Source organism: Mytilus galloprovincialis, chromosome 6 (assembly GCF_965363235.1).
Source record: "Mytilus galloprovincialis chromosome 6, xbMytGall1.hap1.1, whole genome shotgun sequence".
Classification (NCBI taxonomy): Eukaryota; Metazoa; Mollusca; class Bivalvia; order Mytilida; family Mytilidae; genus Mytilus; species Mytilus galloprovincialis.
Window position 1 is genome coordinate 102560083 of NC_134843.1, and position 117955 is coordinate 102678037.

Consider the following 117955-nt stretch of genomic DNA (forward strand, 5'->3'; position numbering starts at 1 on the left):
TACCTCCAATCATTCTGAGAAGAACCTAGAGAGACAGAGTTCCTGACTTATACCTCCAACCATTCTGAGAAGGACCTAGAGAGACAGAGTCCCTGACTTATACCTCCAATCATTCTGAGAAGGACCTAGAGAGACTGAGTCCCTCACTTATACCTCCAATCATTCTGAGAAGGACCTAGAGAGACTGAGTCCCTGACTTATACCTCCAATCATTCTGAGAAGGACCTAGAGAGACAGAGTTCCTGACTTATACCTCCAGTCATTCTGAGAAGAATCAAGAGAGACAGAGTCCCTGACTTATACCTCCAACCATTCTTAGAAGAATCAAGAGAGACTGAGTCCCTGACTTATACCTCCAATCATTCTGAGAAGGACCTAGAGAGACTGAGTCCCTGACTTATACCTCCAATCATTCTGAGAAGGACCTAGAGAGACAGAGTTCCTGACTTATACCTCCAGTCATTCTGAGAAGAATCAAGAGAGACAGAGTCCCTGACTTATACCTCCAACCATTCTTAGAAGAATCAAGAGAGACTGAGTCCCTGACTTATACCTCCAACCATTCTTAGAAGGACCTAGAGAGACAGAGTCCCTGACTTATACCTCCAACCATTCTTAGAAGAATCAAGAGAGACTGAGTCCCTGACTTATACCTCCAATCAATCTGAGAAGGACCTAGAGAGACAGAGTCCCTGACTTATACCTCCAGTCATTCTTAGAAGAATCAAGAGAGACTGAGTCCCTGACTTATACCTCCAACCATTCTGAGAAGAATCAAGAGAGACAGAGTCCCTGACTTATACCTCCAATCATTCTGAGAAGGACCTAGAGAGACTGAGTCCCTGACTTATACCTCCAATCATTCTGAGAAGAATCAAGAGAGACAGAGTCCCTGACTTATACCTCCAGTCATTCTGAGAAGAATCAAGAGAGACTGAGTCCCTGACTTATACCTCCAACCATTCTGAGAAGGACCTAGAGAGACTGAGTCCCTGACTTATACCTCCAATCAATCTGAGAAGGACCTAGAGAGACAGAGTCCCTGACTTATACCTCCAATCAATCTTAGAAGGACCTAGAGAGACAGAGTCCCTGACTTATACCTCCAACCATTCTTAGAAGAATCAAGAGAGACTGAGTCCCTGACTTATACCTCCAACCATTCTTAGAAGAATCAAGAGAGACTGAGTCCCTGACTTATACCTCCAACCATTCTGAGAAGGACCTAGAGAGACTGAGTCCCTGACTTATACCTCCAATCAATCTGAGAAGGACCTAGAGAGACAGAGTCCCTGACTTATACCTCCAATCAATCTTAGAAGGACCTAGAGAGACAGAGTCCCTGACTTATACCTCCAATCATTCTGAGAAGGACCTAGAGAGACAGAGTCCCTGACTTATACCTCCAATCATTCTGAGAAGGACCTAGAGAGACAGAGTTCCTGACTTATACCTCCAGTCATTCTTAGAAGAATCAAGAGAGACTGAGTCCCTGACTTATACCTCCAACCATTCTGAGAAGAATCAAGAGAGACAGAGTCCCTGACTTATACCTCCAATCAATCTGAGAAGGACCTAGAGAGACAAAGTCCCTGACTTATACCTCCAATCAATCTGAGAAGAATCAAGAGAGACAGAGTCCCTGACTTATACCTCCAATCAATCTGAGTAGAATCAAGCGAGACAGAGTCCCTGACTTATACCTCCAATCATTCTGAGAAGAACCTAGAGAGACTGAGTCCCTGACTTATACCTCCAATCAATCTGAGAAGAATCAAGAGAGACAGAGTCCCTGACTTATACCTCCAATCAATCTGAGTAGAATCAAGCGAGACAGAGTCTCTGACTTATTCCTCCAATCATTCTGAGAAGGACCTAGAGAGACAAAGTCCCTGACTTATACCTCCAATCAATCTGAGTAGAATCAAGCGAGACAGAGTCCCTGACTTATACCTCCAATCAATCTGAGTAGAATCAAGCGAGACAGAGTCTCTGACTTATTCCTCCAATCATTCTGAGAAGGACCTAGAGAGACAGAGTCCCTCACTTATACCTCCAACCATTCTGAGAAGGACCTAGAGTGACAGAGTCCCTCACTTATACCTCCAATCATTCTGAGAAGGACCTAGAGAGACAGAGTCCCTGACTTATTCCTCCAATCATTCTGAGAAGAACCTAGAGAGACAGAGTCCCTGACTTATACCTCCAATCATTCTGAGAAGGACCTAGAGAGACTGAGTCCCTGACTTATACCTCCAATCATTCTGAGAAGGACCTAGAGAGACAGAGTCCCTGACTTATACCTCCAGTCATTCTGAGAAGGACCTAGAGAGACCGAGTCCCTGACTTATACCTCCAACCATTCTGAGAAGGACCTAGAGAGACAGAGTCCCTCACTTATACCTCCAATCATTCTGAGAAGGACCTAGAGAGACAGAGTCCCTCACTTATACCTCCAACCATTCTGAGAAGAATCAAGAGAGACAGAGTCCCTGACTTATACCTCCAATCATTCTGAGAAGAACCTAGAGAGACTGAGTCCCTGACTTATACCTCCAATCCTTCTGAGAAGGACCTAGAGAGACAGAGTCCCTGACTTATTCCTCCAATCATTCTGAGAAGGACCTAGAGAGACAAAGTCCCTGACTTATACCTCCAATCATTCTGAGAAGGACCTAGAGAGACAGAGTCCCTCACTTATACCTCCAACCATTCTGAGAAGAATCAAGAGAGACTGAGTCCCTGACTTATACCTCCAATCATTCTGAGAAGAACCTAGAGAGACAGAGTCCCTGACTTATTCCTCCAATCATTCTGAGAAGGACCTAGAGAGACTGAGTCCCTGACTTATTCCTCCAATCATTCTGAGAAGGACCTAGAGAGACAGAGTCCCTGACTTATTCCTCCAATCATTCTGAGAAGGACCTAGAGAGACAAAGTCCCTGACTTATACCTCCAACCATTCTGAGAAGGACCTAGAGAGACAGAGTCCCTGACTTATACCTCCAATCATTCTGAGAAGGACCTAGAGAGACTGAGTCCCTGACTTATACCTCCAATCATTCTGAGAAGAATCAAGAGAGACAGAGTCCCCGACTTATACCTCCAATTATTCTGAGAAGGACCTAGAGAGACAGAGTCCCTGACTTATACCTCCAGTCATTCTGAGAAGAATCAAGAGAGACAGAGTCCCTGACTTATACCTCCAATCATTCTGAGAAGGACCTAGAGAGACAGAGTCCCTGACTTATACCTCCAATCATTCTGAGAAGAATCAAGAGAGACTGAGTCCCTGACTTATACCTCCAGTCATTCTGAGAAGGACCTAGAGAGACAGAGTCCCTGACTTATACCTCCAATCATTCTGAGAAGAATCAAGAGAGACAGAGTCCCTGACTTATACCTCCAGTCATTCTGAGAAGGACCTAGAGAGACAGAGTCCCTGACTTATACCTCCAATCATTCTGAGAAGAATCAAGAGAGACAGAGTCCCTGACTTATACCTCCAATCATTCTGAGAAGGACCTAGAGAGACAGAGTCCCTGACTTATACATCCAGTCAATCTGAGAAGGACCTAGAGAGACTGAGTCCCTGACTTATACCTCCAATCATTCTGAGAAGAACCTAGAGAGACAAAGTCCCTGACTTATACCTCCAACCAATCTGAGAAGGACCTAGAGAGACTGAGTCCCTGACTTATACCTCCAATCATTCTGAGAAGAACCTAGAGAGACAAAGTCCCTGACTTATACCTCCAACCAATCTGAGAAGAATCAAGAGAGACAGAGTTCCTGACTTATACCTCCAATCATTCTGAGAAGGACCTAGAGAGACAGAGTCCCTGACTTATACCTCCAATCATTCTGAGAAGGACCTAGAGAGACAGAGTCCCTGACTTATACCTCCAACCATTCTGAGAAGGACCTAGAGAGACTGAGTCCCTGACTTATACCTCCAACCATTCTGAGAAGGACCTAGAGAGACAGAGTCCCTGACTTATACCTCCAATCATTCTGAGAAGGACCTAGAGAGACAGAGTCCCTGACTTATACCTCCAATCATTCTGAGAAGGACCTAGAGAGACTGAGTCCCTGACTTATACCTCCAACCATTCTGAGAAGAACCTAGAGAGACTGAGTCTCTGACTTATACCTCCAATCATTCTGAGAAGGACCTAGAGAGACAGAGTCCCTGACTTATACCTCCAATCATTCTGAGAAGAATCAAGAGAGACTGAGTCCCTGACTTATACCTCCAGTCAATCTGAGAAGGACCTAGAGAGACAGAGTCCCTGACTTATACCTCCAACCATTCTGAGAAGGACCTAGAGAGACAGAGTCCCTGACTTATTTCTCCAACCATTCTGAGAAGGAGCTAGAGAGACTGAGTCCCTGACTTATACCTCCAACCAATCTGAGAAGGACCTAGAGAGACAGAGTCCCTGACTTATACCTCCAATCATTCTGAGAAGAACCTAGAGAGACTGAGTCCCTGACTTATACCTCCAACCATTCTGAGAAGGACCTAGAGAGACAGAGTCCCTGACTTATACCTCCAATCATTCTGAGAAGAATCAAGAGAGACTGAGTCCCTGACTTATACCTCCAGTCAATCTGAGAAGGACCTAGAGAGACAGAGTCCCTGACTTATACCTCCAATCATTCTGAGAAGGACCTAGAGAGACAGAGTCCCTGACTTATACCTCCAACCATTCTGAGAAGGACCTAGAGAGACAGAGTCCCTGACTTATACCTCCAACCATTCTGAGAAGAATCAAGAGAGACAGAGTCCCTGACTTATATCTCCAATCAATCTGCGTAGGACCTAGAGAGACTGAGTCTCTGACTTATTCCTCCAACCATTCTGAGAAGAACCTAGAGAGACAGAGTCCCTGACTTATACCTCCAACCATTCTGAGAAGAATCAAGAGAGACAGAGTCCCTGACTTATACCTCCAATCATTCTGAGAAGGACCTAGAGAGACAGAGTCCCTCACTTATACCTCCAACCAATCTGAGAAGGACCTAGAGTGACAGAGTCCCTGACTTATACCTCCAACCATTCTGAGAAGGACCTAGAGAGACTGAGTCCCTGACTTATACCTCCAACCATTCTGAGAAGAATCAAGAGAGACAGAGTCCCTGACTTTTACCTCCAATCATTCTGAGAAGGACCTAGAGAGACAGAGTCCCTGACTTATACCTCCAATCATTCTGAGAAGGACCTAGAGAGACAGAGTCCCTGACTTATACCTCCAATCAATCTGAGAAGAACCTAGAGAGACTGAGTCCCTGACTTATACCTCCAACCATTCTGAGAAGGACCTAGAGAGACAGAGTCCCTCACTTATACCTCCAGTCATTCTGAGAAGGACCTAGAGAGACTGAGTCCCTGACTTATTCCTCCAACCATTCTGAGAAGGACCTAGAGAGACTGAGTCCCTGACTTATTCCTCCAACCATTCTGAGAAGGACCTAGAGAGACAGAGTCCCTGACTTATACCTCCAATCATTCTGAGAAGAACCTAGAGAGACAAAGTCCCTGACTTATACCTCCAATCATTCTGAGAAGGACCTAGAGAGACTGAGTCCCTGACTTATACCTCCAACCATTCTGAGAAGAATCAAGAGAGACAGAGTCCCTGACTTATACCTCCAATCATTCTGAGAAGGATCTAGAGAGACAGAGTCCCTGACTTATACATCCAGTCAATCTGAGAAGGACCTAGAGAGTCAGAGTCCCTGACTTATACCTCCAGTCATTCTTAGAAGAATCAAGAGAGACTGAGTCCCTAACTTATACCTCCAACCATTCTGAGAAGAATCAAGAGAGACAGAGTCCCTGACTTATACCTCCAATCAATCTGAGAAGGACCTAGAGAGACAAAGTCCCTGACTTATACCTCCAATCAATCTGAGAAGAATCAAGAGAGACAGAGTCCCTGACTTATACCTCCAATCAATCTGAGTAGAATCAAGCGAGACAGAGTCCCTGACTTATACCTCCAATCATTCTGAGAAGAACCTAGAGAGACTGAGTCCCTGACTTATACCTCCAATCAATCTGAGAAGAATCAAGAGAGACAGAGTCCCTGACTTATACCTCCAATCAATCTGAGTAGAATCAAGCGAGACAGAGTCTCTGACTTATTCCTCCAATCATTCTGAGAAGGACCTAGAGAGACAAAGTCCCTGACTTATACCTCCAATCAATCTGAGTAGAATCAAGCGAGACAGAGTCCCTGACTTATACCTCCAATCAATCTGAGTAGAATCAAGCGAGACAGAGTCTCTGACTTATTCCTCCAATCATTCTGAGAAGGACCTAGAGAGACAGAGTCCCTCACTTATACCTCCAACCATTCTGAGAAGGACCTAGAGTGACAGAGTCCCTCACTTATACCTCCAATCATTCTGAGAAGAACCTAGAGAGACTGAGTCCCTGACTTATACCTCCAATCATTCTGAGAAGGACCTAGAGAGACTGAGTCCCTGACTTATACCTCCAATCATTCTGAGAAGGACCTAGAGAGACAGAGTCCCTGACTTATACCTCCAGTCATTCTGAGAAGGACCTAGAGAGACCGAGTCCCTGACTTATACCTCCAACCATTCTGAGAAGGACCTAGAGAGACCGAGTCCCTCACTTATACCTCCAATCATTCTGAGAAGGACCTAGAGAGACAGAGTCCCTCACTTATACCTCCAACCATTCTGAGAAGGACCTAGAGAGACTGAGTCCCTGACTTACTCCTCCAATCATTCTGAGAAGGACCTAGAGAGACAGAGTCCCTGACTTATTCCTCCAATCATTCTGAGAAGGACCTAGAGAGACAAAGTCCCTGACTTATACCTCCAACCATTCTGAGAAGGACCTAGAGAGACAGAGTCCCTGACTTATACCTCCAATCATTCTGAGAAGAACCTAGAGAGACAGAGTCCCTGACTTATACCTCCAATCATTCTGAGAAGGACCTAGAGAGACAGAGTCCCTGACTTATACCTCCAATCATTCTGAGAAGAATCAAGAGAGACAGAGTCCCTGACTTATACCTCCAATCATTCTGAGAAGGACCTAGAGAGACAGAGTCCCTGACTTATACCTCCAATCATTCTGAGAAGAATCAAGAGAGACTGAGTCCCTGACTTATACCTCCAATCATTCTGAGAAGGACCTAGAGAGACTGAGTCCCTGACTTATACCTCCAATCATTCTGAGAAGGACCTAGAGAGACAGAGTCCCTGACTTATTCCTCCAATCATTCTGAGAAGAATCAAGAGAGACAGAGTCTCTGACTTATACCTCCAATTATTCTGAGAAGGACCTAGAGAGACAGAGTCCCTGACTTATACCTCCAGTCATTCTGAGAAGAACCTAGAGAGACAAAGTCCCTCACTTATACCTCCAACCATTCTGAGAAGGACCTAGAGAGACAGAGTCCCTGACTTATACCTCCAATCATTCTGAGAAGGACCTAGAGAGACAGAGTCCCTGACTTATACCTCCAACCATTCTGAGAAGGACCTAGAGAGACAGAGTCTCTGACTTATACCTCCAATCATTCTGAGAAGGACCTAGAGTGACAGAGTCCCTGACTTATTCCTCCAGTCATTCTGAGAAGGACCTAGAGAGACTGAGTCCCTGACTTATACCTCCAATCATTCTGAGAAGAACCTAGAGAGACAAAGTCCCTGACTTATACCTCCAACCATTCTGAGAAGGACCTAGAGAGACAGAGTCCCTGACTTATACCTCCAATCATTCTGAGAAGGACCTAGAGAGACAGAGTCCCTGACTTATACCTCCAATCATTCTGAGAAGGACCTAGAGAGACAGAGTCCCTGACTTATACCTCCAACCATTCTGAGAAGGACCTAGAGAGACAGAGTTCCTGACTTATACCTCCAGTCATTCTGAGAAGAACCTAGAGAGACAAAGTCCCTCACTTATACCTCCAACCATTCTGAGAAGGACCTAGAGAGACAGAGTCCCTGACTTATACCTCCAACCATTCTGAGAAGAACCTAGAGAGACAGAGTCCCTCACTTATTCCTCCAATCATTCTGAGAAGGACCTAGAGAGACAGAGTCCCTGACTTATACCTCCAATCAATCTGAGAAGGACCTAGAGAGACAGAGTCCCTGACTTATACCTCCAATCATTCTGAGAAGGACCTAGAGAGACAGAGTCCCTAACTTATACCTCCAATCATTCTGAGAAGAATCAAGAGAGACAGAGTCCCTGACTTATACCTCCAATCATTCTGAGAAGGACCTAGAGAGACAGAGTCCCTGACTTATACCTCCAGTCATTCTGAGAAGAACCTAGAGAGACAAAGTCCGTCACTTATACCTCCAACCATTCTGAGAAGAACCTAGAGAGACAGAGTCCCTGACTTATACCTCCAATCATTCTGAGAAGGACCTAGAGAGACTGAGTCCCTGACTTATACCTCCAATCATTCTGAGAAGGACCTAGAGAGACAGAGTCCCTGACTTATACCTCCAACCATTCTGAGAAGGACCTAGAGAGACAGAGTCCCTGACTTATACCTCCAATCATTCTGAGAAGGACCTAGAGAGACAGAGTCCCTGACTTATACCTCCAATCATTCTGAGAAGGACCTAGAGAGACAGAGTCCCTGACTTATACCTCCAATCATTCTGAGAAGAACCTAGAGAGACTGAGTCTCTGACTTATACCTCCAACCATTCTGAGAAGAATCAAGAGAGACAGAGTTCCTGACTTATACCTCCAGTCAATCTGAGAAGGACCTAGAGAGACAGAGTCCCTGACTTATACCTCCAATCATTCTGAGAAGAACCTAGAGAGACAGAGTCCCTCACTTATACCTCCAGCCATTCTGAGAAGAACCTAGAGAGACAGAGTCCCTGACTTATACCTCCAATCATTCTGAGAAGGACCTAGAGAGACTGAGTCCCTGACTTATACCTCCAACCATTCTGAGAAGGACCTAGAGAGACAGAGTCCCTGACTTATACCTCCAACCATTCTGAGAAGAACCTAGAGAGACAGAGTCCCTGACTTATACCTCCAACCATTTTGAGAAGGACCTAGAGTGACAGAGTTCCTGACTTTTACCTCCAATCATTCTGAGAAGAACCTAGAGAGACAGAGTCCCTGACTTATACCTCCAACCATTCTGAGAATGGACCTAGAGAGACAGAGTCCCTGACTTATACCTCCAATCATTCTGAGAAGGACCTAGAGAGACAGAGTCCCTGACTTATACCTCCAATCATTCTGAGAAGGACCTAGAGAGACAGAGTCCCTGACTTATACCTCCAACCATTCTGAGAAGAATCAAGAGAGACAGAGTCCCTGACTTATACCTCCAATCAATCTGAGAAGAATCAAGAGAGACAGAGTCCCTGACTTATACCTCCAATCAATCTGAGAAGAATCAAGAGAGACAGAGTCCCTGACTTATACCTCCAATCATTCTGAGAATGGACCTAGAGAGACAGAGTCCCTGACTTATACCTCCAATCATTCTGAGAATGGACCTAGAGAGACAGAGTCCCTGACTTATACCTCCAATCATTCTGAGAAGGACCTAGAGAGACTGAGTCCCTGACTTATACCTCCAATCAATCTGAGAAGGACCTAGAGAGACAAAGTCCCTGACTTATACCTCCAATCAATGAGAAGAATCAAGAGAGACAGAGTCCCTGACTTATACCTCCAATCAATCTGAGTAGAATCAAGCGAGACAGAGTCCCTGACTTATACCTCCAATCAATCTGAGAAGAACCTAGAGAGACAGAGTTCCTGACTTTTACCTCCAATCATTCTGAGAAGAACCTAGAGGGACAGAGTCTCTGACTTATACCTCCAATCATTCTGAGAAGGACCTAGAGAGACAGAGTCCCTGACTTATTCCTCCAGTCATTCTGAGAAGGACCTAGAGAGACAGAGTTCCTGACTTATACCTCCAATCATTCTGAGAAGAACCTAGAGAGACTGAGTCTCTGACTTATACCTCCAATCATTCTGAGAAGGACCTAGAGAGACAGAGTCCCTGACTTATACCTCCAGTCAATCTGAGAAGGACCTAGAGAGACAGAGTCCCTGACTTATTCCTCCAATCATTCTGAGAAGGACCTAGAGAGACAGAGTCCCTGACTTATACCTCCAATCAATCTGAGAAGAATCAAGAGAGACAGAGTCCCTGACTTATACCTCCAATCATTCTGAGAAGAACCTAGAGAGACAGAGTTCCTGACTTTTACCTCCAATCATTCTGAGAAGAACCTAGAGGGACAGAGTCTCTGACTTATACCTCCAATCATTCTGAGAAGGACCTAGAGAGACAGAGTCCCTGACTTATACCTCCAATCATTCTGAGAAGGACCTAGAGAGACAGAGTCCCTCACTTATACCTCCAATCATTCTGAGAAGGACCTAGAGAGACAGAGTCCCTGACTTATACCTCCAGTCCTTCTGAGAAGGACCTAGAGAGACAGAGTCCCTGACTTATACCTCCAACCATTCTGAGAAGGACCTAGAGAGACTGAGTCCCTGACTTATTCCTCCAATCATTCTGAGAAGAACCTAGAGAGACAGAGTTCCTGACTTATACCTCCACTCATTCTGAGAAGAACCTAGAGAGACAGAGTTCCTGACTTATACCTCCAATCAATCTGAGAAGGACCTAGAGAGACAGAGTCCCTGACTTATTCCTCCAATCATTCTGAGAAGGACCTAGAGAGACAGAGTCCCTGACTTATACCTCCAATCATTCTGAGAAGAATCAAGAGAGACAGAGTCCCTGACTTATACCTCCAATCATTCTGAGAAGGACCTAGAGAGACAGAGTCCCTGACTTATACCTCCAATCATTCTGAGAAGAATCAAGAGAGACAGAGTCCCTGACTTATACCTCCAATCATTCTGAGAAGGACCTAGAGAGACAGAGTCCCTGACTTATACCTCCAACCATTCTGAGAAGAATCAAGAGAGACAGAGTCCCTGACTTATACCTCCAATCAATCTGAGAAGAATCAAGAGAGACAGAGTCCCTGACTTATACCTCCAATCAATCTGAGAAGAATCAAGAGAGACAGAGTCCCTGACTTATACCTCCAATCATTCTGAGAATGGACCTAGAGAGACAGAGTCCCTGACTTATACCTCCAATCATTCTGAGAATGGACCTAGAGAGACAGAGTCCCTGACTTATACCTCCAATCATTCTGAGAAGGACCTAGAGAGACTGAGTCCCTGACTTATACCTCCAATCAATCTGAGAAGGACCTAGAGAGACAAAGTCCCTGACTTATACCTCCAATCAATCAGAAGAATCAAGAGAGACAGAGTCCCTGACTTATACCTCCAATCAATCTGAGTAGAATCAAGCGAGACAGAGTCCCTGACTTATACCTCCAATCAATCTGAGAAGAATCAAGAGAGACAGAGTCTCTGACTTATACCTCCAATCAATCTGAGGACCTAGAGAGACAAAGTCCCTGACTTATACCTCCAATCAATCTGAGTAGAATCAAGCGAGACAGAGTCCCTGACTTATACCTCCAATCAATCTGAGAAGAATCAAGAGAGACAGAGTCTCTGACTTATACCTCCAATCATTCTGAGAAGAACCTAGAGAGACAGAGTCCCTGACTTATTCCTCCAATCATTCTGAGAAGGACCTAGAGAGACAGAGTCCCTGACTTATACCTCCAATCATTCTGAGAAGAACCTAGAGAGACAGAGTCCCTGACTTATTCCTCCAATCATTCTGAGAAGGACCTAGAGAGACAGAGTCCCTGACTTATACCTCCAACCATTCTGAGAAGGACCTAGAGAGACAGAGTCTCTGACTTATACCTCCAGTCATTCTGAGAAGGACCTAAAGAGACTGAGTCCCTGACTTATACCTCCAACCATTCTGAGAAGGACCTAGAGAGACAGAGTCCCTGACTTATACCTTCAATCATTCTGAGAAGGACCTAGAGAGACAAAGTCCCTGACTTATACCTCCAATCATTCTGAGAAGGACCTAGAGAGACAGAGTCCCTGACTTATACCTCCAACCATTCTGAGAAGGACCTAGAGAGACAGAGTCCCTCACTTATACCTCCAACCATTCTGAGAAGGACCTAGAGTGACAGAGTCCCTGACTTATACCTCCAATCATTCTGAGTAGAATCAAGCGAGACAGAGTCCCTGACTTATACCTCCAATCAATCTGAGAAGAATCAAGAGTGACAGAGTCCCTGACTTTTACCTCCAATCATCCTGAGAAGGACCTAGAGAGACTGAGTCCCTGACTTATACCTCCAGTCATTCTTAGAAGAATCAAGAGAGACAGAGTCCCTTGGCTTATACCTTCAATCATTTTATCAAAAACGTGCAAGTCAAAAGAGAAAGATGATGAGTTAACAGATTTTGGACAAACACTAAATGTTCATATTTAAATGTTCTTCAAAATTCATAATTTTAAAAATCATAATTTTAATCAGTATTATCCATGAACTTATACAATTTATCATGTATGATGTAAATTTGATGAATTCACAAATTGTTTACATACAGACCATATGTAACAACACTTTGTAGAGTATCAGTCTCATTAAACTTTATACAACCAGATGCTCTGCAGGGTGCAGCTTTATACGACTGCAGAGATCGAACCCTGAACAGTTGGGGCACAACATTCAAGCTTGATACAGCTCTGAATTTGGATTGTGATTAAATAGTTGACACAACATAGGTTTCTGGCACAAAATGAATGTGGTCTAAGAACTTAAACTAAAAAAATTTAAATTGGACATTTACCTATTATGGTCCAATATCCAAAATCTAAATACATGGTTAGATTCAGCATATCATAGAACCCCAAGAATTCAATTTTTAATGAAATCAAATAATGTTCAATTTTAGACCCTTTGGACCACTATGTGGACCAATTTGATAACTGGGCCCAAATATTAATCAAAGAGCAGAATGCTCTGAGGGATACGATTGCCATATAGTTTTCATTGACACATGTATAGCAGTTCTGACAACTTTTCATTAAGCAAATTCGTGAGATTTGGCCAAAATTGAAAAGATCAAAGAGGAAAAAAAAAATAGATCCAAGCGGATACTGCTGCAAAAAAGCATGAACATGCGTGAGTCTCGCGCATTTTTGACAGCCCTGGCCTTGAAGGCATAAAACTTTGCTCAGTGCTTGGAGCACAAAAATCATGCTCGAAAACAATAAAGCTTTCATTGGTTGATTTCGAGTATGAGTACAAAAAACTGACTCGAAAGTTTTATGACCGCAAGTCCTGGTACAGCTGGATAGTATTATTTCAGTCAAAACTAATTCAACTGCATATGCAAATGTAATAATCTGAATAGTCACTCAACTTTAAAAATAGCCAATCCCGTATTCAAGTGTATGAGCAATGTACTTATTGTGTTTTATTTGTGTACTATCAATTCCAAGTTTACTTTCCACAGCAGTCACTGAGAGCACAGTCACCTGAAGATTTCATAATTATAGCGAAAAAATGTGGGAAATAAAATATTTTTAGTAGTATTATATAGAATAAATAGTCCGAGATTACTCTGACGTCCACGGGGGGTAACTTCCTATTATTGGGTATACGGGGATGTGCCAAAAATATGGGTCATAATTTTGCGAGATTTTATATAAAAATGACCCTCCTTTTTAATGACATCCTATATTAAAATGCATTTACGTTTGATAACTGTATATTGATTTGGGGTATGATCTACATATCATATATAAATATGCTATTGATATGCACCAAACGATGTCAATTCATATATAAAAACTTAAGGGTAGCTGGTATATTTATGAATTATGAGTGATGATGAGTTAGTGCTTATATAAGCATGGGTCATATTTTAAATATTGTGTATAAGTATAGGTCATTCTTTCTTAAATATTTATATAACTATCGGTACTGAATTTCAGTGAATGTTATATTAAAATGGGTACGTTTTTGAGGCAAAAATGGCACACCCCTACCAAAAAAATATCGAAGTTACCCCCCGTGCTGACGTCCAACGGCTGTTTTGCCAGACAAGCTGGGGTCGACCCCGTCCCGCGGCCACAGCTTGTCTGGCAAAACAGCCGTTGGACGTCAGAGTAATCTCGGACTAACTGAAAGTGAGAGAAGGTATTTCACTTCGTATCTTATGGTCCGTATCTTATCACCGTTAATTCTAGGAGGAACCCCATTTCTAACTCTTTAGATATTAATTTCCTTTGGGTCAGTGGGCATGACACACTCCTCTGTTAAAATTGAGATCGTTCTTAATATAATACGACATTTATCGACATCCAACGAGTTAATTTTTCTTGACGAGTCGTGTTGTATTTTGATTTTGACGGGAAATACTTTCGGAAGGGAAACTCGAAACGATAATATGGAAGACTCCATTTCGGTTGAAGGGGTGTTATAGGTAAAACTACATTGATTTTAATTTAAATGATGCATATGATTTTTAAATTATGCAACAACAATATTAAATCCTCAATAGCAGACAGACATAGAAAGAATCCCATGAGTTTCAAATTAATTAATAAGCGGGGAATCCAGAGCAACCACTCAATCTGATACCCCTTGAAATCAAGAAAACTATACGCATGCGCATTAATACATAAACAAACCCGCGACTTGCGATTTGGAACAAGAACGTTTATTAAATGATATGATGAATGGGTCTCCATTTCTTTATGAGATAAAATTGAGAATGGAAATGGGGAATGTGTCAAAGAGACAACAACCCGACCAAATAAAAAACAACAGCAGAGGGTCACCAACAGGTCTTCAATGTAGCGAGAAATTCCCGCACCCGGAGGCGTCTTTCAACTGGCCCCGAAACAAATATATACTAGTCCAGTGATAATGAACGCCATACTAATTTCCAAATTGTACACAAGAAACTAAAATTAAAATAATACAAGACTAACAAAGGCCAGAGGCTCCTGACTTGGGACAGGCGCAAAAATGCGGCGGGGTTAAACATGTTTGTGAGATCTCAACCCTCCCCCTATACCTCTAACCAATGTAGTAAAGTAAACGCATAACAATACGCACATTAAAATTCAGTTCAAGAGAAATCCGAGTCTGATGTCAGAAGATGTAACCAAAGAAAATAAACAAATGACAATAATACATAAATAACAACAGACTACCCAGCTAACAATGTTACGTCATAATTACGTCGTGACAATGTCATGTTTTCGTCGCATTGACGTCAGGTTATTACGTTGTATTTACGTAAAAGTGTATGGTTTTCTTGACGTTGTCACAACGTCGTACATTAACGTTGTGGTGACGTAAATTTACGTTTCTACAACGTTATTCCTGACATTACAACAACGTTTATATCACGTTATGTCGATGTTGTCACAACGTCATACATCAACGTTGTGGTGACGTAAAATTACGTTTCTACAACGTTATTCCTGACATTACAACAACGTTTATATCACGTTATCGCAACATCATACATTAACGTTGTGGTGACGTAAAACGTAAAATTACGTTTCTACAACGTTAATATCACATTATGTCGACGTAATATACTTGCACTTTTATATTATGCTTTATAATTGGTCAAAAAATGATCGTATATACACACACATAGTATCAACTGTGTTTGGGACCATGAGGTGACCTCTAGATGATATATGTTGGTGTTATTCTCTGAAGGAATTCGTATATTCTGCATCATCATCTTTTTTTTTTGTAGCTTCAATCGAATTACTGTTTCAGCAACTGTGATATAACAGAAATGAATCCTAGGGCCATCTGTAGCTGGGTGGCTGCCTATTCGTATGCAGTTCTTGATAGTACTTGTAAAAATAATATGCATTTGTCATATATGTTACTCTATAACAGGGATGTTGCCCTAGTCTCTTTAACCCGTCTTTAATTGCTGTCTATACGATATGGGATTTGCCCATTGTTGAAGGCAGTACATTGACCTCTATAGTTTTTTTCTGTGTCGTTTGGTCTCTTGTGGAGAGTCTCGTTGGCAATCATAGTACCACATCTTCTTTTTTTATATTCAATTTATTTCATCGTAGTATACATTTCTCATTAAGCATGTTCACGTTCTGAATATAATATCTGGCTAGCTAAATACCCACCCATGAAAGTTATAAAAAAAAGTTTATTAAAAGTAAATAATGCCTGCAAATGTTTGCACCTGTCCTAAGTCAGGAATCTGATGTACAGTAGTTGCCGTTTGTTTATGTAATTTATACGCGTTTCTCGTTTCTCGTTTTTTAAAAATTTTATATAGATTAGACCGTTGGTTTTCTCGTTTGAATGGTTTTACAATAGTAATTTTGGGGCCCTTTATAGTTTGTTGTTCGGTGTGAGCCAAGGCTCCGTGTTGAAGGCCGTACATTGACCTATAATGGTTTACTTTTTTAAAATTGTTATTTGGACGGAGAGTTGTCTCATTGGCACTCACACAACATCTTCCTATATCTGTATATCAACAAGTGAAGAATTGATCGTTAACTTTGTTTATTTTAAATGTTCTCCTGGGTCCCTGGTAGTGGTATTTCCGGAGCTGCTGCAATTATCCTCTTAACAGTTGGTTCCTGCAATGACAATACAAAAACTTATTTGTACAAAAAGTTAAATTGTAATTATTCTAGGTCAAACATTATTGCAAATAAATACTAGATCTATGTAGCTGTGTGTAAGACGTGGCTTTCCAAATCTCCTTGAAAAACACATAAACCACATAATTATATATTCAGTTAAATTTAATGTTACCCTTAATTTATTGTCCCAAAAGAGTATCTTGATCTTCACAATGTTAGTTACAAATGCATATCTATAAGGCCACCCTTAAAAAATTGTTTGTTTGGCATTGCCGACCCACACTATCAGCAGGTGGGTAGGTAGGTAGGGATTTTTTTTTTTTTACATTTAAAAGCTTTATACATGTAATTCATGATGTCTCTAGATCAATGTTGTCTAAAGCATTGCAGCATTGTTGTGTGTACAGAACAAGACAAAATTTTAGGCCTAATAACAATTTCGTACTGAATTAAAAAAACAAAACAACATAGAATAAAAACAATAATAATTTTGGGAAATATTCCAATATAGGTTGCACTATACGGGGAAATAAGGATATTCTTACCTTATAGCGTGTTCCGCCTGGTTTTGGTGGTGTATGTTTTAGGGTTTCCCCAATCAATTCTTCAATATCTGATGTCCTTGCTGAGGGGTACATGTAGTTCTTCATGTAAGACTCTACAAAAATTGACATTGATAAAATTTGCATAGTGATATTAAATTTATATAATTTTAAAATAAACCGTAGACTGTCAGGGAGCAACAATTTAACTTCAAGGAGGGTCATGGTTTTTGCTTGAGTCAGTGAAGTGCAAACAATTTTATTTAATTTTTCAACGATATCAATCAAATTATTTTTTTTTAAGAAATTAAGTCTAACACTATAAGGTATGGGTGGAATCTGGATTCAGAATATTTTTTGTCCTGTACTCGAACAGAATATTTTGTTTCATCAATTTGGAAATCTTAAGAAAAAACTCCATGACCCCCCCCCTTTTTTTATAGTTACAAAAAAAAATGTAAATGGTGGTTCCCTAATTTCAAAGGCAAATTCGGTATTTTCATTAAATATTTATGAGTTTGAAGCTATAATATTGATTTTGTTAGATGGCATAATGATTTATCATTTATCAAATTAAATACACAGCTTTTTTACATTTTTTATTACTTTTTACATTATGACATATTCCAATCTTCATTGTGACTGATATATCTTTTTAAACTCCACAAAGAACCGGTAAAAAAACCAAATTCACAGTATTGTCAGCGCCGGCAAAATAGCCATTACTTTTGAATTATGCTATAGCTATTTATAGCTTGCTTTTAATCGAGATATTATAATCATATCATAACTACTGTTTCACCGGCAAATAAGCCACTGCCAAAATATAAAAAAAAAATATAATTGAAAATTATGACCATAAATGTATGTTTTACATTTACAAATTTGCCATATATATATGTTCCAGACCATTGAGTATTTGGACCGTACGAGTACGGTCCGGACCGTATATACGTATACTCGTACGGTCCGACCATACGCGTGCGGTCGGACCGTATGAGAATACGCGTATGGTCCAGTACGAGCTGACCTAATGTTATTGGATCATATGGTTTACATTTAGGGCCAAAAATAAAATATTGTTTGTTTCCCCTCACACGACCGACCCGGTAAAATCACCGCGACCCGAAAAATTTTATTGGCCATTCTTGTCCACTATTTTTTTTTTGCTATGTTGGTTATTGGTGATATCTTTCCGATGCTGTAGTCAACGATCGTTGGCAATCGTAACTACTTGGCCATTCTCGCTACGCGTTCTTCGTGCAACCAGAAAGGCCGAGTTGTTCCGATTGCGATCGTTGGGTTTTGGTGATACCTTTTCGATGCTGTAGTCAACGAGCGTTTTAAATCAAGGTATTTTTGCATTGAAGCGTCTACATGATTCGGAATCAAGGAAAACAAACAAAATGGAACGGGGACCCAATTAATTGCCCCATTGGAACACATTGAAAATCATTGTAAATACATAGGGTCCTGTTCAATAAATAATTTTGATAGCCACCTTGGGACTTCTGGTTCATGTTAGGCATTCATTTAGAAGTGTCTAAGTGCATTCTCAGTGCCTCATGACCGGCATTCCGTTGCACAATTTTGTTTTTATTGACAACAGGGTCAGTCTGTCTACTTCCGGGAAAGAATAAAGGCTAGAATTTAGGCAATTTACTCTATGTACTGACGCCAGATTACATTTAAATCAATCAAAATTTTTACAGAAATTCAAACTAGAAAGCCTACCCTTTTAAATAAATCTACATTCAGTTACAGAACTAGTGAAATAATAACACTACACAATTTATAACAAAAGTTATATATTTTTTTTAAGAACTACATTCGTGGGTACCGGACTGGTTGCCCTAACTGGGATCCTATTCCTGTCAGACTTTATTTTTTCCCCCAGACCTAAAACTGAACTTTTAAAATAAAGATATACATCTCAGTAGTTATTGTGCAAAGTTTCAAAAAAATTGATCAAACAGTTACAGAATTATAGATCCTTATCTATAACATCTCAAATACCAGAAAATTGATCGGAGAAAATCTTAAATTCATGAAGAAAATATGCTAAAAATCAGCACAACTTTTTTATTTCAAGAGATATTTACATTCTGTAAATTGCATAAGGTAGATAAATTCATTCTTTGTATGGAAATCTAGTTGAAACCAAAATTTGTTTAAAAATAAATTAAAAATATTATTTTTTTCAATTAAAATTAAAAAATCTTCTGTTTTAAAGAATTACATATGCAAAACAAGCATACCCCATAACAATGGTATAAAATATGAGACAAAGTCTTCAAATAGTCTGCTAAGTTCATTTAAAATACAATATAAGAGGCTAGATGCAGAGAAGTTCTCACTTGTAGCTAAAACCAGTCAAACAGCACCTCCTATAGTTTAACAGATGTGGAGGGAAATCCTTGATCTTCCTGACCGCTTAATGCTACTGTGCGTTGTTGTACTTTTGACTGCTCTAAATGTCCAACTAGTTTATATGTGTGTTTTCTTGGACATTGAAACTTTTGGTGGCTGAGATCCATGTACTTTAGTCCAAGTTCACCAACCTGAATATAGATAACAAAGACAAGTTAATAATGCAGGAACTTTTAAAAATGCAACTTGGGAAAGAAGCATTAATGAAAATGAAATTCAATCAGTGAAACTATTAAAAGAGCACTTAGTGTTTCCTTAACCAGAAGCTGATCTGCAAAAGTTCCAAAACCAAGGAAGATATATATAGCTCCATTCATCTACTGCTGTCATACATAGATACAGATAAAATTAAAGGTCCTTTTAAGGACCATCAAAATCTTTAAAAGGGAGTCTAAAATTGTTGTACATTCAGTTTAAATTGCTTTTATAAGCTATATTATAGCCCTACCCCTTAAATATCTTCAAAAAAATGTAAAATTAGAGAGCCCCTGGCAAGTGTTTCTGAGTTTACACAATAATATGTGGCTATGTGTGTGATGCGGCTCTAAATAAATGTGAGCTGGATTCGCACACAACTTTCATAACTGAACCGTGGCACCTAAATGATTTATTTAATATCCACAATCTATCAAAAACTTATTAAAAACCTAAAACTGAAACTATGGGATTCTTTTCTGTTTCCAGGTCCCAGAATTAAGATATTAGAAAGAAATAAGCCCATATTTACCATCTGGCACTGTCCCCTGATGCCATATAACACATTTATTATTTCTTTCCCTGTGTCTTTTTCTAATACTATTTGCTGATATTTTTCAAAAATCCCTCCATTTTAACTTACAAGTGTAGGAATACATACTACAGACAACTATGACCTTTCTGTGACCCCCTTTTAAACTTTAAATTGAAGAAAAAACTTTTTTAAATTTCATAAATTTAAATTTCAATTTAATTTAAAAAGTTTAATTCAAATTTTAAAAATAATTACACCATTATTTTCCTTATTGAATTTTGAAGCCTGTAGCCAAATTTCATCCATGAAACTTCAAAAATGAGCTTACAATTGCAGATTGAAATGTTCAAAACATGCTCTCTGACAGACTTTATTTTTTCCCCCAGACCTAAAACTGAACTTTTAAAATAAAGATATACATCTCAGTAGTTATTGTGCAAAGTTTCAAAAAAATTGATCAAACAGTTACAGAATTATAGATCCTTATCTATAACATCTCAAATACCAGAAAATTGATCGGAGAAAATCTTAAATTCATGAAGAAAATATGCTAAAAATCAGCACAACTTTTTTATTTCAAGAGATATTTACATTCTGTAAATTGCATAAGGTAGATAAATTCATTCTTTGTATGGAAATCTAGTTGAAACCAAAATTTGTTTAAAAATAAATTAAAAATATTATTTTTTTCAATTAAAATTAAAAAATCTTCTGTTTTAAAGAATTACATATGCAAAACAAGCATACCCCATAACAATGGTATAAAATATGAGACAAAGTCTTCAAATAGTCTGCTAAGTTCATTTAAAATACAATATAAGAGGCTAGATGCAGAGAAGTTCTCACTTGTAGCTAAAACCAGTCAAACAGCACCTCCTATAGTTTAACAGATGTGGAGGGAAATCCTTGATCTTCCTGACCGCTTAATGCTACTGTGCGTTGTTGTACTTTTGACTGCTCTAAATGTCCAACTAGTTTATATGTGTGTTTTCTTGGACATTGAAACTTTTGGTGGCTGAGATCCATGTACTTTAGTCCAAGTTCACCAACCTGAATATAGATAACAAAGACAAGTTAATAATGCAGGAACTTTTAAAAATGCAACTTGGGAAAGAAGCATTAATGAAAATGAAATTCAATCAGTGAAACTATTAAAAGAGCACTTAGTGTTTCCTTAACCAGAAGCTGATCTGCAAAAGTTCCAAAACCAAGGAAGATATATATAGCTCCATTCATCTACTGCTGTCATACATAGATACAGATAAAATTAAAGGTCCTTTTAAGGACCATCAAAATCTTTAAAAGGGAGTCTAAAATTGTTGTACATTCAGTTTAAATTGCTTTTATAAGCTATATTATAGCCCTACCCCTTAAATATCTTCAAAAAAATGTAAAATTAGAGAGCCCCTGGCAAGTGTTTCTGAGTTTACACAATAATATGTGGCTATGTGTGTGATGCGGCTCTAAATAAATGTGAGCTGGATTCGCACACAACTTTCATAACTGAACTGTGGCACCTAAATGATTTATTTAATATCCACAATCTATCAAAAACTTATTAAAAACCTAAAACTGAAACTATGGGATTCTTTTCTGTTTCCAGGTCCCAGAATTAAGATATTAGAAAGAAATAAGCCCATATTTACCATCTGGCACTGTCCCCTGATGCCATATAACACATTTATTATTTCTTTCCCTGTGTCTTTTTCTAATACTATTTGCTGATATTTTTCAAAAATCCCTCCATTTTAACTTACAAGTGTAGGAATACATACTACAGACAACTATGACCTTTCTGTGACCCCCTTTTAAACTTTAAATTGAAGAAAAAACTTTTTTAAATTTCATAAATTTAAATTTCAATTTAATTTAAAAAGTTTAATTCAAATTTTAAAAATAATTACACCATTATTTTCCTTATTGAATTTTGAAGCCTGTAGCCAAATTTCATCCATGAAACTTCAAAAATGAGCTTACAATTGCAGATTGAAATGTTCAAAACATGCTCTCTGACAGACTTTATTTTTTCCCCCAGACCTAAAACTGAACTTTTAAAATAAAGATATACATCTCAGTAGTTATTGTGCAAAGTTTCAAAAAAATTGATCAAACAGTTACAGAATTATAGATCCTTATCTATAACATCTCAAATACCAGAAAATTGATCGGAGAAAATCTTAAATTCATGAAGAAAATATGCTAAAAATCAGCACAACTTTTTTATTTCAAGAGATATTTACATTCTGTAAATTGCATAAGGTAGATAAATTCATTCTTTGTATGGAAATCTAGTTGAAACCAAAATTTGTTTAAAAATAAATTAAAAATATTATTTTTTTCAATTAAAATTAAAAAATCTTCTGTTTTAAAGAATTACATATGCAAAACAAGCATACCCCATAACAATGGTATAAAATATGAGACAAAGTCTTCAAATAGTCTGCTAAGTTCATTTAAAATACAATATAAGAGGCTAGATGCAGAGAAGTTCTCACTTGTAGCTAAAACCAGTCAAACAGCACCTCCTATAGTTTAACAGATGTGGAGGGAAATCCTTGATCTTCCTGACCGCTTAATGCTACTGTGCGTTGTTGTACTTTTGACTGCTCTAAATGTCCAACTAGTTTATATGTGTGTTTTCTTGGACATTGAAACTTTTGGTGGCTGAGATCCATGTACTTTAGTCCAAGTTCACCAACCTGAATATAGATAACAAAGACAAGTTAATAATGCAGGAACTTTTAAAAATGCAACTTGGGAAAGAAGCATTAATGAAAATGAAATTCAATCAGTGAAACTATTAAAAGAGCACTTAGTGTTTCCTTAACCAGAAGCTGATCTGCAAAAGTTCCAAAACCAAGGAAGATATATATAGCTCCATTCATCTACTGCTGTCATACATAGATACAGATAAAATTAAAGGTCCTTTTAAGGACCATCAAAATCTTTAAAAGGGAGTCTAAAATTGTTGTACATTCAGTTTAAATTGCTTTTATAAGCTATATTATAGCCCTACCCCTTAAATATCTTCAAAAAAATGTAAAATTAGAGAGCCCCTGGCAAGTGTTTCTGAGTTTACACAATAATATGTGGCTATGTGTGTGATGCGGCTCTAAATAAATGTGAGCTGGATTCGCACACAACTTTCATAACTGAACCGTGGCACCTAAATGATTTATTTAATATCCACAATCTATCAAAAACTTATTAAAAACCTAAAACTGAAACTATGGGATTCTTTTCTGTTTCCAGGTCCCAGAATTAAGATATTAGAAAGAAATAAGCCCATATTTACCATCTGGCACTGTCCCCTGATGCCATATAACACATTTATTATTTCTTTCCCTGTGTCTTTTTCTAATACTATTTGCTGATATTTTTCAAAAATCCCTCCATTTTAACTTACAAGTGTAGGAATACATACTACAGACAACTATGACCTTTCTGTGACCCCCTTTTAAACTTTAAATTGAAGAAAAAACTTTTTTAAATTTCATAAATTTAAATTTCAATTTAATTTAAAAAGTTTAATTCAAATTTTAAAAATAATTACACCATTATTTTCCTTATTGAATTTTGAAGCCTGTAGCCAAATTTCATCCATGAAACTTCAAAAATGAGCTTACAATTGCAGATTGAAATGTTCAAAACATGCTCTCTGTCAGACTTTATTTTTTCCCCCAGACCTAAAACTGAACTTTTAAAATAAAGATATACATCTCAGTAGTTATTGTGCAAAGTTTCAAAAAAATTGATCAAACAGTTACAGAATTATAGATCCTTATCTATAACATCTCAAATACCAGAAAATTGATCGGAGAAAATCTTAAATTCATGAAGAAAATATGCTAAAAATCAGCACAACTTTTTTATTTCAAGAGATATTTACATTCTGTAAATTGCATAAGGTAGATAAATTCATTCTTTGTATGGAAATCTAGTTGAAACCAAAATTTGTTTAAAAATAAATTAAAAATATTATTTTTTTCAATTAAAATTAAAAAATCTTCTGTTTTAAAGAATTACATATGCAAAACAAGCATACCCCATAACAATGGTATAAAATATGAGACAAAGTCTTCAAATAGTCTGCTAAGTTCATTTAAAATACAATATAAGAGGCTAGATGCAGAGAAGTTCTCACTTGTAGCTAAAACCAGTCAAACAGCACCTCCTATAGTTTAACAGATGTGGAGGGAAATCCTTGATCTTCCTGACCGCTTAATGCTACTGTGCGTTGTTGTACTTTTGACTGCTCTAAATGTCCAACTAGTTTATATGTGTGTTTTCTTGGACATTGAAACTTTTGGTGGCTGAGATCCATGTACTTTAGTCCAAGTTCACCAACCTGAATATAGATAACAAAGACAAGTTAATAATGCAGGAACTTTTAAAAATGCAACTTGGGAAAGAAGCATTAATGAAAATGAAATTCAATCAGTGAAACTATTAAAAGAGCACTTAGTGTTTCCTTAACCAGAAGCTGATCTGCAAAAGTTCCAAAACCAAGGAAGATATATATAGCTCCATTCATCTACTGCTGTCATACATAGATACAGATAAAATTAAAGGTCCTTTTAAGGACCATCAAAATCTTTAAAAGGGAGTCTAAAATTGTTGTACATTCAGTTTAAATTGCTTTTATAAGCTATATTATAGCCCTACCCCTTAAATATCTTCAAAAAAATGTAAAATTAGAGAGCCCCTGGCAAGTGTTTCTGAGTTTACACAATAATATGTGGCTATGTGTGTGATGCGGCTCTAAATAAATGTGAGCTGGATTCGCACACAACTTTCATAACTGAACCGTGGCACCTAAATGATTTATTTAATATCCACAATCTATCAAAAACTTATTAAAAACCTAAAACTGAAACTATGGGATTCTTTTCTGTTTCCAGGTCCCAGAATTAAGATATTAGAAAGAAATAAGCCCATATTTACCATCTGGCACTGTCCCCTGATGCCATATAACACATTTATTATTTCTTTCCCTGTGTCTTTTTCTAATACTATTTGCTGATATTTTTCAAAAATCCCTCCATTTTAACTTACAAGTGTAGGAATACATACTACAGACAACTATGACCTTTCTGTGACCCCCTTTTAAACTTTAAATTGAAGAAAAAACTTTTTTAAATTTCATAAATTTAAATTTCAATTTAATTTAAAAAGTTTAATTCAAATTTTAAAAATAATTACACCATTATTTTCCTTATTGAATTTTGAAGCCTGTAGCCAAATTTCATCCATGAAACTTCAAAAATGAGCTTACAATTGCAGATTGAAATGTTCAAAACATGCTCTCTGACAGGAACGGGGACCCAATTAATTGCCCCATTGGAACACATTGAAAATCATTGTAAATACATAGGGTCCTGTTCAATAAATAATTTTGATAGCCACCTTGGGACTTCTGGTTCATGTTAGGCATTCATTTAGAAGTGTCTAAGTGCATTCTCAGTGCCTCATGACCGGCATTCCGTTGCACAATTTTGTTTTTATTGACAACAGGGTCAGTCTGTCTACTTCCGGGAAAGAATAAAGGCTAGAATTTAGGCAATTTACTCTATGTACTGACGCCAGATTACATTTAAATCAATCAAAATTTTTACAGAAATTCAAACTAGAAAGCCTACCCTTTTAAATAAATCTACATTCAGTTACAGAACTAGTGAAATAATAACACTACACAATTTATAACAAAAGTTATATATTTTTTTTAAGAACTACATTCGTGGGTACCGGACTGGTTGCCCTAACTGGGATCCTATTCCTGTCAGACTTTATTTTTTCCCCCAGACCTAAAACTGAACTTTTAAAATAAAGATATACATCTCAGTAGTTATTGTGCAAAGTTTCAAAAAAATTGATCAAACAGTTACAGAATTATAGATCCTTATCTATAACATCTCAAATACCAGAAAATTGATCGGAGAAAATCTTAAATTCATGAAGAAAATATGCTAAAAATCAGCACAACTTTTTTATTTCAAGAGATAATTGCATAAGGTAGATAAATTCATTCTTTGTATGGAAATCTAGTTGAAACCAAAATTTGTTTAAAAATAAATTAAAAATATTATTTTTTTCAATTAAAATTAAAAAATCTTCTGTTTTAAAGAATTACATATGCAAAACAAGCATACCCCATAACAATGGTATAAAATATGAGACAAAGTCTTCAAATAGTCTGCTAAGTTCATTTAAAATACAATATAAGAGGCTAGATGCAGAGAAGTTCTCACTTGTAGCTAAAACCAGTCAAACAGCACCTCCTATAGTTTAACAGATGTGGAGGGAAATCCTTGATCTTCCTGACCGCTTAATGCTACTGTGCGTTGTTGTACTTTTGACTGCTCTAAATGTCCAACTAGTTTATATGTGTGTTTTCTTGGACATTGAAACTTTTGGTGGCTGAGATCCATGTACTTTAGTCCAAGTTCACCAACCTGAATATAGATAACAAAGACAAGTTAATAATGCAGGAACTTTTAAAAATGCAACTTGGGAAAGAAGCATTAATGAAAATGAAATTCAATCAGTGAAACTATTAAAAGAGCACTTAGTGTTTCCTTAACCAGAAGCTGATCTGCAAAAGTTCCAAAACCAAGGAAGATATATATAGCTCCATTCATCTACTGCTGTCATACATAGATACAGATAAAATTAAAGGTCCTTTTAAGGACCATCAAAATCTTTAAAAGGGAGTCTAAAATTGTTGTACATTCAGTTTAAATTGCTTTTATAAGCTATATTATAGCCCTACCCCTTAAATATCTTCAAAAAAATGTAAAATTAGAGAGCCCCTGGCAAGTGTTTCTGAGTTTACACAATAATATGTGGCTATGTGTGTGATGCGGCTCTAAATAAATGTGAGCTGGATTCGCACACAACTTTCATAACTGAACCGTGGCACCTAAATGATTTATTTAATATCCACAATCTATCAAAAACTTATTAAAAACCTAAAACTGAAACTATGGGATTCTTTTCTGTTTCCAGGTCCCAGAATTAAGATATTAGAAAGAAATAAGCCCATATTTACCATCTGGCACTGTCCCCTGATGCCATATAACACATTTATTATTTCTTTCCCTGTGTCTTTTTCTAATACTATTTGCTGATATTTTTCAAAAATCCCTCCATTTTAACTTACAAGTGTAGGAATACATACTACAGACAACTATGACCTTTCTGTGACCCCCTTTTAAACTTTAAATTGAAGAAAAAACTTTTTTAAATTTCATAAATTTAAATTTCAATTTAATTTAAAAAGTTTAATTCAAATTTTAAAAATAATTACACCATTATTTTCCTTATTGAATTTTGAAGCCTGTAGCCAAATTTCATCCATGAAACTTCAAAAATGAGCTTACAATTGCAGATTGAAATGTTCAAAACATGCTCTCTGTCAGACTTTATTTTTTCCCCCAGACCTAAAACTGAACTTTTAAAATAAAGATATACATCTCAGTAGTTATTGTGCAAAGTTTCAAAAAAATTGATCAAACAGTTACAGAATTATAGATCCTTATCTATAACATCTCAAATACCAGAAAATTGATCGGAGAAAATCTTAAATTCATGAAGAAAATATGCTAAAAATCAGCACAACTTTTTTATTTCAAGAGATATTTACATTCTGTAAATTGCATAAGGTAGATAAATTCATTCTTTGTATGGAAATCTAGTTGAAACCAAAATTTGTTTAAAAATAAATTAAAAATATTATTTTTTTCAATTAAAATTAAAAAATCTTCTGTTTTAAAGAATTACATATGCAAAACAAGCATACCCCATAACAATGGTATAAAATATGAGACAAAGTCTTCAAATAGTCTGCTAAGTTCATTTAAAATACAATATAAGAGGCTAGATGCAGAGAAGTTCTCACTTGTAGCTAAAACCAGTCAAACAGCACCTCCTATAGTTTAACAGATGTGGAGGGAAATCCTTGATCTTCCTGACCGCTTAATGCTACTGTGCGTTGTTGTACTTTTGACTGCTCTAAATGTCCAACTAGTTTATATGTGTGTTTTCTTGGACATTGAAACTTTTGGTGGCTGAGATCCATGTACTTTAGTCCAAGTTCACCAACCTGAATATAGATAACAAAGACAAGTTAATAATGCAGGAACTTTTAAAAATGCAACTTGGGAAAGAAGCATTAATGAAAATGAAATTCAATCAGTGAAACTATTAAAAGAGCACTTAGTGTTTCCTTAACCAGAAGCTGATCTGCAAAAGTTCCAAAACCAAGGAAGATATATATAGCTCCATTCATCTACTGCTGTCATACATAGATACAGATAAAATTAAAGGTCCTTTTAAGGACCATCAAAATCTTTAAAAGGGAGTCTAAAATTGTTGTACATTCAGTTTAAATTGCTTTTATAAGCTATATTATAGCCCTACCCCTTAAATATCTTCAAAAAAATGTAAAATTAGAGAGCCCCTGGCAAGTGTTTCTGAGTTTACACAATAATATGTGGCTATGTGTGTGATGCGGCTCTAAATAAATGTGAGCTGGATTCGCACACAACTTTCATAACTGAACCGTGGCACCTAAATGATTTATTTAATATCCACAATCTATCAAAAACTTATTAAAAACCTAAAACTGAAACTATGGGATTCTTTTCTGTTTCCAGGTCCCAGAATTAAGATATTAGAAAGAAATAAGCCCATATTTACCATCTGGCACTGTCCCCTGATGCCATATAACACATTTATTATTTCTTTCCCTGTGTCTTTTTCTAATACTATTTGCTGATATTTTTCAAAAATCCCTCCATTTTAACTTACAAGTGTAGGAATACATACTACAGACAACTATGACCTTTCTGTGACCCCCTTTTAAACTTTAAATTGAAGAAAAAACTTTTTTAAATTTCATAAATTTAAATTTCAATTTAATTTAAAAAGTTTAATTCAAATTTTAAAAATAATTACACCATTATTTTCCTTATTGAATTTTGAAGCCTGTAGCCAAATTTCATCCATGAAACTTCAAAAATGAGCTTACAATTGCAGATTGAAATGTTCAAAACATGCTCTCTGACAGGAACGGGGACCCAATTAATTGCCCCATTGGAACACATTGAAAATCATTGTAAATACATAGGGTCCTGTTCAATAAATAATTTTGATAGCCACCTTGGGACTTCTGGTTCATGTTAGGCATTCATTTAGAAGTGTCTAAGTGCATTCTCAGTGCCTCATGACCGGCATTCCGTTGCACAATTTTGTTTTTATTGACAACAGGGTCAGTCTGTCTACTTCCGGGAAAGAATAAAGGCTAGAATTTAGGCAATTTACTCTATGTACTGACGCCAGATTACATTTAAATCAATCAAAATTTTTACAGAAATTCAAACTAGAAAGCCTACCCTTTTAAATAAATCTACATTCAGTTACAGAACTAGTGAAATAATAACACTACACAATTTATAACAAAAGTTATATATTTTTTTTAAGAACTACATTCGTGGGTACCGGACTGGTTGCCCTAACTGGGATCCTATTCCTGTCAGACTTTATTTTTTCCCCCAGACCTAAAACTGAACTTTTAAAATAAAGATATACATCTCAGTAGTTATTGTGCAAAGTTTCAAAAAAATTGATCAAACAGTTACAGAATTATAGATCCTTATCTATAACATCTCAAATACCAGAAAATTGATCGGAGAAAATCTTAAATTCATGAAGAAAATATGCTAAAAATCAGCACAACTTTTTTATTTCAAGAGATATTTACATTCTGTAAATTGCATAAGGTAGATAAATTCATTCTTTGTATGGAAATCTAGTTGAAACCAAAATTTGTTTAAAAATAAATTAAAAATATTATTTTTTTCAATTAAAATTAAAAAATCTTCTGTTTTAAAGAATTACATATGCAAAACAAGCATACCCCATAACAATGGTATAAAATATGAGACAAAGTCTTCAAATAGTCTGCTAAGTTCATTTAAAATACAATATAAGAGGCTAGATGCAGAGAAGTTCTCACTTGTAGCTAAAACCAGTCAAACAGCACCTCCTATAGTTTAACAGATGTGGAGGGAAATCCTTGATCTTCCTGACCGCTTAATGCTACTGTGCGTTGTTGTACTTTTGACTGCTCTAAATGTCCAACTAGTTTATATGTGTGTTTTCTTGGACATTGAAACTTTTGGTGGCTGAGATCCATGTACTTTAGTCCAAGTTCACCAACCTGAATATAGATAACAAAGACAAGTTAATAATGCAGGAACTTTTAAAAATGCAACTTGGGAAAGAAGCATTAATGAAAATGAAATTCAATCAGTGAAACTATTAAAAGAGCACTTAGTGTTTCCTTAACCAGAAGCTGATCTGCAAAAGTTCCAAAACCAAGGAAGATATATATAGCTCCATTCATCTACTGCTGTCATACATAGATACAGATAAAATTAAAGGTCCTTTTAAGGACCATCAAAATCTTTAAAAGGGAGTCTAAAATTGTTGTACATTCAGTTTAAATTGCTTTTATAAGCTATATTATAGCCCTACCCCTTAAATATCTTCAAAAAAATGTAAAATTAGAGAGCCCCTGGCAAGTGTTTCTGAGTTTACACAATAATATGTGGCTATGTGTGTGATGCGGCTCTAAATAAATGTGAGCTGGATTCGCACACAACTTTCATAACTGAACCGTGGCACCTAAATGATTTATTTAATATCCACAATCTATCAAAAACTTATTAAAAACCTAAAACTGAAACTATGGGATTCTTTTCTGTTTCCAGGTCCCAGAATTAAGATATTAGAAAGAAATAAGCCCATATTTACCATCTGGCACTGTCCCCTGATGCCATATAACACATTTATTATTTCTTTCCCTGTGTCTTTTTCTAATACTATTTGCTGATATTTTTCAAAAATCCCTCCATTTTAACTTACAAGTGTAGGAATACATACTACAGACAACTATGACCTTTCTGTGACCCCCTTTTAAACTTTAAATTGAAGAAAAAACTTTTTTAAATTTCATAAATTTAAATTTCAATTTAATTTAAAAAGTTTAATTCAAATTTTAAAAATAATTACACCATTATTTTCCTTATTGAATTTTGAAGCCTGTAGCCAAATTTCATCCATGAAACTTCAAAAATGAGCTTACAATTGCAGATTGAAATGTTCAAAACATGCTCTCTGACAGGAACGGGGACCCAATTAATTGCCCAATTGGAACACATTGAAAATCATTGTAAATACATAGGGTCCTGTTCAATAAATAATTTTGATAGCCACCTTGGGACTTCTGGTTCATGTTAGGCATTCATTTAGAAGTGTCTAAGTGCATTCTCAGTGCCTCATGACCGGCATTCCTTTGCACAATTTTGTTTTTATTGACAACAGGGTCAGTCTGTCTACTTCCGGGAAAGAATAAAGGCTAGAATTTAGGCAATTTACTCTATGTACTGACGCCAGATTACATTTAAATCAATCAAAATTTTTACAGAAATTCAAACTAGAAAGCCTACCCTTTTAAATAAATCTACATTCAGTTACAGAACTAGTGAAATAATAACACTACACAATTTATAACAAAAGTTATATATTTTTTTTAAGAACTACATTCGTGGGTACCGGACTGGTTGCCCTAACTGGGATCCTATTCCTGTCAGACTTTATTTTTTCCCCCAGACCTAAAACTGAACTTTTAAAATAAAGATATACATCTCAGTAGTTATTGTGCAAAGTTTCAAAAAAATTGATCAAACAGTTACAGAATTATAGATCCTTATCTATAACATCTCAAATACCAGAAAATTGATCGGAGAAAATCTTAAATTCATGAAGAAAATATGCTAAAAATCAGCACAACTTTTTTATTTCAAGAGATATTTACATTCTGTAAATTGCATAAGGTAGATAAATTCATTCTTTGTATGGAAATCTAGTTGAAACCAAAATTTGTTTAAAAATAAATTAAAAATATTATTTTTTTCAATTAAAATTAAAAAATCTTCTGTTTTAAAGAATTACATATGCAAAACAAGCATACCCCATAACAATGGTATAAAATATGAGACAAAGTCTTCAAATAGTCTGCTAAGTTCATTTAAAATACAATATAAGAGGCTAGATGCAGAGAAGTTCTCACTTGTAGCTAAAACCAGTCAAACAGCACCTCCTATAGTTTAACAGATGTGGAGGGAAATCCTTGATCTTCCTGACCGCTTAATGCTACTGTGCGTTGTTGTACTTTTGACTGCTCTAAATGTCCAACTAGTTTATATGTGTGTTTTCTTGGACATTGAAACTTTTGGTGGCTGAGATCCATGTACTTTAGTCCAAGTTCACCAACCTGAATATAGATAACAAAGACAAGTTAATAATGCAGGAACTTTTAAAAATGCAACTTGGGAAAGAAGCATTAATGAAAATGAAATTCAATCAGTGAAACTATTAAAAGAGCACTTAGTGTTTCCTTAACCAGAAGCTGATCTGCAAAAGTTCCAAAACCAAGGAAGATATATATAGCTCCATTCATCTACTGCTGTCATACATAGATACAGATAAAATTAAAGGTCCTTTTAAGGACCATCAAAATCTTTAAAAGGGAGTCTAAAATTGTTGTACATTCAGTTTAAATTGCTTTTATAAGCTATATTATAGCCCTACCCCTTAAATATCTTCAAAAAAATGTAAAATTAGAGAGCCCCTGGCAAGTGTTTCTGAGTTTACACAATAATATGTGGCTATGTGTGTGATGCGGCTCTAAATAAATGTGAGCTGGATTCGCACACAACTTTCATAACTGAACCGTGGCACCTAAATGATTTATTTAATATCCACAATCTATCAAAAACTTATTAAAAACCTAAAACTGAAACTATGGGATTCTTTTCTGTTTCCAGGTCCCAGAATTAAGATATTAGAAAGAAATAAGCCCATATTTACCATCTGGCACTGTCCCCTGATGCCATATAACACATTTATTATTTCTTTCCCTGTGTCTTTTTCTAATACTATTTGCTGATATTTTTCAAAAATCCCTCCATTTTAACTTACAAGTGTAGGAATACATACTACAGACAACTATGACCTTTCTGTGACCCCCTTTTAAACTTTAAATTGAAGAAAAAACTTTTTTAAATTTCATAAATTTAAATTTCAATTTAATTTAAAAAGTTTAATTCAAATTTTAAAAATAATTACACCATTATTTTCCTTATTGAATTTTGAAGCCTGTAGCCAAATTTCATCCATGAAACTTCAAAAATGAGCTTACAATTGCAGATTGAAATGTTCAAAACATGCTCTCTGACAGGAACGGGGACCCAATTAATTGCCCCATTGGAACACATTGAAAATCATTGTAAATACATAGGGTCCTGTTCAATAAATAATTTTGATAGCCACCTTGGGACTTCTGGTTCATGTTAGGCATTCATTTAGAAGTGTCTAAGTGCATTCTCAGTGCCTCATGACCGGCATTCCTTTGCACAATTTTGTTTTTATTGACAACAGGGTCAGTCTGTCTACTTCCGGGAAAGAATAAAGGCTAGAATTTAGGCAATTTACTCTATGTACTGACGCCAGATTACATTTAAATCAATCAAAATTTTTACAGAAATTCAAACTAGAAAGCCTACCCTTTTAAATAAATCTACATTCAGTTACAGAACTAGTGAAATAATAACACTACACAATTTATAACAAAAGTTATATATTTTTTTTAAGAACTACATTCGTGGGTACCGGACTGGTTGCCCTAACTGGGATCCTATTCCTGTCAGACTTTATTTTTTCCCCCAGACCTAAAACTGAACTTTTAAAATAAAGATATACATCTCAGTAGTTATTGTGCAAAGTTTCAAAAAAATTGATCAAACAGTTACAGAATTATAGATCCTTATCTATAACATCTCAAATACCAGAAAATTGATCGGAGAAAATCTTAAATTCATGAAGAAAATATGCTAAAAATCAGCACAACTTTTTTATTTCAAGAGATATTTACATTCTGTAAATTGCATAAGGTAGATAAATTCATTCTTTGTATGGAAATCTAGTTGAAACCAAAATTTGTTTAAAAATAAATTAAAAATATTATTTTTTTCAATTAAAATTAAAAAATCTTCTGTTTTAAAGAATTACATATGCAAAACAAGCATACCCCATAACAATGGTATAAAATATGAGACAAAGTCTTCAAATAGTCTGCTAAGTTCATTTAAAATACAATATAAGAGGCTAGATGCAGAGAAGTTCTCACTTGTAGCTAAAACCAGTCAAACAGCACCTCCTATAGTTTAACAGATGTGGAGGGAAATCCTTGATCTTCCTGACCGCTTAATGCTACTGTGCGTTGTTGTACTTTTGACTGCTCTAAATGTCCAACTAGTTTATATGTGTGTTTTCTTGGACATTGAAACTTTTGGTGGCTGAGATCCATGTACTTTAGTCCAAGTTCACCAACCTGAATATAGATAACAAAGACAAGTTAATAATGCAGGAACTTTTAAAAATGCAACTTGGGAAAGAAGCATTAATGAAAATGAAATTCAATCAGTGAAACTATTAAAAGAGCACTTAGTGTTTCCTTAACCAGAAGCTGATCTGCAAAAGTTCCAAAACCAAGGAAGATATATATAGCTCCATTCATCTACTGCTGTCATACATAGATACAGATAAAATTAAAGGTCCTTTTAAGGACCATCAAAATCTTTAAAAGGGAGTCTAAAATTGTTGTACATTCAGTTTAAATTGCTTTTATAAGCTATATTATAGCCCTACCCCTTAAATATCTTCAAAAAAATGTAAAATTAGAGAGCCCCTGGCAAGTGTTTCTGAGTTTACACAATAATATGTGGCTATGTGTGTGATGCGGCTCTAAATAAATGTGAGCTGGATTCGCACACAACTTTCATAACTGAACCGTGGCACCTAAATGATTTATTTAATATCCACAATCTATCAAAAACTTATTAAAAACCTAAAACTGAAACTATGGGATTCTTTTCTGTTTCCAGGTCCCAGAATTAAGATATTAGAAAGAAATAAGCCCATATTTACCATCTGGCACTGTCCCCTGATGCCATATAACACATTTATTATTTCTTTCCCTGTGTCTTTTTCTAATACTATTTGCTGATATTTTTCAAAAATCCCTCCATTTTAACTTACAAGTGTAGGAATACATACTACAGACAACTATGACCTTTCTGTGACCCCCTTTTAAACTTTAAATTGAAGAAAAAACTTTTTTAAATTTCATAAATTTAAATTTCAATTTAATTTAAAAAGTTTAATTCAAATTTTAAAAATAATTACACCATTATTTTCCTTATTGAATTTTGAAGCCTGTAGCCAAATTTCATCCATGAAACTTCAAAAATGAGCTTACAATTGCAGATTGAAATGTTCAAAACATGCTCTCTGACAGGAACGGGGACCCAATTAATTGCCCCATTGGAACACATTGAAAATCATTGTAAATACATAGGGTCCTGTTCAATAAATAATTTTGATAGCCACCTTGGGACTTCTGGTTCATGTTAGGCATTCATTTAGAAGTGTCTAAGTGCATTCTCAGTGCCTCATGACCGGCATTCCGTTGCACAATTTTGTTTTTATTGACAACAGGGTCAGTCTGTCTACTTCCGGGAAAGAATAAAGGCTAGAATTTAGGCAATTTACTCTATGTACTGACGCCAGATTACATTTAAATCAATCAAAATTTTTACAGAAATTCAAACTAGAAAGCCTACCCTTTTAAATAAATCTACATTCAGTTACAGAACTAGTGAAATAATAACACTACACAATTTATAACAAAAGTTATATATTTTTTTTAAGAACTACATTCGTGGGTACCGGACTGGTTGCCCTAACTGGGATCCTATTCCTGTCAGACTTTATTTTTTCCCCCAGACCTAAAACTGAACTTTTAAAATAAAGATATACATCTCAGTAGTTATTGTGCAAAGTTTCAAAAAAATTGATCAAACAGTTACAGAATTATAGATCCTTATCTATAACATCTCAAATACCAGAAAATTGATCGGAGAAAATCTTAAATTCATGAAGAAAATATGCTAAAAATCAGCACAACTTTTTTATTTCAAGAGATATTTACATTCTGTAAATTGCATAAGGTAGATAAATTCATTCTTTGTATGGAAATCTAGTTGAAACCAAAATTTGTTTAAAAATAAATTAAAAATATTATTTTTTTCAATTAAAATTAAAAAATCTTCTGTTTTAAAGAATTACATATGCAAAACAAGCATACCCCATAACAATGGTATAAAATATGAGACAAAGTCTTCAAATAGTCTGCTAAGTTCATTTAAAATACAATATAAGAGGCTAGATGCAGAGAAGTTCTCACTTGTAGCTAAAACCAGTCAAACAGCACCTCCTATAGTTTAACAGATGTGGAGGGAAATCCTTGATCTTCCTGACCGCTTAATGCTACTGTGCGTTGTTGTACTTTTGACTGCTCTAAATGTCCAACTAGTTTATATGTGTGTTTTCTTGGACATTGAAACTTTTGGTGGCTGAGATCCATGTACTTTAGTCCAAGTTCACCAACCTGAATATAGATAACAAAGACAAGTTAATAATGCAGGAACTTTTAAAAATGCAACTTGGGAAAGAAGCATTAATGAAAATGAAATTCAATCAGTGAAACTATTAAAAGAGCACTTAGTGTTTCCTTAACCAGAAGCTGATCTGCAAAAGTTCCAAAACCAAGGAAGATATATATAGCTCCATTCATCTACTGCTGTCATACATAGATACAGATAAAATTAAAGGTCCTTTTAAGGACCATCAAAATCTTTAAAAGGGAGTCTAAAATTGTTGTACATTCAGTTTAAATTGCTTTTATAAGCTATATTATAGCCCTACCCCTTAAATATCTTCAAAAAAATGTAAAATTAGAGAGCCCCTGGCAAGTGTTTCTGAGTTTACACAATAATATGTGGCTATGTGTGTGATGCGGCTCTAAATAAATGTGAGCTGGATTCGCACACAACTTTCATAACTGAACCATGGCACCTAAATGATTTATTTAATATCCACAATCTATCAAAAACTTATTAAAAACCTAAAACTGAAACTATGGGATTCTTTTCTGTTTCCAGGTCCCAGAATTAAGATATTAGAAAGAAATAAGCCCATATTTACCATCTGGCACTGTCCCCTGATGCCATATAACACATTTATTATTTCTTTCCCTGTGTCTTTTTCTAATACTATTTGCTGATATTTTTCAAAAATCCCTCCATTTTAACTTACAAGTGTAGGAATACATACTACAGACAACTATGACCTTTCTGTGACCCCCTTTTAAACTTTAAATTGAAGAAAAAACTTTTTTAAATTTCATAAATTTAAATTTCAATTTAATTTAAAAAGTTTAATTCAAATTTTAAAAATAATTACACCATTATTTTCCTTATTGAATTTTGAAGCCTGTAGCCAAATTTCATCCATGAAACTTCAAAAATGAGCTTACAATTGCAGATTGAAATGTTCAAAACATGCTCTCTGTCAGACTTTATTTTTTCCCCCAGACCTAAAACTGAACTTTTAAAATAAAGATATACATCTCAGTAGTTATTGTGCAAAGTTTCAAAAAAATTGATCAAACAGTTACAGAATTATAGATCCTTATCTATAACATCTCAAATACCAGAAAATTGATCGGAGAAAATCTTAAATTCATGAAGAAAATATGCTAAAAATCAGCACAACTTTTTTATTTCAAGAGATATTTACATTCTGTAAATTGCATAAGGTAGATAAATTCATTCTTTGTATGGAAATCTAGTTGAAACCAAAATTTGTTTAAAAATAAATTAAAAATATTATTTTTTTCAATTAAAATTAAAAAATCTTCTGTTTTAAAGAATTACATATGCAAAACAAGCATACCCCATAACAATGGTATAAAATATGAGACAAAGTCTTCAAATAGTCTGCTAAGTTCATTTAAAATACAATATAAGAGGCTAGATGCAGAGAAGTTCTCACTTGTAGCTAAAACCAGTCAAACAGCACCTCCTATAGTTTAACAGATGTGGAGGGAAATCCTTGATCTTCCTGACCGCTTAATGCTACTGTGCGTTGTTGTACTTTTGACTGCTCTAAATGTCCAACTAGTTTATATGTGTGTTTTCTTGGACATTGAAACTTTTGGTGGCTGAGATCCATGTACTTTAGTCCAAGTTCACCAACCTGAATATAGATAACAAAGACAAGTTAATAATGCAGGAACTTTTAAAAATGCAACTTGGGAAAGAAGCATTAATGAAAATGAAATTCAATCAGTGAAACTATTAAAAGAGCACTTAGTGTTTCCTTAACCAGAAGCTGATCTGCAAAAGTTCCAAAACCAAGGAAGATATATATAGCTCCATTCATCTACTGCTGTCATACATAGATACAGATAAAATTAAAGGTCCTTTTAAGGACCATCAAAATCTTTAAAAGGGAGTCTAAAATTGTTGTACATTCAGTTTAAATTGCTTTTATAAGCTATATTATAGCCCTACCCCTTAAATATCTTCAAAAAAATGTAAAATTAGAGAGCCCCTGGCAAGTGTTTCTGAGTTTACACAATAATATGTGGCTATGTGTGTGATGCGGCTCTAAATAAATGTGAGCTGGATTCGCACACAACTTTCATAACTGAACCGTGGCACCTAAATGATTTATTTAATATCCACAATCTATCAAAAACTTATTAAAAACCTAAAACTGAAACTATGGGATTCTTTTCTGTTTCCAGGTCCCAGAATTAAGATATTAGAAAGAAATAAGCCCATATTTACCATCTGGCACTGTCCCCTGATGCCATATAACACATTTATTATTTCTTTCCCTGTGTCTTTTTCTAATACTATTTGCTGATATTTTTCAAAAATCCCTCCATTTTAACTTACAAGTGTAGGAATACATACTACAGACAACTATGACCTTTCTGTGACCCCCTTTTAAACTTTAAATTGAAGAAAAAACTTTTTTAAATTTCATAAATTTAAATTTCAATTTAATTTAAAAAGTTTAATTCAAATTTTAAAAATAATTACACCATTATTTTCCTTATTGAATTTTGAAGCCTGTAGCCAAATTTCATCCATGAAACTTCAAAAATGAGCTTACAATTGCAGATTGAAATGTTCAAAACATGCTCTCTGACAGACTTTATTTTTTCCCCCAGACCTAAAACTGAACTTTTAAAATAAAGATATACATCTCAGTAGTTATTGTGCAAAGTTTCAAAAAAATTGATCAAACAGTTACAGAATTATAGATCCTTATCTATAACATCTCAAATACCAGAAAATTGATCGGAGAAAATCTTAAATTCATGAAGAAAATATGCTAAAAATCAGCACAACTTTTTTATTTCAAGAGATATTTACATTCTGTAAATTGCATAAGGTAGATAAATTCATTCTTTGTATGGAAATCTAGTTGAAACCAAAATTTGTTTAAAAATAAATTAAAAATATTATTTTTTTCAATTAAAATTAAAAAATCTTCTGTTTTAAAGAATTACATATGCAAAACAAGCATACCCCATAACAATGGTATAAAATATGAGACAAAGTCTTCAAATAGTCTGCTAAGTTCATTTAAAATACAATATAAGAGGCTAGATGCAGAGAAGTTCTCACTTGTAGCTAAAACCAGTCAAACAGCACCTCCTATAGTTTAACAGATGTGGAGGGAAATCCTTGATCTTCCTGACCGCTTAATGCTACTGTGCGTTGTTGTACTTTTGACTGCTCTAAATGTCCAACTAGTTTATATGTGTGTTTTCTTGGACATTGAAACTTTTGGTGGCTGAGATCCATGTACTTTAGTCCAAGTTCACCAACCTGAATATAGATAACAAAGACAAGTTAATAATGCAGGAACTTTTAAAAATGCAACTTGGGAAAGAAGCATTAATGAAAATGAAATTCAATCAGTGAAACTATTAAAAGAGCACTTAGTGTTTCCTTAACCAGAAGCTGATCTGCAAAAGTTCCAAAACCAAGGAAGATATATATAGCTCCATTCATCTACTGCTGTCATACATAGATACAGATAAAATTAAAGGTCCTTTTAAGGACCATCAAAATCTTTAAAAGGGAGTCTAAAATTGTTGTACATTCAGTTTAAATTGCTTTTATAAGCTATATTATAGCCCTACCCCTTAAATATCTTCAAAAAAATGTAAAATTAGAGAGCCCCTGGCAAGTGTTTCTGAGTTTACACAATAATATGTGGCTATGTGTGTGATGCGGCTCTAAATAAATGTGAGCTGGATTCGCACACAACTTTCATAACTGAACCGTGGCACCTAAATGATTTATTTAATATCCACAATCTATCAAAAACTTATTAAAAACCTAAAACTGAAACTATGGGATTCTTTTCTGTTTCCAGGTCCCAGAATTAAGATATTAGAAAGAAATAAGCCCATATTTACCATCTGGCACTGTCCCCTGATGCCATATAACACATTTATTATTTCTTTCCCTGTGTCTTTTTCTAATACTATTTGCTGATATTTTTCAAAAATCCCTCCATTTTAACTTACAAGTGTAGGAATACATACTACAGACAACTATGACCTTTCTGTGACCCCCTTTTAAACTTTAAATTGAAGAAAAAACTTTTTTAAATTTCATAAATTTAAATTTCAATTTAATTTAAAAAGTTTAATTCAAATTTTAAAAATAATTACACCATTATTTTCCTTATTGAATTTTGAAGCCTGTAGCCAAATTTCATCCATGAAACTTCAAAAATGAGCTTACAATTGCAGATTGAAATGTTCAAAACATGCTCTCTGACAGGAACGGGGACCCAATTAATTGCCCCATTGGAACACATTGAAAATCATTGTAAATACATAGGGTCCTGTTCAATAAATAATTTTGATAGCCACCTTGGGACTTCTGGTTCATGTTAGGCATTCATTTAGAAGTGTCTAAGTGCATTCTCAGTGCCTCATGACCGGCATTCCGTTGCACAATTTTGTTTTTATTGACAACAGGGTCAGTCTGTCTACTTCCGGGAAAGAATAAAGGCTAGAATTTAGGCAATTTACTCTATGTACTGACGCCAGATTACATTTAAATCAATCAAAATTTTTACAGAAATTCAAACTAGAAAGCCTACCCTTTTAAATAAATCTACATTCAGTTACAGAACTAGTGAAATAATAACACTACACAATTTATAACAAAAGTTATATATTTTTTTTAAGAACTACATTCGTGGGTACCGGACTGGTTGCCCTAACTGGGATCCTATTCCTGTCAGACTTTATTTTTTCCCCCAGACCTAAAACTGAACTTTTAAAATAAAGATATACATCTCAGTAGTTATTGTGCAAAGTTTCAAAAAAATTGATCAAACAGTTACAGAATTATAGATCCTTATCTATAACATCTCAAATACCAGAAAATTGATCGGAGAAAATCTTAAATTCATGAAGAAAATATGCTAAAAATCAGCACAACTTTTTTATTTCAAGAGATATTTACATTCTGTAAATTGCATAAGGTAGATAAATTCATTCTTTGTATGGAAATCTAGTTGAAACCAAAATTTGTTTAAAAATAAATTAAAAATATTATTTTTTTCAATTAAAATTAAAAAATCTTCTGTTTTAAAGAATTACATATGCAAAACAAGCATACCCCATAACAATGGTATAAAATATGAGACAAAGTCTTCAAATAGTCTGCTAAGTTCATTTAAAATACAATATAAGAGGCTAGATGCAGAGAAGTTCTCACTTGTAGCTAAAACCAGTCAAACAGCACCTCCTATAGTTTAACAGATGTGGAGGGAAATCCTTGATCTTCCTGACCGCTTAATGCTACTGTGCGTTGTTGTACTTTTGACTGCTCTAAATGTCCAACTAGTTTATATGTGTGTTTTCTTGGACATTGAAACTTTTGGTGGCTGAGATCCATGTACTTTAGTCCAAGTTCACCAACCTGAATATAGATAACAAAGACAAGTTAATAATGCAGGAACTTTTAAAAATGCAACTTGGGAAAGAAGCATTAATGAAAATGAAATTCAATCAGTGAAACTATTAAAAGAGCACTTAGTGTTTCCTTAACCAGAAGCTGATCTGCAAAAGTTCCAAAACCAAGGAAGATATATATAGCTCCATTCATCTACTGCTGTCATACATAGATACAGATAAAATTAAAGGTCCTTTTAAGGACCATCAAAATCTTTAAAAGGGAGTCTAAAATTGTTGTACATTCAGTTTAAATTGCTTTTATAAGCTATATTATAGCCCTACCCCTTAAATATCTTCAAAAAAATGTAAAATTAGAGAGCCCCTGGCAAGTGTTTCTGAGTTTACACAATAATATGTGGCTATGTGTGTGATGCGGCTCTAAATAAATGTGAGCTGGATTCGCACACAACTTTCATAACTGAACCGTGGCACCTAAATGATTTATTTAATATCCACAATCTATCAAAAACTTATTAAAAACCTAAAACTGAAACTATGGGATTCTTTTCTGTTTCCAGGTCCCAGAATTAAGATATTAGAAAGAAATAAGCCCATATTTACCATCTGGCACTGTCCCCTGATGCCATATAACACATTTATTATTTCTTTCCCTGTGTCTTTTTCTAATACTATTTGCTGATATTTTTCAAAAATCCCTCCATTTTAACTTACAAGTGTAGGAATACATACTACAGACAACTATGACCTTTCTGTGACCCCCTTTTAAACTTTAAATTGAAGAAAAAACTTTTTTAAATTTCATAAATTTAAATTTCAATTTAATTTAAAAAGTTTAATTCAAATTTTAAAAATAATTACACCATTATTTTCCTTATTGAATTTTGAAGCCTGTAGCCAAATTTCATCCATGAAACTTCAAAAATGAGCTTACAATTGCAGATTGAAATGTTCAAAACATGCTCTCTGTCAGACTTTATTTTTTCCCCCAGACCTAAAACTGAACTTTTAAAATAAAGATATACATCTCAGTAGTTATTGTGCAAAGTTTCAAAAAAATTGATCAAACAGTTACAGAATTATAGATCCTTATCTATAACATCTCAAATACCAGAAAATTGATCGGAGAAAATCTTAAATTCATGAAGAAAATATGCTAAAAATCAGCACAACTTTTTTATTTCAAGAGATATTTACATTCTGTAAATTGCATAAGGTAGATAAATTCATTCTTTGTATGGAAATCTAGTTGAAACCAAAATTTGTTTAAAAATAAATTAAAAATATTATTTTTTTCAATTAAAATTAAAAAATCTTCTGTTTTAAAGAATTACATATGCAAAACAAGCATACCCCATAACAATGGTATAAAATATGAGACAAAGTCTTCAAATAGTCTGCTAAGTTCATTTAAAATACAATATAAGAGGCTAGATGCAGAGAAGTTCTCACTTGTAGCTAAAACCAGTCAAACAGCACCTCCTATAGTTTAACAGATGTGGAGGGAAATCCTTGATCTTCCTGACCGCTTAATGCTACTGTGCGTTGTTGTACTTTTGACTGCTCTAAATGTCCAACTAGTTTATATGTGTGTTTTCTTGGACATTGAAACTTTTGGTGGCTGAGATCCATGTACTTTAGTCCAAGTTCACCAACCTGAATATAGATAACAAAGACAAGTTAATAATGCAGGAACTTTTAAAAATGCAACTTGGGAAAGAAGCATTAATGAAAATGAAATTCAATCAGTGAAACTATTAAAAGAGCACTTAGTGTTTCCTTAACCAGAAGCTGATCTGCAAAAGTTCCAAAACCAAGGAAGATATATATAGCTCCATTCATCTACTGCTGTCATACATAGATACAGATAAAATTAAAGGTCCTTTTAAGGACCATCAAAATCTTTAAAAGGGAGTCTAAAATTGTTGTACATTCAGTTTAAATTGCTTTTATAAGCTATATTATAGCCCTACCCCTTAAATATCTTCAAAAAAATGTAAAATTAGAGAGCCCCTGGCAAGTGTTTCTGAGTTTACACAATAATATGTGGCTATGTGTGTGATGCGGCTCTAAATAAATGTGAGCTGGATTCGCACACAACTTTCATAACTGAACCGTGGCACCTAAATGATTTATTTAATATCCACAATCTATCAAAAACTTATTAAAAACCTAAAACTGAAACTATGGGATTCTTTTCTGTTTCCAGGTCCCAGAATTAAGATATTAGAAAGAAATAAGCCCATATTTACCATCTGGCACTGTCCCCTGATGCCATATAACACATTTATTATTTCTTTCCCTGTGTCTTTTTCTAATACTATTTGCTGATATTTTTCAAAAATCCCTCCATTTTAACTTACAAGTGTAGGAATACATACTACAGACAACTATGACCTTTCTGTGACCCCCTTTTAAACTTTAAATTGAAGAAAAAACTTTTTTAAATTTCATAAATTTAAATTTCAATTTAATTTAAAAAGTTTAATTCAAATTTTAAAAATAATTACACCATTATTTTCCTTATTGAATTTTGAAGCCTGTAGCCAAATTTCATCCATGAAACTTCAAAAATGAGCTTACAATTGCAGATTGAAATGTTCAAAACATGCTCTCTGACAGACTTTATTTTTTCCCCCAGACCTAAAACTGAACTTTTAAAATAAAGATATACATCTCAGTAGTTATTGTGCAAAGTTTCAAAAAAATTGATCAAACAGTTACAGAATTATAGATCCTTATCTATAACATCTCAAATACCAGAAAATTGATCGGAGAAAATCTTAAATTCATGAAGAAAATATGCTAAAAATCAGCACAACTTTTTTATTTCAAGAGATATTTACATTCTGTAAATTGCATAAGGTAGATAAATTCATTCTTTGTATGGAAATCTAGTTGAAACCAAAATTTGTTTAAAAATAAATTAAAAATATTATTTTTTTCAATTAAAATTAAAAAATCTTCTGTTTTAAAGAATTACATATGCAAAACAAGCATACCCCATAACAATGGTATAAAATATGAGACAAAGTCTTCAAATAGTCTGCTAAGTTCATTTAAAATACAATATAAGAGGCTAGATGCAGAGAAGTTCTCACTTGTAGCTAAAACCAGTCAAACAGCACCTCCTATAGTTTAACAGATGTGGAGGGAAATCCTTGATCTTCCTGACCGCTTAATGCTACTGTGCGTTGTTGTACTTTTGACTGCTCTAAATGTCCAACTAGTTTATATGTGTGTTTTCTTGGACATTGAAACTTTTGGTGGCTGAGATCCATGTACTTTAGTCCAAGTTCACCAACCTGAATATAGATAACAAAGACAAGTTAATAATGCAGGAACTTTTAAAAATGCAACTTGGGAAAGAAGCATTAATGAAAATGAAATTCAATCAGTGAAACTATTAAAAGAGCACTTAGTGTTTCCTTAACCAGAAGCTGATCTGCAAAAGTTCCAAAACCAAGGAAGATATATATAGCTCCATTCATCTACTGCTGTCATACATAGATACAGATAAAATTAAAGGTCCTTTTAAGGACCATCAAAATCTTTAAAAGGGAGTCTAAAATTGTTGTACATTCAGTTTAAATTGCTTTTATAAGCTATATTATAGCCCTACCCCTTAAATATCTTCAAAAAAATGTAAAATTAGAGAGCCCCTGGCAAGTGTTTCTGAGTTTACACAATAATATGTGGCTATGTGTGTGATGCGGCTCTAAATAAATGTGAGCTGGATTCGCACACAACTTTCATAACTGAACCGTGGCACCTAAATGATTTATTTAATATCCACAATCTATCAAAAACTTATTAAAAACCTAAAACTGAAACTATGGGATTCTTTTCTGTTTCCAGGTCCCAGAATTAAGATATTAGAAAGAAATAAGCCCATATTTACCATCTGGCACTGTCCCCTGATGCCATATAACACATTTATTATTTCTTTCCCTGTGTCTTTTTCTAATACTATTTGCTGATATTTTTCAAAAATCCCTCCATTTTAACTTACAAGTGTAGGAATACATACTACAGACAACTATGACCTTTCTGTGACCCCCTTTTAAACTTTAAATTGAAGAAAAAACTTTTTTAAATTTCATAAATTTAAATTTCAATTTAATTTAAAAAGTTTAATTCAAATTTTAAAAATAATTACACCATTATTTTCCTTATTGAATTTTGAAGCCTGTAGCCAAATTTCATCCATGAAACTTCAAAAATGAGCTTACAATTGCAGATTGAAATGTTCAAAACATGCTCTCTGACAGGAACGGGGACCCAATTAATTGCCCCATTGGAACACATTGAAAATCATTGTAAATACATAGGGTCCTGTTCAATAAATAATTTTGATAGCCACCTTGGGACTTCTGGTTCATGTTAGGCATTCATTTAGAAGTGTCTAAGTGCATTCTCAGTGCCTCATGACCGGCATTCCGTTGCACAATTTTGTTTTTATTGACAACAGGGTCAGTCTGTCTACTTCCGGGAAAGAATAAAGGCTAGAATTTAGGCAATTTACTCTATGTACTGACGCCAGATTACATTTAAATCAATCAAAATTTTTACAGAAATTCAAACTAGAAAGCCTACCCTTTTAAATAAATCTACATTCAGTTACAGAACTAGTGAAATAATAACACTACACAATTTATAACAAAAGTTATATATTTTTTTTAAGAACTACATTCGTGGGTACCGGACTGGTTGCCCTAACTGGGATCCTATTCCTGTCAGACTTTATTTTTTCCCCCAGACCTAAAACTGAACTTTTAAAATAAAGATATACATCTCAGTAGTTATTGTGCAAAGTTTCAAAAAAATTGATCAAACAGTTACAGAATTATAGATCCTTATCTATAACATCTCAAATACCAGAAAATTGATCGGAGAAAATCTTAAATTCATGAAGAAAATATGCTAAAAATCAGCACAACTTTTTTATTTCAAGAGATATTTACATTCTGTAAATTGCATAAGGTAGATAAATTCATTCTTTGTATGGAAATCTAGTTGAAACCAAAATTTGTTTAAAAATAAATTAAAAATATTATTTTTTTCAATTAAAATTAAAAAATCTTCTGTTTTAAAGAATTACATATGCAAAACAAGCATACCCCATAACAATGGTATAAAATATGAGACAAAGTCTTCAAATAGTCTGCTAAGTTCATTTAAAATACAATATAAGAGGCTAGATGCAGAGAAGTTCTCACTTGTAGCTAAAACCAGTCAAACAGCACCTCCTATAGTTTAACAGATGTGGAGGGAAATCCTTGATCTTCCTGACCGCTTAATGCTACTGTGCGTTGTTGTACTTTTGACTGCTCTAAATGTCCAACTAGTTTATATGTGTGTTTTCTTGGACATTGAAACTTTTGGTGGCTGAGATCCATGTACTTTAGTCCAAGTTCACCAACCTGAATATAGATAACAAAGACAAGTTAATAATGCAGGAACTTTTAAAAATGCAACTTGGGAAAGAAGCATTAATGAAAATGAAATTCAATCAGTGAAACTATTAAAAGAGCACTTAGTGTTTCCTTAACCAGAAGCTGATCTGCAAAAGTTCCAAAACCAAGGAAGATATATATAGCTCCATTCATCTACTGCTGTCATACATAGATACAGATAAAATTAAAGGTCCTTTTAAGGACCATCAAAATCTTTAAAAGGGAGTCTAAAATTGTTGTACATTCAGTTTAAATTGCTTTTATAAGCTATATTATAGCCCTACCCCTTAAATATCTTCAAAAAAATGTAAAATTAGAGAGCCCCTGGCAAGTGTTTCTGAGTTTACACAATAATATGTGGCTATGTGTGTGATGCGGCTCTAAATAAATGTGAGCTGGATTCGCACACAACTTTCATAACTGAACCGTGGCACCTAAATGATTTATTTAATATCCACAATCTATCAAAAACTTATTAAAAACCTAAAACTGAAACTATGGGATTCTTTTCTGTTTCCAGGTCCCAGAATTAAGATATTAGAAAGAAATAAGCCCATATTTACCATCTGCCACTGTCCCCTGATGCCATATAACACATTTATTATTTCTTTCCCTGTGTCTTTTTCTAATACTATTTGCTGATATTTTTCAAAAATCCCTCCATTTTAACTTACAAGTGTAGGAATACATACTACAGACAACTATGACCTTTCTGTGACCCCCTTTTAAACTTTAAATTGAAGAAAAAACTTTTTTAAATTTCATAAATTTAAATTTCAATTTAATTTAAAAAGTTTAATTCAAATTTTAAAAATAATTACACCATTATTTTCCTTATTGAATTTTGAAGCCTGTAGCCAAATTTCATCCATGAAACTTCAAAAATGAGCTTACAATTGCAGATTGAAATGTTCAAAACATGCTCTCTGACAGGAACGGGGACCCAATTAATTGCCCCATTGGAACACATTGAAAATCATTGTAAATACATAGGGTCCTGTTCAATAAATAATTTTGATAGCCACCTTGGGACTTCTGGTTCATGTTAGGCATTCATTTAGAAGTGTCTAAGTGCATTCTCAGTGCCTCATGACCGGCATTCCGTTGCACAATTTTGTTTTTATTGACAACAGGGTCAGTCTGTCTACTTCCGGGAAAGAATAAAGGCTAGAATTTAGGCAATTTACTCTATGTACTGACGCCAGATTACATTTAAATCAATCAAAATTTTTACAGAAATTCAAACTAGAAAGCCTACCCTTTTAAATAAATCTACATTCAGTTACAGAACTAGTGAAATAATAACACTACACAATTTATAACAAAAGTTATATATTTTTTTTAAGAACTACATTCGTGGGTACCGGACTGGTTGCCCTAACTGGGATCCTATTCCTGTCAGACTTTATTTTTCCCCCAGACCTAAAACTGAACTTTTAAAATAAAGATATACATCTCAGTAGTTATTGTGCAAAGTTTCAAAAAAATTGATCAAACAGTTACAGAATTATAGATCCTTATCTATAACATCTCAAATACCAGAAAATTGATCGGAGAAAATCTTAAATTCATGAAGAAAATATGCTAAAAATCAGCACAACTTTTTTATTTCAAGAGATATTTACATTCTGTAAATTGCATAAGGTAGATAAATTCATTCTTTGTATGGAAATCTAGTTGAAACCAAAATTTGTTTAAAAATAAATTAAAAATATTATTTTTTTCAATTAAAATTAAAAAATCTTCTGTTTTAAAGAATTACATATGCAAAACAAGCATACCCCATAACAATGGTATAAAATATGAGACAAAGTCTTCAAATAGTCTGCTAAGTTCATTTAAAATACAATATAAGAGGCTAGATGCAGAGAAGTTCTCACTTGTAGCTAAAACCAGTCAAACAGCACCTCCTATAGTTTAACAGATGTGGAGGGAAATCCTTGATCTTCCTGACCGCTTAATGCTACTGTGCGTTGTTGTACTTTTGACTGCTCTAAATGTCCAACTAGTTTATATGTGTGTTTTCTTGGACATTGAAACTTTTGGTGGCTGAGATCCATGTACTTTAGTCCAAGTTCACCAACCTGAATATAGATAACAAAGACAAGTTAATAATGCAGGAACTTTTAAAAATGCAACTTGGGAAAGAAGCATTAATGAAAATGAAATTCAATCAGTGAAACTATTAAAAGAGCACTTAGTGTTTCCTTAACCAGAAGCTGATCTGCAAAAGTTCCAAAACCAAGGAAGATATATATAGCTCCATTCATCTACTGCTGTCATACATAGATACAGATAAAATTAAAGGTCCTTTTAAGGACCATCAAAATCTTTAAAAGGGAGTCTAAAATTGTTGTACATTCAGTTTAAATTGCTTTTATAAGCTATATTATAGCCCTACCCCTTAAATATCTTCAAAAAAATGTAAAATTAGAGAGCCCCTGGCAAGTGTTTCTGAGTTTACACAATAATATGTGGCTATGTGTGTGATGCGGCTCTAAATAAATGTGAGCTGGATTCGCACACAACTTTCATAACTGAACCGTGGCACCTAAATGATTTATTTAATATCCACAATCTATCAAAAACTTATTAAAAACCTAAAACTGAAACTATGGGATTCTTTTCTGTTTCCAGGTCCCAGAATTAAGATATTAGAAAGAAATAAGCCCATATTTACCATCTGGCACTGTCCCCTGATGCCATATAACACATTTATTATTTCTTTCCCTGTGTCTTTTTCTAATACTATTTGCTGATATTTTTCAAAAATCCCTCCATTTTAACTTACAAGTGTAGGAATACATACTACAGACAACTATGACCTTTCTGTGACCCCCTTTTAAACTTTAAATTGAAGAAAAAACTTTTTTAAATTTCATAAATTTAAATTTCAATTTAATTTAAAAAGTTTAATTCAAATTTTAAAAATAATTACACCATTATTTTCCTTATTGAATTTTGAAGCCTGTAGCCAAATTTCATCCATGAAACTTCAAAAATGAGCTTACAATTGCAGATTGAAATGTTCAAAACATGCTCTCTGACAGGAACGGGGACCCAATTAATTGCCCCATTGGAACACATTGAAAATCATTGTAAATACATAGGGTCCTGTTCAATAAATAATTTTGATAGCCACCTTGGGACTTCTGGTTCATGTTAGGCATTCATTTAGAAGTGTCTAAGTGCATTCTCAGTGCCTCATGACCGGCATTCCGTTGCACAATTTTGTTTTTATTGACAACAGGGTCAGTCTGTCTACTTCCGGGAAAGAATAAAGGCTAGAATTTAGGCAATTTACTCTATGTACTGACGCCAGATTACATTTAAATCAATCAAAATTTTTACAGAAATTCAAACTAGAAAGCCTACCCTTTTAAATAAATCTACATTCAGTTACAGAACTAGTGAAATAATAACACTACACAATTTATAACAAAAGTTATATATTTTTTTTAAGAACTACATTCGTGGGTACCGGACTGGTTGCCCTAACTGGGATCCTATTCCTGTCAGACTTTATTTTTTCCCCCAGACCTAAAACTGAACTTTTAAAATAAAGATATACATCTCAGTAGTTATTGTGCAAAGTTTCAAAAAAATTGATCAAACAGTTACAGAATTATAGATCCTTATCTATAACATCTCAAATACCAGAAAATTGATCGGAGAAAATCTTAAATTCATGAAGAAAATATGCTAAAAATCAGCACAACTTTTTTATTTCAAGAGATATTTACATTCTGTAAATTGCATAAGGTAGATAAATTCATTCTTTGTATGGAAATCTAGTTGAAACCAAAATTTGTTTAAAAATAAATTAAAAATATTATTTTTTTCAATTAAAATTAAAAAATCTTCTGTTTTAAAGAATTACATATGCAAAACAAGCATACCCCATAACAATGGTATAAAATATGAGACAAAGTCTTCAAATAGTCTGCTAAGTTCATTTAAAATACAATATAAGAGGCTAGATGCAGAGAAGTTCTCACTTGTAGCTAAAACCAGTCAAACAGCACCTCCTATAGTTTAACAGATGTGGAGGGAAATCCTTGATCTTCCTGACCGCTTAATGCTACTGTGCGTTGTTGTACTTTTGACTGCTCTAAATGTCCAACTAGTTTATATGTGTGTTTTCTTGGACATTGAAACTTTTGGTGGCTGAGATCCATGTACTTTAGTCCAAGTTCACCAACCTGAATATAGATAACAAAGACAAGTTAATAATGCAGGAACTTTTAAAAATGCAACTTGGGAAAGAAGCATTAATGAAAATGAAATTCAATCAGTGAAACTATTAAAAGAGCACTTAGTGTTTCCTTAACCAGAAGCTGATCTGCAAAAGTTCCAAAACCAAGGAAGATATATATAGCTCCATTCATCTACTGCTGTCATACATAGATACAGATAAAATTAAAGGTCCTTTTAAGGACCATCAAAATCTTTAAAAGGGAGTCTAAAATTGTTGTACATTCAGTTTAAATTGCTTTTATAAGCTATATTATAGCCCTACCCCTTAAATATCTTCAAAAAAATGTAAAATTAGAGAGCCCCTGGCAAGTGTTTCTGAGTTTACACAATAATATGTGGCTATGTGTGTGATGCGGCTCTAAATAAATGTGAGCTGGATTCGCACACAACTTTCATAACTGAACCGTGGCACCTAAATGATTTATTTAATATCCACAATCTATCAAAAACTTATTAAAAACCTAAAACTGAAACTATGGGATTCTTTTCTGTTTCCAGGTCCCAGAATTAAGATATTAGAAAGAAATAAGCCCATATTTACCATCTGGCACTGTCCCCTGATGCCATATAACACATTTATTATTTCTTTCCCTGTGTCTTTTTCTAATACTATTTGCTGATATTTTTCAAAAATCCCTCCATTTTAACTTACAAGTGTAGGAATACATACTACAGACAACTATGACCTTTCTGTGACCCCCTTTTAAACTTTAAATTGAAGAAAAAACTTTTTTAAATTTCATAAATTTAAATTTCAATTTAATTTAAAAAGTTTAATTCAAATTTTAAAAATAATTACACCATTATTTTCCTTATTGAATTTTGAAGCCTGTAGCCAAATTTCATCCATGAAACTTCAAAAATGAGCTTACAATTGCAGATTGAAATGTTCAAAACATGCTCTCTGTCAGACTTTATTTTTTCCCCCAGACCTAAAACTGAACTTTTAAAATAAAGATATACATCTCAGTAGTTATTGTGCAAAGTTTCAAAAAAATTGATCAAACAGTTACAGAATTATAGATCCTTATCTATAACATCTCAAATACCAGAAAATTGATCGGAGAAAATCTTAAATTCATGAAGAAAATATGCTAAAAATCAGCACAACTTTTTTATTTCAAGAGATATTTACATTCTGTAAATTGCATAAGGTAGATAAATTCATTCTTTGTATGGAAATCTAGTTGAAACCAAAATTTGTTTAAAAATAAATTAAAAATATTATTTTTTTCAATTAAAATTAAAAAATCTTCTGTTTTAAAGAATTACATATGCAAAACAAGCATACCCCATAACAATGGTATAAAATATGAGACAAAGTCTTCAAATAGTCTGCTAAGTTCATTTAAAATACAATATAAGAGGCTAGATGCAGAGAAGTTCTCACTTGTAGCTAAAACCAGTCAAACAGCACCTCCTATAGTTTAACAGATGTGGAGGGAAATCCTTGATCTTCCTGACCGCTTAATGCTACTGTGCGTTGTTGTACTTTTGACTGCTCTAAATGTCCAACTAGTTTATATGTGTGTTTTCTTGGACATTGAAACTTTTGGTGGCTGAGATCCATGTACTTTAGTCCAAGTTCACCAACCTGAATATAGATAACAAAGACAAGTTAATAATGCAGGAACTTTTAAAAATGCAACTTGGGAAAGAAGCATTAATGAAAATGAAATTCAATCAGTGAAACTATTAAAAGAGCACTTAGTGTTTCCTTAACCAGAAGCTGATCTGCAAAAGTTCCAAAACCAAGGAAGATATATATAGCTCCATTCATCTACTGCTGTCATACATAGATACAGATAAAATTAAAGGTCCTTTTAAGGACCATCAAAATCTTTAAAAGGGAGTCTAAAATTGTTGTACATTCAGTTTAAATTGCTTTTATAAGCTATATTATAGCCCTACCCCTTAAATATCTTCAAAAAAATGTAAAATTAGAGAGCCCCTGGCAAGTGTTTCTGAGTTTACACAATAATATGTGGCTATGTGTGTGATGCGGCTCTAAATAAATGTGAGCTGGATTCGCACACAACTTTCATAACTGAACCGTGGCACCTAAATGATTTATTTAATATCCACAATCTATCAAAAACTTATTAAAAACCTAAAACTGAAACTATGGGATTCTTTTCTGTTTCCAGGTCCCAGAATTAAGATATTAGAAAGAAATAAGCCCATATTTACCATCTGGCACTGTCCCCTGATGCCATATAACACATTTATTATTTCTTTCCCTGTGTCTTTTTCTAATACTATTTGCTGATATTTTTCAAAAATCCCTCCATTTTAACTTACAAGTGTAGGAATACATACTACAGACAACTATGACCTTTCTGTGACCCCCTTTTAAACTTTAAATTGAAGAAAAAACTTTTTTAAATTTCATAAATTTAAATTTCAATTTAATTTAAAAAGTTTAATTCAAATTTTAAAAATAATTACACCATTATTTTCCTTATTGAATTTTGAAGCCTGTAGCCAAATTTCATCCATGAAACTTCAAAAATGAGCTTACAATTGCAGATTGAAATGTTCAAAACATGCTCTCTGACAGGAACGGGGACCCAATTAATTGCCCCATTGGAACACATTGAAAATCATTGTAAATACATAGGGTCCTGTTCAATAAATAATTTTGATAGCCACCTTGGGACTTCTGGTTCATGTTAGGCATTCATTTAGAAGTGTCTAAGTGCATTCTCAGTGCCTCATGACCGGCATTCCGTTGCACAATTTTGTTTTTATTGACAACAGGGTCAGTCTGTCTACTTCCGGGAAAGAATAAAGGCTAGAATTTAGGCAATTTACTCTATGTACTGACGCCAGATTACATTTAAATCAATCAAAATTTTTACAGAAATTCAAACTAGAAAGCCTACCCTTTTAAATAAATCTACATTCAGTTACAGAACTAGTGAAATAATAACACTACACAATTTATAACAAAAGTTATATATTTTTTTTAAGAACTACATTCGTGGGTACCGGACTGGTTGCCCTAACTGGGATCCTATTCCTGTCAGACTTTATTTTTTCCCCCAGACCTAAAACTGAACTTTTAAAATAAAGATATACATCTCAGTAGTTATTGTGCAAAGTTTCAAAAAAATTGATCAAACAGTTACAGAATTATAGATCCTTATCTATAACATCTCAAATACCAGAAAATTGATCGGAGAAAATCTTAAATTCATGAAGAAAATATGCTAAAAATCAGCACAACTTTTTTATTTCAAGAGATATTTACATTCTGTAAATTGCATAAGGTAGATAAATTCATTCTTTGTATGGAAATCTAGTTGAAACCAAAATTTGTTTAAAAATAAATTAAAAATATTATTTTTTTCAATTAAAATTAAAAAATCTTCTGTTTTAAAGAATTACATATGCAAAACAAGCATACCCCATAACAATGGTATAAAATATGAGACAAAGTCTTCAAATAGTCTGCTAAGTTCATTTAAAATACAATATAAGAGGCTAGATGCAGAGAAGTTCTCACTTGTAGCTAAAACCAGTCAAACAGCACCTCCTATAGTTTAACAGATGTGGAGGGAAATCCTTGATCTTCCTGACCGCTTAATGCTACTGTGCGTTGTTGTACTTTTGACTGCTCTAAATGTCCAACTAGTTTATATGTGTGTTTTCTTGGACATTGAAACTTTTGGTGGCTGAGATCCATGTACTTTAGTCCAAGTTCACCAACCTGAATATAGATAACAAAGACAAGTTAATAATGCAGGAACTTTTAAAAATGCAACTTGGGAAAGAAGCATTAATGAAAATGAAATTCAATCAGTGAAACTATTAAAAGAGCACTTAGTGTTTCCTTAACCAGAAGCTGATCTGCAAAAGTTCCAAAACCAAGGAAGATATATATAGCTCCATTCATCTACTGCTGTCATACATAGATACAGATAAAATTAAAGGTCCTTTTAAGGACCATCAAAATCTTTAAAAGGGAGTCTAAAATTGTTGTACATTCAGTTTAAATTGCTTTTATAAGCTATATTATAGCCCTACCCCTTAAATATCTTCAAAAAAATGTAAAATTAGAGAGCCCCTGGCAAGTGTTTCTGAGTTTACACAATAATATGTGGCTATGTGTGTGATGCGGCTCTAAATAAATGTGAGCTGGATTCGCACACAACTTTCATAACTGAACCGTGGCACCTAAATGATTTATTTAATATCCACAATCTATCAAAAACTTATTAAAAACCTAAAACTGAAACTATGGGATTCTTTTCTGTTTCCAGGTCCCAGAATTAAGATATTAGAAAGAAATAAGCCCATATTTACCATCTGGCACTGTCCCCTGATGCCATATAACACATTTATTATTTCTTTCCCTGTGTCTTTTTCTAATACTATTTGCTGATATTTTTCAAAAATCCCTCCATTTTAACTTACAAGTGTAGGAATACATACTACAGACAACTATGACCTTTCTGTGACCCCCTTTTAAACTTTAAATTGAAGAAAAAACTTTTTTAAATTTCATAAATTTAAATTTCAATTTAATTTAAAAAGTTTAATTCAAATTTTAAAAATAATTACACCATTATTTTCCTTATTGAATTTTGAAGCCTGTAGCCAAATTTCATCCATGAAACTTCAAAAATGAGCTTACAATTGCAGATTGAAATGTTCAAAACATGCTCTCTGACAGGAACGGGGACCCAATTAATTGCCCCATTGGAACACATTGAAAATCATTGTAAATACATAGGGTCCTGTTCAATAAATAATTTTGATAGCCACCTTGGGACTTCTGGTTCATGTTAGGCATTCATTTAGAAGTGTCTAAGTGCATTCTCAGTGCCTCATGACCGGCATTCCGTTGCACAATTTTGTTTTTATTGACAACAGGGTCAGTCTGTCTACTTCCGGGAAAGAATAAAGGCTAGAATTTAGGCAATTTACTCTATGTACTGACGCCAGATTACATTTAAATCAATCAAAATTTTTACAGAAATTCAAACTAGAAAGCCTACCCTTTTAAATAAATCTACATTCAGTTACAGAACTAGTGAAATAATAACACTACACAATTTATAACAAAAGTTATATATTTTTTTTAAGAACTACATTCGTGGGTACCGGACTGGTTGCCCTAACTGGGATCCTATTCCTGTCAGACTTTATTTTTTCCCCCAGACCTAAAACTGAACTTTTAAAATAAAGATATACATCTCAGTAGTTATTGTGCAAAGTTTCAAAAAAATTGATCAAACAGTTACAGAATTATAGATCCTTATCTATAACATCTCAAATACCAGAAAATTGATCGGAGAAAATCTTAAATTCATGAAGAAAATATGCTAAAAATCAGCACAACTTTTTTATTTCAAGAGATATTTACATTCTGTAAATTGCATAAGGTAGATAAATTCATTCTTTGTATGGAAATCTAGTTGAAACCAAAATTTGTTTAAAAATAAATTAAAAATATTATTTTTTTCAATTAAAATTAAAAAATCTTCTGTTTTAAAGAATTACATATGCAAAACAAGCATACCCCATAACAATGGTATAAAATATGAGACAAAGTCTTCAAATAGTCTGCTAAGTTCATTTAAAATACAATATAAGAGGCTAGATGCAGAGAAGTTCTCACTTGTAGCTAAAACCAGTCAAACAGCACCTCCTATAGTTTAACAGATGTGGAGGGAAATCCTTGATCTTCCTGACCGCTTAATGCTACTGTGCGTTGTTGTACTTTTGACTGCTCTAAATGTCCAACTAGTTTATATGTGTGTTTTCTTGGACATTGAAACTTTTGGTGGCTGAGATCCATGTACTTTAGTCCAAGTTCACCAACCTGAATATAGATAACAAAGACAAGTTAATAATGCAGGAACTTTTAAAAATGCAACTTGGGAAAGAAGCATTAATGAAAATGAAATTCAATCAGTGAAACTATTAAAAGAGCACTTAGTGTTTCCTTAACCAGAAGCTGATCTGCAAAAGTTCCAAAACCAAGGAAGATATATATAGCTCCATTCATCTACTGCTGTCATACATAGATACAGATAAAATTAAAGGTCCTTTTAAGGACCATCAAAATCTTTAAAAGGGAGTCTAAAATTGTTGTACATTCAGTTTAAATTGCTTTTATAAGCTATATTATAGCCCTACCCCTTAAATATCTTCAAAAAAATGTAAAATTAGAGAGCCCCTGGCAAGTGTTTCTGAGTTTACACAATAATATGTGGCTATGTGTGTGATGCGGCTCTAAATAAATGTGAGCTGGATTCGCACACAACTTTCATAACTGAACCGTGGCACCTAAATGATTTATTTAATATCCACAATCTATCAAAAACTTATTAAAAACCTAAAACTGAAACTATGGGATTCTTTTCTGTTTCCAGGTCCCAGAATTAAGATATTAGAAAGAAATAAGCCCATATTTACCATCTGGCACTGTCCCCTGATGCCATATAACACATTTATTATTTCTTTCCCTGTGTCTTTTTCTAATACTATTTGCTGATATTTTTCAAAAATCCCTCCATTTTAACTTACAAGTGTAGGAATACATACTACAGACAACTATGACCTTTCTGTGACCCCCTTTTAAACTTTAAATTGAAGAAAAAACTTTTTTAAATTTCATAAATTTAAATTTCAATTTAATTTAAAAAGTTTAATTCAAATTTTAAAAATAATTACACCATTATTTTCCTTATTGAATTTTGAAGCCTGTAGCCAAATTTCATCCATGAAACTTCAAAAATGAGCTTACAATTGCAGATTGAAATGTTCAAAACATGCTCTCTGACAGGAACGGGGACCCAATTAATTGCCCCATTGGAACACATTGAAAATCATTGTAAATACATAGGGTCCTGTTCAATAAATAATTTTGATAGCCACCTTGGGACTTCTGGTTCATGTTAGGCATTCATTTAGAAGTGTCTAAGTGCATTCTCAGTGCCTCATGACCGGCATTCCGTTGCACAATTTTGTTTTTATTGACAACAGGGTCAGTCTGTCTACTTCCGGGAAAGAATAAAGGCTAGAATTTAGGCAATTTACTCTATGTACTGACGCCAGATTACATTTAAATCAATCAAAATTTTTACAGAAATTCAAACTAGAAAGCCTACCCTTTTAAATAAATCTACATTCAGTTACAGAACTAGTGAAATAATAACACTACACAATTTATAACAAAAGTTATATATTTTTTTTAAGAACTACATTCGTGGGTACCGGACTGGTTGCCCTAACTGGGATCCTATTCCTGTCAGACTTTATTTTTTCCCCCAGACCTAAAACTGAACTTTTAAAATAAAGATATACATCTCAGTAGTTATTGTGCAAAGTTTCAAAAAAATTGATCAAACAGTTACAGAATTATAGATCCTTATCTATAACATCTCAAATACCAGAAAATTGATCGGAGAAAATCTTAAATTCATGAAGAAAATATGCTAAAAATCAGCACAACTTTTTTATTTCAAGAGATATTTACATTCTGTAAATTGCATAAGGTAGATAAATTCATTCTTTGTATGGAAATCTAGTTGAAACCAAAATTTGTTTAAAAATAAATTAAAAATATTATTTTTTTCAATTAAAATTAAAAAATCTTCTGTTTTAAAGAATTACATATGCAAAACAAGCATACCCCATAACAATGGTATAAAATATGAGACAAAGTCTTCAAATAGTCTGCTAAGTTCATTTAAAATACAATATAAGAGGCTAGATGCAGAGAAGTTCTCACTTGTAGCTAAAACCAGTCAAACAGCACCTCCTATAGTTTAACAGATGTGGAGGGAAATCCTTGATCTTCCTGACCGCTTAATGCTACTGTGCGTTGTTGTACTTTTGACTGCTCTAAATGTCCAACTAGTTTATATGTGTGTTTTCTTGGACATTGAAACTTTTGGTGGCTGAGATCCATGTACTTTAGTCCAAGTTCACCAACCTGAATATAGATAACAAAGACAAGTTAATAATGCAGGAACTTTTAAAAATGCAACTTGGGAAAGAAGCATTAATGAAAATGAAATTCAATCAGTGAAACTATTAAAAGAGCACTTAGTGTTTCCTTAACCAGAAGCTGATCTGCAAAAGTTCCAAAACCAAGGAAGATATATATAGCTCCATTCATCTACTGCTGTCATACATAGATACAGATAAAATTAAAGGTCCTTTTAAGGACCATCAAAATCTTTAAAAGGGAGTCTAAAATTGTTGTACATTCAGTTTAAATTGCTTTTATAAGCTATATTATAGCCCTACCCCTTAAATATCTTCAAAAAAATGTAAAATTAGAGAGCCCCTGGCAAGTGTTTCTGAGTTTACACAATAATATGTGGCTATGTGTGTGATGCGGCTCTAAATAAATGTGAGCTGGATTCGCACACAACTTTCATAACTGAACCGTGGCACCTAAATGATTTATTTAATATCCACAATCTATCAAAAACTTATTAAAAACCTAAAACTGAAACTATGGGATTCTTTTCTGTTTCCAGGTCCCAGAATTAAGATATTAGAAAGAAATAAGCCCATATTTACCATCTGGCACTGTCCCCTGATGCCATATAACACATTTATTATTTCTTTCCCTGTGTCTTTTTCTAATACTATTTGCTGATATTTTTCAAAAATCCCTCCATTTTAACTTACAAGTGTAGGAATACATACTACAGACAACTATGACCTTTCTGTGACCCCCTTTTAAACTTTAAATTGAAGAAAAAACTTTTTTAAATTTCATAAATTTAAATTTCAATTTAATTTAAAAAGTTTAATTCAAATTTTAAAAATAATTACACCATTATTTTCCTTATTGAATTTTGAAGCCTGTAGCCAAATTTCATCCATGAAACTTCAAAAATGAGCTTACAATTGCAGATTGAAATGTTCAAAACATGCTCTCTGACAGGAACGGGGACCCAATTAATTGCCCCATTGGAACACATTGAAAATCATTGTAAATACATAGGGTCCTGTTCAATAAATAATTTTGATAGCCACCTTGGGACTTCTGGTTCATGTTAGGCATTCATTTAGAAGTGTCTAAGTGCATTCTCAGTGCCTCATGACCGGCATTCCGTTGCACAATTTTGTTTTTATTGACAACAGGGTCAGTCTGTCTACTTCCGGGAAAGAATAAAGGCTAGAATTTAGGCAATTTACTCTATGTACTGACGCCAGATTACATTTAAATCAATCAAAATTTTTACAGAAATTCAAACTAGAAAGCCTACCCTTTTAAATAAATCTACATTCAGTTACAGAACTAGTGAAATAATAACACTACACAATTTATAACAAAAGTTATATATTTTTTTTAAGAACTACATTCGTGGGTACCGGACTGGTTGCCCTAACTGGGATCCTATTCCTGTCAGACTTTATTTTTTCCCCCAGACCTAAAACTGAACTTTTAAAATAAAGATATACATCTCAGTAGTTATTGTGCAAAGTTTCAAAAAAATTGATCAAACAGTTACAGAATTATAGATCCTTATCTATAACATCTCAAATACCAGAAAATTGATCGGAGAAAATCTTAAATTCATGAAGAAAATATGCTAAAAATCAGCACAACTTTTTTATTTCAAGAGATATTTACATTCTGTAAATTGCATAAGGTAGATAAATTCATTCTTTGTATGGAAATCTAGTTGAAACCAAAATTTGTTTAAAAATAAATTAAAAATATTATTTTTTTCAATTAAAATTAAAAAATCTTCTGTTTTAAAGAATTACATATGCAAAACAAGCATACCCCATAACAATGGTATAAAATATGAGACAAAGTCTTCAAATAGTCTGCTAAGTTCATTTAAAATACAATATAAGAGGCTAGATGCAGAGAAGTTCTCACTTGTAGCTAAAACCAGTCAAACAGCACCTCCTATAGTTTAACAGATGTGGAGGGAAATCCTTGATCTTCCTGACCGCTTAATGCTACTGTGCGTTGTTGTACTTTTGACTGCTCTAAATGTCCAACTAGTTTATATGTGTGTTTTCTTGGACATTGAAACTTTTGGTGGCTGAGATCCATGTACTTTAGTCCAAGTTCACCAACCTGAATATAGATAACAAAGACAAGTTAATAATGCAGGAACTTTTAAAAATGCAACTTGGGAAAGAAGCATTAATGAAAATGAAATTCAATCAGTGAAACTATTAAAAGAGCACTTAGTGTTTCCTTAACCAGAAGCTGATCTGCAAAAGTTCCAAAACCAAGGAAGATATATATAGCTCCATTCATCTACTGCTGTCATACATAGATACAGATAAAATTAAAGGTCCTTTTAAGGACCATCAAAATCTTTAAAAGGGAGTCTAAAATTGTTGTACATTCAGTTTAAATTGCTTTTATAAGCTATATTATAGCCCTACCCCTTAAATATCTTCAAAAAAATGTAAAATTAGAGAGCCCCTGGCAAGTGTTTCTGAGTTTACACAATAATATGTGGCTATGTGTGTGATGCGGCTCTAAATAAATGTGAGCTGGATTCGCACACAACTTTCATAACTGAACCGTGGCACCTAAATGATTTATTTAATATCCACAATCTATCAAAAACTTATTAAAAACCTAAAACTGAAACTATGGGATTCTTTTCTGTTTCCAGGTCCCAGAATTAAGATATTAGAAAGAAATAAGCCCATATTTACCATCTGGCACTGTCCCCTGATGCCATATAACACATTTATTATTTCTTTCCCTGTGTCTTTTTCTAATACTATTTGCTGATATTTTTCAAAAATCCCTCCATTTTAACTTACAAGTGTAGGAATACATACTACAGACAACTATGACCTTTCTGTGACCCCCTTTTAAACTTTAAATTGAAGAAAAAACTTTTTTAAATTTCATAAATTTAAATTTCAATTTAATTTAAAAAGTTTAATTCAAATTTTAAAAATAATTACACCATTATTTTCCTTATTGAATTTTGAAGCCTGTAGCCAAATTTCATCCATGAAACTTCAAAAATGAGCTTACAATTGCAGATTGAAATGTTCAAAACATGCTCTCTGACAGGAACGGGGACCCAATTAATTGCCCCATTGGAACACATTGAAAATCATTGTAAATACATAGGGTCCTGTTCAATAAATAATTTTGATAGCCACCTTGGGACTTCTGGTTCATGTTAGGCATTCATTTAGAAGTGTCTAAGTGCATTCTCAGTGCCTCATGACCGGCATTCCGTTGCACAATTTTGTTTTTATTGACAACAGGGTCAGTCTGTCTACTTCCGGGAAAGAATAAAGGCTAGAATTTAGGCAATTTACTCTATGTACTGACGCCAGATTACATTTAAATCAATCAAAATTTTTACAGAAATTCAAACTAGAAAGCCTACCCTTTTAAATAAATCTACATTCAGTTACAGAACTAGTGAAATAATAACACTACACAATTTATAACAAAAGTTATATATTTTTTTTAAGAACTACATTCGTGGGTACCGGACTGGTTGCCCTAACTGGGATCCTATTCCTGTCAGACTTTATTTTTTCCCCCAGACCTAAAACTGAACTTTTAAAATAAAGATATACATCTCAGTAGTTATTGTGCAAAGTTTCAAAAAAATTGATCAAACAGTTACAGAATTATAGATCCTTATCTATAACATCTCAAATACCAGAAAATTGATCGGAGAAAATCTTAAATTCATGAAGAAAATATGCTAAAAATCAGCACAACTTTTTTATTTCAAGAGATATTTACATTCTGTAAATTGCATAAGGTAGATAAATTCATTCTTTGTATGGAAATCTAGTTGAAACCAAAATTTGTTTAAAAATAAATTAAAAATATTATTTTTTTCAATTAAAATTAAAAAATCTTCTGTTTTAAAGAATTACATATGCAAAACAAGCATACCCCATAACAATGGTATAAAATATGAGACAAAGTCTTCAAATAGTCTGCTAAGTTCATTTAAAATACAATATAAGAGGCTAGATGCAGAGAAGTTCTCACTTGTAGCTAAAACCAGTCAAACAGCACCTCCTATAGTTTAACAGATGTGGAGGGAAATCCTTGATCTTCCTGACCGCTTAATGCTACTGTGCGTTGTTGTACTTTTGACTGCTCTAAATGTCCAACTAGTTTATATGTGTGTTTTCTTGGACATTGAAACTTTTGGTGGCTGAGATCCATGTACTTTAGTCCAAGTTCACCAACCTGAATATAGATAACAAAGACAAGTTAATAATGCAGGAACTTTTAAAAATGCAACTTGGGAAAGAAGCATTAATGAAAATGAAATTCAATCAGTGAAACTATTAAAAGAGCACTTAGTGTTTCCTTAACCAGAAGCTGATCTGCAAAAGTTCCAAAACCAAGGAAGATATATATAGCTCCATTCATCTACTGCTGTCATACATAGATACAGATAAAATTAAAGGTCCTTTTAAGGACCATCAAAATCTTTAAAAGGGAGTCTAAAATTGTTGTACATTCAGTTTAAATTGCTTTTATAAGCTATATTATAGCCCTACCCCTTAAATATCTTCAAAAAAATGTAAAATTAGAGAGCCCCTGGCAAGTGTTTCTGAGTTTACACAATAATATGTGGCTATGTGTGTGATGCGGCTCTAAATAAATGTGAGCTGGATTCGCACACAACTTTCATAACTGAACCGTGGCACCTAAATGATTTATTTAATATCCACAATCTATCAAAAACTTATTAAAAACCTAAAACTGAAACTATGGGATTCTTTTCTGTTTCCAGGTCCCAGAATTAAGATATTAGAAAGAAATAAGCCCATATTTACCATCTGGCACTGTCCCCTGATGCCATATAACACATTTATTATTTCTTTCCCTGTGTCTTTTTCTAATACTATTTGCTGATATTTTTCAAAAATCCCTCCATTTTAACTTACAAGTGTAGGAATACATACTACAGACAACTATGACCTTTCTGTGACCCCCTTTTAAACTTTAAATTGAAGAAAAAACTTTTTTAAATTTCATAAATTTAAATTTCAATTTAATTTAAAAAGTTTAATTCAAATTTTAAAAATAATTACACCATTATTTTCCTTATTGAATTTTGAAGCCTGTAGCCAAATTTCATCCATGAAACTTCAAAAATGAGCTTACAATTGCAGATTGAAATGTTCAAAACATGCTCTCTGACAGGAACGGGGACCCAATTAATTGCCCCATTGGAACACATTGAAAATCATTGTAAATACATAGGGTCCTGTTCAATAAATAATTTTGATAGCCACCTTGGGACTTCTGGTTCATGTTAGGCATTCATTTAGAAGTGTCTAAGTGCATTCTCAGTGCCTCATGACCGGCATTCCGTTGCACAATTTTGTTTTTATTGACAACAGGGTCAGTCTGTCTACTTCCGGGAAAGAATAAAGGCTAGAATTTAGGCAATTTACTCTATGTACTGACGCCAGATTACATTTAAATCAATCAAAATTTTTACAGAAATTCAAACTAGAAAGCCTACCCTTTTAAATAAATCTACATTCAGTTACAGAACTAGTGAAATAATAACACTACACAATTTATAACAAAAGTTATATATTTTTTTTAAGAACTACATTCGTGGGTACCGGACTGGTTGCCCTAACTGGGATCCTATTCCTGTCAGACTTTATTTTTTCCCCCAGACCTAAAACTGAACTTTTAAAATAAAGATATACATCTCAGTAGTTATTGTGCAAAGTTTCAAAAAAATTGATCAAACAGTTACAGAATTATAGATCCTTATCTATAACATCTCAAATACCAGAAAATTGATCGGAGAAAATCTTAAATTCATGAAGAAAATATGCTAAAAATCAGCACAACTTTTTTATTTCAAGAGATATTTACATTCTGTAAATTGCATAAGGTAGATAAATTCATTCTTTGTATGGAAATCTAGTTGAAACCAAAATTTGTTTAAAAATAAATTAAAAATATTATTTTTTTCAATTAAAATTAAAAAATCTTCTGTTTTAAAGAATTACATATGCAAAACAAGCATACCCCATAACAATGGTATAAAATATGAGACAAAGTCTTCAAATAGTCTGCTAAGTTCATTTAAAATACAATATAAGAGGCTAGATGCAGAGAAGTTCTCACTTGTAGCTAAAACCAGTCAAACAGCACCTCCTATAGTTTAACAGATGTGGAGGGAAATCCTTGATCTTCCTGACCGCTTAATGCTACTGTGCGTTGTTGTACTTTTGACTGCTCTAAATGTCCAACTAGTTTATATGTGTGTTTTCTTGGACATTGAAACTTTTGGTGGCTGAGATCCATGTACTTTAGTCCAAGTTCACCAACCTGAATATAGATAACAAAGACAAGTTAATAATGCAGGAACTTTTAAAAATGCAACTTGGGAAAGAAGCATTAATGAAAATGAAATTCAATCAGTGAAACTATTAAAAGAGCACTTAGTGTTTCCTTAACCAGAAGCTGATCTGCAAAAGTTCCAAAACCAAGGAAGATATATATAGCTCCATTCATCTACTGCTGTCATACATAGATACAGATAAAATTAAAGGTCCTTTTAAGGACCATCAAAATCTTTAAAAGGGAGTCTAAAATTGTTGTACATTCAGTTTAAATTGCTTTTATAAGCTATATTATAGCCCTACCCCTTAAATATCTTCAAAAAAATGTAAAATTAGAGAGCCCCTGGCAAGTGTTTCTGAGTTTACACAATAATATGTGGCTATGTGTGTGATGCGGCTCTAAATAAATGTGAGCTGGATTCGCACACAACTTTCATAACTGAACCGTGGCACCTAAATGATTTATTTAATATCCACAATCTATCAAAAACTTATTAAAAACCTAAAACTGAAACTATGGGATTCTTTTCTGTTTCCAGGTCCCAGAATTAAGATATTAGAAAGAAATAAGCCCATATTTACCATCTGGCACTGTCCCCTGATGCCATATAACACATTTATTATTTCTTTCCCTGTGTCTTTTTCTAATACTATTTGCTGATATTTTTCAAAAATCCCTCCATTTTAACTTACAAGTGTAGGAATACATACTACAGACAACTATGACCTTTCTGTGACCCCCTTTTAAACTTTAAATTGAAGAAAAAACTTTTTTAAATTTCATAAATTTAAATTTCAATTTAATTTAAAAAGTTTAATTCAAATTTTAAAAATAATTACACCATTATTTTCCTTATTGAATTTTGAAGCCTGTAGCCAAATTTCATCCATGAAACTTCAAAAATGAGCTTACAATTGCAGATTGAAATGTTCAAAACATGCTCTCTGACAGGAACGGGGACCCAATTAATTGCCCCATTGGAACACATTGAAAATCATTGTAAATACATAGGGTCCTGTTCAATAAATAATTTTGATAGCCACCTTGGGACTTCTGGTTCATGTTAGGCATTCATTTAGAAGTGTCTAAGTGCATTCTCAGTGCCTCATGACCGGCATTCCGTTGCACAATTTTGTTTTTATTGACAACAGGGTCAGTCTGTCTACTTCCGGGAAAGAATAAAGGCTAGAATTTAGGCAATTTACTCTATGTACTGACGCCAGATTACATTTAAATCAATCAAAATTTTTACAGAAATTCAAACTAGAAAGCCTACCCTTTTAAATAAATCTACATTCAGTTACAGAACTAGTGAAATAATAACACTACACAATTTATAACAAAAGTTATATATTTTTTTTAAGAACTACATTCGTGGGTACCGGACTGGTTGCCCTAACTGGGATCCTATTCCTGTCAGACTTTATTTTTTCCCCCAGACCTAAAACTGAACTTTTAAAATAAAGATATACATCTCAGTAGTTATTGTGCAAAGTTTCAAAAAAATTGATCAAACAGTTACAGAATTATAGATCCTTATCTATAACATCTCAAATACCAGAAAATTGATCGGAGAAAATCTTAAATTCATGAAGAAAATATGCTAAAAATCAGCACAACTTTTTTATTTCAAGAGATATTTACATTCTGTAAATTGCATAAGGTAGATAAATTCATTCTTTGTATGGAAATCTAGTTGAAACCAAAATTTGTTTAAAAATAAATTAAAAATATTATTTTTTTCAATTAAAATTAAAAAATCTTCTGTTTTAAAGAATTACATATGCAAAACAAGCATACCCCATAACAATGGTATAAAATATGAGACAAAGTCTTCAAATAGTCTGCTAAGTTCATTTAAAATACAATATAAGAGGCTAGATGCAGAGAAGTTCTCACTTGTAGCTAAAACCAGTCAAACAGCACCTCCTATAGTTTAACAGATGTGGAGGGAAATCCTTGATCTTCCTGACCGCTTAATGCTACTGTGCGTTGTTGTACTTTTGACTGCTCTAAATGTCCAACTAGTTTATATGTGTGTTTTCTTGGACATTGAAACTTTTGGTGGCTGAGATCCATGTACTTTAGTCCAAGTTCACCAACCTGAATATAGATAACAAAGACAAGTTAATAATGCAGGAACTTTTAAAAATGCAACTTGGGAAAGAAGCATTAATGAAAATGAAATTCAATCAGTGAAACTATTAAAAGAGCACTTAGTGTTTCCTTAACCAGAAGCTGATCTGCAAAAGTTCCAAAACCAAGGAAGATATATATAGCTCCATTCATCTACTGCTGTCATACATAGATACAGATAAAATTAAAGGTCCTTTTAAGGACCATCAAAATCTTTAAAAGGGAGTCTAAAATTGTTGTACATTCAGTTTAAATTGCTTTTATAAGCTATATTATAGCCCTACCCCTTAAATATCTTCAAAAAAATGTAAAATTAGAGAGCCCCTGGCAAGTGTTTCTGAGTTTACACAATAATATGTGGCTATGTGTGTGATGCGGCTCTAAATAAATGTGAGCTGGATTCGCACACAACTTTCATAACTGAACCGTGGCACCTAAATGATTTATTTAATATCCACAATCTATCAAAAACTTATTAAAAACCTAAAACTGAAACTATGGGATTCTTTTCTGTTTCCAGGTCCCAGAATTAAGATATTAGAAAGAAATAAGCCCATATTTACCATCTGGCACTGTCCCCTGATGCCATATAACACATTTATTATTTCTTTCCCTGTGTCTTTTTCTAATACTATTTGCTGATATTTTTCAAAAATCCCTCCATTTTAACTTACAAGTGTAGGAATACATACTACAGACAACTATGACCTTTCTGTGACCCCCTTTTAAACTTTAAATTGAAGAAAAAACTTTTTTAAATTTCATAAATTTAAATTTCAATTTAATTTAAAAAGTTTAATTCAAATTTTAAAAATAATTACACCATTATTTTCCTTATTGAATTTTGAAGCCTGTAGCCAAATTTCATCCATGAAACTTCAAAAATGAGCTTACAATTGCAGATTGAAATGTTCAAAACATGCTCTCTGACAGGAACGGGGACCCAATTAATTGCCCCATTGGAACACATTGAAAATCATTGTAAATACATAGGGTCCTGTTCAATAAATAATTTTGATAGCCACCTTGGGACTTCTGGTTCATGTTAGGCATTCATTTAGAAGTGTCTAAGTGCATTCTCAGTGCCTCATGACCGGCATTCCGTTGCACAATTTTGTTTTTATTGACAACAGGGTCAGTCTGTCTACTTCCGGGAAAGAATAAAGGCTAGAATTTAGGCAATTTACTCTATGTACTGACGCCAGATTACATTTAAATCAATCAAAATTTTTACAGAAATTCAAACTAGAAAGCCTACCCTTTTAAATAAATCTACATTCAGTTACAGAACTAGTGAAATAATAACACTACACAATTTATAACAAAAGTTATATATTTTTTTTAAGAACTACATTCGTGGGTACCGGACTGGTTGCCCTAACTGGGATCCTATTCCTGTCAGACTTTATTTTTTCCCCCAGACCTAAAACTGAACTTTTAAAATAAAGATATACATCTCAGTAGTTATTGTGCAAAGTTTCAAAAAAATTGATCAAACAGTTACAGAATTATAGATCCTTATCTATAACATCTCAAATACCAGAAAATTGATCGGAGAAAATCTTAAATTCATGAAGAAAATATGCTAAAAATCAGCACAACTTTTTTATTTCAAGAGATATTTACATTCTGTAAATTGCATAAGGTAGATAAATTCATTCTTTGTATGGAAATCTAGTTGAAACCAAAATTTGTTTAAAAATAAATTAAAAATATTATTTTTTTCAATTAAAATTAAAAAATCTTCTGTTTTAAAGAATTACATATGCAAAACAAGCATACCCCATAACAATGGTATAAAATATGAGACAAAGTCTTCAAATAGTCTGCTAAGTTCATTTAAAATACAATATAAGAGGCTAGATGCAGAGAAGTTCTCACTTGTAGCTAAAACCAGTCAAACAGCACCTCCTATAGTTTAACAGATGTGGAGGGAAATCCTTGATCTTCCTGACCGCTTAATGCTACTGTGCGTTGTTGTACTTTTGACTGCTCTAAATGTCCAACTAGTTTATATGTGTGTTTTCTTGGACATTGAAACTTTTGGTGGCTGAGATCCATGTACTTTAGTCCAAGTTCACCAACCTGAATATAGATAACAAAGACAAGTTAATAATGCAGGAACTTTTAAAAATGCAACTTGGGAAAGAAGCATTAATGAAAATGAAATTCAATCAGTGAAACTATTAAAAGAGCACTTAGTGTTTCCTTAACCAGAAGCTGATCTGCAAAAGTTCCAAAACCAAGGAAGATATATATAGCTCCATTCATCTACTGCTGTCATACATAGATACAGATAAAATTAAAGGTCCTTTTAAGGACCATCAAAATCTTTAAAAGGGAGTCTAAAATTGTTGTACATTCAGTTTAAATTGCTTTTATAAGCTATATTATAGCCCTACCCCTTAAATATCTTCAAAAAAATGTAAAATTAGAGAGCCCCTGGCAAGTGTTTCTGAGTTTACACAATAATATGTGGCTATGTGTGTGATGCGGCTCTAAATAAATGTGAGCTGGATTCGCACACAACTTTCATAACTGAACCGTGGCACCTAAATGATTTATTTAATATCCACAATCTATCAAAAACTTATTAAAAACCTAAAACTGAAACTATGGGATTCTTTTCTGTTTCCAGGTCCCAGAATTAAGATATTAGAAAGAAATAAGCCCATATTTACCATCTGGCACTGTCCCCTGATGCCATATAACACATTTATTATTTCTTTCCCTGTGTCTTTTTCTAATACTATTTGCTGATATTTTTCAAAAATCCCTCCATTTTAACTTACAAGTGTAGGAATACATACTACAGACAACTATGACCTTTCTGTGACCCCCTTTTAAACTTTAAATTGAAGAAAAAACTTTTTTAAATTTCATAAATTTAAATTTCAATTTAATTTAAAAAGTTTAATTCAAATTTTAAAAATAATTACACCATTATTTTCCTTATTGAATTTTGAAGCCTGTAGCCAAATTTCATCCATGAAACTTCAAAAATGAGCTTACAATTGCAGATTGAAATGTTCAAAACATGCTCTCTGACAGGAACGGGGACCCAATTAATTGCCCCATTGGAACACATTGAAAATCATTGTAAATACATAGGGTCCTGTTCAATAAATAATTTTGATAGCCACCTTGGGACTTCTGGTTCATGTTAGGCATTCATTTAGAAGTGTCTAAGTGCATTCTCAGTGCCTCATGACCGGCATTCCGTTGCACAATTTTGTTTTTATTGACAACAGGGTCAGTCTGTCTACTTCCGGGAAAGAATAAAGGCTAGAATTTAGGCAATTTACTCTATGTACTGACGCCAGATTACATTTAAATCAATCAAAATTTTTACAGAAATTCAAACTAGAAAGCCTACCCTTTTAAATAAATCTACATTCAGTTACAGAACTAGTGAAATAATAACACTACACAATTTATAACAAAAGTTATATATTTTTTTTAAGAACTACATTCGTGGGTACCGGACTGGTTGCCCTAACTGGGATCCTATTCCTGTCAGACTTTATTTTTTCCCCCAGACCTAAAACTGAACTTTTAAAATAAAGATATACATCTCAGTAGTTATTGTGCAAAGTTTCAAAAAAATTGATCAAACAGTTACAGAATTATAGATCCTTATCTATAACATCTCAAATACCAGAAAATTGATCGGAGAAAATCTTAAATTCATGAAGAAAATATGCTAAAAATCAGCACAACTTTTTTATTTCAAGAGATATTTACATTCTGTAAATTGCATAAGGTAGATAAATTCATTCTTTGTATGGAAATCTAGTTGAAACCAAAATTTGTTTAAAAATAAATTAAAAATATTATTTTTTTCAATTAAAATTAAAAAATCTTCTGTTTTAAAGAATTACATATGCAAAACAAGCATACCCCATAACAATGGTATAAAATATGAGACAAAGTCTTCAAATAGTCTGCTAAGTTCATTTAAAATACAATATAAGAGGCTAGATGCAGAGAAGTTCTCACTTGTAGCTAAAACCAGTCAAACAGCACCTCCTATAGTTTAACAGATGTGGAGGGAAATCCTTGATCTTCCTGACCGCTTAATGCTACTGTGCGTTGTTGTACTTTTGACTGCTCTAAATGTCCAACTAGTTTATATGTGTGTTTTCTTGGACATTGAAACTTTTGGTGGCTGAGATCCATGTACTTTAGTCCAAGTTCACCAACCTGAATATAGATAACAAAGACAAGTTAATAATGCAGGAACTTTTAAAAATGCAACTTGGGAAAGAAGCATTAATGAAAATGAAATTCAATCAGTGAAACTATTAAAAGAGCACTTAGTGTTTCCTTAACCAGAAGCTGATCTGCAAAAGTTCCAAAACCAAGGAAGATATATATAGCTCCATTCATCTACTGCTGTCATACATAGATACAGATAAAATTAAAGGTCCTTTTAAGGACCATCAAAATCTTTAAAAGGGAGTCTAAAATTGTTGTACATTCAGTTTAAATTGCTTTTATAAGCTATATTATAGCCCTACCCCTTAAATATCTTCAAAAAAATGTAAAATTAGAGAGCCCCTGGCAAGTGTTTCTGAGTTTACACAATAATATGTGGCTATGTGTGTGATGCGGCTCTAAATAAATGTGAGCTGGATTCGCACACAACTTTCATAACTGAACCGTGGCACCTAAATGATTTATTTAATATCCACAATCTATCAAAAACTTATTAAAAACCTAAAACTGAAACTATGGGATTCTTTTCTGTTTCCAGGTCCCAGAATTAAGATATTAGAAAGAAATAAGCCCATATTTACCATCTGGCACTGTCCCCTGATGCCATATAACACATTTATTATTTCTTTCCCTGTGTCTTTTTCTAATACTATTTGCTGATATTTTTCAAAAATCCCTCCATTTTAACTTACAAGTGTAGGAATACATACTACAGACAACTATGACCTTTCTGTGACCCCCTTTTAAACTTTAAATTGAAGAAAAAACTTTTTTAAATTTCATAAATTTAAATTTCAATTTAATTTAAAAAGTTTAATTCAAATTTTAAAAATAATTACACCATTATTTTCCTTATTGAATTTTGAAGCCTGTAGCCAAATTTCATCCATGAAACTTCAAAAATGAGCTTACAATTGCAGATTGAAATGTTCAAAACATGCTCTCTGACAGGAACGGGGACCCAATTAATTGCCCCATTGGAACACATTGAAAATCATTGTAAATACATAGGGTCCTGTTCAATAAATAATTTTGATAGCCACCTTGGGACTTCTGGTTCATGTTAGGCATTCATTTAGAAGTGTCTAAGTGCATTCTCAGTGCCTCATGACCGGCATTCCGTTGCACAATTTTGTTTTTATTGACAACAGGGTCAGTCTGTCTACTTCCGGGAAAGAATAAAGGCTAGAATTTAGGCAATTTACTCTATGTACTGACGCCAGATTACATTTAAATCAATCAAAATTTTTACAGAAATTCAAACTAGAAAGCCTACCCTTTTAAATAAATCTACATTCAGTTACAGAACTAGTGAAATAATAACACTACACAATTTATAACAAAAGTTATATATTTTTTTTAAGAACTACATTCGTGGGTACCGGACTGGTTGCCCTAACTGGGATCCTATTCCTGTCAGACTTTATTTTTTCCCCCAGACCTAAAACTGAACTTTTAAAATAAAGATATACATCTCAGTAGTTATTGTGCAAAGTTTCAAAAAAATTGATCAAACAGTTACAGAATTATAGATCCTTATCTATAACATCTCAAATACCAGAAAATTGATCGGAGAAAATCTTAAATTCATGAAGAAAATATGCTAAAAATCAGCACAACTTTTTTATTTCAAGAGATATTTACATTCTGTAAATTGCATAAGGTAGATAAATTCATTCTTTGTATGGAAATCTAGTTGAAACCAAAATTTGTTTAAAAATAAATTAAAAATATTATTTTTTTCAATTAAAATTAAAAAATCTTCTGTTTTAAAGAATTACATATGCAAAACAAGCATACCCCATAACAATGGTATAAAATATGAGACAAAGTCTTCAAATAGTCTGCTAAGTTCATTTAAAATACAATATAAGAGGCTAGATGCAGAGAAGTTCTCACTTGTAGCTAAAACCAGTCAAACAGCACCTCCTATAGTTTAACAGATGTGGAGGGAAATCCTTGATCTTCCTGACCGCTTAATGCTACTGTGCGTTGTTGTACTTTTGACTGCTCTAAATGTCCAACTAGTTTATATGTGTGTTTTCTTGGACATTGAAACTTTTGGTGGCTGAGATCCATGTACTTTAGTCCAAGTTCACCAACCTGAATATAGATAACAAAGACAAGTTAATAATGCAGGAACTTTTAAAAATGCAACTTGGGAAAGAAGCATTAATGAAAATGAAATTCAATCAGTGAAACTATTAAAAGAGCACTTAGTGTTTCCTTAACCAGAAGCTGATCTGCAAAAGTTCCAAAACCAAGGAAGATATATATAGCTCCATTCATCTACTGCTGTCATACATAGATACAGATAAAATTAAAGGTCCTTTTAAGGACCATCAAAATCTTTAAAAGGGAGTCTAAAATTGTTGTACATTCAGTTTAAATTGCTTTTATAAGCTATATTATAGCCCTACCCCTTAAATATCTTCAAAAAAATGTAAAATTAGAGAGCCCCTGGCAAGTGTTTCTGAGTTTACACAATAATATGTGGCTATGTGTGTGATGCGGCTCTAAATAAATGTGAGCTGGATTCGCACACAACTTTCATAACTGAACCGTGGCACCTAAATGATTTATTTAATATCCACAATCTATCAAAAACTTATTAAAAACCTAAAACTGAAACTATGGGATTCTTTTCTGTTTCCAGGTCCCAGAATTAAGATATTAGAAAGAAATAAGCCCATATTTACCATCTGGCACTGTCCCCTGATGCCATATAACACATTTATTATTTCTTTCCCTGTGTCTTTTTCTAATACTATTTGCTGATATTTTTCAAAAATCCCTCCATTTTAACTTACAAGTGTAGGAATACATACTACAGACAACTATGACCTTTCTGTGACCCCCTTTTAAACTTTAAATTGAAGAAAAAACTTTTTTAAATTTCATAAATTTAAATTTCAATTTAATTTAAAAAGTTTAATTCAAATTTTAAAAATAATTACACCATTATTTTCCTTATTGAATTTTGAAGCCTGTAGCCAAATTTCATCCATGAAACTTCAAAAATGAGCTTACAATTGCAGATTGAAATGTTCAAAACATGCTCTCTGACAGGAACGGGGACCCAATTAATTGCCCCATTGGAACACATTGAAAATCATTGTAAATACATAGGGTCCTGTTCAATAAATAATTTTGATAGCCACCTTGGGACTTCTGGTTCATGTTAGGCATTCATTTAGAAGTGTCTAAGTGCATTCTCAGTGCCTCATGACCGGCATTCCGTTGCACAATTTTGTTTTTATTGACAACAGGGTCAGTCTGTCTACTTCCGGGAAAGAATAAAGGCTAGAATTTAGGCAATTTACTCTATGTACTGACGCCAGATTACATTTAAATCAATCAAAATTTTTACAGAAATTCAAACTAGAAAGCCTACCCTTTTAAATAAATCTACATTCAGTTACAGAACTAGTGAAATAATAACACTACACAATTTATAACAAAAGTTATATATTTTTTTTAAGAACTACATTCGTGGGTACCGGACTGGTTGCCCTAACTGGGATCCTATTCCTGTCAGACTTTATTTTTTCCCCCAGACCTAAAACTGAACTTTTAAAATAAAGATATACATCTCAGTAGTTATTGTGCAAAGTTTCAAAAAAATTGATCAAACAGTTACAGAATTATAGATCCTTATCTATAACATCTCAAATACCAGAAAATTGATCGGAGAAAATCTTAAATTCATGAAGAAAATATGCTAAAAATCAGCACAACTTTTTTATTTCAAGAGATATTTACATTCTGTAAATTGCATAAGGTAGATAAATTCATTCTTTGTATGGAAATCTAGTTGAAACCAAAATTTGTTTAAAAATAAATTAAAAATATTATTTTTTTCAATTAAAATTAAAAAATCTTCTGTTTTAAAGAATTACATATGCAAAACAAGCATACCCCATAACAATGGTATAAAATATGAGACAAAGTCTTCAAATAGTCTGCTAAGTTCATTTAAAATACAATATAAGAGGCTAGATGCAGAGAAGTTCTCACTTGTAGCTAAAACCAGTCAAACAGCACCTCCTATAGTTTAACAGATGTGGAGGGAAATCCTTGATCTTCCTGACCGCTTAATGCTACTGTGCGTTGTTGTACTTTTGACTGCTCTAAATGTCCAACTAGTTTATATGTGTGTTTTCTTGGACATTGAAACTTTTGGTGGCTGAGATCCATGTACTTTAGTCCAAGTTCACCAACCTGAATATAGATAACAAAGACAAGTTAATAATGCAGGAACTTTTAAAAATGCAACTTGGGAAAGAAGCATTAATGAAAATGAAATTCAATCAGTGAAACTATTAAAAGAGCACTTAGTGTTTCCTTAACCAGAAGCTGATCTGCAAAAGTTCCAAAACCAAGGAAGATATATATAGCTCCATTCATCTACTGCTGTCATACATAGATACAGATAAAATTAAAGGTCCTTTTAAGGACCATCAAAATCTTTAAAAGGGAGTCTAAAATTGTTGTACATTCAGTTTAAATTGCTTTTATAAGCTATATTATAGCCCTACCCCTTAAATATCTTCAAAAAAATGTAAAATTAGAGAGCCCCTGGCAAGTGTTTCTGAGTTTACACAATAATATGTGGCTATGTGTGTGATGCGGCTCTAAATAAATGTGAGCTGGATTCGCACACAACTTTCATAACTGAACCGTGGCACCTAAATGATTTATTTAATATCCACAATCTATCAAAAACTTATTAAAAACCTAAAACTGAAACTATGGGATTCTTTTCTGTTTCCAGGTCCCAGAATTAAGATATTAGAAAGAAATAAGCCCATATTTACCATCTGGCACTGTCCCCTGATGCCATATAACACATTTATTATTTCTTTCCCTGTGTCTTTTTCTAATACTATTTGCTGATATTTTTCAAAAATCCCTCCATTTTAACTTACAAGTGTAGGAATACATACTACAGACAACTATGACCTTTCTGTGACCCCCTTTTAAACTTTAAATTGAAGAAAAAACTTTTTTAAATTTCATAAATTTAAATTTCAATTTAATTTAAAAAGTTTAATTCAAATTTTAAAAATAATTACACCATTATTTTCCTTATTGAATTTTGAAGCCTGTAGCCAAATTTCATCCATGAAACTTCAAAAATGAGCTTACAATTGCAGATTGAAATGTTCAAAACATGCTCTCTGACAGGAACGGGGACCCAATTAATTGCCCCATTGGAACACATTGAAAATCATTGTAAATACATAGGGTCCTGTTCAATAAATAATTTTGATAGCCACCTTGGGACTTCTGGTTCATGTTAGGCATTCATTTAGAAGTGTCTAAGTGCATTCTCAGTGCCTCATGACCGGCATTCCGTTGCACAATTTTGTTTTTATTGACAACAGGGTCAGTCTGTCTACTTCCGGGAAAGAATAAAGGCTAGAATTTAGGCAATTTACTCTATGTACTGACGCCAGATTACATTTAAATCAATCAAAATTTTTACAGAAATTCAAACTAGAAAGCCTACCCTTTTAAATAAATCTACATTCAGTTACAGAACTAGTGAAATAATAACACTACACAATTTATAACAAAAGTTATATATTTTTTTTAAGAACTACATTCGTGGGTACCGGACTGGTTGCCCTAACTGGGATCCTATTCCTGTCAGACTTTATTTTTTCCCCCAGACCTAAAACTGAACTTTTAAAATAAAGATATACATCTCAGTAGTTATTGTGCAAAGTTTCAAAAAAATTGATCAAACAGTTACAGAATTATAGATCCTTATCTATAACATCTCAAATACCAGAAAATTGATCGGAGAAAATCTTAAATTCATGAAGAAAATATGCTAAAAATCAGCACAACTTTTTTATTTCAAGAGATATTTACATTCTGTAAATTGCATAAGGTAGATAAATTCATTCTTTGTATGGAAATCTAGTTGAAACCAAAATTTGTTTAAAAATAAATTAAAAATATTATTTTTTTCAATTAAAATTAAAAAATCTTCTGTTTTAAAGAATTACATATGCAAAACAAGCATACCCCATAACAATGGTATAAAATATGAGACAAAGTCTTCAAATAGTCTGCTAAGTTCATTTAAAATACAATATAAGAGGCTAGATGCAGAGAAGTTCTCACTTGTAGCTAAAACCAGTCAAACAGCACCTCCTATAGTTTAACAGATGTGGAGGGAAATCCTTGATCTTCCTGACCGCTTAATGCTACTGTGCGTTGTTGTACTTTTGACTGCTCTAAATGTCCAACTAGTTTATATGTGTGTTTTCTTGGACATTGAAACTTTTGGTGGCTGAGATCCATGTACTTTAGTCCAAGTTCACCAACCTGAATATAGATAACAAAGACAAGTTAATAATGCAGGAACTTTTAAAAATGCAACTTGGGAAAGAAGCATTAATGAAAATGAAATTCAATCAGTGAAACTATTAAAAGAGCACTTAGTGTTTCCTTAACCAGAAGCTGATCTGCAAAAGTTCCAAAACCAAGGAAGATATATATAGCTCCATTCATCTACTGCTGTCATACATAGATACAGATAAAATTAAAGGTCCTTTTAAGGACCATCAAAATCTTTAAAAGGGAGTCTAAAATTGTTGTACATTCAGTTTAAATTGCTTTTATAAGCTATATTATAGCCCTACCCCTTAAATATCTTCAAAAAAATGTAAAATTAGAGAGCCCCTGGCAAGTGTTTCTGAGTTTACACAATAATATGTGGCTATGTGTGTGATGCGGCTCTAAATAAATGTGAGCTGGATTCGCACACAACTTTCATAACTGAACCGTGGCACCTAAATGATTTATTTAATATCCACAATCTATCAAAAACTTATTAAAAACCTAAAACTGAAACTATGGGATTCTTTTCTGTTTCCAGGTCCCAGAATTAAGATATTAGAAAGAAATAAGCCCATATTTACCATCTGGCACTGTCCCCTGATGCCATATAACACATTTATTATTTCTTTCCCTGTGTCTTTTTCTAATACTATTTGCTGATATTTTTCAAAAATCCCTCCATTTTAACTTACAAGTGTAGGAATACATACTACAGACAACTATGACCTTTCTGTGACCCCCTTTTAAACTTTAAATTGAAGAAAAAACTTTTTTAAATTTCATAAATTTAAATTTCAATTTAATTTAAAAAGTTTAATTCAAATTTTAAAAATAATTACACCATTATTTTCCTTATTGAATTTTGAAGCCTGTAGCCAAATTTCATCCATGAAACTTCAAAAATGAGCTTACAATTGCAGATTGAAATGTTCAAAACATGCTCTCTGACAGGAACGGGGACCCAATTAATTGCCCCATTGGAACACATTGAAAATCATTGTAAATACATAGGGTCCTGTTCAATAAATAATTTTGATAGCCACCTTGGGACTTCTGGTTCATGTTAGGCATTCATTTAGAAGTGTCTAAGTGCATTCTCAGTGCCTCATGACCGGCATTCCGTTGCACAATTTTGTTTTTATTGACAACAGGGTCAGTCTGTCTACTTCCGGGAAAGAATAAAGGCTAGAATTTAGGCAATTTACTCTATGTACTGACGCCAGATTACATTTAAATCAATCAAAATTTTTACAGAAATTCAAACTAGAAAGCCTACCCTTTTAAATAAATCTACATTCAGTTACAGAACTAGTGAAATAATAACACTACACAATTTATAACAAAAGTTATATATTTTTTTTAAGAACTACATTCGTGGGTACCAGACTGGTTGCCCTAACTGGGATCCTATTCCTGTCAGACTTTATTTTTTCCCCCAGACCTAAAACTGAACTTTTAAAATAAAGATATACATCTCAGTAGTTATTGTGCAAAGTTTCAAAAAAATTGATCAAACAGTTACAGAATTATAGATCCTTATCTATAACATCTCAAATACCAGAAAATTGATCGGAGAAAATCTTAAATTCATGAAGAAAATATGCTAAAAATCAGCACAACTTTTTTATTTCAAGAGATATTTACATTCTGTAAATTGCATAAGGTAGATAAATTCATTCTTTGTATGGAAATCTAGTTGAAACCAAAATTTGTTTAAAAATAAATTAAAAATATTATTTTTTTCAATTAAAATTAAAAAATCTTCTGTTTTAAAGAATTACATATGCAAAACAAGCATACCCCATAACAATGGTATAAAATATGAGACAAAGTCTTCAAATAGTCTGCTAAGTTCATTTAAAATACAATATAAGAGGCTAGATGCAGAGAAGTTCTCACTTGTAGCTAAAACCAGTCAAACAGCACCTCCTATAGTTTAACAGATGTGGAGGGAAATCCTTGATCTTCCTGACCGCTTAATGCTACTGTGCGTTGTTGTACTTTTGACTGCTCTAAATGTCCAACTAGTTTATATGTGTGTTTTCTTGGACATTGAAACTTTTGGTGGCTGAGATCCATGTACTTTAGTCCAAGTTCACCAACCTGAATATAGATAACAAAGACAAGTTAATAATGCAGGAACTTTTAAAAATGCAACTTGGGAAAGAAGCATTAATGAAAATGAAATTCAATCAGTGAAACTATTAAAAGAGCACTTAGTGTTTCCTTAACCAGAAGCTGATCTGCAAAAGTTCCAAAACCAAGGAAGATATATATAGCTCCATTCATCTACTGCTGTCATACATAGATACAGATAAAATTAAAGGTCCTTTTAAGGACCATCAAAATCTTTAAAAGGGAGTCTAAAATTGTTGTACATTCAGTTTAAATTGCTTTTATAAGCTATATTATAGCCCTACCCCTTAAATATCTTCAAAAAAATGTAAAATTAGAGAGCCCCTGGCAAGTGTTTCTGAGTTTACACAATAATATGTGGCTATGTGTGTGATGCGGCTCTAAATAAATGTGAGCTGGATTCGCACACAACTTTCATAACTGAACCGTGGCACCTAAATGATTTATTTAATATCCACAATCTATCAAAAACTTATTAAAAACCTAAAACTGAAACTATGGGATTCTTTTCTGTTTCCAGGTCCCAGAATTAAGATATTAGAAAGAAATAAGCCCATATTTACCATCTGGCACTGTCCCCTGATGCCATATAACACATTTATTATTTCTTTCCCTGTGTCTTTTTCTAATACTATTTGCTGATATTTTTCAAAAATCCCTCCATTTTAACTTACAAGTGTAGGAATACATACTACAGACAACTATGACCTTTCTGTGACCCCCTTTTAAACTTTAAATTGAAGAAAAAACTTTTTTAAATTTCATAAATTTAAATTTCAATTTAATTTAAAAAGTTTAATTCAAATTTTAAAAATAATTACACCATTATTTTCCTTATTGAATTTTGAAGCCTGTAGCCAAATTTCATCCATGAAACTTCAAAAATGAGCTTACAATTGCAGATTGAAATGTTCAAAACATGCTCTCTGACAGGAACGGGGACCCAATTAATTGCCCCATTGGAACACATTGAAAATCATTGTAAATACATAGGGTCCTGTTCAATAAATAATTTTGATAGCCACCTTGGGACTTCTGGTTCATGTTAGGCATTCATTTAGAAGTGTCTAAGTGCATTCTCAGTGCCTCATGACCGGCATTCCGTTGCACAATTTTGTTTTTATTGACAACAGGGTCAGTCTGTCTACTTCCGGGAAAGAATAAAGGCTAGAATTTAGGCAATTTACTCTATGTACTGACGCCAGATTACATTTAAATCAATCAAAATTTTTACAGAAATTCAAACTAGAAAGCCTACCCTTTTAAATAAATCTACATTCAGTTACAGAACTAGTGAAATAATAACACTACACAATTTATAACAAAAGTTATATATTTTTTTTAAGAACTACATTCGTGGGTACCGGACTGGTTGCCCTAACTGGGATCCTATTCCTGTCAGACTTTATTTTTTCCCCCAGACCTAAAACTGAACTTTTAAAATAAAGATATACATCTCAGTAGTTATTGTGCAAAGTTTCAAAAAAATTGATCAAACAGTTACAGAATTATAGATCCTTATCTATAACATCTCAAATACCAGAAAATTGATCGGAGAAAATCTTAAATTCATGAAGAAAATATGCTAAAAATCAGCACAACTTTTTTATTTCAAGAGATATTTACATTCTGTAAATTGCATAAGGTAGATAAATTCATTCTTTGTATGGAAATCTAGTTGAAACCAAAATTTGTTTAAAAATAAATTAAAAATATTATTTTTTTCAATTAAAATTAAAAAATCTTCTGTTTTAAAGAATTACATATGCAAAACAAGCATACCCCATAACAATGGTATAAAATATGAGACAAAGTCTTCAAATAGTCTGCTAAGTTCATTTAAAATACAATATAAGAGGCTAGATGCAGAGAAGTTCTCACTTGTAGCTAAAACCAGTCAAACAGCACCTCCTATAGTTTAACAGATGTGGAGGGAAATCCTTGATCTTCCTGACCGCTTAATGCTACTGTGCGTTGTTGTACTTTTGACTGCTCTAAATGTCCAACTAGTTTATATGTGTGTTTTCTTGGACATTGAAACTTTTGGTGGCTGAGATCCATGTACTTTAGTCCAAGTTCACCAACCTGAATATAGATAACAAAGACAAGTTAATAATGCAGGAACTTTTAAAAATGCAACTTGGGAAAGAAGCATTAATGAAAATGAAATTCAATCAGTGAAACTATTAAAAGAGCACTTAGTGTTTCCTTAACCAGAAGCTGATCTGCAAAAGTTCCAAAACCAAGGAAGATATATATAGCTCCATTCATCTACTGCTGTCATACATAGATACAGATAAAATTAAAGGTCCTTTTAAGGACCATCAAAATCTTTAAAAGGGAGTCTAAAATTGTTGTACATTCAGTTTAAATTGCTTTTATAAGCTATATTATAGCCCTACCCCTTAAATATCTTCAAAAAAATGTAAAATTAGAGAGCCCCTGGCAAGTGTTTCTGAGTTTACACAATAATATGTGGCTATGTGTGTGATGCGGCTCTAAATAAATGTGAGCTGGATTCGCACACAACTTTCATAACTGAACCGTGGCACCTAAATGATTTATTTAATATCCACAATCTATCAAAAACTTATTAAAAACCTAAAACTGAAACTATGGGATTCTTTTCTGTTTCCAGGTCCCAGAATTAAGATATTAGAAAGAAATAAGCCCATATTTACCATCTGGCACTGTCCCCTGATGCCATATAACACATTTATTATTTCTTTCCCTGTGTCTTTTTCTAATACTATTTGCTGATATTTTTCAAAAATCCCTCCATTTTAACTTACAAGTGTAGGAATACATACTACAGACAACTATGACCTTTCTGTGACCCCCTTTTAAACTTTAAATTGAAGAAAAAACTTTTTTAAATTTCATAAATTTAAATTTCAATTTAATTTAAAAAGTTTAATTCAAATTTTAAAAATAATTACATCATTATTTTCCTTATTGAATTTTGAAGCCTGTAGCCAAATTTCATCCATGAAACTTCAAAAATGAGCTTACAATTGCAGATTGAAATGTTCAAAACATGCTCTCTGACAGGAACGGGGACCCAATTAATTGCCCCATTGGAACACATTGAAAATCATTGTAAATACATAGGGTCCTGTTCAATAAATAATTTTGATAGCCACCTTGGGACTTCTGGTTCATGTTAGGCATTCATTTAGAAGTGTCTAAGTGCATTCTCAGTGCCTCATGACCGGCATTCCGTTGCACAATTTTGTTTTTATTGACAACAGGGTCAGTCTGTCTACTTCCGGGAAAGAATAAAGGCTAGAATTTAGGCAATTTACTCTATGTACTGACGCCAGATTACATTTAAATCAATCAAAATTTTTACAGAAATTCAAACTAGAAAGCCTACCCTTTTAAATAAATCTACATTCAGTTACAGAACTAGTGAAATAATAACACTACACAATTTATAACAAAAGTTATATATTTTTTTTAAGAACTACATTCGTGGGTACCGGACTGGTTGCCCTAACTGGGATCCTATTCCTGTCAGACTTTATTTTTTCCCCCAGACCTAAAACTGAACTTTTAAAATAAAGATATACATCTCAGTAGTTATTGTGCAAAGTTTCAAAAAAATTGATCAAACAGTTACAGAATTATAGATCCTTATCTATAACATCTCAAATACCAGAAAATTGATCGGAGAAAATCTTAAATTCATGAAGAAAATATGCTAAAAATCAGCACAACTTTTTTATTTCAAGAGATATTTACATTCTGTAAATTGCATAAGGTAGATAAATTCATTCTTTGTATGGAAATCTAGTTGAAACCAAAATTTGTTTAAAAATAAATTAAAAATATTATTTTTTTCAATTAAAATTAAAAAATCTTCTGTTTTAAAGAATTACATATGCAAAACAAGCATACCCCATAACAATGGTATAAAATATGAGACAAAGTCTTCAAATAGTCTGCTAAGTTCATTTAAAATACAATATAAGAGGCTAGATGCAGAGAAGTTCTCACTTGTAGCTAAAACCAGTCAAACAGCACCTCCTATAGTTTAACAGATGTGGAGGGAAATCCTTGATCTTCCTGACCGCTTAATGCTACTGTGCGTTGTTGTACTTTTGACTGCTCTAAATGTCCAACTAGTTTATATGTGTGTTTTCTTGGACATTGAAACTTTTGGTGGCTGAGATCCATGTACTTTAGTCCAAGTTCACCAACCTGAATATAGATAACAAAGACAAGTTAATAATGCAGGAACTTTTAAAAATGCAACTTGGGAAAGAAGCATTAATGAAAATGAAATTCAATCAGTGAAACTATTAAAAGAGCACTTAGTGTTTCCTTAACCAGAAGCTGATCTGCAAAAGTTCCAAAACCAAGGAAGATATATATAGCTCCATTCATCTACTGCTGTCATACATAGATACAGATAAAATTAAAGGTCCTTTTAAGGACCATCAAAATCTTTAAAAGGGAGTCTAAAATTGTTGTACATTCAGTTTAAATTGCTTTTATAAGCTATATTATAGCCCTACCCCTTAAATATCTTCAAAAAAATGTAAAATTAGAGAGCCCCTGGCAAGTGTTTCTGAGTTTACACAATAATATGTGGCTATGTGTGTGATGCGGCTCTAAATAAATGTGAGCTGGATTCGCACACAACTTTCATAACTGAACCGTGGCACCTAAATGATTTATTTAATATCCACAATCTATCAAAAACTTATTAAAAACCTAAAACTGAAACTATGGGATTCTTTTCTGTTTCCAGGTCCCAGAATTAAGATATTAGAAAGAAATAAGCCCATATTTACCATCTGGCACTGTCCCCTGATGCCATATAACACATTTATTATTTCTTTCCCTGTGTCTTTTTCTAATACTATTTGCTGATATTTTTCAAAAATCCCTCCATTTTAACTTACAAGTGTAGGAATACATACTACAGACAACTATGACCTTTCTGTGACCCCCTTTTAAACTTTAAATTGAAGAAAAAACTTTTTTAAATTTCATAAATTTAAATTTCAATTTAATTTAAAAAGTTTAATTCAAATTTTAAAAATAATTACACCATTATTTTCCTTATTGAATTTTGAAGCCTGTAGCCAAATTTCATCCATGAAACTTCAAAAATGAGCTTACAATTGCAGATTGAAATGTTCAAAACATGCTCTCTGACAGGAACGGGGACCCAATTAATTGCCCCATTGGAACACATTGAAAATCATTGTAAATACATAGGGTCCTGTTCAATAAATAATTTTGATAGCCACCTTGGGACTTCTGGTTCATGTTAGGCATTCATTTAGAAGTGTCTAAGTGCATTCTCAGTGCCTCATGACCGGCATTCCGTTGCACAATTTTGTTTTTATTGACAACAGGGTCAGTCTGTCTACTTCCGGGAAAGAATAAAGGCTAGAATTTAGGCAATTTACTCTATGTACTGACGCCAGATTACATTTAAATCAATCAAAATTTTTACAGAAATTCAAACTAGAAAGCCTACCCTTTTAAATAAATCTACATTCAGTTACAGAACTAGTGAAATAATAACACTACACAATTTATAACAAAAGTTATATATTTTTTTTAAGAACTACATTCGTGGGTACCGGACTGGTTGCCCTAACTGGGATCCTATTCCTGTCAGACTTTATTTTTTCCCCCAGACCTAAAACTGAACTTTTAAAATAAAGATATACATCTCAGTAGTTATTGTGCAAAGTTTCAAAAAAATTGATCAAACAGTTACAGAATTATAGATCCTTATCTATAACATCTCAAATACCAGAAAATTGATCGGAGAAAATCTTAAATTCATGAAGAAAATATGCTAAAAATCAGCACAACCTTTTTATTTCAAGAGATATTTACATTCTGTAAATTGCATAAGGTAGATAAATTCATTCTTTGTATGGAAATCTAGTTGAAACCAAAATTTGTTTAAAAATAAATTAAAAATATTATTTTTTTCAATTAAAATTAAAAAATCTTCTGTTTTAAAGAATTACATATGCAAAACAAGCATACCCCATAACAATGGTATAAAATATGAGACAAAGTCTTCAAATAGTCTGCTAAGTTCATTTAAAATACAATATAAGAGGCTAGATGCAGAGAAGTTCTCACTTGTAGCTAAAACCAGTCAAACAGCACCTCCTATAGTTTAACAGATGTGGAGGGAAATCCTTGATCTTCCTGACCGCTTAATGCTACTGTGCGTTGTTGTACTTTTGACTGCTCTAAATGTCCAACTAGTTTATATGTGTGTTTTCTTGGACATTGAAACTTTTGGTGGCTGAGATCCATGTACTTTAGTCCAAGTTCACCAACCTGAATATAGATAACAAAGACAAGTTAATAATGCAGGAACTTTTAAAAATGCAACTTGGAAAAGAAGCATTAATGAAAATGAAATTCAATCAGTGAAACTATTAAAAGAGCACTTAGTGTTTCCTTAACCAGAAGCTGATCTGCAAAAGTTCCAAAACCAAGGAAGATATATATAGCTCCATTCATCTACTGCTGTCATACATAGATACAGATAAAATTAAAGGTCCTTTTAAGGACCATCAAAATCTTTAAAAGGGAGTCTAAAATTGTTGTACATTCAGTTTAAATTGCTTTTATAAGCTATATTATAGCCCTACCCCTTAAATATCTTCAAAAAAATGTAAAATTAGAGAGCCCCTGGCAAGTGTTTCTGAGTTTACACAATAATATGTGGCTATGTGTGTGATGCGGCTCTAAATAAATGTGAGCTGGATTCGCACACAACTTTCATAACTGAACCGTGGCACCTAAATGATTTATTTAATATCCACAATCTATCAAAAACTTATTAAAAACCTAAAACTGAAACTATGGGATTCTTTTCTGTTTCCAGGTCCCAGAATTAAGATATTAGAAAGAAATAAGCCCATATTTACCATCTGGCACTGTCCCCTGATGCCATATAACACATTTATTATTTCTTTCCCTGTGTCTTTTTCTAATACTATTTGCTGATATTTTTCAAAAATCCCTCCATTTTAACTTACAAGTGTAGGAATACATACTACAGACAACTATGACCTTTCTGTGACCCCCTTTTAAACTTTAAATTGAAGAAAAAACTTTTTTAAATTTCATAAATTTAAATTTCAATTTAATTTAAAAAGTTTAATTCAAATTTTAAAAATAATTACACCATTATTTTCCTTATTGAATTTTGAAGCCTGTAGCCAAATTTCATCCATGAAACTTCAAAAATGAGCTTACAATTGCAGATTGAAATGTTCAAAACATGCTCTCTGACAGGAACGGGGACCCAATTAATTGCCCCATTGGAACACATTGAAAATCATTGTAAATACATAGGGTCCTGTTCAATAAATAATTTTGATAGCCACCTTGGGACTTCTGGTTCATGTTAGGCATTCATTTAGAAGTGTCTAAGTGCATTCTCAGTGCCTCATGACCGGCATTCCGTTGCACAATTTTGTTTTTATTGACAACAGGGTCAGTCTGTCTACTTCCGGGAAAGAATAAAGGCTAGAATTTAGGCAATTTACTCTATGTACTGACGCCAGATTACATTTAAATCAATCAAAATTTTTACAGAAATTCAAACTAGAAAGCCTACCCTTTTAAATAAATCTACATTCAGTTACAGAACTAGTGAAATAATAACACTACACAATTTATAACAAAAGTTATATATTTTTTTTAAGAACTACATTCGTGGGTACCGGACTGGTTGCCCTAACTGGGATCCTATTCCTGTCAGACTTTATTTTTTCCCCCAGACCTAAAACTGAACTTTTAAAATAAAGATATACATCTCAGTAGTTATTGTGCAAAGTTTCAAAAAAATTGATCAAACAGTTACAGAATTATAGATCCTTATCTATAACATCTCAAATACCAGAAAATTGATCGGAGAAAATCTTAAATTCATGAAGAAAATATGCTAAAAATCAGCACAACTTTTTTATTTCAAGAGATATTTACATTCTGTAAATTGCATAAGGTAGATAAATTCATTCTTTGTATGGAAATCTAGTTGAAACCAAAATTTGTTTAAAAATAAATTAAAAATATTATTTTTTTCAATTAAAATTAAAAAATCTTCTGTTTTAAAGAATTACATATGCAAAACAAGCATACCCCATAACAATGGTATAAAATATGAGACAAAGTCTTCAAATAGTCTGCTAAGTTCATTTAAAATACAATATAAGAGGCTAGATGCAGAGAAGTTCTCACTTGTAGCTAAAACCAGTCAAACAGCACCTCCTATAGTTTAACAGATGTGGAGGGAAATCCTTGATCTTCCTGACCGCTTAATGCTACTGTGCGTTGTTGTACTTTTGACTGCTCTAAATGTCCAACTAGTTTATATGTGTGTTTTCTTGGACATTGAAACTTTTGGTGGCTGAGATCCATGTACTTTAGTCCAAGTTCACCAACCTGAATATAGATAACAAAGACAAGTTAATAATGCAGGAACTTTTAAAAATGCAACTTGGGAAAGAAGCATTAATGAAAATGAAATTCAATCAGTGAAACTATTAAAAGAGCACTTAGTGTTTCCTTAACCAGAAGCTGATCTGCAAAAGTTCCAAAACCAAGGAAGATATATATAGCTCCATTCATCTACTGCTGTCATACATAGATACAGATAAAATTAAAGGTCCTTTTAAGGACCATCAAAATCTTTAAAAGGGAGTCTAAAATTGTTGTACATTCAGTTTAAATTGCTTTTATAAGCTATATTATAGCCCTACCCCTTAAATATCTTCAAAAAAATGTAAAATTAGAGAGCCCCTGGCAAGTGTTTCTGAGTTTACACAATAATATGTGGCTATGTGTGTGATGCGGCTCTAAATAAATGTGAGCTGGATTCGCACACAACTTTCATAACTGAACCGTGGCACCTAAATGATTTATTTAATATCCACAATCTATCAAAAACTTATTAAAAACCTAAAACTGAAACTATGGGATTCTTTTCTGTTTCCAGGTCCCAGAATTAAGATATTAGAAAGAAATAAGCCCATATTTACCATCTGGCACTGTCCCCTGATGCCATATAACACATTTATTATTTCTTTCCCTGTGTCTTTTTCTAATACTATTTGCTGATATTTTTCAAAAATCCCTCCATTTTAACTTACAAGTGTAGGAATACATACTACAGACAACTATGACCTTTCTGTGACCCCCTTTTAAACTTTAAATTGAAGAAAAAACTTTTTTAAATTTCATAAATTTAAATTTCAATTTAATTTAAAAAGTTTAATTCAAATTTTAAAAATAATTACATCATTATTTTCCTTATTGAATTTTGAAGCCTGTAGCCAAATTTCATCCATGAAACTTCAAAAATGAGCTTACAATTGCAGATTGAAATGTTCAAAACATGCTCTCTGACAGGAACGGGGACCCAATTAATTGCCCCATTGGAACACATTGAAAATCATTGTAAATACATAGGGTCCTGTTCAATAAATAATTTTGATAGCCACCTTGGGACTTCTGGTTCATGTTAGGCATTCATTTAGAAGTGTCTAAGTGCATTCTCAGTGCCTCATGACCGGCATTCCGTTGCACAATTTTGTTTTTATTGACAACAGGGTCAGTCTGTCTACTTCCGGGAAAGAATAAAGGCTAGAATTTAGGCAATTTACTCTATGTACTGACGCCAGATTACATTTAAATCAATCAAAATTTTTACAGAAATTCAAACTAGAAAGCCTACCCTTTTAAATAAATCTACATTCAGTTACAGAACTAGTGAAATAATAACACTACACAATTTATAACAAAAGTTATATATTTTTTTTAAGAACTACATTCGTGGGTACCGGACTGGTTGCCCTAACTGGGATCCTATTCCTGTCAGACTTTATTTTTTCCCCCAGACCTAAAACTGAACTTTTAAAATAAAGATATACATCTCAGTAGTTATTGTGCAAAGTTTCAAAAAAATTGATCAAACAGTTACAGAATTATAGATCCTTATCTATAACATCTCAAATACCAGAAAATTGATCGGAGAAAATCTTAAATTCATGAAGAAAATATGCTAAAAATCAGCACAACTTTTTTATTTCAAGAGATATTTACATTCTGTAAATTGCATAAGGTAGATAAATTCATTCTTTGTATGGAAATCTAGTTGAAACCAAAATTTGTTTAAAAATAAATTAAAAATATTATTTTTTTCAATTAAAATTAAAAAATCTTCTGTTTTAAAGAATTACATATGCAAAACAAGCATACCCCATAACAATGGTATAAAATATGAGACAAAGTCTTCAAATAGTCTGCTAAGTTCATTTAAAATACAATATAAGAGGCTAGATGCAGAGAAGTTCTCACTTGTAGCTAAAACCAGTCAAACAGCACCTCCTATAGTTTAACAGATGTGGAGGGAAATCCTTGATCTTCCTGACCGCTTAATGCTACTGTGCGTTGTTGTACTTTTGACTGCTCTAAATGTCCAACTAGTTTATATGTGTGTTTTCTTGGACATTGAAACTTTTGGTGGCTGAGATCCATGTACTTTAGTCCAAGTTCACCAACCTGAATATAGATAACAAAGACAAGTTAATAATGCAGGAACTTTTAAAAATGCAACTTGGGAAAGAAGCATTAATGAAAATGAAATTCAATCAGTGAAACTATTAAAAGAGCACTTAGTGTTTCCTTAACCAGAAGCTGATCTGCAAAAGTTCCAAAACCAAGGAAGATATATATAGCTCCATTCATCTACTGCTGTCATACATAGATACAGATAAAATTAAAGGTCCTTTTAAGGACCATCAAAATCTTTAAAAGGGAGTCTAAAATTGTTGTACATTCAGTTTAAATTGCTTTTATAAGCTATATTATAGCCCTACCCCTTAAATATCTTCAAAAAAATGTAAAATTAGAGAGCCCCTGGCAAGTGTTTCTGAGTTTACACAATAATATGTGGCTATGTGTGTGATGCGGCTCTAAATAAATGTGAGCTGGATTCGCACACAACTTTCATAACTGAACCGTGGCACCTAAATGATTTATTTAATATCCACAATCTATCAAAAACTTATTAAAAACCTAAAACTGAAACTATGGGATTCTTTTCTGTTTCCAGGTCCCAGAATTAAGATATTAGAAAGAAATAAGCCCATATTTACCATCTGGCACTGTCCCCTGATGCCATATAACACATTTATTATTTCTTTCCCTGTGTCTTTTTCTAATACTATTTGCTGATATTTTTCAAAAATCCCTCCATTTTAACTTACAAGTGTAGGAATACATACTACAGACAACTATGACCTTTCTGTGACCCCCTTTTAAACTTTAAATTGAAGAAAAAACTTTTTTAAATTTCATAAATTTAAATTTCAATTTAATTTAAAAAGTTTAATTCAAATTTTAAAAATAATTACACCATTATTTTCCTTATTGAATTTTGAAGCCTGTAGCCAAATTTCATCCATGAAACTTCAAAAATGAGCTTACAATTGCAGATTGAAATGTTCAAAACATGCTCTCTGACAGGAACGGGGACCCAATTAATTGCCCCATTGGAACACATTGAAAATCATTGTAAATACATAGGGTCCTGTTCAATAAATAATTTTGATAGCCACCTTGGGACTTCTGGTTCATGTTAGGCATTCATTTAGAAGTGTCTAAGTGCATTCTCAGTGCCTCATGACCGGCATTCCGTTGCACAATTTTGTTTTTATTGACAACAGGGTCAGTCTGTCTACTTCCGGGAAAGAATAAAGGCTAGAATTTAGGCAATTTACTCTATGTACTGACGCCAGATTACATTTAAATCAATCAAAATTTTTACAGAAATTCAAACTAGAAAGCCTACCCTTTTAAATAAATCTACATTCAGTTACAGAACTAGTGAAATAATAACACTACACAATTTATAACAAAAGTTATATATTTTTTTTAAGAACTACATTCGTGGGTACCGGACTGGTTGCCCTAACTGGGATCCTATTCCAAATGCTTTCCACACGATTTGTTTGTGTGCAAGGGTGATCTTTTTTTGAAAATAAAAACTGAAGCATCTTTCAACCTGCTGATTGCATCTTGATTTGCTTTGTGTCTAACCTCTGCTCCTGTTTAAAGGATAAAATCTTAAATACTTTGAGTAGAAATGGTCTGACTCGTGCTTTAAAATCTATCTACTTTGTCTTTGAACAGGTTGGGCACAAGTCAGGAAATGTGGGATACATGTATTCCCTGCTTTCAGGGAACGTCCCTGTTTTCTGGTGTAAAAAAAACCCAGTTTAAATGGGATTTCCTTTTTCAATTTAGGGAGCTACCATTTGATTTTTATGGGGGGGGGGGGCCAGGATGAAATTTGAAAAAAATAGGCAGGACAGGAGTTTTGAGTAAAAAAAAAAGGCAGGATGAGCAACTTGGTAAAAAAAAAAAAGGCAGGATGACAATTTGTGTAAAAAAAGTCAGGATAAACTAGTAAAAAAAAAAGGCAGGACCAAATAGAGTAAAAAATAAAAAGGCAGGACAGGGATTACAACTAAAAAAAAAAGCAGGACAAAATTTTTCATCCTAGCCCCCCCATAAAAATCAAATGGTAGCTCCGTTATGGCATGAAAATTACAAAAGGACACGTTTTAACGTTATAACTGCATCAGTAGAATTCGTAAATACTTATTAAAAGTATTTTAGGAAATACAAAACATGAATATAAAGTGAAGCCTTGTTTCTTCTAGAACTAGAAAAAAACATGCAAATCTTTGTTTTGGAATCAATTGACCAAGCTGCATGATCCAGGTGTAACTGAACATAACTGAATTATGTTCACTTCTATTGAAAATTTTTATTCATTGAATTTTAATTCCCAAGTGATTAACGTATCTTTTTGTCATCTCATAATTGATGATCAAGGTATGAATTGGTGAACAAAGGAATTGTTTTGTTGTGAGTTATGCATCAAATTAGACTTGAAATAAGCTTGTTTTTTTAACTAAAAAAACACTTGCTATCATTAAGCATTGTTATCACAAGTAGAATGTGTGCTTTTGTAGATTTCATTACATTAAATGAATAGGAAAAAAAAAGAAGGTCCCTGTGTACTGTTTTTTTTAACACCAGAAAACTGTGGTGTACACTGAATTAGAATATAGGGAATACCCCACTTTTCTTGACTTGAGCCTTACCTGTTGAATTTTGTACAAATTCAATATAGAAAACCATATCAAGGAATAAAATAAAATAATTTGCCTACCTACCTACCCATACCCTAACAACCTCAGTCGGGAGAGGGGAAACAAAGATATTTTTAATGTTGGCCTAGACAACCATTATCACAATCTTTATTTTTAGTATTACAAATTGTTATTATTACAATTAGATGGACATATTTTTTTTGCGTTGAAATGTGTGCGGTTCATGCATGTTCCCTTGCATTTACATTTTTGTTTCTAAAATTGCTAAATAGTGTCCTCCCACATTATGTTTTCTTCAGATATCTTCAACTTCAGTGATCATATAATAACTCAATTAATGTATATCCTGGTCGACATGTTTTAAAAGACATACAAGAAATTGACAGATTTATTTAGCGCGAATTTTTTAAATAGTTAAAATATAAAGTTTTTATTTCAATTACATTTATATTAGTTCTACCGTATGAGTATTTTGAAAAAGTAAGCATACGGTCCAAAAACTCATAGATACGGTCTGGAACATATATTATATAATACAGATTAATCGTTGACTATTTATTCAGTCATTATATACATATAATAATAATAATTAAAGGAGTAGTGGTATGATGTTTTGGTAAATTATATTGTCCCTTGCAAAAATAAATAATTATAGATAATAATTTATTTTATTAAAGTGTCACATACTCGTCTACTGATGTTATACATACAGATAATATTATATAATATACATTGCACAATAGTACTAAGATAAGACATTTACCCAGCCTACATAGGCTTATGAGACACTATATATATATACAAATATATACCTATTTAACAAATACAAATTGTAAAACATAGTAAAATGTCAAAAATGTTTAAAATTATCCGGATTTTTCAAATAATGATAAAAATTAAAATATGTAATTAAAAAAAACATAACCTTAATTTAAAAACAGAAATATAAATATAAAAAAGAAGATGTGGTATGAATGCCAATGAGACAACTCTCCGCAAGAGACCAAAGACACAGAAATTAAAAACTACAAAGTTGATTTTTGTAAAAAATCTTTTGTATTTATTCATACTAAATTTTTATCAGTTCTTTAGTTTATGAGTTCAATGCACAAGACTTTATATTGTAAATACACTTGAGTTATTTTCAAGGTATGCCATCACTGTGTCTGTGTATAAAGTTAACATGACATGGCAAATACATACCACTGATAGCTCGCTATCCTGACCTCAATTAGAATCAAATTAGCTACACGTGTCTAAGGTTTCTGCAGACGAAATTAGCAAAAGTTTTTTGTAAAAATAATTTATAAAGCAAGAGTACAACAAAATTTAATTTCATATCGATCATGTCTCTCTTCTAAAATGGTTTTATGTATTACATCATGCACGTGTTGTAAAACCAGAATAGTGGTGCGATAAATTATCGGGTTTTCTACATGCTGATATCGTAAAAGTATCAGCCCCGAGGCACAATGTGAACCTTTTTGATAAGCGGCTGATATTTTCCGACATATATACGAAGAAAACCCGCATTGTCACGATTGTGACGTTGCTGTCAGATAATTTCACCTCTCACATCATTTTGCACATTGTGACGTCGCTGGTAGTGATAATGCTTGGAGCACAAAAATCATGCTTGAAACACCAAATCCTGTATTTTGACATGTATACCGGCCTCTCTAACTTTTGACAATCACTTTTCCATTGTGGCGTCAGATGTTTTGTTTTATGACGTCAAAACTTTACGGGAACATCATTCTGTTACTTTATAATAGAAACTTTATAAAAAGTAAGAAGAAAAAAACAACAGTTAAAAAATACAGATAAATGTACTTACGTTGGATCTTAGTGCAGTGGCTTGGTGAATGGCGTTTATTTTGAATATGACGTCATCACTTAAATAGCGTCACAACTAAAAGCCATAACAACGGAACCAAAATCGGAAACGTTACGGTATTTCCGTATCTTTTTTTAACATGAATTAATCGAACAGACTTCGTCCCCTTTCACAGGTAATGCCTGCCTCATATCAAATATTGTTCATCAGTTCTACCAATACAAACAAGACAAATTAAATCTAGTACATAAAAAAAGAAGAACTTGTGCTATTGTAAATTTTAGGGATGTCGACAATTACGTTGCTACAATGTTTTAATTACGTGATTTATTTGATCGATGTTCAGTACATATTGCAATTATTTTTTTTTTATTATTACGATGTTTTATTGATGACAAAAACATGGTTCCTCTTTTATAATAGCGTAAAAATCAACTTAACACTTTATCGACCAAAAATATGACGACGTTGCTATAACGTCACATATACGTGACAGATGCGTCGCAATATGACATTGCAACAACGTAATATAAACGTTATTAAAAACAATAATTACGTTGTCCTGACGTCGGTTCTACGTCTTATCTGACGTGACGTAAAATTACATTCTCACAACGTTGCAACAACGTCGTACTAACGTAACGTCAGCCATGACCTTCCAGCGACCAATACATAACGTCGCAAGGACGTCATGTGTTTACTGGGTACTAGCAGTTAACTGACATGCCAGCTCCAGACTTCAATTAAACTGACTGAAAGATTATGATTTCATCATATGAACATCAGGCACAATCCTTCCCGTTAGGGGTTTAGTATCATACCATCATAACATATATGAGAAGAACATAACCCGTGTCATGCCAACAACTGTTTTTAGAATAAATGTGTTTAGTTCCGATGCAAAGACCTTATCAGTGACTCAATATTAACGCCAAAATATGCAATCTTTAATGACTTGACAACAGTATCGTAATTATATCCCTTCTTAATAAGTCTATTCAAAGGTTTTGTAAGTTTATGAGGTGAATACTGACACCTTTGTGCTTTATAAAGAATATTACCATAAAAAATTGGATGTGAAATACCTGAACGTATTAGAAGTCTGCATGTTGAGCTATATTTACGAATGATGTCTTTATACCGATGATAAAATTTAGTAAATATTTTGACTAGTTTGTGATATTGAAAACCCTGGTGTAATAATTTTTCAGTAATACATAAATTTCTCTCGTTAAAATCTAAAACATTGTTACATACACGAGCGAATCGTACAAGTTGAGATATATAAACACCGTAAGATGGTGACAAGGGAACGTCACCATCTAAAAACGGATAATTAACGATAGGAAATGAAAAATCATCCCTTTTATCATAAATTTTAGTATTTAGCTTTCCATTAGTGATATAGATATCAAGATCGAGAAAAGGGCAGTGGTCATTGTTAGTATTAGCTTTATTTAAAGTAAGTTCAACAGGATAAATTTCATTAATATACATACTGAAGTCGTCATTATTGAGAGCCAAAATATCATCCAAATATCTAAAAGTATTATTAAATTTGTTTATCAGATGTTGTTTCGATGGGTCTTTGCTTATTTTTGTCATAAATTGTAACTCATAACAATACAAAAACAGGTCCGCAATAAGTGGTGCACAGTTAGTCCCCATTGGAATTCCGATAATCTGACGATATATGGAATCCCCAAAGCGAACAAAAATGTTATATAGTAAAAATTCTAGGGCATATATAGTATCAAAGCATGTCCAATTAACATAGTTTTTTTGTTTATTGCTACTAAAAAATGACCTAAAAGAGTTTGAACATATATATTCACATTCTGATTTTTTGAATGCCCATTTAATTAGGTGTGTGAATTTTTTCTTAATGAGAATGTGCGGCAATGTGGTATACAGGGTAGAAAAATCAAAACTTTGAACAGATTCAAAATCACCAATATAAGCATGCAATTTATCAAGTACTTCCAACGAGTTCTTGACACTCCAAAAGTAATTTATTCCACTATTTTCGAAGGCCTTATTTGAACAATTTATTATCAGGTTTTTAATTGTACCAAGTGTGCTGGTAAGAAGAATAGACAATTTAGTAGTTGAACAATGGCTTGAAGACGAAATAAATCTATATTTGTAAGGGGTTTTGTGTAGCTTCGGAAGCCAATACATAGTTGGGACTTTCATTGTATTTGGGTCTGCTTGTAAAGCAGTGGCTAAAAGTTTATGTTTGTTACAGATTTCGTTTTCTGAAAATAGAGTCAGTTGGAATGTTGGTGAATTGGTGATTTCCTTTTTCAGAACCTCAATGTAAAATTTACGTCAAACAATAATAATATTATTAGCAGCTTTATCTGCCGGGACAAAAACAAATTCCTTGGCTAGTTCTTTTAGTTTATGTTTGATACAAGAAATAGGTTTATTGTGGTTATTGTTTATAGTAAAATGTTCTTTAAAATGTTGAATACGTATATCAACTATCTTCATTACTGAATTAAAAAAAGAGTCCAAAGATTTTTTGTCAGCTTTTTCCCGTTTTATCCATTTCATACAGTAAGTATCTTTTATCCATTTCATACAGAGAGTACAGTATCAGTTTCATAACGGTAAAATATAGAAAACTCCAATTCAGTTCTTATATGACAGAAATAGAATTATCGGAATTCAGCACGCATTTATCAAAACTGGGGAATTCCCTCTGACGTGTTTCTAAATTTATAAAAAACTAAATATAAATACTGCTTAATTCTGATTTTCCGTGTTGTTAAAAACACGCATATAAGTCAAGGGAAATATCAAACATGAAGGTTATGAGAAGAACATTACAGGAAAGTTGTTTATGTTCAATCCTTTTGCTTGTTTTTACCTTTTAAAGCAAGACAATCATAAGAATCTGAGATGTTGCTGAATGTTTAGAATAAAACGGCTGACGTGAGGGAATGAGCCCTGAGTCAACGGTAAAAGTCTACAGATTGCTTGAAAGCAATCGTATCCCAAAAATCTAAATACATGGTCAGATTCAGCATATTGAAGAACCCCATTTATTCAATTTTTGTTGAAATCAAACAAAGTTTACTTTTTGACCCTTTGGACCTTAATGTAGACCAATTTGAAAACGGGACAATACTGTGCAATTGAATATTTCTTGCTATTGCGCAAAACTGTGCAATTGAAAATTTCTTGCTATTGCAAAATATTGTGCAATAAGATATTTCTTGCTATTGCACAATACTGTGCAATTGAAGATTTCTTGCTATTGCACAATACTGTGCAATAGAAGATTTCTTGTATTGCACAATACTGTGCAATTGAAAATTTCTTGCTATTGCACAATACTGTGCAATTGAAGATTTCTTGCTATTGCGGAATACTGTGCAATTGAAAATTTCTTGCTATTGCACAATACTTAATATAATAATTTTGGACCCCGATTTGGACCAACTTGAAAACTGGGCCCATAATCAAAAATCTAAGTACATGTTTAGATTCAGCATATCAAAAAACCCCACGAATTCAAATTTTGTTAAAATCAAGCTAAGTTTAATTTTGGACCCTTTTGGCCCCTAATTCGTTGGGACCAAAACTCCCAAAATCAATCCAAACCTTCCTTTTATGGTCATAAATCTTGTGTTTAAATTTAAAAGATTTAAATTTACTTATACTAAAGTTATTGTGCAAAAACCAAGAATAATGCTTATTTGGGCCCTTTTTTTGGCCCCTAATTCCTAAACAGTTGGAACCAAAACACCCAAAATCAATCGTATAAAAACCTGTTATTGCTATACATGTATTGCTTTTGAATTAACATAAAAATATATATTAAGAAAACAAAGTTATAAATAATATTGATGAAGTACAAAACTACATAACTATTTGAATAAAATAAATGAACTATAAATGTAACATAACAAAAGAAGACACACAAACTTAAATAGAGGTCAACTAAAAAAATCAGTAATAAAAAAAAGGGGTTAATTAACCTTTACATAAATGTAAAAGGACTATCCCTATCTACTGTTTCTAGACTTAAATGATTATGCAAATAAGTATACTAGATTATTGGGTTTTCTACACATTAAATATCAGTTGCTAGCCACAAAATGATTTTTTTTTTGGCAAGAGAGTGCAGCGAGAGTGCAAAATGGCTTCCCCTTACAAGGTGTGCCTAAAAATTTCCATAACTATACGTAGAAAACCATACAATGAATTTATCACACAAAGGATTTTCTGCTGCATCTTGTAAAAAAAATAAACAATGAAACATGACAAAATTAAAAGATGAAGCCATCATTAACAGAAGATGTGATGTCATGAACCCCATATAAAATATACTAACCCCCTAAGAATTCCTAGGGGGTCATCAAATGACACTTTTAAACCTATCACAAAATCATAATTTACCCGCAATGAAATAAGAATTATTTCAAAATGTGGATGATTTGTTGTCCATTCTAAACCTAACACCTCTAGATTGAGAACCTAAGTTACCCAAAAACAATAAATTGTTACAGATTCTAACAACATTTTTTTAACAGATTGATATGATAACATGCAGTAAATATCAAGTGTAGAAAAATAAAAATAAAATACCACAAAACTGACAGCAAGCCCTGAGCAATGATTATAATAATGCAAATACTTACTTTGCTAATTTTATTACTTATTGGAAAGTTTCAATTTTGATTATTTATGTGTAAATTTAGTTTTTTCTTCTATAGATTTCAGGATAATTCTAAACAAACAAAAAGTCAAATGTAATAAATAGATTTCAGCTTTGTCAATTTTTTGTGTTTACTTGCAATAAACTTGCATAGCCATAAATCAAACATTTGTCTATGTACAACCCAAGATTTACAGAATTGGTTATTTTATATAGTTAAATAAAAATATGCATATTTATAGTAACTTTCACACATATTCTATCAATTTATAGATCTTTTTCACACAATATAATTTGGTTGTATAAATTCAACATGTTTCATTTTTCAAATACTCAGATACAATATGACCTAAATGTTAACAAAATTCCATTTCAAATTTGAAGAAATCAACGAATTAAAAATATTTGTATATTTTTTTGTATAATTTTAATGAAATTTCATTATTGGAGAAGCAAGTTGTATATTGTATCATGTATAAGTTGCAAAAAATACACCTACAACTAGGTTTTTTGTATTCATATAGATCTATATTTGACAAATCCTTCAAATTTCATGGGTTTACATAAATGTATTTCTTTTTTGCAGATCATCAAGCACAGCTAGTTTATAACACAGTATTTAGTTTTGTATCTTGTTCAATGTTAATCAAAGCTGCCAAAACTTCCAAAACTACCACAACTACCAAAACTACTTAGAGAACTCCAACTTCCATGGTGACCTAAACCGAATCCTCCAAATGGACCTCCGAATCCACCAAGTCCTCCACCCATCATCCGACTGGCACCGTATCCCAGAGCAGCACCACCTAATACACCTGAAAATAATGGGGAATGCATCACATTAACTAATTATAACCTCAACATAGCTTGTAGAAAACATGATTTATTTACCAATTAATTTTTTTTAATAAAAGACTTTCTAGCAAAAATAACCCTGCATGCACCCTAAGACTTTGTTGGATTTTTAACATGTGATAGCACTGTGGTTTTAAAGTCTGCTTCATAATGATAACCTTACTCTAGCATTGGGTTAGAGGGGTAAATCTATTCTCTGACAAGCCTTCGTGTAGATCATGTCATCAAAATTTAGAAATTGAAACATAAGTGTGAACAATATGAAACTGAGTATAATTACCTGCAGCTACTTTGCCTTTATTGCCTAGACCCCCTTTCTTATGGTGTTGTTGGACTACAACTGATGAGTATAATTACCTGCAGCTAGTTTGCCTTTATTACCTAGACCCCTTTCTTATGGTGTTGCTGGACTACAACTGATGAGTATAATTACCTGCAGCTAGTTTGCCTTTATTACCTAGACCCCTTTCTTATGGTGTTGTTGGACTACAACTGATGAGTATAATTACCTGCAGCTAGTTTGCCTTTATTGCCTAGACCCCCTTTCTTATGGTGTTGTTGGACTACAACTGATGAGTATAATTACCTGCAGCTAGTTTGCCTTTATTGCCTAGACCCCCTTTCTTATGGTGTTGTTGGACTACAACTGATGAGTATAATTACCTGCAGCTAGTTTGCCTTTATTGCCTAGACCCCCTTTTTTATGATGTTGCTGGACTACAACTGATGAGTATAATTACCTGCAGCTAGTTTGCCTTTATTACCTAGACCCCTTTCTTATGGTGTTGCTGGACTACAACTGATGAGTATAATTACCTGCAGCTAGTTTGCCTTTATTGCCTAGACCCCCTTTCTTATGATGTTGTTGGACTACAACTGATGAGTATAATTACCTGCAGCTAGTTTGCCTTTATTGCCTAGACCCCCTTTTTTATGATGTTGCTGGACTACAACTGATGAGTATAATTACCTGCAGCTAGTTTGTCTTTATTGCCTAGACCCCCTTTCTTATGATGTTGCTGGACTACAACTGATGAGTATAATTACCTGCAGCTAGTTTGCCTTTATTTTCTAGACCCCTTTCTTATGGTGTTGCTGGACTACAACTGATGAGTGTAATTACCTGCAGCTAGTTTGCCTTTATTACCTAGACCCCTTTCTTATGGTGTTGCTGGACTACAACTGATGAGTATAATTACCTGCAGCTAGTTTGCCTTTATTGCCTAGACCCCTTTCTTATGATGTTGCTGGACTACAACTGATGAGTATAATTACCTGCAGCTAGTTTGCCTTTGTTGCCTAGACCCCTTTCTTATGATGTTGCTGGACTACAACTGATGAGTATAATTACCTGCAGCTAGTTTGCCTTTATTGCCTAGACCCCCTTTCTTATGATGTTGCTGGACTACAACTGATGAGTATAATTACCTGCAGCTAGTTTGCCTTTATTGCCTAGACCCCTTTCTTATGATGTTGCTGGACTACAACTGATGAGTATAATTACCTGCAGCTAGTTTGCCTTTGTTGCCTAGACCCCTTTCTTATGATGTTGCTGGACTACAACTGATGAGTATAATTACCTGCAGCTAGTTTGCCTTTGTTGCCTAGACCCCTTTCTTATGATGTTGCTGGACTACAACTGATGAGTATAATTACCTGCAGCTAGTTTGCCTTTATTGCCTAGACCCCCTTTCTTATGATGTTGCTGGACTACAACTGATGAGTATAATTACCTGCAGCTAGTTTGCCTTTATTGCCTAGACCCCCTTTCTTATGATGTTGCTGGACTACAACTGATGAGTATAATTACCTGCAGCTAGTTTGCCTTTATTGCCTAGACCCCTTTCTTATGATGTTGCTGGACTACAACTGATGAGTATAATTACCTGCAGCTAGTTTGCCTTTGTTGCCTAGACCCCTTTCTTATGATGTTGCTGGACTACAACTGATGAGTATAATTACCTGCAGCTAGTTTGCCTTTATTGCCTAGACCCCTTTCTTATGATGTTGCTGGACTACAACTGATGAGTATAATTACCTGCAGCTAGTTTGCCTTTATTGCCTAGACCCCTTTCTTATGATGTTGCTGGACTACAACTGATGAGTATAATTACCTGCAGCTAGTTTGCCTTTATTGCCTAGACCCCTTTCTTATGGTGTTGCTGGACTACAACTGATGAGTATAATTACCTGCAGCTAGTTTGCCTTTATTGCCTAGACCCCTTTCTTATGATGTTGCTGGACTACAACTGATGAGTATAATTACCTGCAGCTAGTTTGCCTTTATTGCCTAGACCCCCTTTCTTATGATGTTGCTGGACTACAACTGATGAGTATAATTACCTGCAGCTAGTTTGCCTTTGTTGCCTAGACCCCCTTTCTTATGATGTTGTTGGACTACAACTGATGAGTATAATTACCTGCAGCTAGTTTGCTTTTATTGCCTAGACCCCTTTCTTATGATGTTGCTGGACTACAACTGATGAGTATAATTACCTGCAGCTAGTTTGCCTTTATTGCCTAGACCCCTTTCTTATGATGTTGCTGGACTACAACTGATGAGTATAATTACCTGCAGCTAGTTTGCCTTTATTGCCTAGACCCCTTTCTTATGGTGTTGCTGGACTACAACTGATGAGTATAATTACCTGCAGCTAGTTTGCCTTTGTTGCCTAGACCCCCTTTCTTATGATGTTGTTGGACTACAACTGGTTGTTGCTGTTGGTAATAGCCTGGTTGCTGCTGGTAACCATAGGCTCCTACAATTATAATTGGATAATATTATTTACCTAGTTATACACTTGCAACATAATTTTACCAATCATCTGGAAATGAAAAAAAGATAATCAAGGACAAAAGATCAGGTGTGACCTTGTGACCTTCTGAAAATCATCAACAACAACTTAATGCACAGCCCCATACATATTCAAATCTTTTGATATCTTTTCAATGAAGTTAACCTAAAAACATAATTTATTGTCCCCAAATATTGTAGGCAGATTTGTTATCTAACTTGATAATCAAATAAAACATTGACAAGCATGTATTAATATTTTAATATATAAACCTCATTAAATTTATTTCTATTTTGTTATATTTGGATTTACCCTTTTCTATTTCTATCTTTAGTAACTGTGGAACTAGTTAGTAGAACAAGTTTAATTAATATCCAATTATAAGTTTTTGGGTAGTACTGCACAGGCATTTCTTAGGCAGTGTTATGGATGGGGTTCTGTAGTCATAAGTCTGAAACTTATATAATGTGTATGGAGATGCTCACAGTAACACGTTCTGTATAGTACATTATTTACATTATATCATAATGATTTCAAGTAGAATAGCAAGAAAATGAAAGACATATAGACACAGGCAGACATTGGTTAAACTTATGTTTATTGTTACAGATAGGGCATAAAAACAGCTTGTATTTTAATATCTGTGCAACAATAAAGTTAAGTATTTCTACTCAAAGACCACAAATGTCCAACAAGAATGAGTCCATAGTGCACGGATGCTAGTATGCCAAATTTTATCAAAAAATCACTGTATGATTAAAAGTGTATTACAGAGACAGAGAAGTTTAACCTGTGAAACTGTTACCTAAGGAGACTAACAAATCTGCAGCTGAAGGTTTACTTAAATTGGGGAGGCTTACTATAGTCCTGAATGTATAGCCTTGCTGGTAGTATACCAGTTGTAGAGGAGGAGCGTACTGTTGTGTGGGATAACCCTGTGCCTGTTGATAACCATGTGAGTAAGGCTGCTGAGGATAAGGCTGATTGTATACATACCTGGAGGAGGCTGACTGTATCCCTGTGGTGGTGGAGCATACCCTTGCTGGTGGTATACAGGCTGTGGAGGAGGAGCGTACTGTTGTGTGGGATAACCCTGTGGATATCCCTGTGAGTAAGGCTGCTGAGGATAAGGCTGAGCCATTGGTTGCTGTGGGTAACCAGGGTATCCACTAGGAGAAGGACCACCTGTAATGAAAAAATATATTTGTGCTTAATATTTAATGGAAGAGAACATAATTTTTCAATTGAAAATCCGCAAAATGGTAGAAAGAATTATAAATGTATCAAATCTAAACACAAAAGTCTGTAAGTCTGTATACCCACTTCAAAATTTCAGGATACAAATACAGTTGAACCTCGTTGTGTCGAACTTGGTTTATCGAAAACTGGGATGAGTCGAAGTAATTACTGGGTCCTGGTAAAATTCCCGTTTGATCAATGCATAATTACCTCTGATGAGTCGAACTCGTTTGACTTGAATACTAGGTTAAGTCAAGTAAATTTTATAGTCCCGTCGAAGTAAAATTAATTTTAATTGACCCTGATGTCTCGAAGTTCGAAAGTAAAAATTTTCAATAGATGCAGACCTAATGATAAAAATTCAAATCGGATGTATTTCTTATGTCACCTAATCATTTTCAAAAGAGATAGATAAAGGTGAGTAAACATACTTGTTTATATAACAGTTAAAATGACATATTTATGGTGACAGCTAATTAATACCTTTATTGATGGTTTAAGCGGAATGTTAGTGTTTTGAACATTTTTCACCTGAGATAAAAACGAAATGAATTTAAAAGACCCAAGCCAAGATTAAATGAATCATTAGACTTAAAATTTATTAATTACAATAAATAAAAGGATTAGGACAATTATAATAAATTCATGATAATTTAATGAAAGCAGTCGACCTCATCAGAGACCGTTATGAACTTATTTCGTGCCACGAGTGATTTCATCATTTATAGTGACTTACCTTTGTAAATATTTGTGTAGACTATTGATTTTTTTTGTGCATGATTTGTATATGTACTTGTGTGTTTAATAATCACAAAGGACCAAAAATGAAGATTAAATACACAATCATAACGTGTCATATCGAAAAAAGGCACACTGTTCATAGTATCTAGTTGACACAAATCTCATACCGTATTTCATGCATTCCAAATTTATGACGACACACTAGACCTCGGATGAGTTGAATACTTTGGTCTGGTTCCTTAGACTTCGACAAAACGAGGTTTCGACTGTAAATTGAAATTGTAAAATAATGATAACACTACCGCCATTAAGACTAAGAATAACCAATCAAGCAAACAAAATCTGTGCTCTAACCCCTGTTAATAAAACCAAAGCTGCTGAAGACAAACCACTAACAGGTTAAACTATTCATGTTGTCTTACCTGTTAAACCAGCAAATCCTATAGGAGCTGGACCTCCTGGGGCCTGAGCAGGATATGGAGCTGGTCCAGGTGTGTAGGGCGGAGGTGCTGAGTGGACTGGAGCTTGTTGGTGCATGGGCTGTTGGGGTGGTGGACCCTGTTGATTAGAACTTGGTTGTGGGAGCTGTAAAGAAGTATTAAATGTTGTAATATTGAAGGTTTATCTCTAAAAGAATCATTTGATGAATTGCTCTCAAAAAGAACCAGACTATTAAATGTACAATTTGTATCTAAATTGAAAAGAAAGTGGAACTGCAGCCTACAGATGTCAAAGAATAACGATAAAAGTCAACTAGTAATTTATATCCTGTGATCTTATAGTACAGCTCTGTGTTACTTTTTATTTTAAAAGATTATCAGAACTTTACATGTTGTTACTACAGTTGTAAATTGTATATGGCACTGCTTGCGATTTCCATATATTTGTAACAGTCAAAGCCTGAGTTAGATATGGCTTACAGCACTGAATACAGTGCTGTTGTAACATCTAGATCTTGATTAAACAAGAGTGCACACGCTGAAATGTCTTGCCTTCCTTTCTAATCATTGATATTATGTTGATAGTCTTAAATATAAAGCTTTATTACAACTGTCACATAAACTTAATATTAACCAAGAAAACTAAAAATTGACCACTGAACCAATAAAATGAGGTCAAGGTCAGATGAACTATGCCAGGAAGACATGTACCTCTTACAATTCTTCCATACAACAAATATAGTTGACCTATTGCTTATAATAAGAGAAAAAAAAATGAGGTCAAGGACATTGGACATGTGACTGACGGAAACTTCTTAACATGAGGCATCTATATATAAAGTATGAAGCATCCAGGTATTCCACCTTCTGAAATAAAAAGCTTGTAAGAAGTTAGCTAACACCGCCACCAACAGATCACTATCCCTATGTAGAGCTTTCTGCAACAAAAGTAAACATGCTTTGTTTCATGTTAATTTTCAAATGGAAAAACTATTGTGTGCCCCCCTTAAATTACAATTTTTAATGCTGTTTTTTTTAAATTTTTTGTTCATTTTTCATTTCTGCCTCAAGTATAAACGGTAAGGTAAACTGTTATTAATCTTGATCAAATTTGAATTTAATGTAGTACATCCTGCATTCATGATGGATGTAGGGTAATTTGTTACTATAGTGTTCTTATTCATAGTGCAAATTATTCCGTTTAATATCAACTTACAGTACTGCAAATTGCTTTCATCCATTCACTGAAAAAATAAGACATTGTTGGTTATCTTTCAAAAGGCCTCTGGAAATAGAAGGGGTTGTTGAACAATTTTGGCCATGTTGACTTATTTGTAGATTTAATTTATACAAACATTTCGCCTTATTTCATTTGCTTTCTATCTGGTACAGTTTTTGTTAAAGAAATTCACCAAATATTGTTAATCTTATTTTGTTTATCATTTTTATCTGCTTACCAGATTTTCTATTTGTACTATATAATTTCTGAATAAAATGCAAAAGGGGTAAAATAATTATTTACGACCAATAACTCCTATACGGGATAAATAAACAATTTTGGTCATTTGACCTATTTGAAGATTCTCTGTATCTTCTATAATTTCTGAAAAATGCAACTAGAGGCTCTAAAGAGCCTGTGTCGCTCACCTTGGTCTATGTGCATATTAAACAAAGGACACAAATGGATTCATGACAAAATTGTATTTTGGTGATGGTGATGTGTTTGAAGTTCTTACTTTACTGAACGATTTTGCTTCTTACAATTATATCTATAATGAACTTTGCCCATTAGTAACAGAGAACTATATTTGGTAAAAATTTACATAAATTTACCAAATTAATGAAAATTGTTAAAAATTGACTATAAAGGGCAATAACTCCTTAAGGGGTCAATTGACCATTTAGGTCATGTTGACTTATTTGTAGATCTTACTTTGCTGAACATTATTGCTGTTTACAGTTTATCGCTATCTATAATAGTATTCAAGATAACCAAAAACGGCAAAATTTCTTTAAAAATTACCAATTGGAGGGCAGCAACCCTAAAAATTACCAATTGGAGGGCAGCAACCCAACAACCAGTTGTCCAATTCATCAGAAAAATTCAGGGCAGATAGATATTGACTTGATTAACAATTAAACTTCTTGTCAGATTTGCTCTAGATGCTTTGGTTTCATAGTTATAAGCCAAAAACTGCATTTTACCCCTTTGTTCTATTTTTAGCCGTGGCGGCCATCTTGGTTGAATGGCCAGGTCATCGGACACATTTTTCAAACTAGATACCCCAAAGATGATTGTGGCCTAGTAGTTTCAGTGGAGATTTTGTAAAAGATTACTTAGATTTATGAAAAATGGTTAAAGATTGACTATAAAGGGCAATAACTCCTAAACGGGTCAACTGACCATTTTGGTCATGTTGACTTATTTGTAGATCTTCCTTTGCTGAACATTATTGCTGTTTACAATTCATCTCTATCTATAATAATATTCAAGATAATAACCAAAAACAGCAAAATTTCCTCAAAATTACCAATTCAGGGGCAGCAACCCAACAACCGATTGACCGATTCATCTGAAAATTTCAGGGCAGATAGATCTTGACCTGATAAACATTTTTATCCCATGTCAGATTTCCTCAAAATGCTTTGGTTTTTGAGTTATAAGCCAAAAACTGCATTTTACCCCTATGTTCTATTTTTAGCGGTGGCGGCCATCTTGGTTGGTTGACCAGGTCACGCCACACATTTTTTAAACTAGATACCCCAAAGATGATTGTGGCCAAGTTTGGATTAATTTGGCCCAGTAGTTTCAGAGATGAAGATTTTTGTAAAAGATTACTTTAATTTACGAAAAATGGTTAAAAATTGACTATAAAGGGCAATAACTCCTAAACGGGTCAACTGACCATTTTGGTCATGTTGACTTATTTGTAGATCTTACTTTGCTGAACATTATTGCTGTTTACAGTTTATCTCTATCTATAATAATATTCAAGATAACCAAAAACAGCAAAATTTCCTCAAAATTACCAATTCAGGGGCAGCAACCCAACAACCGATTGACCGATTCATCTGAAAATTTCAGGGCAGATAGATCTTGACCTGATAAACATTTTTATCCCACGTCAGATTTCCTCAAAATGCTTTGGTTTTTGAGTTATAAGCCAAAAACTGCATTTTACCCCTTTGTTCTATTTTTAGCCGTGGCGGCCATCTTGGTTGGTTGACCAGGTCACGCCACACATTTTTTAAACTAGATACCCCAAAGATGATTGTGGCCAAGTTTGGATTAATTTGGCCCAGTAGTTTCAGAGGAGAAGATTTTTGTAAAAGATTACTTTAATTAACGAAAAATGGTTAAAAATTGACTATAAAGGGCAATAACTCCTAAACGGGTCAACTGACCATTTTGGTCATGTTGACTTATTTGTAGATCTTACTTTGCTGAACATTATTGCTGTTTACAGTTTATCTCTATCTATAATAATATTCAAGATAATAACCAAAAACAGCAAAATTTCCTCAAAATTACCAATTCAGGGGCAGCAACCCAACAACCGATTGACCGATTCATCTGAAAATTTCAGGGGAGATAGATCTTGACCTGATAAACATTTTTACCCCATGTCAGATTTGCTCTAAATGCTTTGGTTTTTGAGTTATAAGCCAAAAACTGCATTTTACCCCTATGTTCTATTTTTAGCGGTGGCGGCCATCTTGGTCGGTTGACCGGGTCACGCCACACATTTTTTAAACTAGATACCCAATGATGATTGTGGCCAAGTTTGGTTTGATTTGGCCCAGTAGTTTCAGAGGAGAAGATTTTTGTAAAAGTTAACGACGACGGACGACGACGACGGACGCCAAGTGATGAGAAAAGCTCACTTGGCCCTTCGGGCCAGGTGAGCTAAAAAGGGTAAAATAATCATACAAAAGGAACTGCTCCTATACATGCTATAAGAGGTCAAATGTCTATTTTGGTCATGTTGACTTATTTGAAAATCTTATTACTCTGGTCATTTCTAATTTAAAAGTTTCTGTCAATCTGAATGAACAGACAAAGGTAACACAGAATAATACCCTACTTTTTTAGAGCAGTGGTATAATTTAAAGCAGGGGTTATAATTACCATAAACTATTAGAGAATCTGTCTATTAACTTACCTAAGTTCAGTTCTGCCTCATCCCTACATAGAAACCACAGGACCTTAGCCTAGTGACTTGGTTTGACATTTACTCACCTTAGTTCTGCCTCATCTCTACATAGAAACCATAGAACCTTAGCCTTATGACTTGGTTTGACTGGTATGGCTAACATTTGTTTAAAGCTATACCCAGCAGGTATGTCAGGTCTATCTACCATTCCTTCTGTATAGTCTCCATAAGCAAAGCGTTTACATACTTCCTAAAATTAGAAATAAAAGTGTGGACACACAAATGTGACTGCAGTATGAACCATTCCTTCTGTATAGTTACCAGAGGCAAAGTGTTTACATACTTCATTAAATGAGAAATAAAAGTGTGGAACACAAATATGACCTTAAATTGGTCTAATGTGTACTGTAGGATGACTTTTGTAACAGAGGGGCCAAAAATACTGGAGAGACAGTCAACTCATAGATAGCAAATAAACTGACTATGCCATGGCTAAAAAAAATAAAAGACAAACTGACTAGTACTAATAGTAGACAAGACACAACATAGAAACCTAAAGACTAAGCAACATTAATCCCACCAAAACTTGGGGTGATCTCTAGAGGTGCTCCTGAAGAGTAAGGTGCCATGTGTAGAATGAGTTTGTGTAAAGACTCATGTGTAGAATGAATGTTGAATGGTGCCATGTGATGAAAGACTTTTTGCTTTTGTCCAATAATCAGTAACATAAACCCAATCTTACCTTCATGTAAGCCTTTGCTTTAATCTCATTATCACCTTGTCGTTTATAAACACACAAACTACTGTCATTGTATAACACAACCCATACATTGTTCCAGCCTCCAGACAGGAAACCTTCTACAAAATAAATAATTGAAGATTTAGTGCCAACATGTAGCACCATCTGCATCATTGAAACCTCCACACAGGAAACTCTGTATAGCATATAAATGACCAAACAAACAGAATACTCAGTGTCAGTATCGATTAAGGAGCTAAATATAAACTCTGAGAAAAATATTATGATCAAATTCAGTGATTGAAATTCTTGCAAGTAAAATTATATCCTATTCAAATTTAAATTTGTTTTACCTGACAATTACAGGATAAAAGTATCAAGGTAAAAAGAAAAAGTTTAATACTGATTCCCTCTGATTTGTTTTTTTTTTTACCCTAGATTAGATTTTGTTTTTGAGATTGGAACATCGGTTTACTGCTGTTAGTTCAAATTGTCTATATCGACATCTTTTGTTTCAGTTTTTGAAAACAACAAATAATTGAACTGTTTAAAAATTGCTACAAAGGTGTGGACACACATAAATGCATTGTCTGTTTTATACTTACTACTATGCCTCTTCAAGTATCCACTTTTTACAATACTATTCATATTTCTGGAAAAGTTAAAAAATTCATCTAATATGATATGTTAGTATTTGGGATATATGGCAATTTAACCTCCTGCTACATTACATGTTATTACTATTTTTCTCATTTTTAATAGCCTATAATTACAATCCATGTGGAGAGGAGGGAACTGGTTGGTAATCCTTGGCTAGCAAAGATTCCATCTCTATTGTTTGTGTATAATCAATGTGTATTGTCTTAGTATCAATCCTGTAACTTACTTACTTACATTGTCTCTATCTCCTACATTTTGTTTGGTCTCTCATCTTTGCTAGCCAAGGATGTGGAGAGAAGGAGACTTGGTTGTTATCCTTCGCTAGTAAAGATGTTGGTTTCTATCAATATTCATTGTATAAGATAAATGTCTCACCTGTTTTACCAGTTTACTTATAATTGAATCTACATTTTTATTTTAACGGCTGTAGTTTGAAGATTTAACTACAAGTATCAGTAAATAAAGTTACAGACTGATGGAGAGGGTTGGGATCCCGCTAACATGTTCAACCCTGCCACATTATTTATCTTTGTGCCTGTCCCAAGTCAGGAGCCTGTAAATCAGTGGTTGTCGTTTGTTTATGTGTTACATATTTGTTTTTCGTTCATTTTTTTACATAAATAAGGCCGTTAGTTTTCTCGTTTGAATTGTTTTACATTGTCTTATCGGGGCCTTTTATAGCTGACTATGCGGTATGGGCCTTGCACATTGTTGAAGGCCGTACGGTGACCTATAGTTGTTAATGTCTGTTTCATTTTGGTCTTTTGTGGATAGTTGTCTCATTGGCAATCATACCACATCTTCTTTTTTATACATGCCAGCCAGACATGTACACCTGGTATAGTTTGACTATTGATTTTATAGTATCTAATAAACAAACAAGACCATGAAAGCTTATCACTGAAAAAATGAACCTTGAAAATGAGGTCAAAGTCATATTTACCTGCTAAACATACATTCACACCTTACAATCACCAAATGTAATTAATCTATGGCTTGTAATATCTGGGAAATAGACCAAACACAAACACTAAACATTCAATGTCCAATGAACAATGAAAGTGTGGTTAAGGTCAGATTATCATTCCATACACCTACCAGTTTACTTATAATTGAATCTACATTTTTATTTTAACGGCTGTAGTTTGAAGATTTAACTACAAGTATCAGTAAATAAAGTTACAGACTGATGGAGAGGGTTGAGATCTCACAAACATGTTTAACCCTGCCGCATTTTTGCGCCTGTCCCAAGTCAGGAGCCTCTGGCCTTTATTAGTCTTGTATTATTTTAATTTTAGTTTCTTGTGTACAATTTGGAAATTAGTATGGCGTTCATTATCACTGAACTAGTATATATTTGTTTCGGGGCCAGTTGAAAGACGCCTCCGGGTGCGGGAATTTCTCGCTACATTGAAGACCTGTTGGTGACCTTCTGCTGTTGTTTTTTTCTATGGTCGGGTTGTTGTCTCTTTGGCACATTCCCCATTTCCATTCTCAATTTTACCTCATATAGTGGCCATATTAATTGCTTTAATTGTATCCCAGAAATGGACCAAACCACTTATAGGTATAGAACCACTAATTTAGGCCCGGTCGGAAAGAACATACAAGAAAGTAGTACATATTTTAAACAAAGTAGTTCCTACACATAGCTGTATCTTTGTCAATAGCGGGTATATTTGGTTAATTGTGGTATCAAATGAAAGCTTGGGGACTTGGGATCACTGTACAAACGTTGTTGAAAGATTTATTTGAATGATACAGAAGTATATGAAATTTTGAAAGAAGGGCACATTTGACCGGTTGTTCAGATCAGACATTCCTGTTTTTGTACTATTAAACTTCAGGGAACCAGTACGCTCTTTAGAATATGCAATTAAAGGGCATGTTGTCAGGATAAGGTACAGTTATGACATGAAATAACTGCCACTTTATTTGAACTTAAGACAAAGTAGCCATAAATTCTTGAAATTGCAGAATTTAACATAGAAAGCAATGGGGCTATAAATTAGTGGTTTTATACCTAAAACTAAACATTTTCCAAAGAACCATGAAATTGAGGTCAAGGTCTGATAAAACTTGCCATTCAGTTGTGTACATTTTACTGTATTAACCAAATATAGTTGAGCTAGTATTCATGCTTAATTGTTTATAGTTCAGTATTTATCTGATTTCACTTTTTATAACTATATGAGATACGGACTTGACAACCTAACTTTAACCTCAATCACTGATCAATGAAATGAGGTACAGGCTACTACAAGTCACATATACGACAATTTATTACAAGGACAATCAATTCCCACCCAACACAAAGGGAGTGCTAGGACACCGAGAAGTCTGTTATTATGGTGGAGGAAGCTGAAGTACTCGGAGAGAACCAATGGGCCACTTGGCCTAAACAGACAAATCAGAGAGATATGTCAGAAGATTGATCTTCAGCTTAGAGTAGGGGATAACATTGACCAACAGAGGCCCCCTAAAGTCCCCATTCTAGTTTAAACTGCACTTTGAGTACCAGAGAAGTGTGTGGGAGGGTGAAAAACTGATGACAGTGAATAATGTAATTTCCAGCGCCTGAGTCACGATGGAAACCCGGACCTTCAGTACTGTTGCCATCGAAGCCAGACTCAGTCCTCAACACAATAAAATTGCCGATTTTACGACGTCATATTATGATATTTATTCGGACTAAAATTTAAAATGCATGATTTTGAATCATTCTCTTACTTTTGTCATTGAGTTCTTTTTGAGTCCGGAAGAAAATGAATAAATTGAGATGATAATAAAACTTTGCGTTCGGACTTACATTTTTCCCAAAAGCGAATGATATCTCTGACTCAATAAGGACAGAATGAAAGTTGTAGAAAATTCGGTGTTGATTTATTCTCTCTAGAATTAACGTTTGAAATCGATATGGGGAATGCCGAGAGATCCGAAAATAGCTATTTCCGATTGCAATGCAATCATAAGAGAAACAATGAATGACACACGGATTCGTATTGGTTCATTAAAAAGATACCATGAGTCCCGGCGGCGAACGGTATTTAATTAACTCGAACCAACACTATTTATTGTGCGTGCCACTAATCAAATTATTAATGTGAGGGACTGTTTAAAATTGCAATTGTTTTATTGATTATAGATGGGAACAGTATATCTAATATATATGTTCCAGATTCTAGCATTTCTTTTAAAAAGATAAATTAAAGATGTACAAGTTTTAGCTTTCTAAAAAGCTATAGACTGCTTCGCTCTACACTAATTTAAGGTTATATGTGCATGTGGTTGTTAAATTAGTATTGGAAATGTGGTATTTTTAGATATTGATTGATATAAAATGGATGTACTTTAAGAGTGTGCGTTATACACCCATGCTTTTAAAAAATTTATATGAATTTCTTGTTGAAAATTAAAACAATTATAAATTTAGACTGCCTTTCTGGAGGTGTACCAATATTGTCAGAAGTTACAAAATACAGATAATGCATTTTTGTAAACATTATAGGAACATTGTTTAGAAAAGAAAATTGTGCAAATTGCAGAGTAACAAAGCAATTAAACACGAATTAATAATTGATATTTCAATATTGAATTTATCTGTGAAATGTATGCATAATAAAACAAACATGAATTAATGACAGTTGATCAGAACTGAAATACACATAGTGAATTTTCCGGCATTTGATGTCTTATCCTGGACGAGAAAAGTCTGTAATTCTTTTTCTCATTTAAGACAATAGCTATTGCTGTATCTTAGCCTCATTATAATGCAACCAATCAGAATCTATATGCGATAAGTAATTTATTCAAGATGGAGTACACGTATTTCGACTGAAACTTGTAGCTGTGCACCGTGATGCAAATCAAATAGGGCTCTCCTCGGTTAATTAAATAGCCATATTGGATAGGGGTAGATTTTCATAACGCAGGTAAAAATGGTGTGAAAAATACGAGGAAACATCACTAAACAGAGCAGTTGCTTGGAAACATTCATAGGATTTCCCAAACTTTCATACTATTTCCACCTCTTTCAAAAAAATCAGCTCCTTATCCAATATGGCCGAAGTAACCGTGAAGAGCCCTATTAGGTGATGATTAGGAATTTGTGTCAGAAGCTCAAACTCCTTCTTTCTTTTCCTTTAATACAGGGTAAAATATAAATATGTTGCCATAACACCTATTTTTCTTTTTATATATGACTTCATTAACTCATAAAATGTCATTTACCATTTCTTTTTTTTTCTATTTGAGACCAAAATAATACCAATGCCAATATAAGGTAAAAAGTAAAAACACACAAAAAAAAAAAAAAAAGAAACTTCTGTAATCAAAAGGCAAAATCAAAATTCAGCTCAGACACATCAAACGAATGGATAACAACTGTCATATTCCTGACTTGGTACAGGTTTTTTCTTCTGTAGAAAATGCTGTATTGAACCTGGTTTTATAGTTAGCTAAACCAAGCATTTCTTTTAAAATGAAATATCTCAAAAAGGTCAGCACCTACCAAAATTGTCTGGCTAATTTTGTTCCTTGACTAATTTTCTTCCAACTTATAGTGTCAACTCTAAATTTTAGATTTTTATTTATTTCATTTTTGTTGACTTCAAAGTTGATAGTTCTAGACAAGCAATATTTCTAAATATATAATTTTTAATCAAATCAATACAATTCTGATCCATGGTAGAATGAAATGATAATTTTTTAATTTACTGGCTCAGTAAACAACATCTCTGTAAAAGTTAGGATGCACTTTCCCATTTGAAATAAATTTTTGAAGGGTAAAACCAAACTTCTAAACTAAATCTTTATATCTATGGAAGTAATTTGCAATAATAAAATTGCGGACTTAGTTAAAATTCACAAGTAATACATAGATAACAATAACATTCATTGAAATCTAAACCATGACAGCAGACACATGCCCAAGCAAATGAGTGATGCCCTTTCATGGTCATAAATTACAGTTTTACACAGCTTTATATCAGTTTTGGGTCTTTATTACACACCACTGCCTTTTCAATTTGTGGCTCTGAACATTCCTGACAGAGGTAAATCCAGGAAAGCATTTCAGATGCATGCAATTTATGAAATGATATTTCTACTTTATACTGTAATGATATAATACCATTCTAGATCATTTTTTGGTTTGTTGTTGTCTCCCTTGCAACATGTTGCTAAGGACATAGAATTACTGGGCGTGTGTCCATTCCACTTGTCGTTTTAGCACTCTCACATATACAATTCTTGAGAGATTTTTATAAATCTTATATCATACTTAAGGCTTATATCAGTGCTCAATGTCTCAGAAGAGTTTGAAAAACAGTGCAGATCAATCATTTACAATTATTTAAACTCCTTTTTTGAATATTGAATAAATAAGAAATTGCTCTTTAAGTCATATAAGTGACTGGTGAAAAATAATGTTTATCCAATTTTTGAACCAATGCATATATATCATAAACTAAGTCATCTGTGCA

At 33.4% G+C, this 117955-nt stretch overlaps 1 protein-coding gene and 1 long non-coding RNA gene across 2 annotated transcripts; both read right to left on the reverse strand.

Annotated features, from left to right (window-relative positions):
* Window positions 1-16507: 16507 nt before the first annotated feature.
* LOC143080990 (uncharacterized) lies at window positions 16508-96319 on the reverse strand. The gene is made up of 3 exons (XR_012979835.1): window positions 96181-96319; window positions 17153-17265; window positions 16508-16601 (listed from the first exon to the last, which is right to left on the reverse strand). It is a non-coding gene; the product is annotated as an uncharacterized LOC143080990 (long non-coding RNA).
* Window positions 96320-97351: 1032 nt separating this feature from the next.
* LOC143080991 (uncharacterized) lies at window positions 97352-115380 on the reverse strand. Its single transcript, XM_076257221.1, has 9 exons — window positions 115282-115380; window positions 112418-112464; window positions 111816-111931; window positions 111160-111323; window positions 108136-108163; window positions 106902-107064; window positions 105496-105684; window positions 104353-104463; window positions 97352-101664 (listed from the first exon to the last, which is right to left on the reverse strand). The coding sequence occupies exons 2-9, from the start codon at window positions 112458-112460 to the stop codon at window positions 101492-101494; spliced, it is 987 nt and encodes a 328-aa protein (XP_076113336.1). The 5' UTR covers window positions 112461-112464; window positions 115282-115380; the 3' UTR covers window positions 97352-101491.
* Between the last annotated feature and the right edge of the window lie 2575 nt (window positions 115381-117955).

Coding starts and splice junctions, on each gene's coding strand:
- LOC143080991 (XM_076257221.1), bottom strand. CDS start 112,460: ATGAATAGTATTGTAAAAAGTGGATACTTGAAGAGGCATAGTA. Junction 108,164..111,159: donor AGAGATGAGGCAGAACTAAG/GTGAGTAAATGT, acceptor TTATTTTTTCAG/TGAATGGATGAAAGCAATTT. Junction 107,065..108,135: donor TGAAAGCAATTTGCAGTACT/GTAAGTTGATAT, acceptor ACTTCTTTACAG/CTCCCACAACCAAGTTCTAA.